The sequence below is a fragment of the Oncorhynchus masou genome, chromosome 23 (assembly GCF_036934945.1).
Source record: "Oncorhynchus masou masou isolate Uvic2021 chromosome 23, UVic_Omas_1.1, whole genome shotgun sequence".
Classification (NCBI taxonomy): domain Eukaryota; kingdom Metazoa; phylum Chordata; class Actinopteri; order Salmoniformes; family Salmonidae; genus Oncorhynchus; species Oncorhynchus masou.
Window position 1 is genome coordinate 38,389,715 of NC_088234.1, and position 144,179 is coordinate 38,533,893.

A 144,179-nucleotide genomic window follows, 5' to 3' on the forward strand; every position below is an offset into this window, starting at 1 on the left:
TCCGAAATGTATTCAGTTATAATTTGTTCTCATTTGTTTTAGTACAAACATTAATTACCACATTTTTGTTGATTCGGAAATATTCATTTATGTTTTAATCACTACCACAATATGGGAGTGATTCAAGTTTGAATTCAAGGTTTTCCCCTTTACATTGCTTATATGCAAATACAAATTAGAAGGAACAGACATTTTTAGGTACAGTTTTACAAAGATATTAGTATTTCTTTCACTTCATATACACTGCTCAAAAAAATAAAAGGGAACACTAAAATAACACATCCTAGATCTGAATGAATGAAATATTCTTATTAAATACTTTTTTCTTTACATAGTTGAATGTGCTGACAACAAAATCACACAAAAATTATCAATGGAAATCAAATTTATCAACCCATGGAGGTCTGGATTTGGAGTCACACTCAAAATTAAAGTGGAAAACCACACTACAGGCAGATCCAACTTTGATGTAATGTCCTGAAAATAAGTAAAAAATGAGGCTCAGTAGTGTGTGTGGCCTCCACGTGCCTGTATGACCTCCCTACAACGCCTGGGCATGCTCCTGACCTGGACTAAAGCATCCGCCAACTCCTGGACAGTCTGTGGTGCAATGTGGCGTTGGTGGATGGAGCGAGACATGAGGTCCCAGATGTGCTCAATTGGATTCAAGTCTGGGGAACGGGCGGGCCAGTCCATAGGATCAATGCCTTCCTCTTGCAGGAACTGCTGACACACTCCAGCCACATGAGGTCTAGCATTGACTTGCATTAGGAGGAACCCAGGGCCAACTGGCATATGGTCTCACAAGGGGTCTGAGGATCTCATCTCGGTACCTAATGGCAGTCAGGCTACCTCTGGCGAGCACATGGAGGGCTGTGTGGCCCCCCAATGAAATGCCACCCCGCACCATGACTGACCCACCTCCAAACCGGTCATGCTGGAGGATGTTGCAGGCAGCAGAACGTTCTCCACGGCGTCTCCAGACTCTGTCACGTCTGTCACATGTGCTCAGTGTGAACCTGCTTTCATCTGTGAAGAGCACAGGGCGCCAGTGGCGAATTTGCCAATCTTGGTGTTCTCTGGCAAATGCCAAACATCCTGCACGGTGTTGGGCTGTAAGCACAACCCCCACCTGTGGACGTCGGGCCCGCATACCACCCTCATGGAGTCTGTTTCTGACCGTTTGAGCAGACACATGCACATTTGTGGCCTGCTGGAGGTCATTTTGCAGGGCTCTGGCAGTGCTCCTCCTGCTAATCCTTGCACATAGGTGGAGGTAGCGTTCCTGCTGCTGGGTTGTTGCCCTCCTACGGCCTCCTCCACATCTCCTGATGTACTGGCCTGTCTCCTGGTAGCTCCTCCATGCTCTGGACACTACGCTGACAGACACAGCAAACCTTCTTGCCACAGCTTGCATTGATGTGCCATCCTGGATGAGCTGCACTACCTGAGCCACTTGTGTGGGTTGTAGACTCCATCGCATGCTACCACTAGAGTGAAAGCACCGCCAGCATTCAAAACTGACCAAAACATCAGCCAGGAAGCATAGGAACTGAGAAGTGGTCTGTGGTTATCACCTGTAGAACCACTCCTTTATTGGGGGTGTCTTGCTAATTGCCTATCATTTCCACCTGTTGTCTATTCCATTTGCACAACAGCATGTGAAATTTATTGTCAATCAGTGTTGCTTCCTAAGTGGACAGTTTGATTTCACAGAAGTGTGATTGACTTGGAGTTACATTGTGTTGTTTAAGTGTTCCCTTTATTTTTTGAGCAGTGTATAATAGTCAGCTATGCCTACAAAAACTAGAGTGTTCCCTTTACCCTCTTTATGTTGGGACAAGGCGAGGAAAATGTAACCCTGTACCACCCGTGTGTGCCGTTAACCACTTTCTGTACCCCTCTCTATATCGGTCTCCTGATCTGTACTTACATCTGCCCAGTCAAAACAACTCCAATCCCCATACTTTTTTTTTCTTTTTTACCCTAGTCCAAAAATCCTATGGGATTCCAATTAAAACATCTTATTAGTATCCAAAAGACAATCCTATCAGATTTCAGAACCAGTCCTATTCTAGATACAATTGTATAGGGTAGGTTCAATCCTATAGGATAGGATCAAATCCTATAGGAAAGGTTCCAAAATCTGATTATAATCTGATTATAATTATAATCCTATAGGATTTTTTGACTATGTCATATAGATAGATAGAGGACTCATCTTTGTCGCTGTGACTTTATAGAACCTGTGACAGAATGGGAAGCGCCATTGAGGCCATCTCCATTTTAAAGAAAGACTTCTTCTTCTTCATTTGCTGATTGCTCCCAACTCTTAGGAATCCCACCCAGTTGACAACTTTAAAATGGCGGAAGCCCTCAATGGCAATGTCCATGTTGAAACTGGTTAAATCCACGATGAGTCATCTATCTCTATGATAACAGGCACAATTCCTGCATGTGGGAAATTCTGCATCTGCAGGAACACCTCTTTATACTTCTTTTGGTCCATTTTTAAGCTAGGAGTCGGGGGCCACTTCAGTACAGTAGGTTGCAGTAATGCACCATAACGTTGGATGTTAACCGCCGATAAATCCGACAGAAGAAGAAGAGGCGGTGGCAACGACAGTAGCACAGATAGAACAAGGAGCAGTTAAGGTTAGTTATAAATATCTTTGATGGTAGCTAGGAGAGGGGCAAAGGTCCGATTTAGGGCCGAGTAAAACCTTGTGGACAGATTTATTCCTCTCTCAGACTGTCAATGGGGTCAGGAGAAGTGGGACGATAATTCCAATATGTCAGACCTATCGCGCAGTCATCAATAATTAAATGTGTCTAGTTGATTTCTGACTACTCTACTTTCCCCAAAACACTGAATATGGTGACTGTATGTGGATACTTCTATTCACTATATTCTATTATATTCTTCAAATACAATGTTAATTTGGCACCAGACCACACTACTGTTTAATACTAAATGCAGAAAAATTTCATAATAACAATATGGAGCGTAATAATACATTACTGTCATTTTCAGTGAAGTGCTTTTTCACCAGATCCGCTATAACAGGGGGGCCGTGTGAAATCTGCAACAGAATGTGATCTCTCAAGATAAGGATGGTTGAACAAAGGTGCTGGTCATCTACACTGGAGTTAACCCTGCAGCTTCCTCGAGCTGCCGCTGCTAAATATGACAACACTTTTTTATTTTCTGTCTTTCACACGTGTCTCCATTGTGTGATGAACCATTGAAAAGGGAATCCAAACGGTCATATTTTTTCAACTGTATATAATTGCAAACTAAAACTCTCCTGTCTTTTTTTACATACAGTGAAATGCTTTGTGTTTGTGGTAATATTTATTATCCCCACACCCCTGCTGTATAACCCTGATGGGCTAGCCAATACTTTCTCTCTAACACACACACACACACACACACACACACACACACACACACACACACACACACACACACACACACACACACACACACACACACACAGGTGGAGAGGGTCACTCACTCTCAGAGCAATACTAACTCTGCTTCAGTCACCCTGGAAACAACTCTACCCCTTTCTGTGGGAGAACAATGAGGTGTGTGTGTGTGTTTTATCTGTGTGGTAAAATACAGTATGGGCCTTACAGGTCTGCTAACCCTGCAGAAACCTGTAGCATAGTTATGTGAACACAAGTTTTGGTCAGGGTTTCCAATTCTGGTGCTGGAGATGTGTGTTAGACGTGCAGAGCTGGGGATAAAAAGCCTGCACGCCCTGTAGCTCTCTTATAATCTGTTACAGTGGCTAAATTAGAAATTGGCCTTGACAGAAATGTTGCCTTTCGAGGAAAGCTCAGTTTTAGAAAACCTTGACCTCTAAGACACACAGGAATCAGTATTTTACCAACGATAGTAAACAACAAGATCAATGGAAAGTACTCAATCATAGACAATACAGTAGCAAAAAAGTTACAAATTCTATGAATACAGTTAATTTGCGAAGTGACAAACATTGATGCAAGATGTGGCAGTATTGCATTCTTATTGCTGTTTACATTACATTCACTACGGTAGAAAGCTTTCAACATGTCTGTAGTTTTCATTACTAGAAAAAGCTATACATGCTATGGTTCAACTGTAGTTGTACATGAAGAAAGGTCTCAGTGCTCAAACAATCCGCTTGACTTCCTCTCACTGTAACAGTGTAATGGTCCTGTGAACACACACGCACACGCACATGCACACGCACACGCGCACGCGCACACACACGCGCGCACACACACACACTCAGACTCGGTCAGTAGTGTCAGTGATGCCCTCCAGCTGCTGTAGAATCATGGACTTCAGTGCGCTGTACCTATGGACACACACACACGGTATGGTGGTGAATGGTAGTGGCCTTATTACACTTTGACAAAAACTGATTTCATGTTTATATTCTCCTAAAGGCATCTACAAACAAAAGCTTATTGGTTGCGTACAGAGTTTAGCAGATGTTATAGCGGGTGCAGCGAAATGCATGTGTTACTAGTTCCTGTGTTACAGTTCAGTAATTTAAAAAAAAAAGTACACAAATAATAATCAAAAACTAGAATCAAGAAATAAAATGTCAAGACAAATCCAGTTGAAAACCCAAATAACACTGTACCAGTTATCCAAAATGCAATCTATGCGAATATATTACCAAAACTACCTACTAAGATTGATATGTACAGCAGTATAAATATTACAGTGAGCTATGTCAAGAATCCAGTATATAAATACATGGTGTGTATAAACAGTGTAACAAAAATGCAATTATATACAGTGGTAGAATATTAGAATGCGCTATGTGAAGAATACAGTATATTAATACGAATACGGTATATAATCCAGTATATAAATAAGAATCCAGTATATAAATATGGGACCCTGAGTGGCGCAGCGGTTAAAGGCACTGGTTCAATTCCAGGCTGTATCACAACAGGCCGTGATTGGGAGTCCCATAGGGCACAATTGGCCCAGCGTCACTCGGATTTGGCCGGTGTAGGCCGCTATTGTAAATAAGAATTTGTTCTTAACTGACTTGCTTAGTTAATAAATAAAGGTTCAATAAATGTTTATAATAATAAATATGCAGTGTGTATAAACAAACAAAAACGCAATTATGTACAGTAGTGAAATATATTTGAATAATGTCTCATACATGGGACAGCAGCATTGGCTGTGTGTGTTTGTGTATTGGCGTATGCGTGTGTGTCTTCGGAGACTGCATGTGTATAAGGTGTCTGTGTGTGTTTTGTGTAAGTGAGTCTATCTTTGTCTCATACTACTTACTACTCTCACTAACTACAGGATGGCTGTTCAGCAGTCTGATGGCCGGACTCTCTCCCTCTTTGTCTCTCTTTACCACACCTGTTGTCTGAACCTCTGAATGCTCGGCCATGAAAAGCCAGCTGACATTTACTCCTGAGGTGCTGACCTGTTGCACCCTCAACAACCACTCTGATTATTAGTTGACCATGTTCGTCATCTATGAATGTTTGAACATCTTTTTTTAAATGTTTTATTGTATTTCTTTATTTCACCTTTATTTAACCAGGTAGGCCAGTTGAGAACAAGTTCTCATTTACAACTGCGACCTGGCCAAGATAAAGCAAAGCAGTGCGACAAAAACACCAACACAGAGTTACACATGGGATAAACAAACGTACAGTCAATAACACAATAGAAAAATCTGTATACAGTGTGTGCAAATGAAGTAAGGAGGTAAGGCAATAAATAGTAATTATAATTTATGAATTTACACTGGAGTGATACGTATATGCGCAGACGAGGATGTGAAAGTAGAAATACTTGTGTGCAAAAGAGCAGAAAAACAAAAACAAATATGGGGATAAGGTAGTTGGTTGGATGGGCTATTTACAGATGGGCTGTGTACAGCTGCATCGATAGGTAAGCTTCTCTGACAGCTGATGCTTAAAGTTAGCGAGGGAGATATAAGTCAGCAACTTCAGTGATTTTTGCAATATGTTCCAGTCATTGGCAGCAGAGAACTGGAAGGAAAGGCAGCCAAGGAGGTGTTGGCTTTGGGGATGACCAGTGAAATATACCTGCTGTAGTGCGTGCTACGGGTGGGTGCTATGGTGACCAGTGAGCTGAGATAAGGCGGTGCTCTACCTAGCAAAGACTTATAGATGACCTGGAGCCAGTGGGTTTGGCGACGAATATGTAGCGAGGACCAGCCAACGAGAGCGTAGAGGTCACAGTGGTGGGTAGAATATGGGACTTTAGTAACAAAACAGACGGCACGGTGATAGACTGCATCCAATTTGATGAGTAGAGTGTTAGAGGCTATTTTGTAAATGACATCGCTGAAGTCAAGTACCAGTAGGATAGTCAGTTTTACGAGGGTAAGTTTGGCACCATGAGTGAAGGAGGCTGTGTTGCGAAATAGGAAGCCAATTCTAGATTTAACTTTTGGAGCATTGGAGATGCTTAATGTGAGTCTGGAAGGAGAGTTTACAGTCTAACCAGTCACCAAGGTATTTATAGTTGTCCACATATTCTAAGTCCGAACCGTCCAGAGTAGTCATACTAGTCAGGCGGGCAGGTGCGAGCAGCGATCGGTTGAAGAGCATGCATTTCCTTTTACTTGCATTTAAGAGCAGTTGGAGGCCAGGGAAGGAGTGTTGTATTATTCTTGTTTGGAGGTTTGTTAACACAGTGTGCAAAGAAGGGCCAGATGTATACAGAATGGTGTCGTCTGTGTAGAGGTGGATCATAGAATCACCAGCAGCAAGAGCGACATCATTGATATATACAGAGAAAAGAGTCGTCCCGAGAATTGAACCCTGTGGCACCCCCATAGAGACTGCCAGAGGTCCGGACAACAGGCCCTCCGATTTAACACACTGAACTATCTGTGAAGTAGTTAATGAACCAGGCGAGGCAGTCATTAGAGAAACCAAGGCTGTTGAGTCTGCCGATAAGAATACAGTGATTGACAGAGTCGAAAGCCTTGGCCAGGTCGATGAAGACGGCTCCACAGTCCTGTCTTTTATCGATGCCGGTTATGATATTGTTTAGGACCTTGAGCGTGGCTGAGCTGCACCCATGACCAGCTCGGAAACCAGATTGCATAGCGGAGAAGGTATGGTGGGATTCAAAATGGTTGGTGATCTGTTTGTTCACTTTACTTTTGAAGATGTTAGAAAGGCAGGGCAGGATGGATATAGGTCTGTAACAGTTTGGCTCTAGAATGTTTCCTCCTTTGAAGAGGGGGTGACCGCGGCCGCTTTCCAATCTTTAGGAATCTCAGACGATACAAAAGAGAGGTTAAACAGACTAGTAATAGGGGTTGCAACAATGGCAGCAGATCATTTTAGGAAGAGAGGGTCCATATTGTCTTGCCCAGCTGATTTGTAGGGATCCAGATTGTAGGGATCCAGCTCTTTCAGCTCTGTTGACCGGGGTTGGGGTAGCCAGGTGGCAAGCATGGCCAGCCGTAGAGAAATGCTAATTGAAATATTGTGGATTTATCAGTGGTGACAGTGTTTCCTAGTCTCAGTGCAGTGAGCAGCTGGACTTTTCAGTTTCCCTAAACGTTTTGGAATTAGTGCTGAAGGGGATGCACATTTCTGTTTAAAAAAGCTAGCCTTTGCTTTCCTGACTGTGTGTATTCGTTCCTGACTTTCTGCTAGTGCAGTTCGCCACAGGGTGTTTTTGTGCTGGTCAAGGGCAGTCAAGTCTGGAATGAAGGGCTATATCTGTTCTTAGTTCTACATTTTTTGAAAGGGGCATGCTTATTTAAATTGATGAGGAAAGCACTTTTAAAGAACAACCAGGCATCCTTCCAGGATACCCGAGCCAGGTCGATTAGAAAGGCCTGCCCGCAGAAGTGTCTTGAAGAACGATCAAGCCTTAATGGCTATGTACTCTTATAATCTCCACCGGCACAGTCAGAAGAGGACTGGCCACCCCTCAGAGCCTGGTTCCTCTCTATATTTCTTCCTATGTTCCAACCTTTCAAGGGAGTTTTTCCTAGCTTGCTCTTTGGGGTCTTAAGCTGGGTTTCTGTATAAGCACTTTGTGACATCTGCTGATTTAAAAAGGACTTTATAAATAAATTGTATTGATTGGCTTTATAAATACATTTGATTGACTGAAGCTACATATAGGATTACATAAGCATTTAAGTAATTTAGCAGATGCTCTTATCCAAAGCCACCTACATTAGTGAGTGGAGACATTTTTCATACTGGTCTCCCTCGGGAAACGAACCCACAACCCTGCATTGTAAGTGCCATTTCCTACCAACTGAACCACAGATATGGTGTGTGTGTGTGTGTGTTTTGTAGTTTATATCCTCCTTAAGGTGTCCTGTCAACACAGAGTAATGTTGTTCAGTAGGACATTACATTTTGTTGGTGGGTGAAAGTCATTCTATTCAGCACAATGTTTACAGAAATAACACACTAACAACACACTAAAAGACAAACCATAGACAGACCCTAGAAACAATATACAGCAGTACAATAATGACAAGATGAACATTCAACTCTTACAAGACATCTTCCTCTCACCAAACTAACTGTATCAATGGCACAGCACATTATCCAAGGAAAGTTCTGAATACTGCAGCTAGCCATTGTGTCACGTTCTGCAATGTTTACTTCCATTGAATGAAAGTTAAAACATAAATTGTGTTGTACAGTACTTTTTGCACAGCTCAGAATAGTTTTACGAGAGGAAATGTTGCTCGAGAACACTAAAAACACGTAAGACACGTAAAAACCACCCAAACCCTTAAGTAAATTTGTTTGTTGTGAAGAGTGACATACTTACTTTCTGGTCAGTTTAGAAATCTCTCTCTCCTCTTCCTCTTTCAGTTTCTCTACAAAGCTATCCAGGACTGGCATCTCAAAATTAATGTACTGAGCCACCTGGGGAGAAACAGAAGTATTGTCATATAACACCTGCAATATTTTCTCATAACATGAAGTAGGCCTATCATTTCTTTTTTTACACGTGAGTAGAAGAAGCCAAAACGAGAGTAGAATGGTTGGACTCTTGCACACTATGTACTTGCAAATAAACATTTATCGAATATGTTTATATGACGACAGATCTGTCAGATATAGAGTTCAAATGTATTACATTTTGAGTTTGCATCCCAAAATTACACTTTATATAAACTAATAAGCAGGACCCTGCCTTTCAAAGATAATTCATAAAAATCCAAATAACTTCACAGATTTTCATTGTAAAGGGTTGAAACACTGTTTCCCATGCTTGTTCAATGACCCATAAATTAATGAACATGCATCTGTGGAACGGTCGTTAAGACACTAACAGCTTACAGACAGTAGGCAATTAAGGTCACAGTTATGAAAACTTAGGACACTAAAGGGGCCTTTCTACTGACTCTGAAAAACACCAAAATAAATTGCAATGTCCGTACTGTGAGACGCCTAAGACAGCGCTACTGGGAGACGGGACGGACAGCTGATCGTCCTCGCAGTGGCACACCACATGTAACAACAGCTGCACAGGATCGGTACATCCGAACATCACACCTGAGGGACAGGTACAGGATGGTAACAACAACTGCCCGAGTTACACCGGGAATGCACAATCACTCCATCAGTGCTCAGACTGTCCGTAATAGGCAGAGAGAGGCTGGAAGAATCGTCGAAAGAATGAGCGTTACACCGAGACCTGTACTCTGGAGCGGGAACTATTTGAAGGTGGAGGGTCCGTCATGGTCTGGGGCAATGTGTCACAGCATCATCGGACTGAGCATGTTGTCATTGCAGGCAATCTCAAAGCTGTGCGTTACAGGGAAGACATCCTCCTCTCTCATGTGGTACCCTTCCTGCAGGCTCATCCTGAAATGACCCTCAAGCATGACAATGCCACTAGCCATACTGCTCGTTCTGTGTGTGATTTCCTGCAAGACAGTAATGTCAGTGTTCCGCCATGGCCAGCGAAGAGCCCGGATCTCAATCTCATTGAGCACATCTGGGACCTGTTGGATCGGAGGGTGAGGGCTAAGGCCATTCCCCCCATAGAAATGTCAGGGTTGCAGGTGCCTTGGTGGAAGAGTGGGGTAACATCTCACAGCAAGAAATGTGAGACGTTAAAAATCTTGTGCAGTCCATGAGGTGCTGATGCACTGTAGTACTTAATGCAGCTGGTGGCCACACCAGATACTGACTACTACTTTTGATTTTGACCCCCCCCCCCCTTTGTTCAGGGACACATTATTCCATTTCTGTTAGTCACATGTCTGTGGAACTTGTTTAGTTTTTGTCTCAGTTTTTGAATCTTGTTATGTTCATACAAATATTTACACATGTTACGTTTGCTGAAAATAAATGCAGTTGACAGTGAGAGGACGTTTCGTTTTTTGCTGAGTTTACATCACAGAAGACTGAAATATAACAAAACCGCTTGACATAGAAACACCCGAGTTTTTGAAATAAGGTTAATTAATTATCAAATTATGAAAAATATGAATAACATTCCACCTATGAGGCCACCAGGGCATTTGATTGCAGGAAAGAGCTACTACATGTTTATTTGCAAGTCCACACAGTGCACCAGAGTCCCATTAAGCTGAAGATAAATACAACGCACCCACATAACTATGATGACACAGCTGTATTGGAAAAACAACAATAAAAGTATTTCAATTTGAGCCTAACATTACGCTGAACAGAAGGATATATTCACTGTCAACAATAATGTAGCAGCTGCAATTATAGTCTGCAATTAAACAGCCACTGCCCCAATTGTTAATGCAGTCCTAACAGGGAAGTCTATCATCAGTATTCCATTAGATCAAATACCACTGATTATGTCACTGGGATATCGCTATGGGTCTGTATTTGGAGGGCCACCACAACATGGAGGTCCAACCTCTTAGAATACACATACAGTATGAAAAGAGAGAGAGAGAGAGAGAGAGAGAGTGCAGGCTCACGTCATGTGTGACCTCCTCCCCAAGATCCGTCTCCATAATAAAGATTTTGGAGATCTTCTCACAGGGTCCATGAAGCACACGGTACACCAGAGGATACGCACTGTCCTTCAATGGGGTTCTTTCTGCAACACACACACACACACACATACTATTCCATACATACCCAAGCACAAACACACACACACGGCACAAAGGAACGAGATGTGGTCACTTACCACCAGACTCATGGACCATGTAGAGAACAAACTCATCTGATTTATTCTCCACCTGGAGACACAGAGAGTCAGAAACATGACAATCACATCTGAGAAACTAGTGTGTGTGTATTGTGAGAGTGTGTGCTAAAATGTGTGTGATTAACTCACTCTGAACTTTTGTAGCAGCAGGTTGAGGACCTGTAGTGTTGTCATGGAGCTGTTGACTCGGACGTTAGTGACCGACCCGAACGCTGGAGTAAATACTGATGTCTGGCGAGAACACATGCACGTGCACACACACACACACACACACACACACACACACACACACACACACACGCATAGTAAATATATACAGTGAAATGGGCAGTGGGCCAAAAACGGATCTTTGAGGAACAATATAATTTACATTTCAGTAATTTAGCAGCCTCTATTATCCAGAGAGAAGTTTTTATTTTTTTATTTTTTTTTACCTTTATTTATCCAGGCAAGTCAGTTAAGAACACATTCTTATTTTCAATGATGGCCTGGGAACAATGGGTTAACTGCCTGTTCAGGGGCAGAACGACAGATTTGTACCTTGTCAGCTCAGGGGTTTGAACTCGCAACCTTCCGGTTACTTGTCCAACGCTCTAACCACTAGGCTACCCTGCCGCCGTATGTGCAGTTAGTGCATTCATCTAAAGGCAACTAGGTGAGACCTCCACGTATCACAGTCATAGTAATAAATAAAAAAATATGCATAAATAAAGCAGATATCAGTAAAGTCTGTGCTATAGTAAGAAAAGACAAGTGCGAGTGTTAGTGGGATTAATCAAGATACTTTTTGAAGAGGTAGGTTTTCAGATATTTTCTGAAAAAGGGCATATAAAACTTTGGAGTCACCAGTAAGCACAGCTATGCGTGTGTGTGTGTGTACATACTGTATGCATGTGAAATGTTTTGTTACCTTGTGGTTATAGAAGTGTCCATTGATGGAGAATCTGTGTGAGCGTAAGTGCTGCAGGTCGGAGTGTGCGTGTGTCTTTGACCTTCTGGTGACCCCCATGAAGGAGGCATCACTCCTGGTTCGCAGCAGCTGGGGGACCTCCTCATCGTCCTCCTCCAGACTACCTGAGGGAGAGAACAAAGAATTAGAACTTCCTCTTCCTTCTGCTCCTCCTCCTTACCCTCATCACCCCCCCCCCCTCCTCATACTCCAACTCAAAAGTAATGTTTATACAGTGTCTTTACAGGCCATAATACTTTTAGTGTATTTATAGATATGTACAGGACCTTCAGAAAGTATTCCGACCCCTTGACTATTTCCACATTTTGTTACGTTACAGCCTTATTCTAAAATTGATTAAATAAATGTTTTTCCACAACAATCTACACACAATACCCCTTAATGAAAAAGCAAAACAGGTTTTTAGAAATGTTTGCAACATTTTTTTTTAATAACAGAAATGCCGTATTTACATAAGTAATTCAGACCCTTTGCTATGAGACTCCAAATTGAGATCAGGTGCTGCCTATTTACCTATACAGTATAAAGTCCCACAGTTGACACAGCCCATGTCAGAGCAAAACCCAAGCCATGAGGTTGAAGGAATTGTCCGTAGAGCTCTGGGACAGATCTGGGCAAGGGTAACAAAACATTTCTGCAGGTCCCCAAGAACACAGTGGATGCCATCATTCTTAAATGGAAGAAGTTTGGAACCACCACGACTCTTCCTATACCTGGCCGCCCGTCCAAACTGAGCAATTTGGGGAGAAGGGCCTTGGTTATGGAAGTGACCAAGAACCCAATGGTCACTCTGACAAAGCTCTAGAGTTCCTCTGTGGAGATGGGAGAAACTTCCAGAAGGACAATCATCTCTGCAGCCCTCCACCAATCATGCCTTTATGGTAGAGTGGCCAGACGGAAGCCACTCCTCAGTAAAAGGCACATGCCAGCACGCTTGGAGTTTGCCAAAAGCCACCTATGGACTCTCAGACCATGAGAAACAACATTGTCTGGTCTGATGAAACCAAGATTAAACTCTTTTGCCTGAATGCCAAGTGTCACGTCTGAAAGAAACCTGGCACCATCCCTACGGTGAAGCATGGTGGTGGCGGCATCATGCTTTGGGGATGTTTTTCAGCGGTAGGGACTGGGAGACTTGTCAGGATCGAGGGAAAGATGAACGGAGCAAAGTACAGAGAGATCCTCGAGGAAAAGCTGCTCCAGATCTCTCAGGATCCCAGACTGAGTGAAGGTTCACCTTTCAACAGGACAACGACACTAAGCACACAACCAAAACAATGCAGGAGTGGCTTCAGGACAAGTCTCTGCATGTCCTTGAGTGGCCCAGTCAGAGCCCGGACTTGAACATGATGAAACATCTCTGGAGAGACCGGAAAATAGCGTGCAGTAACGCTCCCCATCCAACCTGACAAAGCTTGAGAGGATCTGCAGAGAAGAATGGGAGAAACTCCCCAAATCAGGTGTGCCAAGCTTACAGCCTCATACCCAAGAAGACTCAAGGCTGTAATCATTGCTACAGGTGCTTCAACAAAGTACTGAGTAAAGATCTGAATAGTTATGTAAATGTGATATATTCTATTCTAAAAAACAGTATTTGATTTGTCATTATAGGGTATTGTGTTTAGATTGATGTGGGAAAAAAACAATTTTAGAAAAAGGCTGGACAAAACCCTGGCATAACCCTGGACAAAACCCTGTCGTTCTCTGTAAACATCAAAGCAGTGACTCCCTCCTGCAGGTTAATGCCCAGAGTACGACCCTACCTCACATAGTAAGCGGTGTAGGTCCTAATCCAGGCACTTGTCATCTCCCGCCTGGACTGCTGCAGCTCACTGTTGGCTGGGCTCCTGCCCTGTGCCATCAAACCCATGCAACTTATCCAGAACGCTGCAGCCTGCCTGGTGTTCAACCTTCCCAAGTTCTCCCACGTCACCCTGCTCTTCCGCACACTCTACTTGCTTCTAGTCAAAGCTCGCATCCCCTACAAGACCATGGTACTTGCCTATGGTGCGGCAAGAGGAGCTGTCCCTCCCTACCATCAGGCTATGCTCAAAACCTACACCCCAACCCGATCACTCTGTTCTGCCACCTCTGGTCTTTTGGCCCTCCCACCCCAGCGGGGGGTCAACTCCCGCTCCGCTCTGCCCAGTCCAAGCTCTTTTCTGTCCGGGCACCCCAATGGTGGAACCAGCTTCCCCCTGAAGCTAGGACAGCAGAGTCCCTGCCCATCTTCTGAAAACAACTGAAACCCTACCTCTTCAAAGAGTATCTTAAATAATCCCACAGCAACCCCCCCACACCCCCTTCTCACACTGACCTCCCCACCCACCCCACAAAAAAAAGACTCACTGTTGACTTATTGTATTTGTTGTTGCTCTGACTGCTGATAACTACTTATTGAGGACAAACGTACTTATGACTGTGATATGTGGTTGTCTGACTTAGCTACATTACGTGAACAAAAGTATGTGGACACCTGCTAGTCGAACATCTCATTCCAAAATCATGGGCATTAATATGGAGTTGGTCCTTCTTTGCTGCTCTAACAGCCTCCACTCTTCTGGGAAGGCTTTCCACTAGATGTTGGAACATTGCTGCGGGGACTTGCTTCCATTCAGCCACAAGAGCATCAGCAAGGTCGGGAACTGATGTTGGGCAATTAGGCCTGGCTCGCAGACAGTGTTCCAATTCATCCCAAAGGTGTTCCATGGGGTTGAGGTCAGGGCTCTGTGCAGGCCAGTCAAGTTATTCAACACTGATCTCAACAAACCATTTCTGTATGGACCTCACTTTGTGCATGGGGGCATTGTCATGCTGAAACAGGAAAGGGCCTTCTCCAAACTGTTGCCACAAAGTTGGAAGCACAGAAGCGTCTAGAATGTAATTGTATGCTGTAGCATTAAGATTTCCCTTCACTGGAACTAAGGGGCCTAGCCCGAACCATGAAAAACAGCCCCAGACCATTATTCGTCCTCCACCAAACTTTACAGTTGGCACTATGCATTTGGGCAGGTAGCATTCTCCTGGCATCTGCCAAACACAGATTCGTTCGTCGGACTGCCAGATGGTGATGAGTGATTCATCACTCCAGAGAATGTGTTTCTACTGCTCCAGAGTCCAATTGCGGCGAGTTTTACACCACTCCAGCCGACTCTTGGCATTGCGCTTGGTGATCTTATGCTTGTGTGCAGCTGCTCAGCCATGGAAACCCCTTACATGAAGCTCCCGACGAACAGTTCTTGTGCTGACATAGCTTCCGGAGGCAGTTTGGAACTCGGTAGTAAGTGTTGAAAGCAAGGACAGATGATTTTTACGCAGTACGTGCTTCAGCACTCGGCAGTCCTGTTCTGCGAGCTTGTATGGCTATCACTTAGTGGCTGAGCCGTTGTTTCTCCTTCACAATAACAGCACTTACAGTTGAACGGGGCAGCTCTAGCAGTGAAGAAATGTGACGAACTGACTTGTTGGAAAGGTGGCATCTTATGACGGTGCCACGTTGAAAGTCACTGAGCTCTTCAGTAAGGCCATTCTACTGCCAATGTTTGTCTATGGAGATTGCATAGCTTGGTTTTCGATTTTATACACCTGTCAGCAACGGGTGTGGCTGAAATAGCGGAATCCACTAATTTGAAGCAGTGTCCACATACTTTTGTATAAAGTGTATCTTAAGATGAATGCACTAACTGTAAGTCGCTCTGAATAAGAGCGTCTGCTAAATTACTAAAATGTAAATGTCTGCTTGTGTGTACTTACTGGTCAAGGCAGGGTCAGTAGTTCTGTCGAGTATGTTGTTGTTAGATTCTGTCTGCTTTGGAAGAACCTGGGATCTCTCATTCCTACAAACACAAATTATTGACATAACTGATTGGCACTCACATAGGCTTAGTGCATGTGTGTGTGTGTGTGTACCTGTTGACTCCTCCATAGTGGAGTCTCTCGTTGTCGTCGTGCATCTGCAGTCTGATTGGTCGCCGCAGACCCCAGTAGATATTCAACAACCCCTCGACGACCAGTGCTTGCTCCTCCTACACACACACACACACACACACACACACACACACACACACACACACACACACACACACACACACACACACACACACACACACACACACACACACACACACACACACACACACACACACACACAGTCTGTATAAAACGTGCTGCCTCATGCTCTACTCATTCTCTCACTCAATCACACATGGTCGTGTGGCCGGTCACACACTTGCTCTTCGGACCAGCTACAGGTCTGTCAGTCTCAGAGAAAATTTGCCATAGAAAATTCCATAGATCCTACTATCCTTGTGGGTTTTCCAACATACGTAGATGTTGGAATATAGAATGGTAATGGTAATAGTAAGGAAAAAGACACACGTGAGTCCTCGCGACTCATTGATACTATCATTCCTCTAATTTAGTAATTGTCTTACAAACACAACACACAGATCTCTAACCCTCCTGTCTCTCCTCTCTCTCCTCTGTAATATGAAGCATAGATGGCTGCTTCTGCCCCTACCTCACCTCCCCACCATCACTGAGACCTTGGAGGTCCCGGCCCACCAAGCACAGTATTCTCTCAGTCTCCATCCCAGTGCATCATTATTTTAAGACATGAAGGTCAGTCAACATGGACATTTTCAAGAACTTTGAAAGTTTGTTCAATTGCAGTTTCAAAAACCATCAAGCGTTATGATGAAACTGGTTCTCATGAGGACCGTGGCATGACTTTCCCTCTTGAGTGAGGATCACAGCTGCCAGATCAGCACCCCTCCTGTTATGAACTTGAGTGAAGACCCAAAAGCGGTTTTAACAGAAAACAGAGTTCTTTAATGAAAAACAGGAATGGCATAAATCCTCTTCCAACGTTGTCAGCGGAACAAAAATAACGTTAGTATAGTGCAGGATGCACCTGCCAGGCAGACTCCGACAGGACAGGACAAGGTGGAAGCAAACGAGACGACAGCTTGCTTCTGGCATCAAAAAACACAAACAAGAATCAGACACTGAAAGTAGCAGGAACAGAGAGAGAAATAGAGACCTAATCAGAGGGGGAAGAGAGAACAGGTGGGGAAAGGGTGAATGAGCTAGTTAGGAGAGATGTAGAACAGCTGAAGAATGAGAGACAGAAGGTAACCTAAAAAGACCAGCAGAGAGAGACAGAGTGAAGAGAAAGGACAGGAACAGACATAACAAGACATGACACCTCCTCTATCCCACTAGAGTTTTATGACTTAACTGCCGGGTAGTTTAATACCTTGCAGGAACTCTCCCCCACTCTGCAGAAATGGAAGTTGAAAATCCCTTTGTTTACAACAGAGAGATTTTGTAGTACAGTAACATCCAAGATTGGATAATGAAACAATATTTCTGTAATCTAAACATTTGGAATGGTTTGTGGCTATTTAAAAAATAATCATGTCCAACATTTATTGTTTTGTGATATCATGAAAGACATTGTAATGTAAACATTGTAACTTTAAGAGCTTTAACAATATATATATCAGAGTTATATCTAAATGTTGTAAAACTTACATGATTAAATATGAAACTATTTGTGAGAAGATAAAATGTGATTTTAGTATAAACCTGGGCCAAGTCAAGTAAAAAAAACCTCGTGACAAAATTCACATCAGACCAAGTAGGATGACGGTAAGCCTGACGTCACGAATGGTTAGACAATAGAGACCATAAAAACGTGGCGTGGTGGCTGCACGTTGAAATGGTAGGAATTTAAAGCGGTGGCTACGCAGCTGAGAAATGGTTTACAGGTTTAAGTAGACAATAGACATGAACTTCACATTTCATGTTTGCATATTTAATGCATCAAGATCTATATATAATATATTTTAGGAATACTTGTCACGGCCATCGAAAGGGTTGGACCAAAGCGCGGCGTGGTGAGCGTACATTTTCCTTTTTATTTAAAATGTCGCCAACAAACAAAGAAACAACCATGTAGCTTACAGCGCTATAGTGCCACTAACAAAGTCAACTACCCACACTGAAAGGAGGGGAAAAAAGGGCTACCTAAGTATGATTCCCAATCAGAGACAACGATAGACAGCTGTCCCTGATTGAGAACCATACACGGCCAAAACATAGAAATAAAGAAACATAGAAAACAAAACATAGAATGCCCACCCAAATCACACCCTGACCAAACCAAAATAGAAACATAAAAAAGGCTCTCTCAGGTCAGGGCATGACAATACTAAAGATTCCAAACTGAGAGCAAGATAAATCTAAATGTGATACAAGTGCCTGATTTGGGCCGGATCACACCGGTACTGAGTACTGGCACCTTAAATTATCTACTGCTTGATTATCGGCAAATAAAAAATATTGGCACAGTACCGGCACCCAAAACGAGTGCCGGCACACATTTCCGTCCACTTCAACCACTGTCTGAAACAAATTTTACTTCTGAGATTCTGTTCTCTGTGCCGCTGATAAATAGTGCTGAGCGATTAGTGCTTTTTGAGGCCTGTTCGCTGTCAGTTTGATTGAATGAAATTTTGACCGTTATCAACTTCAGTAAAAAAAAACAACATTAAATACATTTTGCATTATGTGGGTTGAATGCTGTAGCAACACAGAATAACACAATAAAGTCCCATGATTGTAGTAACTGCACATTATATTCCTTATCACTTATTAACCATAATTTATTCACATTTCTTTACTTCAATAAAATATGTGAGTTTTATTATTTGTTTTATTTGATGACTATTATTTAATTCCAAGTCATCATCTCATCTCTATAGAACTGCTGCCTATGCTGTCTGACAAAATCACTATTTTGTAGTTCTTCAAAGTAAATAATGCATACTTTTATGAACGCTAAATACCAACTATCAATCACTTAGATTGTGTATTTTCAGGTAGAGATACCTCGGGAAGCAACTGCTGCTTTCTATATCACCTCACGATAGTGCATTCTTCTCTGTTCCATAGCAGTAATAAAAGACACACATACAGGTAAAGTAGATGCGCAATGGATTATGCTCATTGTAGTTAATTACCACGTTTTATGAGCTAAACTATGTCGAATATTAGCCTGTTAGAAACTACAACTCCCTATAACACACAGTTCAGGCTTGATCCGATTTATCTCTAGAGAAACTGTGCGATGTACGCATTGAACTCACAGAAGAAAAAATAACAAATTGGAAATCAAATGATTGAACTGAAGTTGGTAAAATAGTTGTTTAAAAACAGAAAAATTACAGACATTTCAGTTAAATGTCTAAGCACTATTGATAAGTCATCCTGACAGAGTAGCCAGTGAATCTGAGTAGCTCTCTCTCCCCCTCTGGTGGTGGTCTATGGAAACTGCAATAACGTAGGGGACGACAATCAGATAAGAGGCAATCTGTAATTTTGATTAAGATATTAATGAGCGAGCTCGGACCGACGTAGTCAATATAACTATTTGTTTAGCACTTTTGAAATGTCCAGCGACAGAATTCAAAATATGGACCATTCTTACAGTGTTCTCCCTGTACACCAAGTCAGGACCGTAGGATAAATAAAGGGGGCATTTAAGCAGACAATGAAAGCTCTTACAATATTTGATGATTACATTTCTCTAAAACAGGTCATAGGCTGCATGTGCACCACCAAGTCAGAACAGTAAGCGAAATTGAGGGGTAAACAGACCAAATTATTATGGTGAGGCACATGGGCTACTAACATCTTACTACACAACATACATTTAGTATTACTTTCTTAGCTACAGTATATGGCGGCAGGGTAGCCTAGTGGTTAGAGCGTTGGCCTAGTAGCCGGAAGGTTGCAAGTTCAAACCCCCGAGCTAACAAGGTACAAATCTGTCGTTCTACCCCTGAACAGGCAGTTAACCCACTGTTCCTAGGTTGTCATTGAAAATAAGAATTTGTTCTTAACTGACTTGCCTAGTTAAATAAAGGTAAAATAAAAAATACATATCTCCCTGGGATATTACATAATTTATGCAGCAGCATAGAATACATTTTTGGACTCATCTTGTTGTGCTGTGCTCACTTGAACAGGAAGGTGGCACGGCGGTCCTTCGTGGGGCAAATTTTGTCATCAAAGTCTGGAATTCTCTGGATTTATGGTGCTTTTAAAACAACTGAGAACTCTGAAAAAAACGTAATTGGTCATTGGTCTTCACGTCGTAGCTCTAAAAAGAGGCCAGATTTACAATTCCGAGTTGGATTATTGTTCAAAACGTATTTTCCCATTCGGAGCTTGTTTATTTCCGACTTTCCCGTTTACCTTGAACTCACTGAAGTCAAGTTTTCACGAGCGGGCACAAATCGTGCTTCATTAACAGCATGGCCAATGTTAAAATGTTTATAATTTTAAAATTGTAAAAGAGCCCCTTAATCCCAGATCTGGGACCACACAGCCATTCCACTGAATAGCAGGCTAGTGATTGTTTTGCAATGCTTGCAGTTAGCCACTGTCACTGATTCCTTCCAAACCACTCATTGTTGAATTTGCGATTTGTTGTGTAATGTTTAAGTCCAATTGCCGATGAGCACCTGTACATTTTATCTATAATTTCTCTTCATTATTTCTCTTCATATGACAAGGATTAAAAAGGATTTGCCAGTAGATTGTTGACTTGATTCATAATGATGACTGCTAGCTAAGATTATGAAAGTATGATGTTTACATGATCAGTCCAATCAAAGCTACTGTACATATAACGTGATTTGACATAATTTTATCTGTGGCCAATGACCTTGAGCCTTCTTGGAAGGGCACTTCTAGTGTAACTCTATGGCAGCACCCAAGGGGCAAGACTTTTCTAGCTCTAAACTTAGACTTGGCAGTGACATAGTGTCCCCGTGAGTGACAGAACACTGAGCCAATCACGGCGCAATGCTCCGTATTTTCTGCTGGCAAGCCCCACCACCACCACAGAAAACACTGAGCTCGGCTGAAACACCTGCATTTTGGAGCTGCCTTACTCAAGAAAACAAAAAAGAGACCATGTTTGTATGTGGCTTCATTAAATCAATGATATACATACATATATATGGCCCTTAGCCGTGGTATATTGGCCATATATCACAAACCCCCGAGGTGTCTTATTGCTATTATAAACTGGTTACCAATGTAATTAGAGCAGTAAATATAAATGTTTTGTCATACCCGTGGTATACGGTCTGATATTCCACAGTTGTCAGCCAATCAGCATTCAAGCTGGAATCACCCAGTTTATAATTCCCATTATAACCTGGGTCATTTGAGCCCTCAATTCTGATTGGCCGATAGCCGGGGTATATCACTGGTATGACAAAACATGTATTTTTACAGCTCTAATTATGTTGCTTACCAGTTATATGACGCGTTGCATCGTGCCTAAGAACAGCCCTTAGCCGTGGCATATTGGCCACATACCACACCCCCTCGGGCCTTATTGCTTAAGTGGCAACCAGCAGGGGTAGCTACAGTCATAAACTTCAGCTTGATGGATCTCTTCCATGGCTTGAACCTTCAGTGTGACAGTGGCTCCGACCAGAAACAACCCTTAATCCATAACCCTAGTCCTGTAGCCCTAGAAATGACCTCTACCCCTACTCCATTGCCAGCAAGCAAACCTTGGCATAGGATGTCATAATTACTGTAAAAGCTACCCATGACGATCAAATGAATTAATTATATTTAATTACCTTCATAGCTTTAAAATAAGCTCAACCAGCATAAAGCTACCAGAACATGTAGTTAGAATAATAGAGAAGCTATGTATGCTACTTTCGCAACACTGCTCACACACTAAGTGGGTCTGATAATGCACAAATGGAATGCAGACAGACAGACAGACAGGTCTACTGGCACTTTTACTACCATAAACAATATATGTAGAGCATTATAAGTACATCACTTGACAACTGTTCAGGTCATATGAGCTTAAACAATGCACCCATACTCAATAACACACATGCACATGACGCATGCACCCACGGACCCACCCAATCATGCACGCTAACACGCACGCGCACACACACACACACACACACACAACCGGTTTACCTGGCAAGGAATCCAACTACAGGTCTTTACAAAAATGATTTCAGTGTTTGAGACTGTGGCGAACCATGACTATTGGATGTACAGTGCCTTGAGAAAGTGTTCTTATACCCTTATTCCACTTTTTTGTTGTGTTACAGCCTGAATTCAAAGTTCTGGCTTCAGACCAAGAAGTCCTTGAGTGCCCCAGCCAAAGCCTAGACTCAAGTCCCATGGAAAACCTGTGGAAAGACTTTCTGTTCACTGCCACTCCCTGGGGTGGCAGGTAGCCTAGTGGTTAGAGCATTGGGCCAGCAACCGAAAGGTTGCTGGATTGAATCCCTGAGCTGACAAGGTAAAAATCTGTCATTCTGCCCCTGAACCAAGGCAATTCACCCACTATTCCCTGGTAGGCTGTCAATGTAAATAAGAATTTGTTCTTAACTGACTTGCCTAGTTAAATAAAAGGTTAAATAAAAATATCCAACTCAACAGAGCTTGAAGAAATTTGCATGGGAGAAAATCCCCAAATCCAGACATGCAAAGCAGATACAGGCATACATAAAATGACTCAAAGCTGTAATCACTGCCAAAGGTGCAAAGATTTTCATTTTTAATACATTTGCAAAACTGTCTAAAAACATGTTTTCACTTTGTTTTCACTTTATTATCAAGTATTGCGTGTAGATGGGTGAGAAAAAAAATCTGTTTCATCAATTTTGAATTCAGGCTGTAACACAACAAAATTTGGAATAAGTCAAGAGGTACTTTCTGGTATATCCAATTTGTTACAGCAAAATTCAAAAATCAAGAAAAATACAAACAGAGCATCACTTAATGCGCACAACATTATATTGTGTAGTTGGACCGTTCTAGTGCAGACTCTATTGCAGGAGAAGCAATGCTTTTTGATGACAACATCAAACAGGCTTGAGCCATGCTTCAGGCTGCAACTCACACAGAGACAGCACAGCTGCCCCCCGCCCCAGATATAATTTGTGCCCCCCCAGTTTTGCTTCTCCATAAACATTAGAAATAGTAGACAAATTACCCTGCCTGTTTTTGCCAATGTAGCGCTGCCAGTCCTGCCAGAAGGCGCAGAATGGGACAGAGGCTATGTCTCTGCCTATCCCAGTCTGCTGTCCCCACATGCTTCAAGATGGCCACTATTGTTCCTGTACACTTACACACTTAAGTCATTTAGCAGACGCTCTTATCCAGAGCGACTTACAAATTGGTGAATTCACCTTCTGACATCCAGTGGAACAGCCACTTTACAATAGTGCATCTAAATCATTTAAGGGGGGGTGAGAAGGATTACTTATCCTATCCTAGGTATTCCTTGAAGAGGTGGGGTTTCAGGTGTCTCCGGAAGGTGGTGATTGACTCCGCTGTCCTGGCGTCGTGAGGGAGTTTGTTCCACCATTGGGGGGCCAGAGCAGCGAACAGTTTTGACTGGGCTGAGCGGGAACTGTACTTCCTCAGTGGTAGGGAGGCGAGCAGGCCAGAGGTGGATGAACGCAGTGCCCTTGTTTGGGTGTAGGGCCTGATCAGAGCCTGGAGGTACTGCGGTGCCGTTCCCCTCACAGCTCCGTAGGCAAGCACCATGGTCTTGTAGCGGATGCGAGCTTCAACTGGAAGCCAGTGGAGAGAGCGGAGGAGCGGGGTGACGTGAGAGAACTTGGGAAGGTTGAACACCAGACGGGCTGCGGCGTTCTGGATGAGTTGTAGGGGTTTAATGGCACAGGCAGGGAGCCCAGCCAACAGCGAGTTGCAGTAATCCAGACGGGAGATGACAAGTGCCTGGATTAGGACCTGCGCCGCTTCCTGTGTGAGGCAGGGTCGTACTCTGCGGATGTTGTAGAGCATGAACCTACAGGAACGGGCCACCGCCTTGATGTTAGTTGAGAACGACAGGGTGTTGTCCAGGATCACGCCAAGGTTCTTAGCGCTCTGGGAGGAGGACACAATGGAGTTGTCAACCGTGATGGCGAGATCATGGAACGGGCAGTCCTTCCCCGGGAGGAAGAGCAGCTCCGTCTTGCCGAGGTTCAGCTTGAGGTGGTGATCCGTCATCCACACTGATATGTCTGCCAGACATGCAGAGATGCGATTCGCGGTAGAAACCCCCCCAAAAAGTGTTAAAACAATTCAAAATATATTTTATATTTGAGATTCTTCAAAGTAGCAACCCTTTTCCTTGATAATAGCTTTGAACTCCTGGCATTCTCTCAACCAGGTTCATGAGGTAGTTACCTGGAATGCATTTCAATTTACAGGTGAACCTTGTTAAGTTAATTTGTGGAATTTATTTCCTTCTTAATGTGTTTGAACCAATCAGTTCTGTTGTGAAAAGGTAGGGGTGGTTTTCAGAAGATAGCCCTATTTGGTAAAAGACCAAGTCCAAATTATGTCAAGAACAGCTCAAATAAGCAAAGAGAAACAAGTCCATCATTACTTTAAGACATGGAGGTCAGTCAATGCGGAACATTTTAAGAACTTTGAAGATTTCTTCAAGTGCAGTCGCAAAAACCATCAAGTGCTATGATGAAACTGGCTCTCATGAGGATCGCCACAGGAAAGGAAAACCCAGAGTTACCTCTGCTGCAGAGGATAAGTTCATTAGAGTTACCACCCTCAGAAATTGCAGCCCAAATAAATGCTTCACAGAGTTCAAGCAATAGACACATCTCAACATCAACTGTTCAGAGGAGACGGTGTGAATCAGCCCATCATGGTCAAATTGCTGCAAAGAAACCACTACTAAAGGACACAAAGAAGAAGAGACTTGCTTGGGCCAAGAAACACAAGCAATAGAAATTAGACCGGTGGAAATCTGTCCTTTGGTCTGATGAGCCCGTTTGGAACTGTAGATGAACAGATGATCTCTGCATGTGTGGTTCCCACAGTGAAGCATGTATGTGGTGGTGTGATGGTGCTTTGCTGGCAACACTGTCTGTGATTCATTTAGAATTCAAGACACACTTAACCAGCATGGCTACCACAGCAATACGCCATCCCATCTGGTTTGGACTTAGTCCCACTATCATTTGTTTTTCAACAGGACAATGACCCAACACACCTCCAGGCTGTGTAAGGGCTATTTGACACAATCCCCCCATGAAAGCAAAGGTAACTGAACTAAATTACTATCGCATGAAGCACTCCCTTCTGTCATCATGAAGGGCACTGAGAGACTAGTCAAGGATCATATCACCTCTGCCAGACCTGTCACCCTAGGCCCACTTCAATTTGCTTAACGCCCCAATAGATCCACAGATAATGCAAACACCATCGCTCTGCACACTGCCCTATCCAATCTGGAAAAGAGGAATACCCAGGTAAGAATGCTGTTCATTGACTACAGCTCAGTATTGAACACCATAGTACCCTCCAAGCTCATCACTAAGCTTGAGGTCCTGGGTCTGAACCCTGCCCTTTGCAACACTTCGCTGATCCTCAACACTTGGGCCCCACAAGGGTGTGTGCTCAGCCCCCTCCTGTACTCCCTGTTTACCCATTACTGCATGGCCATACACACCTCCAACTCAACCATCAAGTTTGCAGACGACACAACAGTAGTAGGCTTGATTACCAACAATGACAAGACAGACTACAGGGAGGAGGTAAGGGCTCTGGGACTGTGGTGCCAGGAAAATAACCTCAGGCTTGGCACCAAAAACCCTCAAAGTTTTACAGATGCACAATTGAAAGCATCCCGTCGGGTTGTATCACCACCTGGTACAGCAACTGCACCACCTGCAACAGCAGGGCTCTCCCGAAGGTAGTGCGCTCTGCCCAACGCATCACCTGCCCAACGGACACCTGCAGCACCTGATGTCACAGGAAGGCCATAAAAACATCAAGGACAACAACCACCCGAGCCACTGCCTGTTCATCCCGCTATCATCCAGAAGGCGAGGTCAGTACAGGTGCATCAAAGCTGAGACAGAGAGACTGAAAAACAGCTTCTATCTCAAGGCCATCAGACTGTTAAATAGCCATCACTCGCATATTAGAGGCTGCTGCCCTTAATACATAGACTTTAAATCACTGGCCACTTCAATAATTGGAACACTAGTCATTATAATAATGTTTACATATTTTGCATTACTCATCTCATATGTATATTGTCACGAACCGGCTCAAAGCCCGTAACAAAAGGGAGACAACGTGGAGATAAGGCGTAACAAAATATATATTTATTAACTAAAGCAACTAAGGAAAATATACAATGGTGTGTGTAATCAGTAATCAGTAGTGTAAGTGAGTGTTTTGCATGCATAAATGTGATAATGCAGGGTGTTGAAAAGATGCTAAAGCAAACAACTCAAAAACCACCAAGAAACACAACAAAATCCATAAAGGTGTCTGCATGGAGAGAGTCTCCTCCATGAATGGGGAAGTGGTGTATTTATCCTGGGAGACACCGGGCCCAGGTGTTTCCCATGTAGCTGACGACCTTCCCAACTCCGCCCACCGACATCCTAATAAGGAAACAACAAAGAGAGAATACGGCAGAGTGGGAGGGTCGTCACATTTCCCCCCATAAAACCGGGGACCAACAAGGGCCCCGGAACAACGACACAGCCCTCTGCGTCCCAACTTGACACAGTTTCTGCGTCCCAAATTGATGAGGGGTTACGTGTTCACTTACAATTTGCCCCAGCCAACCTCCTCCCTAGACCTCAGCAACCTTCGCACAGGAAGCAACATTTAAGAGGAAAGAAGAAAAAAACAGGAGGGAGCAGACAGCACAGAGAGAACATAACAATAAGAACAATGGTCAGTCACGTAAACATTTAGGAACAGGGCCCACGAGAGAGAGCATCAGCAATCACGTTTTCAGTCCCCCGGATGGGCCGCACATCGAGATGGAATGATTGTAAAAATAAACACCATCGCATTATCCTCTGGTTTGGACACATCATGGACCTCAAAAAAGTGAGGGGGATATGGTCGGTGTAGACCACAATAGGTACTACCCCCGACCCGACATACACTTCGAAGTGTTGTAGGGCCCAAATGAGTGCTAGCGCTTCCTTTTCAATAACCAAATAGTTCAACTGATAATCGTTAAACTTTTTAGAAAAGAAACTAACAGGCCTCTCAACCCCAGACACATCTGCTTGCAGCAAAACTGCACCTGCCTCCACATGACTAGCATCCACCTGCAAGGTAAATGACAAATCCATGCGAGGAGCAGCCAGCACCGGAGTTGAGGTAAGCAACCTCTTTGCATCTTCAAAAGCGTGTTGACAATGAGTAGACCAAACGTAAACAGCCTTAGCTTTCAGCATACCTGTCAAAGGAGCGACCACAGTAGAGAAATTATTACAATAACTACGGTAATAACCAATCATGCCCAAGAAACACATCAGTTCCTTTTTAGTAGTTGGTGGTGGAAAAGCATCAATAGCCACCACTTTAGCCCGAACAGGACGCACTTCACCCTGCCCAACCACTTTTCCAAGGTATGTAACGGTCGCCTGAGCAAACTCGCATTTAGCCAGATTGATTGTGAGGCGACCCGCAGCCAGACGTTTGAACAAGGCTTGAATACGGGACAGATGTTCTTCCCAAGTATCTGCATATATCACTACATCGTCCAAATAAACAGCGCACCCGGTCAAACCGGCGACAACCCTGTTCATAAGTCGCTGAAAAGTGTCAGGTGCATTACGCAGACCGAAACTCATAACCGAATACGAGTACAGACCAAAGGGTGTAATAAAGGCAGAGATTTCACGTGCCCTAGTCGTCAGTGGCACCTGCCAATAACAGGTCAAATTTGCTCACAAACTTAGCTGCACCGACTTGATCAACACAGTCCTCCATCCGAGGAAGAGGAAAAGAATCTGGCTTTGTGACACTGTTTACCTTATGGTAGTCCGTACAAAATCGGTTTGTTCCATCCGGTTTACTGACCAAGATACAGGGAGAAGCCCAACTGGAGAAAGAAGGCTCTGCTATCTTACTCTCCAGCATGTACTTGACCTCAGCATCCAGACAACGTAGTTTCTCTGAAGAAACTCTATAGAACCGCTGACGAATGGGGTCAGCATCTCCAATGTCAATATTTGTTTATTTTAATTTTACCTTTATTTTATCCGCCAGTCTCTGTATTGTCTATTGCAAGGTATAATAGATAGCGACTGGCTTACAGTTCCTACAGCTTCCACACGATGTCGCCAGTGTTGTGATTTCTATGCAGGTAAATCCTTGGTCATATGAGTAATAGGCACATCCTCTCGTCGGGTACACAGCAGGAAGAAATGGAAGGGGGAAAGTGGACTACGTTTTCCAAACTTGCTCCTATTGAATACAGATCGCTCCGTGATCAATTTGATCATTTATTAACGTTTACTAATACCTAAAGTTGGATTACAGAAGTAGTTTGAAGTGTTTTGTCAAAGTTTATAGGCAACTTTTTTAATTAAAAAAAATAACGTTGCGTTTAGAAACAGTGTTTTTCCAGTGTCTTCATAAATGGACATTTTGGGTATACAAGGACCGATTTAATCGAAAAAAAAGACCCAATTGTGATGTTTATGGGACATATAGGAGTGCCAACAAAGAAGCTCGTCAAAGGTAATGAATGTTTTATATTTTATTTCTGCGTTTTTGTGTAGCGCCGGCTACGCTAATTCTTTCGTTTACGTCCCCTTCAGGTATTTCGGGGTGTTGCATGCTATCAGATAATAGCTTCTCATGCTTTCGCCGAACAGCATTTTAAAAATCTGACTTGTTGGCTAGATTCACAACGAGTGTAGCTTCAATTGAGTACCCTGCATGTGTGTTTTAATGAACGTTTGAGTTTTAACGAGTGCTATTAGCATTTGGTGTAGCGCATTTATTGTTGGCAAGGTGGGACGCTAGCGTGTTGGGTTGCCCAGAGAGGTTAACTGGTACAACAACCTGACTAATTGCCTCCCCCAAAAAACAACTATCATGAGACACCCACTTTCTCATCAGGACATCCTCTTGGCGAAAATAGCCAAGGGCGACATCTCCCAACTGTTCTACAGGCACAATTTGGTCACGTAACTCTTCTAACGTGGGGTCATCGCGTTGCGCATGGATTAGATCTGAGCGAGTTACAGATAACGGGATAACAGGGAAAACAGCAACATACTTCTTTGTATTATTATCATCATTAGTCGGCACAGTGACCAGTTCGCCACGGCCCATAGAACGTGTCACTGCACACGCAGAGAACATCTCTGGGAAACTCTGTACACTCTCATCAGGAATCCAAACAAATGACGGCTTGGTGGAAACCACTAGAGATGGAAACACGACAGGCCATACACGCTCACCAGCCAAGTTATTCCCAAGGATAACGTCGATACCCTCAATAGGCAACAAAGGACGCACCCCCACAACAACTTCACCCTTCACCAATCCACAATCCAACATCAGTTTATGCAATGGAACTGACAGAGTGTTCAAACCTATTCCCCTAATTAGAACACTATTCCCCGAATCAGTCTCAAAAGAAAAGGGTAACACAGACTCCAACACAAATGATTCAGAGGCACCTGTGTCTCGCAGGATCTTCACTGGCACTAGGTTTTACTTCCAAACATAGACACAAAACCTTCCGTAATGAAAGGTAAATAGTTTGGATCAATATGGACTTTCACATTCTCCTGGGCCTGAGGAAATGAGTCATGAGTGAACTGATGTGGAACAGGTGCAGCTAACGCGGTAGCCTTAGATTTAGCGTAAGCACCCTTTGACCTGAGAAGTGGACATTTGTTTTTCCAATGACCTGAACCTTGACAGTAGTGACACTCCTGCCCAAAGTCAGCTTTACCATGGGAGTCAGGCTCAACCCTAGTTGAATAGAACTCTCCCCATGAACCAAAGTATCTCGGTGAGCGAAGCCCAAATCTATACGAACGCCCCCACTCTTTCCGAATACGGGGCTCTGCAAAGACACTTTTGTGAGTCAACACATACTCGTCCGCCAAAACCGCAGCTTCAGCGACATTCTTTACTTTCTGTTTGTTAATATACGTGGCAATACGATCAGGAATTGTGTCCTTAAATTGCTCTAACATAATCAGATCACACAGCCCTTGGAAAGTCACAACTGCAGAGGCGGAACACCAGCGATTAAACTGTAAAGATAATTGTCGCGCAAACTCAACATGAGTCTGCTTATCATCCCTTTTTAAAGTTCTAAATCGTTGGCGGTAAGCCTCAGGGACCAATTCATAAATCTGTAACACAGCTGTTTTAACTTTATCATAACCGGCCACTGTCGGCTACACTAAGGGCTGAATATGCTTCCTGCGCTTTACCGGTCAGCACACACTGTAACATTAAAGTGCGGTCAGAATCAGGCCAACTCCTAGCGTCAGCAACATGCTCAAACAACGAAAATAATGTCTCAGGGCCCTTTTCATTAAACTGAAGCAATAACCGTAGGTTCCCAACAATATCAAATGTCTCTGGGGCACGACCAAAAGAGGAACTACCCCTAGGTAAATCTGGGTCACCTTCCCAGAACAAACTCTCCCCTGAGATCTTTCCTTCCCTAACCAACTCTATACGTTCTTGTTGCAACTTGATTTTAGCACGCTCCATATCTTGTTTAAATGCCAATTCCTTTGCAAACTGTACACGATCATGCTCTAGCTTCTCACGATCATGCTCTAGCTTCTCACGATCATGATGCCGATCATGCTCCCTTTTCTCATGTTCATGCTACCGATCATGCACTAGCTGTAACAGAAGCAGTTCTTTCTGCTGTTCAAAAAGAAGGCTACTAGGACTAACCGATGGAATGGCCATTGTAACGTTATGGGGAGATGACAAGTCCTCAGCAGAGGCTGGCCCAGTGGTAACTTCAAGAATACCACTCTCCATCAAATTGGCCTTCAATATCAACCTAATACAATTCTTTAAACGTTTATCACTAATTTCAACCTTGTAGTGTTCAGCGATCTTCAACATCTGTTCTTTAGTACCTAAATCTAACAATTCCTCTGATGGAAAGCGAATTAACTCATCTACATAAGACGCCATAGTCACCCCAAAAAATTCTCACTCTTCCCCTCTGCTGGGCACACCAGACCACAACCCGAGAATTGACAATCACCCCGAGCACCACAGAAGAGAGATGAGATACGGAGCTTCCCCAAAACCTACAATAACTCAACCCTAGTCTTTGTGCGGAATTGGGGTGGGAATTTATGCACTGTAGCCCGCTGGCAAGGAAATAGAACTCCACAGCATGCTGGCAAATTCCACCAAGCCACGGATGTGCCCCCGAGACAACTGCTCAGTCCACAGACACCACACAAAAATAACAAACATTAACCATGCCCAACATATTCCAAAAAATGAAACAGGTCGCTAAGCCTATCAGGGGAAAAATGCTATAGCTCCGGGTAGCAAGTTCCACTAAACTACCCAAATCTCCCACCGAGGTACACAGCCGATTACTCACCTCAGACTGACGTCCCAACAGAGAGCAGAACAAACGTTTCCAGGCTAGGCAGGGCCTGGAAACTAACCATTATACTCTCTCCAACGCATCACACAACCCAAACAACAAAGGCAACCAATACTGGGCCTATCAAACTCAAACAAAATATGCAAACCAAACACGTACCTCCCCGGTCTCCCAACCAATAGTTCAAAGATCCCGGATGAGCCCCCACTTGTCACGAACCGGCTCAAAGCCCGTAACAAAAGGGAGACAACATGGAGATAAGGCGTAACAAAATATATATTTATTAACTAAAGCAACTAAGGAAAATATACAATGGTGTGTGTAATCAGTAATCAGTAGTGTGAGTGTTTTGCATGCATAAATGTGATAATGCAGGGTGTTGAAAAGATGCTAAAGCAAACAACTCAAAAACCACCAAGAAACACAACAAAATCCATAAATGTGTCTGCATGGAGAGAGTCACGTTCTGACCTTTATTTCCTTTGTTTTGTCATTATTTAGTATGGTCAGGGCATGAGTTGGGGTGGGCAGTCTATGTTTGTTTTTCTATGATTTGGGTATTTCTATGTTTCGGCCTAGTATGTTTCTCAATCAGAGGCAGGTGTCATTAGTTGTCTCTGATTGAGAATCATACTTAGGTAGCCTGGGTTTCACTGTGTGTTTGTGGGTGATTGTTCCTGTCTCTGTGTTTGCACAAGATAGGGCTGTTTTTGGTTTTCCACATTTATTGTTTTGTAGTGTTCGTTTATCTTTTTTTTAATTAAACATGAATCAATATAACCACGCTGCGTTTTGGTCCGCCTCTCCTTCACCTCAAGAAAACCGTTACAAGTGGTGTATTTATCCTGGGAGACACCGGGCCCAGGTGTTTCCCATGTAGCTGACGACCCTCCCAACTCCGCCCACTGACATCCTAATAAGGAAACAACAAAGAGAGAATACGGCATACAGAGTGGGAGGGTCGTCACAATATACTGTATTCCATTCTACTGTATATTAGTCTATGCCGCTCTGACATTGCTCGTCCATATATTTATATATTCTTAATTCCATTCCTTTACTTAGATTTGTGTGTATTGGGTATATGTTGTGAAATTGTTAGATATTACTTGTTAGATATTACTGTACTGTCGGAGCAAAAACATCTGCTAAACACGTGCATGTGACCAATAAAATGTGATTTCATTTGATATGCTGGGTGTGCCCTCATAACCTGAGGGTACACCCAGAGGGGTGAGGGAGGGGAGATGTAATATATAGTAGGTACAATTCCCAAAGGCATTCTGACTGGGCACCTAGCCATTCAATGTCATAAGGTACCGCCTTCATTACCTTGCTTTGGAAGCTCATTGGATCCCAGGGTGGGTTTTTTTTCTTACAGAGGGGTACGAGTTGTTCACTTTTGCAGACAGCTAGGCTTACAGCTAATAATAAGCCAGCTTATAGCTACTAGCTTCGTTATGTTTTATTGCTCGTTGCCTAAGCTTTGAACAGCATTGATAGACCTGTCCGAAAATGGCTGGGCACTGCCAAGGGCAGACAAGCTCACCAACCAACCTGCAGGCCTGACCACTGAGGTTGAGGAGCCTAGCATCAAATGTTATACCCACCCATCCCCCACGCCACCTGCTGACCAACAAGAAGCAACTTGGTTACCCCGGTCACTAGCACCTGACGACCTGTTGGATCTAACCAAAACTGAGCTAGTGGAAGCAGAGTGTATTGTGGCTGGCACGTTCTTGCAAAGTGAAATCTCAACCACAGCCAGCAACAACACATGGACCCCATTCAGTGTTCCTCAAAGATACGGCGGGCCTTTGTCAGCAATGCTGACTGTGCTGTTGGCACTGAAACAACATTTTGGGGGCATCGACAGCAACGTGCAAAAAAATTGTTCTCCACCCCGAAGAAAGTATTCGATAAACACAGACTCTGAACACAGAGCATGTTACAATGTTTGTTACAATCAATGAAAAGCCCAGCTTGTCCAGCTGACATTTGAGAGGGACCGGACAAGTATATTTTGGCAGGAAGGAGAATGAAATCAAAAACTTCTCATGAGTATCAACACAGCATCGAGGAGGCTGCAACTCTTCTAAATGGTAAGCTACAACCTTTAATCGCCCTGGCCGCAATGCCAGAATTATTTTTACATTGGTTTTCCCTCGTGTAAGCCTACTGGTGGTTGGGCAAAAGTTTTAATGTAAGGTACAGTTTAGGGCTATGCTTATGCATCATTTCCATTTATCTTTGATTCTTAATGTCATTACTTGCTTTTGCGGGTCTATTTGCTATTGATAGATATACAGCTTTGCGTTATTTGATGGGTATATTGACAATGACCAATGTACCTTAAATGGTTGTGCTATAAGTTGAGCCCTGGATGTCCCCTACAGTGGTGCTGAAATTGGTAGCGCATCAAACGTTATCCATCAAACAGCGCTGACTAGCGGTAGCCTTCGGTCCATGGTCCTGAATCGATGGTTGCATTGTGTTCCGTTTTAATGAGCACATCTTGGGCTACCAGTCTTTGTGAGGATTCTCTTCAACATCGTGTGCTTTCTTGTGTGAAAGATTACAGCTGTTGTGTATGGCTGCATTTCAGATAGGCCTAATTTTAAAAAACAAATTTTTTTATGTTACAGTAGTAGGACCAAGACCGTGTGTAGCTTACTAAAGGAAGTAAGCAAGCGTTCACTCAGTTATCATTCAGTTGCATTACACAGTTGTGTGATAGGCTACCGTAAAAGTGATGTCAATACTATGAAAATGGCGCAGAGCCTACTTTTTTGCCCCCTCCCTGCTCTCTTGCTATAGCGTGTGTGTGTGTGTATGAAACTCTTCCACACAGAAAGTATTGCGCACCTGGAGAAGTTGCGGCTTGGTTACGAACATTGTGTAGTGTCACCAATTCAAAAGTAATGTAGCCTATAGTTGTAATTAAGTTTAACCAATGAGGCCTTCAAGAATCTTAAAGAATAAGAATGTTAAAGAATAAGTAGTCCTTTGACTCGAAAATAATAAGTCAGTAGACCCCAATCGTAACAATACAAAAATGTAAACCATTTAGCAATTCCAACACGAAATGAAGAAGCCAGCTGTTACTTCCCATTACAAACATCTTTTAGCACTGTTAGCACACAAAATAGCCAGTGATTATGTTAAAATACAACAATGTTTCACACACACATTATATCAAAGAGATTAATAGCAACAGAATCTGTGCCACTCAAAAGATGATGATAATTTGAAACGAAATCCTTCCTCCGGTCCTTCTTTATGAAATGGGCAATGGCAAGGTCGTGTAGTTTGTCCTTTGATTTTATATCTGAGAGTAGTACTCTCGGTTGAGATCAAAGCCAAGGCTGACAGTCGGGCCTGTCTGGTGGTGTTCCTGGAGTAAGTCTTGATCCATTTCAGGGCGGAGAATATCTTTTCAACTGAGGCAGTGGACACAAGAATGGTCAAGACCAGACAGATAAGCAGATACAGTTGGTACATACTCTTATTCAGCCGCTTCTAAATTCTGGAGAAAGTGGAGAAGACAGGCCGGGCTCCTACTTTCGAAGTCAGAGTTGGAGTACATCACTGTGTGAGTTTAGTTTTGAGCCACGGTAGATCAAAGTTGGGCTCTATTTTCTCAAGACTTGAGAAAGCAGTATTTTATCATTGTGAGAAAGAGCTTCTCTGTGCTGCTGCTCGTTAAGCCGAAGGTCTACTCGTGTCCTCAAAATGTTTTTGAACTCACCGTAGCTTGCAGTTGGGAAGTTGAGTCTTGGCGGCAAAGAACTGACTCCATAAAACTGGCTAGGTCTTTGAAACCAGTACTGGCCCAGGTTGATATCTTGTCGGTGCTGAAGAGTAGACAATAATCCCAACAGTGCAGCTTGTTGGTCTGCTCACACCCAGTCATCCACGGTGTTGGCCTCCCCCTCTGCATAACATTTCATTTCTCGTTCAAAGCTAATCTTAAAAAGGGCGATGCTAACAAATTAGCCACCATTTCCTCCTCGATAACACCTGCTAAAGCCACCTCCATTGTCACACTCAATACAACAAAAGCATGGGAAAACTAGGCTATTGCTCTCAGTCAGTAGTCACTTTACTTTTTTTCAAAATGGTCCCACCCATTCCAAGTCAAAATGTGATTGGTTCATTCCACGGTCACTCCAAAATACACTTGAATAGGCAGGCCCGTTACGTTGTCGGGCAAAAGCGGGGAGGGAGGAGCACCATTCTCAAATCCAACAGTAACCTGTGCCACTCTGTCATTTTGTCAACAAGGCAGCATGGTGCATCATCCAGAAACATACAACATACATCTATTTTCCACAAAATAAATGTTAGAATTTTCAAACTAATTTTCATTGGGAAGGCAGATAAATCTCAAAAGCAATCACTTTTGCATGTGAAAACACAGAATCTTACTCATTATCCCCACATGCTCCACTAGTGGCAACGAAAATATTTAGTGGCAAACAGTTAGAAAGAGTTTTCTTTCTTTTCTGGCAGACAGTTCTCTCAAGATTCTATTTCAATCTGTGGGAAACCTGTGACAACAATAATCTGTGTTCCAAGATCAGTAACCAATCAGGGGGATTAGAAATGTCTGTTGGAAAAAGGAAACCAAGCTATCTAGCTAGCTAGCTTCAGTGCAGTGCGATTGGAAGGTACTCAGACTCCTTGACTTTTTCTACATTTTGTTACGTTGCAGTCTTATACTAAAATTGATTGGCATTCAAGCCAAAGAGTTTCATCAGACCAGAGAATCTTGTTTCTCATGGTCTGAGAATCCTTACGTGGCTTTTGGCAAACTCCAAGTGGGCTGTCATGTGCTTTTTACTGAGGAGTGGCTTCCGTCTGGCCACTCTACCATATAGGCCTGATTGGCGGAGTGCTGCAGAGATGGTTGTCCTCCTGGAAGGTTCTCCCATCTCCACAGAGGAACTCTGGAGCTCTGTCAGAATGACCATTGGGTTCTTGGTCACCTCCAAAACCAAGGCCCTTCTCGCCCGATTGCTCAGTTTGGCCAGGCGGCCAGCTCTCGGAAGAGTCTTGGTGGTTCCAAACTTCTTCCATTTAAGAATGATGGTGGCCACGGTGTTCTTGGGGACCTTCAATGCTGCAGAAATGTTTTGCTACCCTTCCCCAGATCTGTGCCTCGACACAATCCTGTCTCTGAGCTCTGCGGACAATTCCTTCGACCTTATGGCTTGGTCTTTGCTCTGACATGCACTGTCAACCTTGGGACCTTATATAGACAGGTATGTGCCTTTCTAAATAATGTCCAATCATTTGAATTTGTCACGGGTGGACTCCAATCAAGTTGTAGAAACATCTCAAGGATGATCAATGGAATCAGGATGCACCTGAATTCAATTTAGAGTTTCATAGCAAAGGGTCTGAATACTTATGTAAATAAATGTGCAAACATTTCTAAAAACCTGTTCTCGCTTTGTCATTATGGGGTATTGTGTGTAGATTGATGAGGAAATTGTTTTATTTGATACATTTTAGAATAATGTTGTAGCTTACCCTACCAGTGGTGTTGGAATATGCTGTATTGTGAGGAGGATGCATCAACACCCTGGAAATAAAGCTAGCTTATTTTTATCTTGTGTTGTTCTTCTCTCTTTCTAGAAGCGATCAGTTACAAGACAAAAATACAGATTGAGGCCTTCAATCGAACTGAGGACAGAGAAATATGTGTACACCAGATCAAGGCTTTTACATGCATGGTTTTGAGATGTAAGTTACACTTCAAAAAATATTGGGTTGTTTTCTGTAAAAACAGCCAGGTTGGGTTGTTGGTGCTGGGCTATTTAGGTTGGATTATGGACATTTGACCCAGCCAGTGGGTTAATTCTCCCGCTAGCAGCGCGTGGAGTCCAGCAGAATGTGAGCAAGTATTGAGATGTGGCATTGTTGTAACCGGTAACTTGCAAGTCTTTTAGTGTGACTGAGTGGAAAACGGCTAATGTTATTTTGACAGACTAAGGGTGTTTTGGCTGACTGGAAACAGTGAAAACGGTAAATAACAAATGTTACGAATGATTAATTTCGTGGTCATTCAGGTTGTCCTATCGTAATTATGTAGTTAGCTTAGGCATTAGCTTGTGTTATGTCAATCTTTCCTCAGTTAGCACTAGGACTAATGTAGCCCACATTTCCCAGTTTCCATGATTGTGTATGCTGTCACTACTTCTGTGAATGTGTGAACGTTTCATCACAAAATAAACTGGTCACATTATTTATCCTTTATTTAACTAAGTCAGTTAAGAACAAATTCTTATTTTCAATGACGACCTAGGAACAGTGGATTAACTGCCTAGTTCAGGGGAAGAACAACAGATTTGTACCTTGACAGCTCAGGGATTTGAACTTGCAACCTTCTGGTAACTAGTCCAATGCTCTAACCACTAGGCTACCCTGCCACCCCAACATAACTTTCTAAGGACTGTTTGAGCAAAATGTTTCTGTGAAAAAACAGTGTGGCTAGATCAAATGCTGACTGTTGCGTCAATCAAAACTGGACATTCTAAATAACTGTTCTAATCACACGGGTTTGAGCGTACTCTGCATGGATCACTGTAGAATGATCACACCCGTTTGTTGGTATGTGTGAAAAGGTTAATGGAAGCTTCTCTAATGTCAAACATGTAAAGTTTGGTGTACAGCAGGGGAGGTCTCTAGGCCCTCTACCCTTTTCTATTTTTCCCAATGACCTGCCACTGGTATTAAACAAAGCATGTGTGTCCATGTATGCTGAGGATTCAACAATATACGCATCAGACACCACAGCTAATGAAGTCACTGAAACTCTTGAAACTCCCCATCCCGGATCCGGGATCGTGACTAAAGCCTCAGGCTCATTAGCATAACGCAACGTTAACGATTTCTGAAAATCGCAAATAAAATGAAAATAATGCGCCTGCTCTCAAGCTTAGACTTTTCTTAACAACACTGTCATCTCAGATTTTCAAAATATGCTTTTGAACCATAGCAATTGACTAATTTTGTAAGAGTATGCTAAGCTAGCTTAGCATTTTGAGTAGCATTTAGCACGCAACATTTTCACAAAAACCAGATAACCAAATAAATAAAATCATTTACCTTTGAAGAGCTTCGGATGTTTTCAATGAGGAGACTCTCAGTTACATACCAAATGCGCAGTTTTTCCTGAAAGCGTCTGTGTGTAGGAGAAATCGCTCCGTTTTGTACATCACATTTGGCTACCGAAACGAACCGAAAATTCAGTCACCTACAACGTCAAACTTTTTCCGAATTAACTCCATAATATCGACCGAAACATGGCAAACGTTGTTTGGAATCAATCCTCAAGGTGTTTTTTCACATATCTCTTCATTGATATATCGTTCGTGGAAGCCTGCATTCTTCTCTGAATTCTGTGGAAAAATACTTGCAGCTGACTTTTGCGCACCAATTTCGGCGCAGGACACCGGGCGGACACCTGGTAAATGTGGTCTCTTATGGTCAATCTTCCAATGATATGCCTACAAATACGTCACAATGCTGCAGACACCTTGGGGAAACGACAGAAAGGGCAGACTTACTCCTCTCGCATTCACAGCCATATAAGGAGACAATGGAAAACAGAGCCTCAAAAATCCTGCTCATTTCCTGGATGCCGTCTCATCTTGGTTTTGCATGAAGCTCACGTTCTAGGGCACGCACAGAAAATATCTTTGCAGTTCTGGAAACGTCAGAGTGTTTTCTTTCCAAAGCTACCAATTATATGCATAGTCGAGCATCTTTTGTGACAAAATATTGCGCTTAAAACGGGCACGTCTTTTTATCCAAAAATGAGATAACCTCTTGAAACTCTAGGGGCGCTAACAAAGAGTTGCAGTTTGTTTTGGATTAAGCGGCCAGTAATAAATGGGTCCTGAATAGGGCTGTTGGGGTGACCATATTATCGTCACACCGGCGGGAATTAGGCTTCTCCAAGCTCTGATGCTGCTGGTCATTAGTAGCCTACCAAACTTGCTAACTGCCTGGTACCCAGCACTCTATTGTCCATCTAATCACTCTGACATCAATGCAAATCTATTCAAAAATCTAATGAAACACTTCATGAGAGCCCATGAGCTCATGTTGTGCATCATTTCTATAGGCTATGCAATTGCAGGAGAAAACAGTGATGGTCGCTAATAAAAAGAGGAGGATCCCATCAGCTTTCTATAGGCTAGGCCTACTATATTTATTTCTCAACTTTCCTAGTATTAAGCACATTGGTTATATTTACAACAGAAGTATAGCCTACTTGGCTGGCATGAAGAAAAAAAACACAGGGAAAATGTCCTCCATTCGCTATTTAAATGCAAAGATGACGTGTATTTTTCCCCGCTGTCCCTGTTTCGATACAGGTGCATGATAATAGTCCATTCTAAATCAAAACAAATGTCACACATATATTATTTAGTATATGTAAAGATAAGATTAAATCAAGAATAGTCGGATGGGTGACAATATTAGCTTATCACTTGTGAATTATATGTTATCATGATTATCATGAATGATGCCCAGCATAAGAATCAATGCGACTTGTTCGAATCATAGTCCCACACATCATGTAGCCTAGCCCATAGGCCTATATGTTTTAATAAGATTCGTATCACTAAAGTGGCCAAATAACTTCTTCAAATTAATCACATTAATCCGCTTTACAAGGGGTGTAGAGCCTAACTGGCATATATAAGCAGCGCGTGAGTTTCAAGTTTGTACTATGAGGGATAGTAAATTGACATAGGCTAGTGCTTTTGCTGTTTGTTAGGCCTACTCATATTATAATGCTGGGTTAATAATAATAATAATAGTTGGATAACAGATCAGCTCTCGGAACTCATTAAGAATCTTCAATATAACCATTCATTCAGAAGGATAAATAAATATAAACACAGAATATCTAAGGGGCTTTTATATAACTATAATGCAGGGTTAATAATACTACTAATAATAATCGTTGGATAACAGATCTGCTCTCGGAACTCAATATAATAATTATTTCAGAAGGTTAAACCCATAGGTTTTTAGGTCTGTAGTAGGTTATAATAAACAGAAAATTGCGTTTCAATTCATAAACCATGTGCCATGAAATCGGGACATCGAAAATCTCTTCCCAACTATTTTTCAATCCAGCAGAGCTGTCAATTTTTTGGTCCTCAAATGAAATTTTCTTTAACCAATTTCTTTAACCAATTTCTTAACCAATTTCTTTAACCATTTTCTTTAACCAATTTCTTTAACCACAATTTTCTTTAACCAATTTTGTTCTTTAATGGGCCGACAGACAAGTTCCTTACTTTTCCGCCCTTCCACTTGATAAAGGTTCCAATTGAGGAAGATTATTTTATCAATTACTATATTTGAGTTTAACCACAGTATTTGAGGTATTATTTGTTTAGAATTTTCTGGTGGATTAAACTGAAATTGCAACCAACTTTCTATGGCTTGTTTAAAAAAAATAACGATATTTTGGAGATGATTTCATTTTCAAATAACCGAAAGTGAGCGGTTGTAATCTGAATAAAGGGTTAAAGGCCATTCTTGAACATGCGGTGAGACATTCTTACTAATTTGTAAATAAAGCCAGTTTGTTATCTAGAATTATTTATTTTCTGTGTTTAGAGGCAGAGAAACCAAAAGCCCACCATGGCTATTTTTAGAAAATGATCAGTCCATATGTCATGTGTAAATCCCCCGTTGTATTTACCCAAGTTCTCTCTTAACTCCAGGACCACTGACATTTTTTGTTTGTTGTTGCCTGATGCAGGACTCTAGTGCCAGAGAAGACTCTCAGACTGAAAACACCTCCATTAATTTATGAAAAGATAGTCAATTTGTGCCACAGTTTAGACTACCCATAGATCAGTTTTCTCACTCCCCCTTATGATTGTGTGGTGCAATGACAGAATGCCACCATCTACCACTAGCGGTCACGGCATAAGCTCGTAACTTTTAAAGGAAGAACCCTTGTACCTAGTCAGTTGCAAAACTGAATGCATTCAACCAAAATGTGTCTTTCGCATTTAACCCAGCCCCTCTGAATCAGAGACACTCATGGCTCATCCATCCATTGATCTATTAATTCACAGGAACTTCCTCCCGTCACTTCTCACACTACATACATGATAAATAAACGTCACTTTAGCACATAGCTTCACTGCATCAGTTGGCTACACCACAAAAACACAAACATTTACAGTATAACTGCTTTGCTAAGCACCTCATCAAGATGTCATTTGTAAAAAAAATGCCTTTGTTCATGTGTACTGCAAAGTTGTGGTGAATAGGTTTCTAACTATTGCATTGTAAATCAGTAGAACTGTCAGTGAGTGTTTGTATGTGTGTGTGGAGAAGCAATAGATAAACTGGTTCCAGTTCAGTTGGATGTCTTCATACATTAATCTGACCCCTTTAAGACGCTGTTATACCTGAAACGCCAAACTGATGCACACACACACACACACACACCACACACACCACACACACCACACACACCACACACACCACACACACCACACACACCTCTACTGATTTACAATGCAATAGTTAGAAACCTATTCAGCACCACACATGAACAAAGTATTTTATTTTTTTGCCTTTAGTCAGTCCTTATCAGCATGGGAGTGTAGATGAGACATGCTGATTACCTACCGCAAGGTGTGTAAACTACTCCAGATAAAAGTGAAAGAGTACCCACGACTACAGGTGACTGATGGACAGAGTAATTTAATGTACCAGGCCAGTTTACAAAGGGCTCCTACCTCTCTGTGTCTGAGTTGGAAGCTCTTCCCCTCATGGTAACAGTTGTAGGTCCTTAGCAGAGACAAGATGTCTGACCTGAATATCAACACAACACCAGAGAGACAGACAGGGTTAATGTAGGTATTGATGCATTCCACTCGTGGTACATTAACATTGGATAAGTAAGAAGCTCTGTATACGTTAGTTCATTTAAAAAAACATTACACATAACTACATACATGTTGTCCTACGTAATCTGAGGTCATATGCAGGACAGACACACAGCTGGACTCACTTTGGGATAAACTTCTCCTCATCCAGCTTCACATAGTCAGCCATTCTGAGATACACTCATACAGCTAGGAGAGAGAGAGAGAGATTTATGTTAACAAAACAACGCAATAATTTGTGTTGGGACGTAACCAGAGCTTTCTGTTCTATGGAGATGCTGTAGGGGGAAAAGTATACATGCTGTACAATATACACACTGTAATAACATTAATGTAGTTACTAACATTTTCAGAAACATAGACTCAATTTCAGAGCACATACAGTAGTAACGTGTTGAATATGAATTACACTAATACTTTCATCTGTACAATCTACAGACTAAAAGTGTATTACAGGAGACCGGAGGCAACACTCCTTCCACTTTTCGTGCTACATTTCAAGATGGCCATGGTATGGACCTTAGGAACTTATTTTTCTATTTTCCCAGGGAAGTACCTAGCTCTCAATGGGGAACAAAATAGGGAATAGTTGCATGTAAATACCTGTCTGGACTAAAGCATGTATGGTGTGGGGGTGTGTGTTTGTGTGTGTGTGCGTGAGCGAGCACGAGAGCATGAGAAAGAGAGCCGAGCTAGCACTTTTGGTTCCTTGGCAGTTGTTGAACTTCGGTAAAACGGAACGTTTTTTAAACGTTCTCAGAATGTACATTTTTAGATTGCAGGGAGTTTCTGAGAACGTTTTACTATGGTTCCCTGAATGTTTTCCTGGGAGGTATTATTAACATTCTGAACATATGGAAATGAATTTGCTTAGGCATTAGTCATGCAAACACATTTCCTTTTAATTGTGTGTCATGTCATTTGTGTAAGTGGCAGGGAAGTCAGGTGCAGGAAAATCAAACTTGGTATAATGGAGTAGTTTAATAACGTAAAAACAAAACTCCAAAACCAAAGTACATAATAAAAATAGACGTGGGTACAAGAACCCGTCGCACAACAATCATTAAAACGCGAGCATAACAATAAACATTCTCTGACAAGGACATGAGGGGAAACAGAGGGTTAAATACACAACATATAATGAATGGGATTGGAACCAGGTGTGTAGGAGGACAAGACAAACCCAACGGAAAATGAAACATGGATCAATGATGGCTAGAAGACCGGTGACGTCGACCGCCGAGCACCACCCGAACAAGGAGAGGCTTCGACTTCGGCAGAAGTCATGACAGTACCCCCCCCGACTCTAGCCACGCGTTGACACTGGCCTTTGGGACGACCCGGAAGACAAGGCGCAGGGTGATCCGAATGGAGACGGTGGAACTCTCGCAGCAGGGAAGGATCTAACACGTCTAACACGTCCTCCACCGGAACCCTGCATCTCTCCTCCGGACCGTACTGAAAGGCACCTCGTCCGACGTCTCGAATTCAGGATGGATCGAATGGAGTACGCCGGGACCCCCTCGATGTCCAGAGGGGGCGGAGGAACCTCCCGTACCTCAGCCTCCTGGAGCGGGCCAGCCACCACCGGCCTGAGGAGAGACACATGGAACGAAGGCTTAATACGGGAAACGGGGGGAAGCTGTAACCAATAACATACCTCGTTCACTCTCCTCAGGACTTTAAATGGCCCCACAAACCGTGGACCCAGCTTCTGGAAGGGCAGGCGGAGGGGCAGGTTTAGGGTTGAGAGCCAGACCCTATCCCCCGGTGCGAACACTGGGGCCTCACTACGGTGACGGTCTGCACCAACTTTCTGGCGCAGTACGACGCGCTGAAGGTGGACGTGGGCAGTGTCCCAAGTTTCCTCTGCACGCCGGAACCAGTCGTCCACCGCAGGAGCCTCTGTCTGACTCTGATGCCAAGGAGCCAGAACCGGCTGATACTCCGATACACACTGAAATGGAGAAAGGTTAGTGGAGGAGTGGCGTAGTGAGTTCTGGGCCATCTCTGCCCAGGGCCCACTCCCGCGGCTGGTCCTGGCAATAAGACCTCAGAAACCTACCCACATCCGGGTTAACTCTCTCTACCTGCCAGTTACTCTCGGGGTGAAAACCTGCGTTAAGGCTGACCGAGGCCCCCCAGACGTTCCATGAATGCCTTCCAAACTCTTGAAGTGAATTGTAGCTTGCCGTCACCCCAATCAGACACTATATCCTCAGGCACCCCGTAGTGCCGGAAGACGTGTGTAGACAGGGCCTCCGCAGTTTGCAGGGCTGTAGGGAGACCGGGCAAAGGGAGGAAATGACAGGACTTAGAAAAACAATCCACAATGACCAGGATCGTGGTGTTACCCTGTGAAGGTGGAAGATCGGTTATAAAATCCACCGACAGGTGCGACCACGACCGTTGTGGAACGGGTAAGGGTTGTAACTTACCTCTGGGCAGGTATCTAGGAGCCTTGCACTGGGCTCACACTGAGCAGGAGGAAACATAAACCCTCACATCCTTAGCTAAAGTGGGCCACCAGTACCTCCCATTAAGACAGCGCACCCAGGATGACCAGAGGAGGGTGACGTGTGGGCCCAATAGATCAGCTGATCGCGGATAGCAGACGAAACGTACAAACACCCAGCTGGACACTGAGGGGGAATGGGCTCTGTACGTGACACCCGCTCAATGTCCGCGTCCAGCTCCCACACTACCGGCGCCACCAAACAAGAGGCTGGGAGTATGGGAGTGGTATCCATGGACCGCTCCTCTATGTCATACAGCCGAGACAGTGAGTCTGCCTTAACGTTCTGGGAGCCTGCTCTGTAAGAGAGGGTAAACACAAAACGGGTGAAAAACATGGCCCATCTTGCCTGGCGAGGATTCATTCTCCTTGCCGCCCGGATGTACTCCAGATTGCGGTGGTCAGTCCAGATGAGAAAGGGGTGTTTAGCCCCCTCAAGCCAATGTCTCCACACCTTCAAAGCCTTAATGACAGCCAACAGCTCCCGGTCCCCCACATCATAGTTTCGCTCAGCCGGGCTGAGCTTCTTAGAGAAGAAGGCAAAGGGGTGGAGTTTCGGTGGCGTAGCCGAGCGCTGAGAGAGCACAGCTCCTATCCCAGCCTTGGAAGCGTCCACCTCCACTATGAACGCCAAAGAGGGATCCGGATGGGCCAACACAGGAGCCGAGGTAAACAGAGCCTTCAGGTGCCTTAAAGCCCCGTCCGCCTCAGCTGACCACTGCAAGCGCACCGAGTCCCCCATCAGCAGTGAGGTAATGGGAGCAGCTACCTGACCAAAACCCCGGATAAACCAGTTGGCAAACCTTAAGAATCGCTGCACCTCCTTCACCGTGGTGGGAGTTGGCCAATTACGCACGGCTGTAATGTGGTCACTCTCCATCTCTACTCCTGACGTGGAAATGCGATGCCCTAGGAAGGAGACGGACTGTTGGAAGAATAGGCATTTCTCAGCCTCGACGTGCAAGTCATGCTCCAACAGGCGACCAAGCACTTTGCTTGGGGACACATGCTCGGTGCGTGTAGTGGAGTATGTCAGAATGTCATCAATATACACCACTACACCCTGCCCGTGCAGGTCCCTGAAAATCTTGTCTACAATGGATTGGAAGACTGATGGAGCATTCATCAACCCATACGGCCTGACTAGGTACTCATAATGCCCTGAGGTAGTACTAAATGCCGTCTTCCACTCGTCTCCCTCTCAGATACGCACCAGGTTGTACGCACTCCTGAGATCCAGTTTAGTGAAGAAGCGGGCCCCGTGCATTGACTCAATTGCCGTGGCAATAAGAGGTAGCGGGGTAACTGTACCTCACTGTGATTTGATTTAGACCTCGATAATCAATGCACGGGCGCAGACCTCCATCCCTCTTCTTCACAAAAAGACTAAGGCATTTGTGAAAATTCTAAAGCAATATAGAGTGGGATAGCGACCGTGCGTTTGGACAATTAATAGACACTACAGTAAATAAAACTGAATAAAAACATCTGTCTTGTCCGAGACCGGAGTCTACACAGACCGGTGCACTATAGCCAATCAGAACTACAGTAGGCCTTTAGTCACGACTTCCGCCGAAGTTGGCGCCTCTCCTTGTTCGGGCAGTGTTCTGTGCTTGTCGTTACCGGCTTGCTAGCTGCCACCGATCCATGTTTCTGTTTTCCATTTGTTATGTCTTGAGTGTACACACCTGGTTCCAATTTAGTTATTATTATTTCCCTATTTAACCCTCTGGTTCCCATTATGTGTTGTGCGTGATTGTTCCTGTTATGTGTTAGTCTTGTGTGTTAGGGTTTGTATTTCCCTACGTGGATACTTTGTACTGTTTATTTTTTTTCGAGTAAAGTACGTTATTTTCACTCAGTTCTGTTTCCTGTGCTTGACTCCGTCCTCACCTGTACACCACTGACACTGACAGAATCACACACCTCATTATGGAGTCAGCAGGTACACCCAGTCCTGTAGGAACAAGTCCAGCAGCACACGATGATGCTTCAACATCTTGTCAAAGCTATGGATCGCGTGCTGCTCAACATGGAACGATGGGAAAGAGGGGGTTTTCCTATAACCTTATCAACTTTTCTCCAACTAACACCACAACCCACACCGCTGTTCACCCCTCCGTCATCTGGACCCCATGGGATTCGGCTCTCGCTCCTGAGTGCATATGATGGGACAGCTGCCGGGTGCCAGGGTTTCCTTTGCCAGTTGGAACTCTACCTGGCGACCGTTCACCCGGCTCCCTCGTGATACAAGAGCGTGTCCGCCCTCATCTCCTGTCTGTCTGGGAAGGCGCTTGAGTGGGCCAACGCTGAATGGGGAAGTATCGATGCAGCGTCGTTCGGCTGGGAATGAGGATTTCACGCTTGTTCCATATCAGACAGGGGATGGGGAGCGCACAGGAATTCTCACTGGACTTCAAGACCCTGGCTGCCAGCGCAGGAAGGAATGAGAGGGCCCTGATCGACCATTACAATGTAGTCTGCGTGAGGATGTTCGTCGGGAGCTGGCCTGCATGGATATCACCCTTACCCTCGACCAGCTGGTGGATTTATCCATCTGGCTGGATAACCTGTTGGCCACCCGTGGATGTCCGGATCGGGGTCCGTCCATTCCATCCCATCCCACAACACCTCCGTAGATACACCTATGGAGCTCGGAGGTGCTGCTCTAAGGGTGACTGGAGGGGGGGGGCTGTCTCCTGCACTATCTGTGGCCGCAGAGGACACACTGCTGGTGGGTGCTGGAGAGGTTTCCCAGGAAGTCGAGACGGCAGGCAGGGCACTCACCCAACCCACCCAGAGCCTCCTTTTGCACACATTTATATCTATAGAATTTCCTGAGTTTTCCCTGCATTCCCAGCATAAGGCGCTAGTAGATTCAGCTGCAGCTGGGAACTTTATTAACCATTCATTTGCACTTATTTTAGTGATCCCTATTGTTCCTGTTGATGTGCCTTTCCCTGTACATGCCTTAGGATAGTCGTCATTTAGGGTTGGGTCTGATTAGGGAGGTCATGGCTCCACTATGTATGATAACGCAGGGGGGTCATGAGGAAGGGATTAGTCTATTCCTGATCAATTCTCCTGCGTTTCCTGTCGTGTTGAGGTTTCCCTGGTTGGCCCACCATGACCCCACTATTTTGTGGCAACAGAGGGCTCTCAAGGGATGGTCACATCAGAGTTCAGGGAGGTGTATAGGTGTTTCCATATGTGCAACTATGTGCAACTACGGTGGAAAGTCCAAACCAGGTCTCCACCATGCACATCCCCCCTGAATATGCCGATTTGGCTCTCACGACTCACAACTACCACCCCATCGACGGGGGGATTGTGCGATAAATCTCCAGGTAGACGCAGCACTTCCCAGGAGTCACGTGTATCGTGTGTCAGAGGAGGAGATGGCTGCTATGGAAACATATGTCACTGAATCTCTGGAACAGGGATACATTTGGCATTCCACTTCACCTGCCTCCTCGAGTCTCTTTTTTGTGAAGAAGAAGGATGGTGGTTTACGCCTGTGCATTGACTATAGGGGTTTAAATCAGATCACAGTGAAGTATAGTTAAAGTGAAGTAAATGTTTACTTGCACAGTGGAGTCTTTGTTTAGACATATAGTTAGCTTAACCTCTTGAAACTCCCCATCCCGGATCCGGGATTGTGACTAAGCCTCAGGCTCATTAGCATAACGCAACGTTAACGATTTCTGAAAATCGCAAATAAAATTAAAATAATGCGTTTGCTCTCAAGCTTAGCCTTTTCTTAACAACACTGTCATCTCAGATTTTCAAAATATGCTTTTGAACCATAGAAATTGACTAATTTGTGTAAGAGTATGCTAAGCTAGCATAGCATTTTGTGTAGCATGTAGCACGCAACATTTTCACAAAAGCCAGATAACCAAATAAATAAAATCATTTACCTTTGAAGAGCTTCTGATGTTTTCAATGAGGAGACTCCCAGCCACATACCAGATGCGCAGTGTTTCCTGAAAGCGTCTGTGTGTAGGAGAAATCGTTCCGTTTTCTACATTGCGCCTGGCTACCGAAACGAACCGAAAATGCAGTCACCTACAACGTGAAACTTTTTCCGGATTAACTACATAATATCGACCGAAACATGGCAAACGTTGTTTGGAATCAATCCTCAAGGTGTTTTTTCACATATCTCTTCATTGACATGCAGTTCGTGGAAGCTTGCTTCTCTCTCTGTGCCCCATGGAAAAATACTGGCAGGTGACTTTTGCGCACCAATTTCGGCGCAGGACACCGGGCGGACACGTGGTAAATGTGGTCTCTTATGGTCAATCTTCCAATGATCTGCCTACAAATACGTCACAATGCTGCAGACACCTTGGGGAAACGACAGAAAGGGCAGACTCATTCCCCTTGCGTTCACAGCCATATAAGGAGATCATGAAAGACAGAGCCTCAAAAATCCTTGTCATTTCCTGGATGCCAAGTCATCTTGGTTTTGCCTGAAGCTCACGTTAAAGGGCACGCACAGAGAAGATATTTGTATTTCTGGACACGTCAGAGTGTTTTCTTTCGAACAGTAGCAATTATATGCATAGTCGAGCATCTTTTTGTGACAAAATATCTTGTTTAAAACGGGAACGTTTTTCTTCCAAAAATGAAATAGCGCCACCATAGGTGTAAGAGGTTAACTTGAAGTGAAAATGACTTTCTGACAATATTAGAAATGTGTAATATCTGTAAATGTAGCTAGCTAGACTATCTTACATGAATGGACGCTTCTACTTCTGTCACGGATGCTATGGTTGCCCTTAGTTTGAAGATGTAATCCAGAGCCTTCTGTGTGTTCTCTTTTTGACTCCCTCTGCACATTTCCAATCAAAACGCCAGATTTTTCTCCATCTCCTTAATTATCATACTCTAATTCCATTTCACATTCCACTGAATTCCAAACTCCGTCCTCCAGAAAGTGGAGAGCAACAGTTTTGCAATTGAACTATGTGATATCTTTCAAAAAAGCTGCATTAGAAAGGATGACCTACACATACTGACCAGCTCATGTTATAGATAGAAGAGTGCTACATGGCAGACCAATCCAAAGTCATCTCTAGGCTTGTCCAGCCCATCCATTATCTCAGAAAATCATGGCTAGCGGGAAGGTTGCTGACTTTTTCCGTGGCTATACCAACTAGGCTCTTAAATTAACAATTGTATTTGTACTTACAGATGGTATACACGTTTGTTATGAAGGCACATGAACATTCACATGTTTCAGAAGACATTTCTGCAAATTGAGAAATCGAGAAATCATGTTACTAAACTGAATAAAAATAAGAAACTACACTATGAAACAAAGATAAATGACAAAGAATGACAGGCAAACTCAGCTCCACCATTCATTGAATAAGATGGCTCATTCATCAAAAAACTCACTGATATTGCCAACTACATTAATGATTTTTTTCATTTGCTAGATTGGCAAATTTAGGTATGACATGCCAGCAACAAACACTGAAACTACACATCCAAGTATATCTGACCATGCTTATTGTGAAGGACATTCAGTAAAGCCAGGATGTCTATGTATGCGGATGACTCAACACTATACACATCAGCTACTACTGCAACTAAAATGATTGCAACACTTAACAAAGAGCTGCAGTCTGTTTCAGAATGGATGGCAAGGAATAAGTTAGTCCTAAATATTTCAAAAACTAAAAGCATTGTATTTGGGACAAATCATTCACTAATGATTTGTCCCCAAAAAATAGTCCCAAAACTAAATATTGTAATGAATAATGTGGAGATTAAACAGGTTGAGGTGACTAAACTGCTTGGAGTAACCCTGGATTGTAAACTGTCATGGTCAAAACATATACAACATTAGCTAAGATGGGGAGAAGTCTGCTCTGCCTTCTTAACAGCGCTATCAACAAGGCAGGTCCGAAAGGCCATAGTTTTGTCGCACCCAGACTACTGTTCAGTCGTGTGGTCAGGTGCCACAAAGAGGGACTTAGGGAAATTGTAATTGGCTCAGAACAGGGCAACACGGCTGGCCCTTGGATGTACACAGAGAGCTAACATTAATAATATGCATGGCAAGCTCTCCTGGATAAAAGTTAAGAAGAGATTAACTTCACCACTACTTGTATTTGTGAGAGGTATTGACATGTTGAATGCACCGAGCTGTCTCTTTTAACTACTGGCACACAGCTCGGATACCCATGCATACCCCACAAGACATGCCACCAGAGGTCTCTTCACAGTCCCCAAGTCCAGAACAGACTCTGGGAGGTGCACAGTACTACATAGAGCCATGACTACATGAAACTCTATTCCACATCAAGTAACTCATGCAAGCAGTGAAATTTGATAAAAGAAACCGATAAAAAAAACAACACTTTATGGAACAGTGGGGACTGTGAAGAGACACAAACACAGGCACAGACACATGCATCGTTGAGAAGCTAAGTTATTGAAATGACATGGAGCTGTAGGCCTAACAGTCCTGCTTGCTGTAGCTTTTTCAACATAAGTTACTTATTAGCATAAAGGCTTACTTCAATATACAATATATCAATCAATCATTCATTTGTGCATGTCATCACACAGCATACAAGTCATCCATGTCTTTAAATACAGTCAAGCATTTTAGTTATAAAACTAAATAACAAAGGGAGCCTTGAATAATTAAACAATGAATAAACCTAAATATGTCGGCTAAAGTGATTGAATTCACAAATGCATTTGACTGTTTTTAATATTGGCTGTACTTGAGACTTTAAAACCTTTTTATTTTATTTTTTATAACACTATATCGGATTGATTATAATTTGTTTGTAAATAAATGACTGTATTTGTTGTGCTGTTTACACTGTTAGAAAATGTAGCTTCATTCAAATGATTAATGCAGAGCAAGGGGACCTACTACTTCAAGGTCTCAGAGCAAGTGACGTCACCGATTGAAACGCTATTTAGCGCGCACCACCGCTAACGAAGCTATCCGTTTCACATCCGTTACATTTAGCATGCAGTCTCTCCTCTCGCTACAGCCAATTCTGTTTGAATTATTATGTGGATTATAATAGATTTATATAATTGTAGGGGTTGATGCATTTTTCGTCACAGCAAATCTGGTCTGTGATATTGAGTTACAAATGTAAAACTTTAGAGTAGTTAAGCATCAAATACATTGCAAGTTCGCCCTTTTTTTGCCATTAGGCTACACTTTACAATATGACTGAACTCTGATTGACTGCAGCATCTATCCGTAGGGGGGATTTTTCACACCGAGCCGAGCTATTAGACTATCATCTTGTAAATTAATGGAGGTTTGAATGTTTCAGTCAGTCTCTCTCCTATTGCACTAGAGTCCTGCATCAGGCAAAATAAATCAGCTGGTGGGTCGTCCCGGAGTTGAGAAAGAACTTGGGTAAATACAAACACCCATCCTCAACCCAAATGAGATGGTTTGGGATGAGTTGGACCACAGAGTGGTGGAAAAGCAGCCAACAAGTGCTCAACATTTGTGGGAATTCCTTCAAGTCTGTTGGAAAAGCATTCCAGGTGAAGCTGGTTGAGAGAATGCCAAGAGTGTGCAACGCTGTCATCAAGGCAAAGGGTGGCTATTTTGAAGAATCTAAAATCTAAAATATATTTGGATTTGTTTAACGCTTTTTTGCTTCCTACATGATTCCATAAAATGTACAAAAAATATTTATATATATTTTCCTTCAATATAACCTACCACCCCTCCCCTCATTGGAGTTACCCATTGGACAACAACACTTAGGATTCATCTTTCAGCTTATACATACTCATATTTACTTTCGCTGAAAGGTAGAAAGGGAATTTCCAGTAAGCGTGTGAATGCTTGGAAACCCCAGATACGGGCTTTAGGGGGCGGAGTGTGTGGATACATAACAAAGGCTCAGGCAGCTCTACTGTTCACTTCAGTTCTCAGTTGAAATATGAACTCTGTCCTGTCTGTCTACCTGCTGGCGAGTCTGTCACTTTACTGCCTACTGCTTACAGGTAATAAATAACCTTACACAAACGGACAGGCACACACAGATTGGGTTAAAGTTTGTATAAGCAACATTGTGATTGTGAGTCAGTCTGTCGGTCTGTACTCTGTGGGCTGAATAGTAACTAGAGATCTGTGCACTCAAACTCTAATCTGTTTTTCTGGAATATTATTTTCCCACATGGTGTAATGAGAGTTAAACTGTGTGTAACATGATGACATGAGGAATTTCACCTGAATCACCATTTGCTGTTTCCGTGCCCGTCTCTACAGTGGGTAAAGGTGAGGGGCAGTTTGTTCCAGGGAGGTGTGAGTGTTATGACACAAAGATAACTGTCAGCGGACCACTGTCTGACCTCAAAGTCACACTCAAAGGCCTCACCTGCAACACTGACCAAATCATGTAAGTATCAGACCACACATGCACACACAACGGACCACACCCAGACATACAGACATGTGCACGCACACAGACAAGCTATAGTATAGTAAAAGGTTTTTTAACCTCAAAGCTATTTAAAGTAACTGCCCACTAGGCACACACTGGTTGAATCAACATTGTTTCCACAGCATTTCAATAAAATTACCTTGAACCAACGTGGAATAGATGTTGAATTGATGTCTGTGCCTTGTGGGTATGAGTGTATGTGTGTGATAAAGCATGTGTTTCCTCCTCGTGTTGTGTCATGACATTGTGTGTGTAATGATTATCTGTGTCCCTGTGTTTGTGTGTGTGTTAACTGTGTCTCTCTCTCTCTGTGTTGTAGAGTGGTAATGAAGAGGACCAGTGAGCCTGTGTGTGTGAATCCAATGGGACAACTGGGAAAACAGCTACTGCGCTGCTGGAAGAAGTAAGAGACATTTTCATCCAGGACTTGATTTACTTCACTTTACTTCCCAGTTAGCACATTTGGTTCCTTGGAAGTTGTGGGAACGTAAGCTTTTGGTTTCCCATTGTTTCTGGGAACAAAAGCCATACAGTACGTTTCCTGACCGGTAAAACTGAAACGTTCTGAGAACGGAACAGAACATGTTACCTGTTCTGGTAACTTACATTACAAGGTTGCAGGAAGGTTCTGAGAACGTTTTACTATGTTTCCCTGGTTGTTTTCCTGAGAGGTTTTATTAACATTCTGAGAACAGAAATTATAGATTGTTTGAAGGATTTTGAATAACTTCCTTAACATTTTTATTGAATGTTTCAATAAGACTTTTACTAACACTTGACAGAGTTTTGTTGACGCTAGGAACGGAATGGATATGTTTTTAAATAACATTCTTTAACATTCTTAAAATAACATTTTTCGGACCCTACTAATGCTTTCTTGTGTTTTTTTTACGGAAGGTTTTCTTAATGTTCTGAGAACATGACTTTAAATAGAACAGTGGGGAAACCCTGCAGAAAACTTCATGCTGAACTACTGAAATTCCCACAGAAGCACGTTGTCTCTTAACATTCTCTGAACTATTTGAGAACATTCCCTATGTCAAACCAGTTGGAGAACGATCCTAGAACATTACCCAAAATTGTAAATGTAACCATGTTTGAACTTTTTGTTCTGTTATGAAATACCAAGAAAATAATGTGCTGAGAATGTTACAAAGCCAAGCAAGTATTCTGCACCATTCCCAGAAAGGTGTGGGAAGTTTGTATGGAAAATAACCACAGGCAACGACGTGCTCAGTCTCACCAAGACCTAAGAAACATATGGTTTTCAGAACGTTATGGGCTAGCTGGGTTCACTTCAGCATTTGTTACTATTCTTTTCAGTACTTTACTGTAAGTGGGTAGTTATATGGCATACTTCCGAAAGACAATCTAGAATGTCTAACCAATTTGGCAACACAATGTATCAAAGGTTGTTGAACGCAAGGCTGGTTTGCGATTTTAGTTGACTCTAGACGAAAATATGCATGTATACAATATGCTGCAGAGTAAATACTGACATGTGGGTTTGATAAAATTGAGTCGTTAGTTTCAGTTTGACTGTGATTCAGATCATAAAATCCTGTCAACATGTTGTGATACAAAGAGCCGTTCAGCTAGTTTCTCTCTCTCTATCATATATCTGTCTTCATTTACCCTCTCTTTTTCTCTCTCTACCTTCCTCTACCTCCAACAGCTGTACTAAACATATCCACGTATATTCTCTCTCTCTCTCTTCTCTCTCTCTCCCAGAACCAGCGGATTGGATAAGAAGAGGTGTCTGAGAAGGAGGAGAGGGCAGGGGAAACGAGGACAGAAACAGAGGAAACTCATGGGACAATCTAAAGAGAGCAAAAGAAGGGCAACACCAATCCCTGCCTTAGGGTGACCACAGAGCCAGTACCTGTCCATTCTCCTGACCAGTACTGTAGTGTTCTAGCTAATTTACACTGTAACCCTAGACCAGACCAATACACTAGAGGCACTACCGACACCAGAGGCACCGGTACCAGAGGTACTACCAATTATAGAGACCAGATGACAACTACAGACACCAGAAAAACTACAGACACCAGAGGCACTACAGACACCGAACCAGAATCTGGGTTTACAGGAGATGTTGAATATGGCGATTGTCCTTTAAGCCTAGGAAGTAGCCATTCAACTTGCCATTCACCAGCTTTTCAAGCTTAATAATGACAAAATACGTACTTACCAAAAAAATGGAGTTTCGCTGAGCAACTATCACCATTACTGCCGTTATGGACTAACTAGACGATAGGCTATAAAGGCCTGGGGAAAGATATACTGTACATCAAACATATCCTATAAGGTCTACATAATTGACTTGCATGAAATATTATTGCATTCTGTGTAGCGCGGGTGAAACATTGTTATGATGTTCATACAATGTTGTCAATCAATTACCTTTCCTGTTGCTGGATCAGCCGACCTGTGCGTGGCAGTAATGAGGGATTTTATTGAAGGTGCGGAGAGGTGGATTTAGTGCATGCACGCTTGGTCAAAAACAATACTTAGATTCAGACAACACATTTTTGGGGGTTGCATGTAACTTTCTATTTAGACTTTTTTTGGAAGTACATACCGACCGTGAGCCCCGATTCTTGTTCATTCAGACACCAGAGAAACTATGGACAACAGAGGTTCTACAGACACCACATACAAATGTGTTGTGCTGAATGGATATCATTAATGTATCATTATGTTCGGTTACAGACATTGTCGTTTCTAACTGTTTATCGTAAACACTGTTGGTATCTATGTTGCTATTTGTAATACTTTTATACTTTTTCAAGGTGTTTTGTAATAAATATTAAACCTGATGCAGTGACTGACTGTTGTTCAATATATTCTTGTTTTCTACAGCCATTACAACATTCTGTTATTATCAGTCCCTCTCGCTTTCTCTCACTCTCCAAAAACTCCCTCTCTTTCTCCAACCCCCCCCCCTCTTTCTTCAACACCCCTCTCTTTCTCTCACTGTGTCACACGCTGATCTGTTTCACCTGTCTAGAGCTTGTCTCCACCCCCCACCAGGTGTCTCCCATTTTCCACTGTGTATTTACACCTGCATTTTCTGTTTGTCTGTTGCCAGTTCGTCTTCTATTGTCAGGTCGTCCCAGCGCGTTTCCTGGTTTTCCCTGCACTCTATTTGTTTTGTTTTGTACTTTTCCGGTTCAAAACGTTCTACTTGCCCTGAGCCTGCCTGCCATTCTGTACCTGCCTGATTCTGAACTGGTTTATGAACTGCTGCCTGCCCTGACCCTGTCTGCTGTCCAGTACCTGTCGGACTCTGGTCTGGTTACAAACCTCTGCCTGTCCTCGACCTGCCCTTTGCCTGCTCCTCGTGTTATAATAAATTATCTGAGAACTGAACCATCCGCCTCCTGTGTCGGCATCTGGGTCATATCCCGAGTCTGGATACAATGAAGAATTATGTAATAGACTATCTGTTTCCATGAAGGAACCAACTTCTTTTGTTAATCAACTAGAATCTCATATCAGCTACAGCAGGAAAGTAAATATTACACATCAAATATCATTACTAATGCTAAATATTTTACAACACACATATCCAAAACCAAACATCTTTTATAAATGATTCTGGTTTTATTGTTCTGAATAAGTGACTGTCACGCGTATGTGTGATTAGACCTGAAGACTTTTGTTATCTCCCCAAGCTAATGCCCAAACTTGACTTTTTGTGAGGTGCTGAAGACCTTGGTTCAAACCCAGTTGGTCACAACCACCCCATGGCACATGACAGCAGGTGTTTTAGTGTTTCTATCTGTCTCTGAAAGAGTTAACATAGAATCAAGGTAGATCAGATAAAGTTGCACTGGCTGAGCTATGGAAAAACACAGGAGACATTTTTTATTGAGCCTTTATTTCGACAGGGAGTCATGCTGAGACCTAGCTCTCTTCCACAGGTGAACCTTGTAAACACACCAATACACATCAAATGTACACTACACACATCACATCAATACACGAAAAGAAAAACACAATTATAGAAACCAACATTTTTCAGGAAAAAGGTCCTCAAATCAGCCTTTTGAATTGCCCTAGAGGCACCAATTCCTCCAACTTTAGAGAGCCTGGAGACCATTACACAAGCAAGGTGCAAAACAAACTAAAAGCAGGTTTACTTAACTCAGTGGAGATTGAATTAGCCATCCCTGCGACCTGGTCTGGTGTCTAATACATCTATAAGGTAGCCCTTTACACTCATACCCGTACGTACACAAGTTGAAAATGACTGATTTAGACCTAAGTGCCTAAATATGGAATGCGGTGGCTGTACAGTGTCATGCTATACATGAGGTCAGAGGTCAGGGTCTCTGCATCACCGCTCTGTATGAGTATTAACTGAGAGGCGTTCTGAATTTGAGCACTGCGTGTGACATGAAGTTGCCCCCATCCCTCCTGCTAAATGGGCAACTATTGCCAAACAAACTGGTTGTCTGAGTGAGGGAAATGCTGTCAATTATGAGGACTCAATGTATTTTGAAAAATGAGATATTGAGGATTATAGTAAATACTGCTTTGATGTCATACAAGCAGGCTAAACACTTGTGAGTCCAAATGTGCACTTCACATTTTCATGTCATAAAACTCATGTGTTAATGTTTATCATCACTATGTTTGATGTACAGTTACAAGATGACATGGCGTTATACCCTGGGGTGTCCTGAACAGAATGAGCCTGTTTGTTGTATTGTGAATAAAATTTGCTGTGGACCACGCCTCTGAATGCACTCATGACCCCCTTCTACGCACACCAAAATTACGATCTGCTTCTCTGAATTGCCTTGTGAAGGCCTAACAGTGTAGGACCGTATTTGATCATTTAACTAGTCATGTTGGCCACAGAACAAGCTTTGAAATGATACCCATCTGACTCAGATTGCGATTTGGATTGTGCAAACAACAATAGTAATTGTGATAGCAGTGATCCAAACAAAACAACTACAACTGAACTTGCTGTAGTTCCTCAACGGCAAAGTTCGGAGAGCTCAAAAAAAGTACCTTATAGTTAAAGACTCTTCTTTGAGTCATAAAAGTACATTGAAATTACTTAGGAACTGTGCATGCTTTGGAGAGGTATGTAGCCAATTGAAGACACCAGGTAGACCTTTCACTTAAACCCGTTTTTTTGTTGGCTTATCAGTGCATTCAGAAAGTATTCAGACCCCTTCCCCTTTTCCCAATTTTGTTTCGTTACAGCCTCATTCAAAAATCAATGAAATATGTTTTTGTCATCAATCTACAAAGCGAAAACAGGTTGTTAGCCATTTTTGGAAATGTATACAAAATAAAAACTGAAAGACCTTATTTACAAAAGTATTCAGACCCTTCGCTATGAGACTCGAAATTGAGCTCAGGTGCATCCTGTTTCCATTGATCATCCTTGAGATGTTTCTACAACTTGATTGGAGTCCACCTGTGATAAGTTCAATTGACTGGACATGATTTGGAAAGGCACGCACGTCTATCTATATAAGGTCCCACAGTTGACAGTGCATGTCAGAGCAAAAACCAAGCCATGAGGTTGAAGGAATTGTTCGTAGAGCTCCGACAGGATTGTGTTGAGGCACAGATCTGGGGAAGGGTGCAAAAACATTTCTGCAGCATTGACGGTCCCCAATAACACAGTGGTTTCCATCATTCTTAAATGGAAGAAGTTTGGAACCACCAAGACGCTTCCTAGACCTGGCCGCCCGGCCAAACTGAGCAATCGGAGGAGAAGGGCCTTGGTCAGGGAGGTGACCAAGAACCCGATGGTCACTCGGACAGAGCTCAAGCCTTCCTCTGTGGGAGAACCTTCCAGAAGGACAACCATCTCTGCAGCACTCCACCAATCAGGACTTTATGGTAGAGTGGCCGAGAGACGGAAGCCACTCCTCAGTAAAAGGAACATGACAGCCCGCTTTGAGTTTGCCAAAAGGCACCTAAAGACTGTCAGACCAAGATAAACAAGATTCTCTGGTCTGATGAAACCAAGATTGAACTCTTTGGCCTGAATGCCAAGCTTCCCATCTGGAGGAAACCTGGCACCATGCCTATGGTGAAGCATGGTGGTGGCAGCATTCTGCTGTGGGGATGTTTTTCAGCAGTAGGGACTGGGAGATGCGAAGGATCTTTAGGGATCATTCAATATTCCCTTTATTTAGTTGTTCAGTGAAATCATCCCATGTGAAGAGTCAACTCATTTAATTCAAGTTCAATTCGTAACTAATAATTTGCAATTATGTCTACTTATGATAAGGTAAAAGGTTTATGTGTCTGTCTCCATACAATATGGTAAATTTATCCAACTCAAAAAAACTCTACAAATCTATATTTAAATGGTAACAATATTAATTTGCATATATTTCTGTTAATTCCCATATACTCCCTTTAATTGCCACAGAAAGGTCTCTGAATATTCCCCAAAATGTGCAACCCTACATCAAACACATATCTTACAAGTAATTATATTTTTGTTTGGTTAGCCATATAACTTTCCCTGACATCACATTGTAATTTTCAATTGACCTGATATCGTCGGATGGCTAGCATTCAATGTCTGCGGATGCGTTGTCTTCTACCCAAGATATAAAATGCTATCATAATTGACCGTAGTGCATATAAAGCACACACAACACCACAACACCATGATGACTGAAAACATAACCGTATGACGAACGAGTGATGAATTTCTGGGCAAGGGCGGTCCATTTAAAATTAACACATTATTCTCTCGCCCCTTGCCCTGCAAGTCTCAGCTCATCATACGTCATCAGAAGTGTCCACTTAATTTCAGGACTGAGGGGAGAGGGTGTGTCTTTTGCGTGTTTGGAATGCAGAGAGAGTGAGCTAGCCATATTTAGTATTATTTTCACTTTCAGTTACTAAGCTAGCAAATACAGCTGACTCAAACACCCAGCTCAAACAGAGAGAGATGCTATCTTAGCTAGCTGGCTATGGCTATCCATCACTGGAACTCTTCCATGTCAAGGTAAGCTTTTGATTTTATAAAATGTTTTGCCACGGAGGCCCCTCAGGAGTGCATGCTTAGTCCCCTTCTGTACTCTCTGTTCACCCATGACCGATTGGCCAAACACGACTCCAACACCATCATTAAGTTAGCTGATGACACAACAGTGGTAGCCCTGATTAACGACAACGATGAGACAGTCTATAAGGAGGAAGTCAGAGACCTGGCAGTGTGGTGCCAGGACAACAACCTCTCCCTCAATGTGAGCAAGACAAAGGAGCTGATTGTGGACAACAGGAAAATTGCGGACTGAACAGACCCCCATTAACATCGACAGGAGCGGGTTGAGAGAGTTTCAAGTTCCTTGGTGTCCACATTACCAACAAACTATTATAGTCCAAACACACCAAGGCAGTCGTGAAGAGGGCACGACAACACATTTGCCCCCTCAGGAGACTGAAAAGATTTGGCAGGGGTCCCCAGATCCTCAAGAAGTTCTACAACTGCACTATCGAGAGCATCCTGGCCGGTTGCATCACCGCCTGGTATGGCAACTGCTTGGCATCTGACCATAGGGCACTACAGAGGGTAGTGTGAACTGCCCAGTACATCACTGGGGCCAAGCTTCCTGCCATCCAGGACCTACAGTCCTGACATTTAATCCTAGTAAGAAATTCTCTGTCTTAGATCAGTTAGGATCACCACTTCATTTTAAGAATGTGAAATGAGGATGACCAGTCCGGGGCCCGCAATGAGTTTGCCCAGTCCGGGGCCCGCCGCGAGGGTCCCGGACTGGAAAAATTCTGGAAATTTACCAGAAAGTTTCCGACCCTTTGCAACCCCATTGCGACGTCATATGCACTGGTAGTTCAATTTCTAACTTATTTAAATTTGTTTTTACTTACACTTGTATATTGACTTTTCCATATTGAATTGATGTTGGTGTATTTCAGGCCCCGCAGTGAATAGAATTGTATACTCACACACTCGATCAGAAACGAGGGCTGAGGGGCTTACTTTGCCAACTTCACTTGCTTGGCTAATTGTTTGGACCGACGGTAAAGATGGCCATCAGGGATTCCCCCAAGGCATAACACAAGTGTAAGTGGAGGAGTGTGTGTCTTTTACGTGTTTGAAACGCAGCCTCTCTTTCTTTCGGGCTTCTTCCCTCATTTTTGAAGGAATTTATTTATTTAAAACTGTTCAACTACTGTCTTTCTCTCTCTTTGCGTCAACTATTCACTATATTTTATGTACTGCAGTGCTAGCTAGCTGTAGCTTACACTTTCAGTACTAGATTCATTTTCTGGTGCTTTGATTGGGTGGATAACATGTCAGTTCCCGCTGCAGGAGCTCTGATAGGTTGGAGGGCGTTGTCATAATTACTGTGTAAGTCTATGGAAGGGGGTGAGCCTCCAAGGTTTTGCATTGAAGTCAATGTACCCAGAGGAGGATGGAAACTAGCTGTCCTCTGGCTATGCCATGGTGCTACCCTACAAAGTGCTGTTGAGGCTACTGTAGACCATCATTGCAAAAGTGTCTTATCAATTATTTGGTTACGTGAATATATTTAGTATAGTTTTATCTAAAATTTGATGGTTAATGGTTCAGTATTTACATTTCTCTGAAATTCACTGAGGAGGATGGTCCCCCCTGAGGAGCCTCCACTGGTACATATGCATAAATCATCAGATACATGTTTTTATTATTTGGAGAGTGTGTGTGTGTGTTATAGATCTATTGCAGTTCATAGGAGCCCTGTGATTTACTAGAAACCATGTGACTGGGAGCTGACTGGATATGGGCATGCAGGAAACAAGGGGTGAGGGACACACACAGTGCCTTTGTCCCTCTCACTGCTTGTTTCCGGCATGCCCATATCCAGTCAGCTCCCAGTCACATGGTTTCTAATAAACCACAGGGCTCCTGTGAAACCTACTTTACCAGGCCATCTGGGGTCTCACACACACACACACACACACACACACACACACACACACACACACACACACACACACACACACACACACACGACTAGGCTGCAACATGGAATAAAGCATCATTAGATACTAAAGGAAAACTAAAAGAATACGGTCTCTCAATAATTACTAATCAACATCCTGTCCCGGCCCACTGTGTGAGGTATTACGTAATCTACCCTGACCTGGAGTGACACTAACCTATGACACCAGTAAAGCCTCTGTGTGTCCTGGAGTCGGCTAAACTGATTTATTTTAAACACTTGTTTCCTGTAGAACGTGTTTTGTGACAGAGGGCAGAGAAGATGGGACAAAGAAGGAGGACAAAACAGAGAAAAGAGGGAAGAGAGATAAGTGGAGAGCTGAGAGAGAGGGGGAGAGAGAAAGAGGAAGAGAGAGTTAGGCAGGACAGAGAGCAGAGTGCACAGAGGGACAAGAGGCTGACCAATTCGTAAGGTCAAATCTATGTTTGTCTTTCTGAGAGTGACAGCCTGGGTAATAGACAGAGCTATATAGAGTTAATGAGTTATATTGTTGCACATTAACACCATTGCTGACATAGACAACATCATTTTCTTCTCAGCCTGTTTTCTGACAGGTGAACACAAACGAATGCCTGAAGCACACGCACACACACAGTGTGTAGAGCAGGGATGGGCAACATTGATGGGAGTGGGGGCCACAAAAAAGTGTCACGTGCAACTAGAGGAAAAAAACAAAAAAAACAACAACCTCTAGACCACCTTAACTCCACACACAGAGACGTGCACAAAGCTCTTTCTCGCCCTCTATTTGGCAAATCTGACCATAATTATGTCCTCCTGATTCCTGTTTACAAGCAAAAACTAAAACAAGAAGTATCAGTGACTCGCTCAATACGGAAGTGGTCAGATGATGCGGATGCTACGCTACGGGACTGTTTTGCTAGCACAGACTGGAATATGTTCCGGTATTCATCCAATGGCAGAGGAGAATACCACCTCAGTTACCAGCTTCATCAATGCATTCATGCATTCACCCGCAGTGAGAGGACATACATACAGTGGAAGACGGAAGTATACATACACCTTAGCGAAGTACATTTAAACTCAGTTTTTCACAATTCCTGACATTTAATCCTAGTAAAAATTCCCTGTTTTAGGTCAGTTAGGATCACCACTTTATTTTAAGAATGTGAAATGTCAGAATAATAGTAGAGAATTACTTATTTCAGCTTTTATTTTCTTTCATCACATGCCCAGTGGGACAGAAGTTTACATACACTCAATTAGTATTTGGTAGCATTGCCTTTAAATTGTTTAACTTTGGTCAAATGTTTTGGGTAGCCTTCCACAAGCTTCCCACAATAAGTTGGGTGAATTTTGGCCCATTCCTCCTGACAGAGCTGGTGTAACTGAGTCAGGTTTGTAGGCCTCCTTGCTCGCACACGCTTTTTCTGTTCTGCCCACACATTTTCTATTGGATTGAGGTCAGGGCTTTGTGATGGCCACTCCAATACCTGACTTCGTTGTCCTTAAGCCATTTTACCACAACTTTGGAAGTATGCATGGGCCCATTGTCCATTTGGAAGACCCATATGCGACCAAGCTTTAACTGACTGATGTCTTAAAATGTTGCTTCAATATATCCACATCAGTTTCCTGTCTCATGATGCCATCTATTTTGTGAAGTGCAAAAGTCCCTCCTGCAGCCCCACAACATGATGCTGCCACCCCCGTGCTTCATGGTTGGGATGGTGTTCTTCGGCTTGCAAGCATCCTCCTTTTTCCTCCAAACATAATGATGGTCATTATAGCCAAACAGTTCTAGTTTTGTTTCATCAGACCAGAAGACATTTCTCCAAAAAGTACGGTATTTTCCCCCATGTGCAGTTGCAAACCGTAGTCTGGCTTTTTTTAATGGCGGTTTTGGAGCAGTGGCTTCTTCCTTTCTGAGCGGCCTTTCAGGTTATGTCGATATAGGGACTCATTTTATTGTGGATATTGATACTTTTGTACCCGTTTCCTCCAGCATCTTCACAAGGTTCTTTGCTGTGGTTCCGGGATTGATGTGCACTTTTCGCACCAAAGTATGTTCATCTCTAGGAGACAGAAAACGTCTCCTTCCTGAGCGGTATGATGGCTGCGTGGTCCCATGGTGTTAATACTTGCATACTATTGTTTGTACAGATGAACGTGGTACCTTTAGGCATTTGGAAATTGCTCCCAAGGATGAACCAGACTTGTGGAGGTCTACAATTTTTTTCTGAGGTCTTGGCTGATTTCTTTTGATTTCCCCATGATGTCAAGCAAAGAGGCACTGAGTTTCAAGGTTGGCCTTGAAATACATCCACAGGTACACCTCCAATTGACTCAAATTATGTCAATTGTTCTATCAGAAGCTTTTAAAGCCATGACGTAAATTTCCAGAAAATTATAAGCTGTTTAAAGGCACAGTCAACTTAGTGTATGTAAACTCCTATCCCACTTGAATTGTGATACAGTGAATTATAAGAGAAATCATGGGTCTGTAAACAATTGTTGGAAATAATATTTGTTTCATGCACCAAGGTAGATGTCCTAACCGAATTGCCCAAACTACAGTTTGTTAACAAGAGATTTGTGAAGTGGTTGAAAAACAAGTTTTAATGACTCAAACCTAAGTGTATGTAAACTTCCACCTCCAACTGTACATATCCCAACCAGTAGACATGTGCGGTATTACAGGCAACATCAACAACCAATCTAAAGGCTAGAGCTGCCACTTTCAAAGAGCGGACACTAATTCGGACACATAAGAAATCCCGCTATGTCCTCAAATGCCACCTGCACAGTGACATAACAGGCTAAATACCTTTTATGCTCACTTTGAGGCAAGCAAAACTGAAGCATGCATGAGAGCACCAGTTGTTCCGGACGACTGTGCGATCACGCTCTCCATAGCCGATGTGAGCAAGACCTTTAAACGGGTCAACATTCACAAGGTTGCTGGGCCAGACGGATATCCAGGATGTGTACTCAGAGCATGCACGGACCAACTGGCAAGTGTCTTCACTGACATTTTCAACCTCTCCCTGACCGATTCTGTAATACCTATATGTATCAAGCAGACCACCATAGTCCCTGTGCCCAAGAAAGTGAAGATATCCTGCTTAAATTACTACCGCCCCATAGCACTCACGTCGGTAGACATGAAGTGCTTTGAAAGGCTGGTCATGGCTCACATCAAAACCATCATCCCGCAAACCCTAGACCCATCCAATGCGCATACTGCCCCAACAGATGCACAGATGACACAATCTCACTCACACTCAACACTGCCCTTTCCCACCCAGACAAAAGGAACACCTATGTTAGAATGCTGTTCATTCACTACAGCTCAGTGTTCAACACGATAGTGCCCACAAAGCTCATCACTAAGGACCCTAGGAAAAAAAACCTCCCTCTGCAACAGGATCCTGGACTTCCTGCTATGGTGACCAGCGAGCTGAGATAAGGGGGGACTTTACCTAGCAGGGTCTTGTAGATGCCATGGAGCCAGTGGGTTTGGCGACGAGTATGAAGTGAGGGCCAGCCAACGAGAGCGTCCAGGTCGCAATGGTGGGTAGTATATGGGGCTTTGGTGACAAAACAGATTGCACTGTGATAGACTGCATCCAATTTGTTGAGTAGGGTATTGGAGGCTATTTTGTAAATGACATCGCCAAAGTCGAGGATTGGTAGGATGGTCAGTTTTACAAGGGTATGTTTGGCAGCATGAGTGAAGGATGCTTTGTTGCGAAATAGGAAGCCAATTCTAGATTTAACTTTGGATTGGAGATATTTGATATGGGTCTGGAAGGAGAGTTTACAGTCTAACCAGACACCTAAGTATTTGTAGTTGTCCACGTATTCTAAATCAGAGCCGTCCAGAGTAGTGATGTTGGACAGGCGGGTAGGTGCGGGTAGCAATCGGTTGAAGAGCATGCATTTAGTTTTACTTGTATTTAAGAGCAATTGGAGGCCACGGAAGGAGAGTTGTATGGCATTGAAGCTTGCCTGGAGGGTTGTTAACAGTGTCCAAAGAAGGGCCAGAAGTATACAGAATGGTGTCGTCTGCGTAGAGGTGGATAAGAGACTCACCAGCAGCAAGAGCGACCTCATTGATGTATACAGAGAAGAGAGTCGGTCCAAGAATTGAACCCTGTGGCACCCCCATAGAGACTGCCAGAGGTCCGGACAGCAGACCCTCCGATTTGACACACTGAACTCTATCAGAGAAGTAGTTGGTGAACCAGGCGAGGCAATCATTTGAGAAACCAAGGCTGTCGAGTCTGCCGATGAGGATGTGGTGATTGACAGAGTCGAAAGCCTTGGCCAGATCAATGAACACGGCTGCACAGTAATGTTTCTTATTGATGGCGGTTAAGATATCATTTAGGACCTTGAGCATGGCTGAGGTGCACCCATGACCAGCTCTGAAACCAGATTGCATAGCAGGGGAGGTATGGTGAGATTCGAAATGGTCGGTAATCTGTTTGTTGACTTGGCTTTCGAAGACCTTAGAAAGGCATGGTAGGATAGATATAGGTCTGTAGCAGTTTGGGTCAAGAGTGTCCCCCCCTTGAAGAGGGGGATGACCGCAGCTGCTTTCCAATCTTTGGGAATCTCAGACGACACGAAAGAGAGGTTGAAAAGGCTAGTATTAGGGGTGGCAACAATTTCGGCAGATAATTTTAGAAAGAAAGGGTCCAGATTGTCTAGCCTGGCTGATTTGTAGAGGTCCAGAGATTTTGCAGCTCTTTCATAACATCAGCTGAACGGATTTGGGAGAAGGAGAAATGGGGAAGGCTTGGGCGAGTTGCTGTGTGGGGTGCAGTGCTGTTGACCGGGGTAGGAGTAGCCAGGTGGAAAGCATGGCCAGCCGTAGAAAAATGCTTATTGAAATTCTCAATTATGATGGATTCATCAGTGGTGACAGTGTTTCCTATCTTCAGTGCAGTGGGCAGCTGGGAGGAGGTGTTCTTATTCTCCATGCACTTGGCTTTTCTAACTGCCTGTGTATAATGGTTTCTAGCTTCCCTGAACAGCTGCATATCACGGGGGCTGTTCAATGCTAATGCAGAACGCCATAGGATGTTTTTGTGTTGGTTAAGGGCAGTCAGGTCTGGGGAGAAGCAAGGGCTATATCTGTTCCTGGTTCTAAATTTCTTGAATGGGGCATGTTTATTTAAGATGGTTAGGAAGGCATTTTTACAAAATATCCAGGCATCCTCTACTGACGGGATGAGATCAATATCCTTCCAGGATACCCCGGCCAGGTCGATTAGAAAGGCCTGCTCACTGAAGTGTTTCAGGGAGCGTTTTACAGTGATGAGTGGAGGTCATTTGACTGCTGACCCATTACGGATGCAGGCAATGAGGCAGTAATCGCTGAGATCTTGGTTGAAGACAGCAGAGGTGTATTTAGAGGGCAAGTTGGTTAGGATGATATCTATGGAGGGTGCCCGTGTTTAAGGCTTTGGGGAGGTACCTGGTAGGTTCATTGATAATTTGTGTGAGATTGAGGGCATCAAGTTTAGATTGTAGGATGGCTGGGGTGTTAAGCATGTTCCAGTTTAGATCACCTAGCAGCACAAGCTCTGAAGATAGATGGGGGGCAATCAGTTCACATATGGTGTCCAGAGCTCAACTGGGGGCAGAGGGTGGTCTATAGCAGACTGCAACGGTGAGAGACTTGTTTTTAGAGAGGTGGATTTTTAAAAGTAGAAGTTCAAATTGTTTGGGTACAGACCTGGATAGTAGGACAGAACTCTGCAGGCTATCTTTGCAGTAGATTGCAACACCGCCCCCTTTGGCAGTTCTATATTGTCTGAAAATGTTGTAGTTTGAAATTAAAATTTCAGAATTTTTGGTAGTCTTCCTAAGCCAGGATTCAGACACAGCTAGAACATCCGGGTTGGCAGAGTGTGCTAAAGCAGTGAATAGAACAAACTTAGGGAGGGGGCTTCTAATGTTAACATGCATGAAACCAAGGGATGACCGCAGCTGCTTTCCAATCTTTGGGAATCTCAGACGGCACGAAAGAGAGGTTGAAAAGGCTAGTATTAGGGGTGGCAACAATTTCGGCAGCAAAACTGAGCAATCGGGCGAGAAGGGCCTTGGTCAGGGAGGTGACCAAGAACTCGAGGGTCACTCTGACAGAGCTCCAGAGTTTCTCTGTTGAAATGGGAGAACCTTCCAGAAGGACAACCATCTCTGCAGCACTCCAAAAATCAGGCCTTTATGGTAGAGTGGCCAGACAGAAGCCACTCCTCAGTAAAAGGCAAATGACAGCCCGCTTGGAGTTTGCCAAAAGGCACCTTTAAAACTCTCAAACCATGAGAAACACGATTCTCTGGTCTAATGAAACCAAGATTGAACTCTTTGGCCTGAATACCAAGCGTCACGTCTGGAAGAAACCTTGCACCATGCCTATGGTGAAGCATGTTGGTGGTAGCATCATGCTGTGGGGATGTTTTTCAGCGGCAGGGACTGGGAGACTAGTCAGGATTGATTGAAAGATAAACAGAGGAAAGTACAGAGAGATCCTTGATGAAAAACCGCTCCAGAGTACTCAGGACCTCAGACTGGGGCGAAGGTTGACCTTCCAACAGGACAACGACCCTAAGCACACAGCCAAGACAACGCAGGAATGGCTTTGTGACAAGTCTCTGAATGTCCTTGAGTGGCCCAGCCAGAGCTCGGACCTGAACACGATCAAACATATCTGGAGAGACCTGAAAATCGTGCAGCAATGCTCCCCATTCAACCTGACAGAGCTTGAGATGATCTGCAGAAAAATAAAATGAGAGAAACTCCAAATACAGGTGTGCCAAGCTTGTAGCATCATACCCAAGAATACTGTAATCACTGCCAAAGGTGCTTCAACAAAGTACTGAGTAAAGGGTCTGAGTACTTATAGTGTCTTGCGAAAGTATTCACCCCCTTGGTATTTTTATTATTTTGTTGCCTTACATCCTGGAATTAAAATATATTTTGGGGGGTTTGTATAATTTGATTTACACAACATGCCTACCACTTTGAAGATGCAAAATAGTTTATATTGTGAAACAAAAAAGAAATAAGACAAAAAACTGAAAACTTGAGTGTGCATAACAAAGTCAATACTTTGTAGAGCCACCTTTTTTTCAGCAATTACAGCTGCAAGTCTCTTGGGGTATGTCTCTATAAGCTTGGAACATCTAGCCACTGGGATTTCTGCCCATTCTTCAAGGCAAAACTGCTCCAGCTCCTTCAAGTTGGATGGGTTCCGCTGGTGTAAAGCAATTTTTAAGTCATACCACAGATTCTCAATTGGATTGAGGTCTGGGCTTTGACTAGGCCATTCTAAGACATTTAAATGTTTCCCCTTAATCCACTCGTGTTGCTTTAGCAGTAAGCTTAGGTTCATTGTCCTGCTACAAGGTGAACTTCTGTTCCAGTCTCAAATCTCTGGAAGAGATGTCCCTCAAGAATTTCCCTGCATTTAGTGCCATCCATCATTCCTTCAATTCTGACCAGTTTCCCAGTCCCTGCCGATGAAAAACTTTGGTGGTGTTTTCGGGGTGATTAGAGGTGTTGGGTTTGCACAAGACATAGTGTTTTCCTTGATGGACAAACATTTTTTTAGTCTCATCTGACCAGAGTACCTTCTTCCATATGTTTGGGGAGTCTCCCACATGGCTTTTGGCGAACACCAAACGTGTTTGCTTATTTTTTTCTTTAAGCAATGTCTTTTTTTCTGGCCACTCTTACATAAAGCCCAGCTCTGTGGAGTGTACGGCTTAAAGTGCTCCTATGGACAGATACTCCATTCTCCGCCGCGGAGCTCCTTCAGGGTTATCTTTGGTCTCTTTGTTGCCTCTCTGATGAATTCCCTCCTTGCCTGCTCCATGAGTTTTGGTGGGTGGCCCACTCTTGGCAGGTTTGTTGTGGTTCCATATTCTTTCCATTTTTTAAATAATGGATTTAAAAATGGTTCTCTGTGGCATGCTCAAAGTTTAGGATATTTAAAAAAAAAACTGTTCAAAGTTTGATGTTTTTTTATAACCCAACCTTGAGCTGTACTTTTCCACAACTTTGTCCTTGACCTGTTTGGAGAGCTCCTTGGTCTTCATGGTGCTGCTCACTTGGTGGTGCCCCTTGCTTAGTGGTGTTGCAGACTCTGGGGCCTTTCAGAACAGGTGTATATATACTGAGATCATGTGACAGATCATGTGACACTTAGATTGTACACAGGTGGACTTTATTGAACTCTAAATTGGTTTTTATTTGGATTTCATGTAATGGACATGAACAAAAATATACTTTTTTTCTATATAAACAACAACTGAAAAGTGGTGCATGCATATGTATTCACCCCCTTTGCTACAAAGCCCCTAAATAAGATCTGGTGCAACCAAATACCTTCAGAAGTCACATAATTAGTTAGATTGCACACAGGTGGACTTTATTTAAGTGTCACGTGATCTCAGTATATTCAGAACTTTCTGCCTCCTGCACCTGACTCCGCACCCACTACGCCTAATATTGTTACAGAAGCCCGCATCACGGATGGAGTCAGCAGGAGCAGCGGCCACCCTCCTTCCATCGATGGAGGAACGCGTTCTCCATCACACCACCATCCTCCATCGGATAGGGTCAGCGATGGACAAGATGATGGAGAGAATGGACCGATGGGAGAGGAGTGGTCTCCCCACTTCACCTCCGGCTCATCCAACGAGTCAACCTACTCCACCCCCAGTGTCCGGCTCCAGGGCATTTCGTTTGCGCTTCCGAGGGAGTACGATGGAACAGCGGCTGGGTGCCAGGGGTTTCTCCTCCAACTTGAGTTTGTACCTGGCTACCGTGAGGCCGACTCCCTCGGGGGAGGAGAGTGTGAGCATCCTCGTCTCCTGCCTGATGGGCCGAGCTCTGGAGTGGGCCAATGCTGTCTGGAATGGCCCAGACTCGGCGAGGGAGCATTATCCAGAGCTTACCCGCCGTTTCCGGGCTGTATTCGACCACGGAGTCTTAGGGGGAAGTACTGATGGCCCACCTTGGCCAGGGACGTTAGGATCTATGTCTCTTCCTGTTCGGTGTGCATCGGTCAGCTTGACCTCTGGTTATCACCCCGAGAGTAATGGACAGGTGGAGAGAGTGAACCAGGAGGTGGGTAGGTTTCTGCGGTCGTATTGCCAGGACCGGCCAGGGGAGTGGTCAAGGTACGTACCATGGGCGGAGTTAGCCCAGAACTCACTCCGCCACTCCTCCACGGACATGTCACCATTCCAATGCGTGTTGTGCTACCAGCCAGTCCTGGCGGGTGGAATCAGAGTCAGACCGAAGCTCCTGCGGTGGAGGAGTGGGTGCAGCGCTCCAAGGAGACCTGGAGGGCCGTCCAGGAATCCCTCAAGCAAGCAGGTGGATGGCAGAAGAGGTGCACTGACCGCCACCGCAGTGAGGCCCCCGTGTTTGTACCGGGGGACAGGGTTTGGCTCTCGACCCGAAACCTACCCCTCCGCTTGCCCTGTCGGAAGCTGGGGCCGCAGTGTGTGGGGCCCTTCAAAGTCCTGAGGAGGATAAACAAGGTGTGTTATAGATTACAACTCCCTTCCCATTATCGTATTAACCCCTCGGTTCATGTGACTCTCCTCAGGCCGGTGGTAGCTGGTCACCTGCAAGAAGGTGAGGTGCCGGAGGTCCCTCCGCCCCCTCTGGACATCGAGGGGTCCCCGGCGTACACAGTACATGCTATTCTGGACTCGAGACGCCGGGTGAGGGCCTGCAGTATCTCGTGGACTGGGAGGGGTACGGTCCGGAGGAAAGGTGCTGGGTACCGGTGGGGGACATCTTGGATCCGTCAATGTTGAGGGATCTTCATCGCCTCCATCCGGATTGCCCTGCGCCTCACGTTCCGGGTCGTCCTCGAGGCCGGTGTCGGCGCGCTGCGGGAGCCGCGTATCAGGGAGGGGGGGGGGGGGGGGGGGGTACTGTCACGACCCCTACCGAAGGTGGCTCCCCTTCCTGTTCGGGTGGTGCTCGGCGGTCGTCGTCACCTTTTTCCCTTCTCTGTTGGTATGGTCTGATTTGTTTCACCGGTTTCTTGTTTAGACTTTTAGTTTGAGCATACAGTGGGGCAAAAATGTATTTAGTCAGCCACCAATTGTGCAAGTTCTCCCACTTAAAAAGATGAGAGAGGCCTGTAATTTCCATCATAGGTACACTAACTATGACAGACAAAATGAGAAAAGAAAATCCAGAATATCACATTGTAGGATTATTATTTGAAAATTATGGTGTAAAATAAGTATTTGGTCACCTACAGACAAGCAAGATTTCTGGCTCTCACAGTCCTCCACTCGTTACCTGTATTAATGGCACCTGTTTGAACTTGTTATCAGTATAAAAGACACCTGTCCACAACCTCAGTCACACTCCAAACTCCACTATGGCCAAGACCAAAGGACTGTCAAAGGACACCAGAAACAAAATTGTAGACCTGCACCAGGCTGGGAAGACTGAAACTGCAATAGGTAAGCAGCTTGGTTTGAAGAAATCAACTTTGGGAGCAATTATTAGGAAATGGAAGACATACAGGACCACTGATAATCTCCCTCGATCTGGGGCTCCACGCAAGATCTCACCCCGTGGGGTCAAAATGATCACAAGAACGGTGAGCAAAAATCCCAGAACCACATGGGGGACCTAGTGAATGACCTGCAGAGAGCTGGGACCAAAGTAACAAAGCCTACCATCAGTAACACACTACGCCGCCAGGGGCTCAAATCCTGCAGTGCCAGACGTGTCCCCCTGCTTAAGCCAGTACATGTATAAGCCCGTCTGAAGTTTGCTAGAGAGCATTTGGATGATCCAGAAGAAGATTGGGCGAATGTCATATGGTCAGATAAAGCCAAAATATAACTTTTTGGTAAAAACTCAACTCGTCGTGTTTGGAGGACAAAGAATGCTGAGTTGCATCCAAAGAACACCATACCTACTGTGAAGCATGGGGGTGGAAACATCATGCTTTGGGGGCTGTTTTCCTGCAAAGGGACCAGGACGACTGATCCGTGTAAAGGAAAGAATGAATGGGGCCATGTATCGTGAGATTTTCATCAGCAAGGGCATTGAAGATGAAATGTGGCTGGGTCTTTCAGCATGACAATGATCCCAAACACATCGCCCGGGCAACAAAGGAGTGGCTTCGTAAGAAGCATTTCAAGGTCCTGTAGTGTCCTAGCCAGTCTCCAGATCTCAACCCCATAGAAAATTGTTGGAGGGAGTTGAAAGACTGTGTTGCCCAGCAACAGCCCCAAAACATCACTGCTCTAGAGGAGATCTGCATGGAGGAATGGGCCAAAATACCAGCAACAGTGTGTGAAAACCTTGACAACAAGGTTGATGAAATCCGAGCAAGGGTAGCATTCCAGAGGGACATCAGAGACTGCAACGTTCTTTGCTTCACGGAAACATGGCTCACTGGAGAGACGCTCTCGGAGTCGGTGCAGCCAGCGGGTTTCTCCACGCATCGCGCCGACAGAAACAAACATCTTTCTGGTAAGAAGAGGGGCGGGGGCGTATGCCTTATGGCTAACGAGACGTGGTGTGGTCACAGGTACATATAGGAACTCAAATCCTTCTGTTCACCCGATTTAGAATTCCTCACAATCAAATGTCGGCCGCATTATCTACCAAGGAAATTCTCTTCGATTAGAATCACAGCCGTATATATTCCCCCCCAAGCAGACACATCGATGGCTTTGAACAAACTTTATTTGACTCTTTGCAAACTGGAATCCACACATCCTGAGGCTGCATTCATTGTAGCTGGGGATTTTAACAAGGCTAATCTGAAAACAAGACTCCCTAAATTGTATCAGCATATCGATTGCGCAACCAGGGCAACCAAAACCTTGGATCATTGTTATTCTAACTTCCACGACGCATATAAGGCCCTGCCCCGCCCTCCTTTCGGAAAAGCTGACCAGGACTCCATTTTGCTGATCCCTGCCTACAGACAGAAACTAAAACAAGAAGCTCCCACGCTGAGGTCTGTCCAACTCTGATTCCAAGCTGATTCCACACTTCAAGACTGCTTCCATCACGTGGACTGGGATATGTTTCGTATTGCGTCAGACAACAACATTGACGAATACGCTGATTCGGTGTGCGAGTTCATTAGAACGTGCGTTGAAGATGTCGTTCCCATAGCAACGATTAAAACATTCCCAAACCAGAAACCGTGGATTGATGGCAGCATTCGCGTGAAACCTGAGAGCGCGAACCACTGCTTTTAATCAGGGCAAGGTGTCTGGTAACATGACCGAATACAAACAGTGCAGCTATTCCCTCCGCAGGGCTATCAAACAAGCTAAGCGTCAGTATAGAGACAAAGTAGAATCTCAATTCAACGGCTCAGACACAAGAGGTATGTGGCAGGGTCTACAGTCAATCACGGACTACAAAAAGAAAACCAGCCCAGTCACGGACCAGGATGTCTTGCTCCCAGGCAGACTAAATAACTTTTTTTGCCCGCTTTGAGGACAATACAGTGCCACTGACACGGCCTGCAACGAAAACATGCGGACTCTCCTTCACTGCAGCCGAGGTGAGTAAAACATTTAAATGTGTTAACCCTCGCAAGGCTGCAGGCCCAGACGGCATCCTCAGCCGCGCCATCAGAGCATGCGCAGACCAGCTGGCTGGTGTGTTTACGGACATATTCAATCAATCCCTATACCAGTTTGCTGTTCCCACATGCTTCAAGAGGGCCAACATTGTTCCTGTTCCCAAAAAAGCTAAGGTAACTGAGCTAAACGACTACCGCCCCGTAGCACTCACTTCCGTCATCATGAAGTGCTTTGAGAGACTAGTCAAGGACCATATCAGCTCCACACCACCTGACACCCTAGACCCACTCCAATTTGCTTACCGCCCAAATAGGTCCACAGACGATGCAATCTCAACGACACTGCACACTGGCCTAACCCATCTGGACAAGAGGAATACCTATGTGAGAATGCTGTTCATCGACTACAGCTCAGCATTTAACACCATAGTACCCTCCAAGTTCGTCATCAAGCTCGAGACCCTGGGTCTCGACCCCGCCCTGTGCAACTGGGTACTGAACTTCCTGACGGGCCGCCCCCAGGTGGTGAGGGTAGGTAACAACATCTCCACCCCGCTGATCCTCAACACTGGGGCCCCACAAGGGTGCGTTCTGAGCCCTCTCCTGTACTCCCTGTTCACCCACGACTGCGTGGCCACGCACGCCTCCAACTCAATCATCAAGTTTGCGGAAGACACAACAGTGGTAGGCTTGATTAGCAACAACGACGAGACGGCCTACAGGGAGGAGGTGAGGGCCCTCGGAGTGTGGTGTCAGGAAAATGACCTCACACTCAACGTCAACAAAACTAAGGAGATGATTGTGGACTTCAGGAAACAGCAGAGGGAACACCCCCCTATCCGCATCGATGGAACAGTAGTGGAGAGGGTAGTAAGTTTTAAGTTCCTCGGCATACACATCACAGACAAACTGAATTGGTCCACTCACACAGACAGCATCGTGAAGAAGGCGCAGCAGCGCCTCTTCAACCTCAGGAGGCTGAAGAAATTTGGCTTGTCACCAAAAGCACTCACAAACTTCTACAGATGCACAATCGAGAGCATCCTGGCGGGCTGTAACACCGCCTGGTACGGCAACTGCTCCGCCCACAACCGTAAGGCTCTCCAGAGGGTAGTGAGGTCTGCACAACGCATCACCGGGGGAAAACTACCTGCCCTCCAGGACACCTACACCACCCGATGTTACAGGAAGGCCATAAAGATCATCAAGGACAACAACCACCCGAGCCACTGCCTGTTCACCCCGCTATCATCCAGAAGGCGAGGTCAGTACAGGTGCATCAAAGCTGGGACCGAGAGACTGAAAAACAGCTTCTATCTCAAGGCCATCAGACTGTTAAACAGCAACCACTAACATTGAGTGGCTGCTGCCAACACACTGACTCAACTCCAGCCACTTCAATAATGGGAATTGATGGGAAATGATGTAAAATATCACTAGCCACTTTAAACAATGCAACCTAATATAATGTTTACATACCCTACATTATTCATCTCATATGTATACGTATATACTGTACTCTATCATCTACTGCATCTTTATGTAATACATGTATCACTAGCCACTTTAACTATGCCACATTGTTTACATACTCATCTCATATGTATATACTGTACTCGATACCATCTACTGTATCTTGCCTATGCTGCTCTGTACCATCACTCATTCATATATCTTTATGTACATATTCTTTATCCCCTTACACTTGTGTATAAGACAGTAGTTTTGGAATTGTTAGTTAGATTACTTGTTGGTTATTACTGCATTGTCGGAACTAGAAGCACAAGCATTTCGCTACACTCGCATTAACATCTGCTAACCATGTGTATGTGACAAATAAAATTTGATTTGATCTTGTGAAGACTTACAGAAAACATTTGACCTCTGTCATTGCAAACAAAGGGTATATAACAAAGTATTGAGATAAACTTTTGTTATTGACCAAATACTTATTTTCCACCATAATTTGCTAATAAATTCATTAAAAATCCTACAATGTGATTCTCTGGATTTTATTTTCTTATTTTGACTGTTATAGTTGAAGTGTCCCTAAATTACAGGCCTCTCATCTTTTTAAGTAGGAGAACTTGCACAATTGGTGGCTGACTAAATACTTTTTTGCCCCACTGTATAAAGCAACCACAAGCTACCGGTGGCTGAAAACACATTCGTCGCGGGATGAACAAGTGATGAATTTCCGGGCAATTTAAAAAAATTCCTTCCTCCCTCCACCCTTGTCCTGCAAGTGTATACTCGTCAGATGTCATGATACGTCATCAGAAGTGTCCACTTAATTTCAGGGCTGAGGGGAGAGAATGTGTCTTAATTGTTTGGAATGCAGCCACTGTGTTTTTTCTACAGCACCATTTTGTCCGAATACATTTGCTATTTAACATTTAGTGTGACAAAACTATCTGTAGAGTTGAAAATGCGATGGAACACATTGAGCTTGAGATTTTATTCAATACATGAAAACTTCACGAAAAAGTACATTTTGTGTTCACTACATCATCACACACTGATTTCTACCCGCAACAAGTCAGTTTGGTGGAAATGTTTTTTAGCTGATGTTTTTATATTCACGTGATTATCTGTTGCCAATTGAACTGACTGACATAACAAGAGAAACATTTTTTTTTTGAAATTGCACCTTAGTATTCTACTATTCTCACTCTCAACATTAAGTTGAGACTCCGAATGAGTTCCACAAAAGTTTGCCCATCCCTGGTGTAGAGTACTTAAACAATTAGTCCATATTTTTCATTGTGAGAATCAATTATACGCACAACACTGGTTAGTGGGAGGACACTGGCACCTAGTGGTTAAATCACAAACTGCATTGGCACTAATGATCAGTCTAACCATCTGTAAAGTCACCTGTCATCAGCTCATATCATTAGACTCGACCTCAGCAGGACGAACTACACTAACCTATTATCTAACTCATATAGAAAAGAGGTCATGTTGGAGACTGCACTACAATGTCCTATTTAAAAATGTTTCTATTTACAATTTACGTAATCAAATTACTCATCCCATTTATATCAATAATCATCCTTGATTCAATGTATTGTCACAGCCCTGTAGGTGCTGGTTGGTAAGAGGATCTCTCGCTCTCTCATTGAGGTTTAGTTAGCTCCACAGGTTGATGGGAGTGAAAGATTTTACAGGACACTACAGGTGGGGTTAATCCATTAACCCTGGTCTGGGACCTTTAACTCTGTGACCACAGAATCAGCAGTGTGTGTGTGTGTGTGTGTGTGTGTGTGTGTGTGTGAGAGATAGGGGCCCAGTTCTCCTCTGGATTCACTGACAGATGACTGGATAACTGAATCATCCAGCATGGTCATACATATTCATAAACTCAAATAGATGTATAAATATTCCACAACGTTAAAGCATCTAAGTCTGTCACCATTTACATGAATTATTAAACCCCAGCACATGGACCTTCAGAGACAGACCGGGCATATGCTCCTCACAACTTTATAAAAAAATCAATATGATTGTAGGGGAAGACAGGGAAACAAACCTGGGGAGCTGGCGTGAAAGCCAAACACCCTATGCACCAATAGGGTTACCCACTTGATGAGAATTGTAACGTGGCTCAGATAGCAAGGATCACTACAATGAACAGGAAGGCACATTCCTGTGCCCTCACACATCCAGCCATGCGTTCTGAAGGCCTCACAGCCACCATCTCACTTCTGACACCAGTGTAGGGGAAGGTGGGGCAGGGAAGCAAACCCAGGTCACTGCTATGAAAGGCACCCTAAACGCATTGCCCCAATAGGGTTAACCCACTTGCTGGGAATTGTAAAGTGACTCATATAGCAAGGATTGCTAGTATATGTTCTGTGGTTATCCATCCTGTGTTAACTTTGAGGTGATGCCAAAGGCAAATGTCCACCAGTGCTTGAACAATATAACTCAGTCTATTCTATTGATGCCCCCTCCTATTATTTTCTGCTGATGTTTCCTATTCTCTTCTATTGATGTCTCTTATTTTATATTATATTTTACTCTATAGCTGTTTCCTCTTCTATTTTAGTTTAGTCTGTTGTAGGCTATAGATGTCTGCCGTGTGGAGCCATACAGGCTCAGGTCTTTGAGGACAGTATCCCCGTGGACAAAGGCTCCTCAGACAGCAGAGCACTAACTAATTGATTGGATCAGGCAGAGCGAGACCCTGTCCATCTAATTGCTGCTCCTCTTCCCAGCTGGGACCAGCTGGTAACTGTCTATTGTTTGTGTAAAAGGAATTTCTCCAAAAACACAAGTAGACGAAGAGGCACAGAAAATCTGCTGAAAATGCGATTATGCTTCTAAATCAAAAAGTAAATACAGTATTTTTTTTTTATATCTCAGTCTGGAGTGTCGAGCTCAACCGCTTTAATATGCTTTTTTGTTTTGTTTTACTGTTCAGTGCCTCAAAGAGTTTTCCATAATAGCCAATGGCAACTATGATATATGTTTTAAATTATCCAGTCATTTATGAATGACATACTTTATTAACTACCTCTGTCTTATAGCATCATGAATCCGTGCGCTTTTTCCTAAACTCTGTTCTTCACTCAGTTGCCGACCGTGTATAACATTTGACAGATCAAGCAACAAAAAAACAAAACAACGAGGAGATTGTCGACAGTAGGCTGGCTATATGAACCACAAAAGAACGACGACTGACATAGTAAGGAACTGATGAGCATACATTTAACACAGCGGCTGTCATTAGCATGCTTTGGAATTATCTAATATAATATATTCCAACAATAACTCCAGATATCTTACCATCACAGAGTGCAAAAGGAGGGTAGCGGTTTTTTAATTATTCCAAAACCAGGCGGTCTCAGTCTGGTATTCGCTGTATCTCCCTTAACTCGTATCTCCCTTAAAACCCCCTTGACCCTGCGCTATTCTGGTGTTGGATTGAAACCGGGTTGAGAGATTGACAGAAATATTATCCAGTAACGGGGCTGATTGATAAGACAAAACCAATAAGATTCATATGTGGGCGAATTTACGTTGTCTGAGGATCCAGCGCTGCGTACCTCTTCTATGAATATACAGTTGAAGTCGGAGGTTTACATACACCTCAGCCAAATACATTTAAATTAAGTTTTTCACAATTCCTGACATTTAATCCTTTACAAAAAATCCCTGTTTTAGGTCAGATAGGATCTCCACTTTATTTGAAGAACGTGAAATGTCAGAATAATAGTAGTGAGAATGACTTATTTCAGCTTTTATTTCTTTCATCACATTCCCAGTGGGACAGAAGTTTACATGCACTCAATTAGTATTTGGTAGCATTGCCTTTAAATTGTTTAACTTGGGTCAAACGTTTCAGGTAGCCTTCCACAAGCTTCCCACAATAGGTTGGTTGAATTTTGTCCCATTCCTCCTGACAGAGCTGGTGTAACAAAGTCAGGTTTGCAGGCCTCCTTGCTCGCACTTTTTCAATTCTGCCCACACATTTTCTATAGGATTGAGTTCAGGGCTTTGTGATGGCCACTCCAATACCTTGACTTCGCTGTCCTTAAGCCATTTTGTCACAACTTTGGATGTATGCTTGAGGTCATTGTCTATTTGGAAGACCCATTTGCCACCAAGCTTTAACTTCCTGACTGACGTCTTGAGATGTTGCTTCAATATAACCACATAATTTTCCTCCCTTATGAAGCCATCTATTTTGTGAAGTGCACCAGTCCCTCCTGCAGCAAAGCACCCCCACAACATGATGCTGCCACCCCCGTGCTTCATGGTTGGGATGGTGTTCTTCGGCTTGCAAGCCTCCCCCTTTTTCCTCCAAACACAACGCTGGTCATTATAGCCAAATAGTTATATTTTTGTTTCATCAGACCAGAGGACATTTCACCAAAAAAGTACGATCTTTGTCCCCATGTGCAGTTTGTCCCCATGTGTAGTGGTAAGATAATTTCCTTCTGCACTGATGTGAGAGACAGCTAGACAGTTGAAAGCAGGCTTCCAGAGGGCCACTTTATCCCTTCTTACCTGTCCTGTATTTTCAGATCAGGACAGATGAAGGACAATAAAGGTGGAAAGGAAGCCACAGTTGACTGTTGAGAAGCAGCCCTCACATCCTGTCTTTGAGACTGGATTTGGCATCTAGGAAACTATCACAGGGCAGGAGCTGGTATAAGAGAATACGAGGAAGTGTGTGTGTGTGTCTGTGTGTGTCTGTGTGTGTGTGTGTGTGTGTGTGTGTGTGTGTGTGTGTGTGCGCGCGTAGGTGCATTTGTGTCTATATGTGTACCAGAGGGTAGGTCAGTTATTCCAGCAACCAAGACACTTCTACCAGGGGAAACTGTTTGTTTTAGAGGATGTGATTATAACAAAACACATTCCAAATAAGGAACGTGTTTTTGAATGTTTTTAAAGGATGAGGAAGTTTGAGGAAGCAGACTGGAAATATTGAGGCTGCGTGTTAACACCTCTTTCCTGCCTAACTGTTCTCATTCTTTCTCTAAATATCTCCTGAGGTTACTCAGGCAAAAAGCAAGTTCAGTTTTTTGAAACAGTAACAAAATGTATTGTATCACAGTGCCTTTCTACTTTCTAAATATTTGTAACTGATTTAACTGTACTGTATATAAGAACAGGAATACAGTATGTGTATATAAATAGTGTATAATAATGATTTTTGTTGTCTCTTGGTGTCTGGACAGTATATGACTCTCTTATCTTGTGTTTTGTGTAATGTAATATTAGCTCATGCTGTTCTTGTATCTAGCTGTTCTGCACTGCTGAATGTACAACAGCTAATGTGGATCCTAGCTCTCTTCTCCTCTCACCCCAGCTCCCCAGGACACAGAGCTGAATTTGGGACAGTTCAGTCACTACCCCCTTTCAAGGGGACAATACAGAGCAAGGTTACGAACCATTCAGCTTCCTCAGGACAAAGAGTCCCCGTAACCCACCCTTAATAGCCCCTGGACAATAGCCAGAGAGACCCTGTAGAGGAGTTGTAGTGTATACTGAATTCAGAACTCTGATGAGTGGAGCAGCCTGCTTGCTAGTGTATGAAAGGGAGGATGACAGGAGAAGACAACCATGAGGGGATACCACAAGTCTGGGCTCTGTGTGTGTGTGTGTGTGTGTGTGTGTGTGAGAGAGAGAGAGTCTACCTAGAGTTCCAGCGCTCTAGGTGTTGTCTGATGAATGAGTATCTGCTTCTATTGATTCTCTCCAGAGTCTGGGTTCTGTCTGATAAAGGTGTGTGTGTGTGTGTGTGTGTGCGTGTGTGAGACAGAGAGAGAGAGAGTCTACCTAGAGTTCCAGCTCTCTAGGTGTTGTCTGATGAATGAGTGTCTGCTTCTCTTCTATTGATTCTCTCCAGAGTCTGGGTTCTGTCTGATAAAGGGTGTGTTTGTGAGTGCATGCTTTTGTGTGTGTATGCCTATTGATTAATAGCTAGAGCAGAAGAGATATGTCTGAAAGCATGGATTGCTACTGCCATAATTCCTTTTGAGGTGAGTTCTACAGGGTATATTAACAAGATTTATCTACCGACTGTTTGATAGCTAATTGAGAAGACACCTTTGTTGTTGACACCTGTGTTCCTCCCAGAGGAATTGTGGCTACCAGACCTGGGTTCAAATTTTATTTGAAATCTTTCAAATACTTTGATAATTTGCTTTTACCTGTGTGTAGTGCCAGATGGGATGGATTATACATTTTGGGACTGTTTTCAGTGGCACAACTGGCTAAGGTGTTTCAAGAGGGCGGTCACCTGTGTTTGCAAGACAGAAGACACTAGATTGAGGCTGAGTACCAGCTTGTGATAGAGGAAGCTTAATGAAGAGCCGGGCTGGAGCAGAGCCTGTACACCCTGTAGCTACACCTACCTGTGTCTGATGTTGTTTCTACTGAGAACTCTCCCAGGAGATAGAAGAGCCAATTGTTTGTCAGGATCCCACTGGGCAAAAACTGGTTGAATCAAAGTTGTTTACACATCATTTCAACCCCCCCCCCCCAAAAGATCTGTGATGTGTTGGAAAACTGATTGTCATCAACGTAACAGCAATTAATTTTTTTTTACCCAACTTTTAACCTACTGTAAATCTGACGACATGTTGACTTATTTGTGGATTTCACGTTGAATTCACGTTAGTTGACAACTCTACTAAGTAAATCCAAACTAGACGTTGAACTGACTTCTGTTCCCAGTGGGTTGCTAGGACAATCCAGGAGTAACCTCTTCCTGTGCTCCATCAGCATGGTCACCCCACCTAGGTGGTCCGATACGACACACACGCACGCACGCACACCCAAACAGGGAGTGTAATAAATAACCATACACACAATCCTTCACACACACACACACACACACACACACACACACACACACACACACACACACACACACACACACACACACACACACACACACACACACACACACACACACACACACACACACACACACACACACTCACTCACTCACTCACTCACTCACTCACTCACTCACTCACTCACTCACTCACTCACTCACTCACTCACTCACTCACTCACTCTCACATAGGGGACCAGGGTCAGAAGTTCAGGGACACAGAAAGGGTTCTTGCTGTATATGAATAATGCATGGGGGATGTAAGTGACCCTCTGCCAGAACAGACAAGCGCACACACACACTGCCCTGACCCTTAATGCTTCAACCACCCCACCCCCACACTTCTCCAGATATGTACAGTAAATCATCCATAGCATAAGACAAAGAGGATTTGGTCAAATGACATTGTAGAACAACACCATAAAGCCTCACAATCCGTCGGTACAAAGGGGTTTTATTACTATAGAAATCATTCTACATGTGCAAAACATTATACACATGTTCTGTGTGCAGCTAAAACAGATTCCATTCAACACATACATTCACCTTAGTGGACTGTCTCGCTTAAAATCAGACCCTTACTTTAAATGATCCCCATCGCCATCCTCATTATGATCACCATTAAAATCATCATGGATCATACAAAGCCAGTGTTTTCTGGTCTTTATATTACCATTTGCTATCAGAAATGTGTTCAATCTAAGAAAGAAGTGGGCAAGCAAACACGTTAGTCTGTTTTCAATGAGTTAACTCTCCTATAGTATATAGACCATTGATTATATGCATTATTTGGCATTGGGTCATTGACTGATGAGCATCAGCATCCAAACGTTAGTCACCACCACCACAATTCACCTTTAACCTCAAGGCCCGTGGTTCAAACCTCACCTCAACTGTCCCCCTGCATTACTATAGTAGTGTATGTGCGGTGTCTGAGGAGGTCCCTGGTTCAAGCCCTGCTCCAGCTGACCCCCAACTGTATTGCTTCTGTAGTGTCACACACTCACTCGTCCACTCCTCCGCACCGACAAGGTTCTCCACTTCTGGCAGTCTTTGGCCATCTTCTCCACTGTGCCCCAGCTCTGCTGATGTTAATGGAGCACAGTCTCTCTTCTCCACCATATTGTCCTGGGCCTTCAATGAATAACAGTAGTGTAATGTTCAGTTCGTGATCATAGGAGTGGTGTCCGAGGTGGTCTCTGGTTCAAAGTCATGGTACTCCTCCATTTCTGTCTCCTCTGTAGCCCTTTTCTGGAAATGCACATGTCTATTCTTCTCTTTCCTCACTCGCTCTAGCTCTGACACTGGCTGCTCCATCTCTACCTCCAGCATGGCCCGGCTGCTCTCTGCTCTCTCCCCCACTCCCAAGCCACTCTCCCTGGGTACGAAGGCCAGCCCTGCCCCTCTCCTGCCCATCGCCATGTGGAGGAAAGAGAAGGTATGTTCTGTCCCTACTCTCTCAGACACACACACAGACGTTATCCCTACATTGTCCTCCAGGTCTTTAGGGGACACTGTTTCGGTATTTTTGCTGAGGATGAAGTTGAAGAAGGCTGTGACCAGGAGCATGATGCCTGGAATCATAGGGGAGAACTTTACAAACTGAAGAAATACAATACATCAGATGTTGTTTTGAATTTAAACTGAATCTAAAAGACATGTTGGGTGAGTATCAATGTTTGTGATTTACATCAACCTTATTAAATGTAATAATAGTGTGTAGTAGTACCTGGTAACAATAGTGATGGTTAGGTAAGGATAATGCCATGGTTAGGTAATGTTGTTACCTGGTAGAGTGGTGTTACCTGGTATAACAGCATGCCACACTAACACAGGGTGAAGGAAACACACCACTGACATCATGGAGTAGTAGAGGAACTTCTGAAAGCCTCCAAGACGAGCCATCTTTCCCCACAACACAAACACACGCCACCCTGGGGGGAAACTAGAGAGAGGGGGGGGTGAGGAGCGGAGATGGGTGAGGGGGTGGGGGAAAGCAGGGGACAGTATTATGTTAGAGTTTTTTTTGTTCACTTTCACACATTTGCTATGATGACAAAGGACAAATTGCATCTTATTCCCTATACAACACTCTCGCCCTTTGGCTCCCATAGTAGTGCACCATACAGAGAATAAGGTACAATTTTGGATGCACACTTAGACAAAGCCTTAGTTAGAGATTGTGGGTAGTGTACTCACGGCAGACACATCTGCAGGAGGGCATCTAGGAAGTAGGCTACCTCAAACACCATCATACCTGCCCCAGACACCCTAAGAGTTTCAACACACAAACAGATCAAAGAACAGACCAAGAACAAAACAGATGCTAGTAATCAGACAACTACGGACCAGAATAAGGGACAATGTCATACAGAGTACAACCCATGACATTTCCTATCAGAAGACTCTGTCTCCACTGTTGATAAATGTAATAAACAGTCTTGCATTTCTCTACTCCTCAGGGAGATGTTTTCCTGTGCTGTGCAGTGCGTGTTGCTTCATGGGAGTTTAACCATGGGTCACAGACATAATGCAAAGTAGGACATTGACCCAGGTCACTTGCCTCTCCTCCTGCTTGCCCCGCTCTTCCTGTACAGCCTCCCCCACCCTAGACCACCCCTCCCTAGCCACCCTCCTCTTTTTCCATTATGAGTACAGATTGACCTGAAACACACATTCTTTCTTTTATTAAAGTAGTGTGTGTATGCGTGTGTGTGTATGTGTGTGTGTGTGTGTGTGTGTGTGTGTGGGGGGGGGGGTCTAGAGGGACTCCTGTGTGACTTATGGGGAACTGTATGTACCAACAGTAACCTATCCAAGTGAAGCAGGAAGTTTTTATACAGCCTATCAGTTTAGCAGTGATTGTTTCTATCCAATGAGAGTACTCACAGCAGGTAGATGGCCAGACTGTGGAACTTCCCCTGTCGTAACGTCTCCACACCTACAACACAAAGCACTGGAGACAGCAGAAGGGCAGGTTACACATGAACACACACACACACACACACACACACACACACACACACACACACACACACACACACACACACACACACACACACACACACACACACACACACACGCACACGCACACGCACACACTTCACATTTAGCATTTAAACAAAATAGTGATGATGATTTAGATGAAATTGATAGTAAATTAACTACTGAATTAAGTACTTTATTCCAAATTAACTCTCGGCCTAATTGTCCAACAGGTTATTCGTACATGTAGTGGCCACTAGATGTCAGAATTACCACATGGCTGTCTTTCCTAAGTACACTATATCTACAAAAGTATGTGGACACCCCTTCAAATTAGTGGATCTGGCTAGTTCAGCCACACCTGTTACTGACAGGTATATAAATTCGAGCTCACAGCCATGGAATCATTGGCAAACATTGGCAGTAGAATGGCCTTGCTGAAGAGTTTCAACGTGGCACCGTCATAGGATGCCACCTTTCCAATAAGTCAAATTTCTGCCCTGCTAGAGCACTTCATTGTAAGTGCTGTTGTTGTGAAGTGGAAATGTCTAGTAGCAACAACAGCTCAGCCATGCAGTGATTGGCCACACGTTTGAAGTGCGTAGCACTTAAAAATCGATTGCAACACTCACTACCGAGTTCCATTGCCTCTGGAAGCAACGTCAGCACAAGAACTGTTTGTCTGGAGCTTCATGAAATGGGTTTCCGTGGTCGAGCAGCCGCACACAAGCCTAAGATCACCATGTGCAATGCCAAGCGTCGGCTAGATTGGTGAAAGCTTGCCCCTATTGGACTCTGGAGCAGTGGAAATGCGTTCTCTGGAGTGATGAATCACGCTTCAACATCTGACAGTCCAACCAACAAATCTGGGTTTGGCATATGCCAGGAGAACGCGCCATGCCCGAATGCATATGCCAAATGTTAAGTTTGGAGGAATAATGGTCTGGGTCTGTTTTTCATGGTTTGGGCTTGGCCCCTTAGTTCCAGTGAAGGGAAATGTTAATGCTACAGCATACAATGACATTCTAGATGGCTCTGTGCTTCCAAATTTGTGGCAACAGTTTGGGAAGGCCCTTCACTGTTTCAGCATGACAATGCCCCCGCGCCCAAAGAGAGGTCCATGAGGCCTCCCAAGTGGTGCAGTGATCTAAGGCCACTAGAGATCCTGGTTGGAGTCCAGGCTCTGTCGCAGTTGACTGGGAGACCCATGGGGCGGCACACCATTGCCTCAGTCTCCCCCTCATCTTTCCAACACTGTACTATCTCTTCAGTAAGGCTTTCACAAAATACAAAATGAGTGGTACAGCCCAACTCCTTGAAAAATGTATTCAAATAAATAAATATCTGCAGTGAAGTAGGTACCTGTCACGCCCTGGTCTATATTTATTATGTTTATCTTCATTTATTGGGTCAGGCCAGGGTGTGACATGGGTTTATTTGTGGTGTGTTTCGTCTTGGGGTTGTGTGGGGTGTATAGCATAGTCTATGGCTGCCTGAGGCGGTTCTCAATCAGAGTCAGGTGATTATCGTTGTCTCTGATTGGGAACCATATTTAGGTAGCCATATTCTTTGAGTGTTTTTGTGGGTGATTGTTCCTGTCTCTGTGTCTTCGCCAGATAGGACTGTTTATGTTTTCACGGTTCCGTTTGTTGTTTTTGTATTGTTCGTGTTTTTTCGTTCTTCAATAAATAATATGTCTCAAAAGTACCACGCTGCATTTTGGTCCGCTCCTCCTTCAACAGAAGAAAGCCGTTACAGTACCACTGCAGTATGTCTACATTACATTCAAGAAAGTGAAGCGAGAGTGAGTCAACTGTTTGTGGGTTGCTTGTTAAGGATAGACTAAATTTCTTTAAATGGTTTAAATTTTAAATAGGGATTGTGTGTGTGACTTTAAAAGGGTTTAAATTTGTGTGTGTGTGCATACGTGTGTGTGTGTGTGTGTGTGTGTGTGTGTGTGTGTGTGAGTAAGGTGACAGGGTTGAAACGGTGGTCACTACTGACATGTGGAAGTCATTGGTCAAATCTGTTTACCAGAAATGCGGTGCTGGAATCTGTACCAAGGGGATATATGTCTAGATCAGGGGAACGAGGCTAAATGGTTAGTAGGACTTAATGGAGTGTTTGGAGAATTAACGCTGCCTGTAGACTAGACCTAGTGGAAAATGACATGCTTCTCAAAGGGACAGTGTAGATCTAAAAAAGTAAGTGTGTGTGTGTGTGTCAGCATATGGTCAAATTAGCCAATAAGACAGTAAGAGATGAGTTCTGTGTGATGTGAGACTAGACACATACCACCCAGCTCAGACATATAGATGTCCCATGTATATTACACTGTAAATACCAGACCTTTAAATGGATATAGCAGGAGGTAGAGAGTGTACTGTAGCTGAAACAAAGCAGTATGTGATTCATGCTATGATATAGTATGAAAGTAGACTGAGGGAGCTCTGTGTCTCCGTAGCCCTCTAGGAGCACTAAAACACAGTTATATATGATACAATACAGTACGTATTAGTCTAGACTATTTAGCCTGCTGTTCTCACTAGAGAACAAGAGGAGATAAGCCTTAAGGTTCATGATTAATCCTATACACTCACTCACTCACTCACAACCTCTGTGATAGATGACAAAATTCGTCTCACAGCTCCATTTTAAAGTCCAGGCCTACAGTCTGTCTCCTACCTGATGTTGTGTGAATGAGAAAGAGAGAATTTGTGTGTCCAGTCAATTACAGTCCTGCGGTCTCCTACCTGCTGATGTAGAAATACCCAGAATCCTGCAGGCAACCTCTACCACGACCCACCAGGCTGTCACCACGCTGCCCATCGTGCAAACACTTCTCTCCTCTTTTACAACTCTTCTTTCTTCCATCTCTAATCCACCTCTCTCCAGTTCAAACGTCAGTCTGTGGGTTCAATTGGAGCCTATATTAATGTGACATTTTGCAGTACAATCTCACAGGTGAGCTTTAGTAGCTACAGATGCACTATGCAATTTCAGCTCCAGGGGTTACAGTGGTAACAGAGGCAGCATCCACACAGCTCCATAGGGCTCAGTCTTTCTGAGCCGCTCAGTGAGTGGCTGGGTACTAATCGGTCTAAAGCAACGTTGAAACACACACACACACACACACACTTAGTCGGTTTATACAGCATTCCACACACACAAGGTGAGTGTGGCCGGTCGGATCATGGTTGTGTGTGTTTCGGGTGTTTGTGTGGGAGCGCTACAGGTTGGTGAAGGGTGTTTGTGCCAGAGTGTTCTTTCTGATGGCTGGTTAAAGATTACCTGGTTTGTGAATGACATTAAAAAATAATGCTGTGGCTGGATTGCCCTTCCCCGAGGTGGTCATAAACACACACACACACACACACACACACACACACACACACACACACACACACACACACACACACGCACACGCACATGCACGTACGTAAACGCCACACATGCAGGCAAAGCCACTCACACACTGAGGTCAACGACCTTCAGAAGATAAGCATCCCTGCTCCCTTCACCAGCAGCATACCACTCTGCAGCCCACTGATGGCTTGCCTTGGGAGCTCGGCAGGGTTGGTCCTGATCAGTCCCTGGATGGGAGACCAAATGCTACTGGATGTGGTGTTGGTGGGCCAGCAGGGGGTACTCTTCCCCCTGGTCTAAAGCGATGCCCCAGGGCAGTGAAGTGCACATACGTAGCTGATGTTACTGGAATTCTTTTCCTGCACTTTGCATCCGCACAGCTCTCCCAGTAAATGTGTTTTTGTAAAATATTTCGTGTAAATTGTTAAAAGCAGTCCTTATGCATAGAGTTGTATGGTTTGTTCAACTTTGAAATTAATGGTTTTTGTATGGCATACATTTTAGGGAAAGGGAAAGGGGGATACCTTCTGCATTTAACCCAACCCCTCTGAAGCAGAAAGGTATGGGGGGCTGCCATAATCGACATCCAAGTCTTCGGCGTCCGGGGAACAGTGGGTCTTGCTTGGTGACAGAACTTTAAGTGGAATTGCCCCTTGTCTCTTTTTCTATCCATGGGAATACTTGGGAACAGATTTTCTAAATAACATTTTAGCTGAATTCCTGGTTATTTTAGTCTTTTTTTTAAGCAAAACAAAATCAATAGTGGCACGGTTTTGGCCCACGGGCTGCCTGCTGCCAACTCCTGCCCTAGATGTTTAGAACATACCGTAGATGTTTGTAAAATGGCCTAGCTGTTTAAGCCCTGAGGAACTTTAAGAGTGCAGAAATGCTGTGAAGTGTGGAAAACATGCTGCCACCGCCAACAAAGACCCCTTGATCAGCGGTGACACACACACAGGCACACACACACACACACACACACACACACACACACACATACTGTAAGCTGGAACACACACTGAGTACCGGACCTGTGTTAGTCCTATTGGCAGAAACACAGACAGAGCTGGACCTCAGATTGACTCCTGTTGTGGGTTCAAGTATGTAAATCTCATTACACACACACACACGCACACGCACGCGCACACGCACACGCACACACACGCACACACTCGCAAGCAAGCAAATGCATGCATACACAAACTCACTCACAAAGGCACCTTTGTTTCCCACTCCAAGTCCACTTGTTTCCAGCTTAACAGCCAGGTTATTTGTGTGTGTTTATCCTACTGTGATGCAAGCTTCTAGCAATAATCAACTGTTTCAATCCAAATCAAACACAACACTCTGTGAATCTGGGAATCTACGGAGGCTAACTGCTGCTGGAGAGACCAAGTTTGTCCAGAAATAATTAATAGTTAATCAGAAAGAACACAAAATGTGTAGAATAATATGTAGGACTATTAAAAGGGAGCCGTTTAAGTGGAGCATGAAGACCTGGGGTTAAATAGCAGAATTTATGAGAGTGTTTTTCTCTGTTTAAGAGTTTTATATGTGTTTTGTCTCATGGGTTTCATAACCACGTCTTTATAACAATTCAATAATGATTAGACTCTGCGGCACAACACCAATACATCGCAAAAGTATTCTATGTGACCTAGGACCCAGATGACCATGGTCTGCAGCTGCAACTAGAAGATACTGAACTGAACCACAGCAAATGTTGTAGTAACGGCCACAATCATATGTCCTAGAAACAATGCCGTTGTCCTATAGTTCTATCAAGTAGAGTTAGGTCATTGAAGCGCACGTTATGCTGCAAAACATGAACAATTTTCAGCTTTATATTTTTTCTAGTTGCTGCAACTACCCAACTACCCAATAGGCTGGGGAGGCAAAGGTGGAGTCATGCGTCCTTTGAAACATGACCTGCCAGACCTCGCTTCTTAACACCCGCCCGCTTAACCCGGAAGCCAGCGCACCAATGTGTCTGAGGAAACACTGTTCACCTGACAACTAAGGTCAGCCTGCAGGCACCCGGCCCAAGGAGTCACTAGAGCGCAATGAGCCAAGTAAAGCCCTTCTGGCCAAACTCTCCCTTAACCCGGACGACGCTGGGCCAATTGTGCTCCGCCTTATGGGACTCCCGATCACGGCCAGTTGTCATAAAGCCCGGGATCAAACCCGGGTCTGTAGTGAGACTTCTAGCACTGCGATGCCTTAGATCACTGCGCCACTCGGGAGGCCCAGCTTTGTATGTTTTATCATAACCTTAGACCACAACCACCCACACTAGCCTGTAAGGAGGTCTGGTCTGGGACGTGATGCTCTAAAACCTCTAGTCTCTCGTCTGCCTCGCCACCCTCCTCAGATGAGAGTGATATAGGGCATACGTGTTTACATCCACATGTACAGGAAATCACAGAAAAGACCACCCACTTATAATGCCCACATTTGAATGAAATGGCCTTACCACATTAACAAACAATGAACACCACAACAACAAACAGTAAACATCACATTGCAGATACCGCATAACAAGAATATCAATGTGTGCCTTCTACCCCTAAGTAGCAGTATACCAACAAGACTGGCTGGTGTAATCACTGCACATTTGTTCGGTCTGTCAGTCTCCGATCTCTCCTACACAACAAACTAGGCATAAATAATAAAACACACACATGAAGACACTGTTTTGTGAAACTACACCGTGATAGCCTGACCAAAATGGGAGGTGTTGTGTGTGTGTGTGCGTGCATGCTTGTGTGTGTGTGCGTGCATGCTTGTGTATGTGTGTGCGTGTATGCCTGAGTTTGTGTGCGTATGTAATAAAACATGTCAGACACTAACCCAGTTGCAGTCCGTTGTTGGGGTGATTAGTGGTCGTTACTCTAAGAACAGAATATTGCATTACAGTGTACAGGTGGTGGAACAGACAGACTGTCAACTGTTACCGTCACATCCTCTAATCATCCCTCTGCAATAACAAACAGGGTACTTTTCACTCCACACACTCTCAGGGAATTGGGCAGAGAACACAGTCTTATAATGGGAACACAAGACAGGTGTAGATAGAGTATGGTGTGGGTGAAAATAACTTAAGCAAGCTGACAGATATCCAGTATACGTGTGAATATAGTGTCACAGTGTAATTTCAGTTCAATGTTTTTATTTGGTGAATTGAGCTGTAGACAGAGGATCTAACACATCGACAGGCCCCCCTCACACAATCATGCATGCATGCGACACACACACACACACACACACACACACACACACACACACACACACACACACACACACACACACACACACACACACACACTCTTCCCATATTAGCCAGCGCTGAGACATGAGTCCTGGGCCTGTAGTCTACCCACGTGGGCATCTGTTACTCATGAAGAGTTACCCACATGGGCATCTGTTACTCATGAAGAGTTACCCACATGGGCATCTGTTACTCATCTTCCTACAGGGAATACAGCTCTAATGGCGATTACAGTGGCAGTTTTATCTGGTGGTTAAACAATTTTCAGACATGCTCAGTAATTACCCTTGTACAGAAACAGCCAGAGACAAACATAGCAGTGTACTTTTCTAAAGGCTTCACTGATTGTAAATAGTGGGATTTGTTTCTGAAAAAAGACAAAAGTCACAATGATTAATTACATATGAAATATAGCACAAGCTGGTTAAGCTGATTGTATCATATTCCAATGTGTCATTAGCTACACCCGATTGTCATACTGATAGCAGAGGTACAGTGTAGTGGAGTATTCACTACTCTAGAGTGCCGCCGTGTGGTGGTAGTACTTCACTACACTAAAGTGTTGTAACACTACAGTAAAGCAGTGTGTAACAGAGACTGATGCAAACGGATGTAAAAGCAGTGGCGTGTATTCATGGATGCCAAAGGAAGCCAGGATTCTCCAAAAGAATGAACAGCAAAAAATGTTTATGTATCTTTCGTCTCTCTGTGTTTCAATTCGCAAGAGGCGAACAAAACAGTGCCCCTCTGTCTCTGTATGTATAGCCCAATCTATCTGATGCTGTCTGGTCAAAAAGAGTACGACATTGTTGCCACCTGTAGCATTGAATGCAAGGAATGTCAGAGAGTGTTTGGCCTCCCTTAAAAAAAAGTATCAAACAATAGTCAATCCGCATTGAGATAAACTGAGTGAGCCAAACATGAATGTTCCTGGCAGACCAAAAAAAAAAGGGGGAAGCCACCAAACACATCACATTAGAAATCAAACGTCATTGACAGAAAACTTTAATTGTTGCATCTCATGTGTCGTTGTCCTCCGGTGGTTAGCTAACTAGCTAGATAAAATTGTCCCTTTCCTAAATTAGCTATGGATAGCAAAATTAACTGAAGCTGGAGACTCATATCTCCCTCACTAACTTTAAGCACCAGCTGTCAGAGCAGCTCACAGATCAATGCACCTGTACATAGCCCAGCTGTAAATACCCCATCCAACTACCTCATCCCCATACTGTAATTTATTTGATTTATTTTTGCTCCTTTGCACCTCAGTATCTCTACTTGCGCACTCATCTTCTGCATATCTATCATTTCAGTGTTTAGTAGCTATATTGTAATTATTTTGCCACTATGGCCTATTTATTGCCTTACCCCCCTTATCCTACCTCATTTGCACACACTGTATATCGACTTTTTCTATTGTATTATTGACTGTATGTTTGTTTATTCATGTGTAACTCTGTGTTGTTGTTTGTGTCGCACTGCTTTGCTTTATCTTGGCCAGGTCGCAGTTGTAAATGAGAACTTGTTCTCAACTAGCCTACCTGGTTAAATAAAGGTGAAATGAAAAATAAAAAAAATAAATAGAGATAGGAATTTGGACTTGTGGTTTTACTTAATTCTGGCCAATGATGGTCAATGATTTTAACGTTGATTCCGATCCAACCATAAACTCATACATTGTGTCTCTTGCCTGAGATATTGAATGTTCAGTATGTAGCTGGATGTAGTAAGCTAACTAATGTTAACTGCTGGCTCATCGTTGCCCATGAAAGGAAGTTAGGCTAGCGAGCAAGCATTTTAGCCAGGTAGCATAGGACAACAAAAACAAAAGCGTGCATGACAGTCATAGACCGTTTAGGCAACATACAAGAGGAGGATGGCATTGGTGTTTCTCTACAAGTTGGGTGAGTCAACATGTTTCTTCTACTTGCATGCTAACGCACGCACGCAAACACACACACACACACACACACACACACACACACAAATAAAGTCGCATGGACGGCCAAATCAGATTAAGATTATGTTGATTGGACTAAATACATTTTTTTTGGTATATTTTAGTTGTCACTGTATTAGATTAAGCATAGGTGATTAGATGCTGTTGAAATGGTCCTGGAATAGTGAGGTAGTACCTGTTTTCTTTGCAACTCGCTGTAATTCTCCATGGTTCTAAATCAATAGTTGTTCAGTAGTCAGAAACATTCACTTTCTTGACCATGCTGTCGGTCATTTAACTGTTTGTTACATGCAATATGTTTTGTGGACAGATGTTGCTCCCCGATTTTTATGATGAAACAAAGGTGTGGTTGAATTTATTCTGCCACTGTGTCTTATTGTCTCAGCCTTAGGCCTAGATATCATGGCCACAAGGCATATGAACTAACATGTTATAGAGCAAACAACGCAATCATAACAACACCTAGGTTGTAATATGGCATTCCTTTTCTTGGCTTCCACAGCCATTTTACCCATGCATGCTCTTTGTCTCCTTTTCCTGTCTTTGTATGTCTGTCTCTGTCTCAGACCCAGTCTGCTTTCTTTACCACAGTCTCTGATGCTAAACATGATCAGGACACTGACCAGACTGTAACATCTGTTAGATAGCAGAATTCTTCCTGTCTGAGTTTCCTAATTTCTTTAACATGACGAGACCGGCGGCGTCACCAGATGGGGAGAGCCGGGGAGGCCGGAGAAGGTGCGAGGAGGGGCGAGGAGGTGCGAGGAGGTGCGGGGAGGGGCGGGGAGGGGCGAGGAGGGCCGAGGAGAAGAGGACATTATACATGTCTGTGTAGAGTGACAGTGGCCAGAGTAGGAGAGAAGGAGAGAGGAAGAGAGGGTAACACTTTATTTGGATAGTCCATCTGTAGATGCCCTAACAAACTATCAGTAAAATGTCGACAGCATGTTGGTTGACTTTCAACAACAAAGTGTTTGTCGTCCATCTGCAGATGTTCTACCAATTTTCTGTAGACCATCAGCAGCATTTCAACAGCATATCTTAAGCCTTTCAGGAGTGTCTCAACAGTATATCTCATCATTTTAAACAAAGTAATCTATAGTCCATGTATACAAGCCATCTGTAGACTATCAGCAGCATCTCAACTGCATATCAGTTACAATTGAACAGAATATTTGTTATCATTCTAGTAACTATCTGTAGATATGCTTCGGGACTATCCAAATAAAGTTTGGAAAAAAAACATGTTAAGCTTAGCTGATGGACTACAGACTGTCTACTTCACATTCAAATGCGTGTCAACTGAGGAGTGTTTAGTGCATTCATTAACACTGTAACAAACCACAGTAGGGACTTTGGGACTGAATAAAGTGAACGTTTAATTAGGTAAATATGCAATAATCATTCAACAGATCCAAATGTGCGGCAGTTGTTAGGATAACTGAAATGACCTTTTGACACTGGAGCACCTGGATAAATAAATCAAGTGGGAAACAAACAAACGAACAATGACTCTGATTCAAATCAAATCAAATCCAATTGTATTTGTCACGTACACATGTTTAGCAGATGTTATTGCAAGTGTAGCTAAATGCTTGCTCCAACAGTGCAGTGATATCTAATAATTCACAACAATACACACAATACACACAACATAAAAGTAAAATAATGGAATAAGGGAATATATAAATATTAGGATGAAAAATATCAGAGTGGCATAGACTAAAATACAGTAGAATAGAATACAGTATATACACTACCGTTCAAAAGTTTGGGGTCACTTAGAAATGTCCTTGTTTTTGAAAGAAAAGCAAAAGTTTTTTCCATTAAAATAACATCAAATTGATCAGAAATACAGTGTAGAAATTGTTAGTGTTGTAAATTACTTGTCACGACTTCCGCCGAAGTTGGTCCCTCTCCTTGTTCGGGCGGCTTTCGGTGGTCGAAGTCACCGAACTTCGAGCCATCGCTGATCCTCTTTTCATTTTCCATTGGTTTTGTCTGGTCTTCCATCACACCTGGTTACAATCCCATCAATTACATGTTGTGTATTTAACCCTCTGTTCCCCCTCATGTCCTTGTCGGTGATTGTTTGTTGTAAGTGCTTGTGCTCGTCTGTCCTGGTGTGCGTTGGGTTATGGACCCATTTATTTTATTAGTCTGTTTTCCAGGGTTTTTGTTTGTTAATGAACTGCACAGTTGGAAACACAGTTATTTCTCTCCTGCGTCTGACTTCCCTGCCGCCAGTTCGCACCCCTATTGTAGCTGGATACAGCTGATTTTTAATGGAATATCTACATAGGCATATAGAGGCCCATTACCAGCAAGCATCACTCCTATGTTCCAATGGCACGTTTTGTTAGCTAATCAAAGTTGATCATTTTAAAAGGCTAATTGAAAACCATTTTGCAATTATGTTAATACAGCTGAAAACTGTTGTCCTGATTAAAGAAGCAATAAAATTGGCCTTCTTTAGACTAGTTGAGTATCTGGAGTATCAGCATTTGTGGGTTCGATTACAGGATTTTTTCAAAAACAAGGACATTTCTAAGTGACCCCAAACTTTTGAACGGTAGTGTACATATGAGATGAGTAATGAAAACATATGTAAACATTATTAAAGTGACTAGTGTTCCATTATTAAAAAGTGGCCTGTGATTTCAAGTCTATGTATATGGGCCAGCAGCTTCTAAGGTGCAGGGTTACGTGCCTGGATAGATTGTAAACTCTCCTTCCAGACTCACATTAAGCATCTCCAATCCAAAATTAAATCTAGAATTGGCTTTCTGTTTTGCAACAAAGCATCCTTCAATCATGCTGCCAAACATACCCTTGTAAAACTGACTATCCTACCAATCCTCGACTTTGGCGATGTCATTTACAAAATAGCCTCCAACACTCTACTCAACAAATTGGATGCAGTCTATCACAGTGCCATCCGTTTTGTCACCAAAGCCCCATATACTACACAACCACTGCGACCTGTATGCTCTCGTTGGCTGGCCCTTGCTTCATACTCGTCGCCAAACCTACTGGCTCCAGGTCATTTACAAGTCTTTGATACGTAAAACACTGCCTTATCTCAGTTCGCTGGTCACCATAGCAGCACCCACCTGCAGCACACGCTCCAGCAGGTACATTTCACTGGTCACTCCCAAAGCCAATTCCTACTTTGGCCGCCTCTCCTTCCAGTTCTCTGCTGCCAATGACTGGAACAAACTGCAAAAATCGCTGAAGCTGGAGACTCTTATCTCCCTCACTAACTTTAAGCACCAGCTGTCAGAGCAGCTCACAGATCATTGCAGCTGTTCATAGTCCATCTGTAAATAGCCCATCCAACTACCTCATTCCAATACTGTATTTATTTAGCTCCTTTGCACCCCAGTATCTCTACTTGCGCATTCATCTTCTGCACATCTATCACTCCAGTGTTTAATTGCTATATCGGAATTACCTCACCACTATGGCCTATTTTATTGCCTTACATCCCTTATCTTACCTCATTTGCACACACTGTATATATACTTATTTTCTTCTACTGTATTATTGACTGTATGTTTGTTTATTCCAAGTGTAACTCTGTGTTGTTGTATGTGTCGTACTGCTTTGCTTTATCTTGGCCAGGTCGCAGTTGTAAATGAGAACTTGTTCTCAACTGACCTACCTAGTTATATAAAGGTGAAATAAAAAAATCAAATAAATCCACAGATGACACAATCTCAATTGCACTTCACACTACCTTCTCCCTCCCGGACAGGAGAGGAAATAACTATGTGTCAATGCTGTTCATGGACCTCAGCTCAGCGTTCCCTCCATGCTCATCAACAAGCTGGCGACCCTGGGACTGAACACCACCCTTTGCAAATGGATCCTGGACTTCCTGACGGGCTGGCCCCAGGTGGTGAGGGTAGGCAACAACACCTCTGCCACGCTGTGTTTAGTCCCCTCCTGTACTCACTGTTTATCCACGACTACGTGGCCATGCATGACTCCAACACCATCATCAAGTTTACTGACCACACGACCATGGTAGGTCTGATCACTGATGGCGATGAGACAGTCTACATGGAGGTCAGAGACTTAGCAGTGTGGTGCTAAGTAGTGGTCCTCTACCTCAATGCCAGTAACACCAAGGAACTGAACGTGGACTACAGGATAAAGAGGGGAGAGGACTTAACATGATCCACAAACACCCACACAGTCGTGAAAAGGGCACAACAGTGCCTGAGGAGGCAAAAAAACGTGGTATGGGCCCTCAGATTCTCAAAAAGTTCTACAGCTGCACCATTGAGAGCCTCTTGACTGGCTGCATCATCGCTTGGTATGGCAAATGCACTGCCATCGACTGCAAAGCACTACAGAGGGTGGTGCGGACAGCCCAGTACATCACTGGGGTCAAGGTCCCTGCCATCCAGGACCTCTATATCAGGCGACGTCAGAGTCAGGCCTGAAAAATTGGAAAAGACTCCAGCCACCCTAGCCATAGACTGTTCACTCTGCTACCATCTGGCAAACAGTACCAAGGCATGGGCTCTTGCACCAACAGGCACCAAAAGGCTCCGAGACAGCTTCTACCCCCAAGCCAAATAAACTGTCTGCTAAATAGTTTATTAAATGGTTACCCAGACTATCTGCACTGACCCTAGCTTGCACTGACTCTATGCACACTCACAAGATTATATATACTGGCCCTCGCTTCATATTCGTCGCCAAACCCACTGGCTCCATGTAATCTACAAGACCCTGCTAGGTAAAGTCCCCCCTTATCTCAGCTCGCTGGTCACCATAGCATCACCCACCTGTAGCACACGCTCCAGCAGGTATATCTGTCACGCCTTGGTCTTAGTATTTTGTGTTTTAGTTAATTAGTTGGTCAGGCCAGGGTGTGACATGGGTTTATTGTTTGTTGTATTTAGTGGGGTTTTTTAGTTATTGGGATTGTAGCTGATTAGGGGTGTGTGTTTCATAGGTTTGGCTGCCTGAGGCGGTTCTCAGTCAGAGTCAGGTGATTCTCGTTGTCTCTGATTGGGAACCGTATTTAGGTAGCCTGGGTTTCGCTTTGTATTTCGTGGGTGATTGTTCCTGTCTCTGTGGGCTGTACAGTCGGGCTGTAATAGGTTTCACGTTCTGTTTTGTTGTTTTGTATTTATTCGTTATTTAATGTATAGTTTCGTTATTTGTTTTCACTATTAAAACATGAGTAACAAACACGCTGCATTTCGGTCCGACTCTCTTTCGACAAACAAAGAACGTCGTTACAATATCTCTCTGGTCACCCCCAAAACCAATTCTTTCTTTGGCCGCCTCTCCTTCCAGTTCTCTGTTGCCAATGACTGGAACGAACTACAAAAATCTCTGAAACTGTAAACACTTCTCTCACTAGCTTTAAGCACCAACTGTCAGAGCAGCTCACAGATTACTGCACCTGTACATAGCCCACCTATAATTTAGCCCAAACAACTACCTCTTTCCCTACTGTATTTATTTTATTTATTTATTTATTTTGCTCCTTTGCACCCCATTATTTGTATTTCTACTTTGCACATTCTTCCACTGCAAATCTACCATTCCAGTGTTTTACTTGCTATATTGTAGTAAATTCACGAGGCCCTAATCTATGGATTTCCCATGACTGGGAATACTGATATGCATCTGTTGGGCACAGATACCCTAAAAGAAAAGGCAGTTCGTGGATCAGAAAACCAGTCAGTATCTGGTGTGACCACCATTTGCCTCATGCAGCGCGGCATCTCTTTCACAAAGAGTTGATCCGGGCTGTTGATAGTGGATTGTGGAATGTTGTCCCACTCCTCTTCAATGGCTGTGCGAAGTTGCTGGATATTGGAGGGTACTGGAACATGCTGTCGTACACGTTGATCCAGAGCATCCAAACGTGCTCAATGCGCGACATGTCTGGTGAGTATGCAGGCCATGGACAAACTGGGACATTTTCAGATTCCAGAAGTTGTGTAGAGGTCCTTGTAACATGGTACCGGGCATTATCATGCTGAAACATGAGGTGATGGCGGTGGATTAATGGCACGAATATGGGCCCCGTCACAATATCACTGCACATTCAAATTGCCATCGTTAAAATGCAATTGTTTTCATTGTCCGTAGCTTATGCCTGCACATACCATAACCCCAAACACGCTGTCTGCCATCAGCCCGGTACAGTTGAAACTGCGATTCATCATGAAGAGCACACTTCTCCAGCATGCTAGTGGCCATTGAAGGTGGTTACGACGCCAAACTGCAGTAAGGTAAATAGTCTGGTCAGGATGATGAGCATGCAGATGAGCTTCCCTGAGACGGTTTCTGACAGTCTCTGCAGAAATGCGTCGGTTGTGCAAAACTAACAAGTTTCATCAGAAGTCCGGGTGGCTGGTCTCAGACGATCCCGCAGGTGAAGAAACCGGATGTGAAGGTCCTGGGCTGGCGTGGTTACACGTGATCTGCGGATGTGAGGCCGGATGGACGCACTGACAAATTCTCTAAAACAACATTGGTGGCGGCTTATATGGTAGAGAAATGATGTGCACCTGTGTAATAATCATGCTGTTTAATCAGCTTCTTGATATGCCACATCTGTCAGTCAGGTGGATAGATTATCTTGGCAAAGGATAAATACTCACTAACAGGGATGTAAACAAATTTGTGCACAACATTTTAGGGAAATAAGCTTTTTGTGCATAAGGAACATTTCTGGGATCTTTTATTTCAGCTCATGAAACATGGGACCAACACTTTACGTGGTGTGTTTGTATTTTTGTTAAGTATATACCTCAAATACCTCACACCCCTGCACATTGATCTGGTATTGGTACTACCTGTATATAGCTCCATTCATGTGTATTTTATTCATGGTAAAGTCTACACTTGTTGTATTAAGCGCGTATGACAATTAGTTTGATTTGATTTATATAATTTGTTTGTCTCCTGAAAACACATGACACCTGGTCCTTTGTAGCTCAGTTGGTAGAGCTATGCCAGGGTAGTGGGTTCAATTCCTGAAACCACCCATATGTAGAAGGTATGCATGCATGACTGTAAGTTGCGTTGCATAAAAACATCTGCTAAATGCCATATATTATTATGAGACTAAGGATTTGTATCCATTAGTGATGTCGAGCAGTTAAAATAATTAATTAAACACAATTTTCTGTAAATGCTTTCTGATGTTGTTTGAATTTGCTTTTTACATTGAAGCGTTTTACATTTAAAAAGCAGTGCATTGAGTTCCAGGCATACTATACTTTGATTGTAAGGAAGGAAACACAAAATAATCTGTATCAGAAACAAAATGCTCCAAATGTCTAGTCTGTTTTACCATTCCCTTACGGGATACAATTATTTGGGGCGGCAGGGTAGCCTAGTGGAGCATTGGACTAGTAACTGGAAGGTTGCAAGTTCAAACCCCCGAGGCGACAAGGTCCAAATCTGTTGTTCTGCCCCAGAACAGGCAGTTAACCCACTGTTCCTAGGCCGTCATTGAAAACAAGAAATTGTGCTTAACTGACTTGCCTAGTAAAATAAAATTCCCTTATGGAGTTATCAAGAGATAATTTGTTTTGATTTATTCTAATTTGTTTATTTTTAAATTAACAGTCAGTGTTGTTGTTGTTTTTCTGGACGCGTGGATCACGATTAAACTGTGTGTTGTTATTCTTTATGACATTTGTCTTAGAAGTCTGAATTTACTTATTTACAAATGCCCTAAACTAAACTGTTGTTCTGGTCTGTCCTCTCTCAAGGTAATGGCAGAAATGGTATCTAGATGCATGGGAGATCATTGCATGGGAGATCATTTGGCCGATGAACAGTGTGAACCTCAACACCTCCCCTCTAATCGGCTGAAAATGGCTTAAATTGCGATCAGTATGGTCCTTCACCACTTCTTCCGTGAGACCTGAGTCCGAGCCAGCAACCTGTACACAGCAGTCGATATAGATATCAACGGCCTTTTCTCTATTGCTCTTTCTCTCAGGAGCGACATGGGATGCATGTGGACTGAGCATGGAGAGAGATCCAGTCCAAACTTCTCTCATGCTGCTGGTGTACTGGTAGGAAAATGGACAAAGACATAATGGACTGTAAAGGACAGTGGCGGCTCAGGTGAGAGACATTATCAAGGGCCACCCACTTTGAACATGTCCCATTAAAAGGGCAAACTAAAACACTATCTGAAGAAGAACATGAAGAAATGCCAGGAAGAATGAGTGCTGTGAAGGGGGTTGGTCAACCGTGCCAGTAATTGATTTAGGCCTGTCCAAAATTGTTTATTTGGGGTATCAGGTTGATTGTGGAGGTCTGCACAAGGCAGAATTTTGTAATTTAGAATAAGAATGCAGTGAAATACCAATCTGTCATTAACATAAGTGATGAGAAAAGCAAGGGTCTTAAATTAAAGTGATAGAACCAACGTGAAGCACTAAGGACTCTAAGGATTTGGATTGGATAATTTATCAATAATTATAATTATGATTTGGAAAGGCAAGGCTTCTAGAGACTTCTAGAGAGCTGTGCCCTAAAAACTCCTTGCTGTCCCCAGTCCACCTGGCCGTGCTGCTGCTCCAGTTTCAACTGTTCTGCCTGCGGCTATGGAACCCTGACCTGTTCACCGGGACGTGCTACCTGTCCCAGAACTGCTGTTTTCAACTCTCTAGAGACAGCAGGAGCGGTAGAGATACTCTCAATGATCGGCTATGAAGAGCCAACTGACATTTACTCCTGAGGTGCTGACTTGCTGCACCATCGACAACTACTGTGATTATTATTATTTGAGCATGCTGGTCATTTATGAACATTTGAACATCTTGGCCATGTTCTGTTATAATCTCCACCCGGCACAGCCAGAAGAGGACTGGCCACCCCTCATAGCCTGGTTCCTCTCTAGGTTTCTTCCTAAGTTTTGGCCTTTCTAGGGAGTTTTTCCGAGCCACCGTGCTTCTACACCTGCATTGCTTGCTGTTTGGGGTTTTAGGCTGGCTTTCTGTACAGCACTTTGATATATCAGCTGATGTAAGAAGTGCTATATAAATAAATTTGATTTGATTCCATGTTCCATGTTTTTGTGCCTCCGTTTGGACGCAGTCTACTGTGCACAAAAGTGTAGGATAAACTACTGTGCAACACCCAACACTATTCCTATGAATTATTCTGGATATAATGACACTAAAATACATACATTTGAAGTCAGAAATGTACATACACTTAGGTTCGAGTCATTAGAACTTGTTTTTCAACCACTCCACAAATTTCTTGTCATCAAACTATAGTTTTGGCAAGTCGGTTAGGACATCCACTTTGTGCATTACAATACATTTTTCAACAATTGTTTACAGACAGATGATTTCACTCATATTTCACTGTATCACAATTCCAGTGGGTCAGAAGTTTACATCCACTAAGTTGACTGTGCCTTTAAACAGCTTGGAAAATTCCAGAAAATGATGTCATGGCTTTTGAAGCTTCTGACATCATTTGAGTCAATTGGAGGTGTACCTGTGGATGTATTTCAAGGCCTACCTTCAAACTCAGTGCCTTTATGCTTGACGTCATGGGAAAATCAAAAGAAATCAGCCAGTCTGGTTCATCCTTGGGAGTAATTTCCAAAAGCCTGAAGGTACCACGTTCATCTGTACAAACAATAGTATGCAAGTATAAACACCATGGGACCACGCAGCCCTCATACCGCTCAGGAAGGAGATGTGTTCTGTCTCCTAGAAATGAATGTACTTTGGTGCGAAAAGTGCAAATCAATCTCAGAACAACAGCAAAGGACCTTGTGAAAATGTTGGAGGAAACAGGTACAAAAGTATCTATATCCACAGTAAAATGAGTCCTATATCAATATAACCTGAAAGGCCGCTCAGCAAGGAAGAAGCCACTGCTCCAAAACTGCCATAAAAAATCCAGACCACGGTTTGTAAATGCACATGGGTACAAAGATTGTACTTTTTGAAGAAATGTCCTCTGGTCTGATGAAACAAAAATATAACTGTTTGGCCATAATGACCATCATTATGTTTGGAGGAAAAAGGGGGAGGCTTGCAAGCCAAAGAATGCCATCCCAACCGTGAAGTACGGGGGTGGCAGCATCATGTTGTGGGAAGTGCTTTGCTGCAGGAGGGACTGGAGCACTTCACAAAATAGATGTCATCATGAGGTAGGAAAACTATGTGGATATATTGAAGCAACATCTCAAGACATCAGTCAGGAAGTTAAAGCTTGGTCGCAAATGGGTCTTCCAAATGGACAATGACCCCATGCATACTTCCAAAGATGTGGCAAAATGGCTTAAGGACAACAAGGTCAAGGTATTGGAGTGGCCATCACAAAGCCCTGACCTCAATCCCATCGAAAATCTGTGGGCAGAACTGAAAACGTTGTGCGAGGAAGGAGGCCTTCAAACCTGACTCGGTTACACCAGCTCTGTTAGGAGGAATGGGCCAAAATTCACGCAACTTATTGTGGGAAGCTTGTGGAAGGCTATCCGAAACTGTGATGAAATGAATGTGATGAAAGAAATAAAAGCTGAAATAAATCATTCTCTCTACTATTATTTGGATATTTCACATTCTTAAAACAAAGTGGTGATCCTAGCTGACCTAAGACAGGGAATTTTAGCTAGGATTAAATGTCAGCAATTGTGAAAAACTGAGTATAAATGTATTTGGCTAATGTTTATTTAAACTTCCAACTTCCGACTATTCACAATATGATCTGGTAATGAAATAACATGGCAAATACATTTTATTTTCTTCATGTTACACCTGCTAATTTTAATTAAACAATACAAGGAGATTGAAGTATTCTACTTGAACTTCAATTTGGCCTACCTTGAGAATCAGACATTTCCTCAATTTGGTGCTAGAAAAATCCTTGTAATTATTGTAGACAATGTACAATTACAATTAATGCTTAAAAATTTGCCTGAAAGTCCTTGAATTTGACTTTTCATACAGACATTGACTTGACAATGTCTGTATGAATCTGCTTAAAGGCCTATGTTGTTGGAGTTTTGACCAATTTGCATATATTCACCTTTATTCCTCTAAGTAAACATTTGGAACTATATGAAAATCCTATTTATTTTTGTTTCAAATTATTTTGCCACCCCCCCCCCCAATGTCACACATTGGCCCCATTATTTATAGAAATACCCCAAGGATCCTATAAATGTGCTTTAGGGCTAGGGTCTGTCTGTCATATCTCGTGTAATTGTCCCGTCTTACCTGGTGTCTTGTGTGACAAACTGGTGACTTCTGGAAAATAAACTTTTACAATAGAAAATGGCCTATGTGGCATCGGTAGTCGTCATATACATGATTTATAGTCCCAAAATGGACTAACAATTTTGCAGGATCTACATTCCTCTCTATAGTTTTCACTATATTCATTATCCTCTTCTTGTTGTGGTTGTGGTTGACATTGTGCACTCAATGTCCCCTCTTCCTCTCTGTTTGTTGTGCCATTCAGGGACTCCAGAATTCTCTCTGATGTCAAAGGTTATTATTGGCTGTCTTATTGGCTGTTGCTGAGGCTGTTCCTATAGTGACAAAGTCGACCCCAGAGAAGACATCTGACAGACATACAGATGCTGAGGATTAGACTGTAGCTTTAGCATCTACAGCTGTAACTACTGTAGCTACAGCAAGTACTACTCCAGTTGTTCCCACATCTACTGGCCAGAGAGGGATCTGCTGACTTCGATGAGGATGAATTCTGTCCCTCACACCACACCGTAGCCATAATGTCTTATTCACTACAGTGTCTTCAGTACATCACCCCAGGTATAGGTCCTGCTCCTGGACTAGGGACATGCCTCCTTCTCTCTGTAATGTTGTAATAGTGGAACATTCACAGCCTGGGTTACTCAACATGTTTACTTCACATTTCAACATCTGGAAATATCTAAACCCTCTCCCACGCAGTCTAAGACCCATCAAATGTGTGTATATCCCTAGCATTTCTGTATCCTCTGCAGGATTGTACTGTGATTTGTGAGGCAATAGAAGAGTGACTCCGCAGATGTACTAACACTCCCCCTTGTGTTTTCTCTCTTTTTCTCATTCGTTTCTTTCTCTCTCTCTCTTCTCTCTCTCTCTCTCTCTCTCTCTCTCAGGGGTAGGGGACAGTAAAGGAGGTAAGTTCTGACTCCAGGGAAGATTATATGTTTCATATGTTCATCTCATCATGTAGTTATACTGGCCGTAAAGATATCTCTGGCAAAACTCTTCCACCCCCCTCTCTGCTATTGGTATATCCCATCCTTTACCAAGTATGAGCACCTTCGGAACCCAGACCGAACCGATTATTGGCAAAGTGGTGACCTCTTTTCAGAGAAATGATGTCAGAAATTAAATGTAGACTCAGGGATGTGACATCGACGCTGAAAGTAAACAGCATAGTGGGTCGATTTCCCCTACAACTAAGACAGTTGAAGCTACCTACCACGCTCTCACAGCGTGAAGTGAATCCGTGCACATGTGCAGATACTGCATGCAACTGTGTGAGAGCTACGTCTTGAATCTCGCTCATCTCAATATCTGCAGTGCTGCTCGTGACAACGTCATTTAGCTGAGTCTAACTTTAATATTAAATACATATTATATATTTTTATTATGCTCTGTTTTGTCCCTGTGGGGCTATCAAACCCCACAGGGACAAACGGACTGACGGACATTTCCCAGGTGTCTCTCTGATGGTGATGTGTATGAGTATAGAGTGTTGGGACAGGCCCATCTACCTGTGTCACAGCTGTCAGGAGAGAAACCCCACCCATATCTTCATGCCTCACCTCACCTCCGCACTCCACTCCCAACGCCCCACGGTCAGAGTGTGTGCGTTTTTGTATAACTTTTTATTCCACCCTTTATATGGTATGACTGCTTCTAAATGACATCTATATAATGCTTATGAAGCTGTATGAACGCTTCATAAAGTCTATAAATTGTCGTTAGTCGAAAGTGGGAGCCGTATTTCGCTGTGTATCAGATGTACCAGAGTCCAAGCGTCTGTCATTTGGCTGGGGGCCAGAGGTGGGCCTGGAGGTCCTGAAAACTCTGGCCTGGGAGGAGGAGAGAGTGAGAGGAGAGAAAGACAAGATACTGAAGTTAAGGAAGGTTGGAGTCTCCCTGCGGTCTTCCTGCGTGACCACTCAAGCCATTAACTATCTAATGACTGTCCGTCTCATGATGTTGTGATGTTTTGTATTTCTAAATACATTTTCTTGTGTACTTTGAAGCTCTTTGAGATTCTTTGAAAAATACCAAAAATATAAATGCAACATGCAATAATGTCTAAGATATGATTGATTTATAGGAAATTAGTCCATTTAAATAAATTCACTAGACCCTAATATATGGATTTCACATGACCGGGAATACAGATATGCATCTGTTGGTCAAAGATACCTTTAAAAAAGGTAGGGGTGTGGATTAGAAAACCAGTTAGTATCTGGTGTTACCACCATTTTCTGTATGCAGCGTGACACATATCCTTCTCATAGAGTTGATCAGGCTGTTGATTGTGGCCTGTAGAATGTTGCCCCACTCCTCTTCAATGGCTGTGCTAAGTTGCCAGATAGTGGCAAAAACTGGAACACACTGTCGTACACGTCGATCCTTGCGACATGGGGCCGTACTGCCAAATTATCTAAAACAACGTTGGAGGCGGCTTATGGTAGAGAAATGAACATTAAATTCTCTGGCAACAGCTCTGGCGGATCGGTAGTAATGATGTGTAATGATCATGCCGTTTACTCATTTTCTTGATATGCCACACCTGTCAGGTGGTTGAATTGCCTTGGAAAAAGAGAAATGCTCACAAACAGGGATGTAAACCAATTTGTGCACAATATTTGAGAGAATGATGCAGGAAAGTGGTCAGAGGAAATGTGGTTGTGAGGGCATTCACAGAAATATAATATCACAGAACATATTACAATTGTGAATTTATTCAAAAACAAATTAGTTTACAATTGATCCTATTGGTTAATGCTTTGCATGAGCAGTTCATTTAGGAAACTCCTATGTTGCAGAGAGGATGAAATCCATCTTTGCCCCTTGCATGCATGCTTCTAATCTCAAAATCCCAGCACTTGGGAGAAAACCTAGAGAAGATAATGGATTCTCTTTGATATTTTGAAAGGGGAAAAAAACATTTTAGATGAGGGTCCTTTTTCAGACAGACAACACATTTTCCCCAAGAAATCACAAGTTTGGTCCAGCGGACCAACTCTTCCCGTTCTTCCCAGAACGTTGCGATTTTAAACCAAAGTTCGCAGGCCAAACCTTTGCAGTGGTTTCAGAGAAGGTAAATCATAAAAACTTGACACTTGCGAAATGCATTCATAAAAAAATATACGAATATGTGTACTTTTTGACCGGCAGGGATGTTTACGTTAGACTAGGGGAACAAGCGAATAAGGTGGTGACATCACCAGATAAGGTGGAGATGCTTATCCCTTTCTGACTCCTATCTGTCCCAATTGACGCAGGTACTTGCACAGACGTGTATGCTGGAACATTGGTACATTGTGGGAGGAAAACTCATTGGTCTAGAGCAGGGGTGCATTCACTCTTCAACGAGGTCTGGAGGGCCGCACTAAAAAAAGGTATTGTATTTCCTTGTCGCCAAAATGTGCAAGAAATGGTCCTCTATCCATAGCTTTTGGATTTTTTCTATGCTTCCTGCTTTCGTTTCGATGACTGGTTAGCAAGCTGGGTAGAGTGATGAGACGATAAATGCAGGTTCATTATCATTTCTACACAGATTAGATTTGGTTTTAGTCATTTCAATGTTGATTGAGATCATTTTAAATAACAATTTTTTTTTTTATCTAACAACCTGCAGACCGGATTGAATGGGCTGTATGTTTGACATCCATGGTTTAGAGAGGCTAGCAGGCTGCCCCAACTCTGATGAGCTTTCTCTGGCTAGACATCATGTCTGCCAGTCTAACTCAATTCCTGGCTGGATAAGATGGCGTTCTCATTCGACACCAAACATATTCACGTTCTACAACTATAAAACACACCGGAAGAGCAGTTTCATGAAAATGGAAAGTTCCTTATATTCCAGGGAAACGCAATTGTACAGACACAAAGGGAGGAGGAGATAGAGTGAAACTGTTGTTACAGAGAGAGGCATACTACTATATATCCATGCCTTACACATTGAAAGCATTAGAGGCCTGAATGAATAACTTCTGTGGCTTCCTGTGAGCAACATCTGAGCAGTACAACAAAAAATTGTGAAACCTCCACGCTATATAGTCAAAGCGAATCTGTCCCAGTTATTAAAACACCTCCAACACAGAAAGGCACAGCAGCGCCAACAGAATAACAGGGATCTGCTGTTTTTTTGTCCTGGCGGTCTGAACTCTCCAACATCTAGGTTCACATACACACACATTCACACACACATGCATGCACACACACATCCATGTGCATATATGAATACACACACACACACACACACACACACACACACACACACACACACACACACACACACACACACACACACACACACACACACACACACACACACACACACACACACACACACACACACACACACACACACACACACACACACACAAACTTCTTGAACATCCCAACAGCTTAAACATCAGACAGACATTACCCAGAAAACAGTGTTATTCCACCAAGATTCTCTTCCCTCCTCTCTCCCTAACACTCATCTTCCTACTCTCACCTAATGACCTTTTAGTCGGGGAGTCCTATGGAGAAGAGCTGTGTGTCTCTGTACAAGCCTACAGTGCCTTCAAACAGTATTCATACCCCGTTGACTTATTCCACATTTTGTTGTACCTGCCTGCCTGACTATTTTGCCTGCCTTGACCACGAGCCTGTCTGCCACTCTGTACCTCCTGACTCTGATCTGGTTTGGACCTTTTTGCCTGTCCACGACCATTCTCTTGTCTACTCCTTTTGGATTAATAAACATTGTGAGACTCCAACCATCTGCCTCCTGTGTCTGCGTCTGGGTCTCGCCTTGTGGCATGATACTGTAGAAGTAGAAATATGTATAAGGAGAAACTAAACCTGTATAACAAGTTGTATAACAAGTTGTCAATCATTGTCCTGTTTAACATTCACGTTCAATTTCATTCTATGATGACTACATAAAACAGTGTAAAGGTTGTAAAAATTGTGTGTGTTGCTTTATTGAGCTTTTCTATTCATATTACCATTTTTTCCAACTGCTTACACACAAAATATATTCATGTCACACGATTTTTGAAACCTCTCACTCAAAGTGAAAAACTACACACCAAATATCCAAAACCATAAGCTATTTCTCAGCCTTTGACTCTAAAAATCTAACTGGAAGTGACTTGCTTTCTTTTTCCAAACACAACCAATCAAAATGCTACACTTATTCACCAGGACACATACATTTTGAAGGAGATGTGAGGCATTTTGCATTTTGTGTGTGCAGTTTTGGGAATTGTGTGTAGAGTTTTGAATAAAGGGGACAGTTTTGAAAAAGTGTGTAAGCAGTTAGAAAAACAGTAAACAATTCCCAAATGTGAGAGAGAGGGAAAGAGAAATAGAGAGAGAGAGAGAGAGAGAGAGAGAGAGAGTGTGTGAGAGAATGGTTAGCGTGCTGCTACTGTGTGTGAGCGTGTCTCCTTTCTGCCCTTCTGTAACCCATCTGAGGATGTTCGTCAAATGGAGCGATCTGCCACCTGGACACAGGGTCCCTTCCTGTCACTCTCGACTCTGATCTCTAATCCCTGACCCCTGAACCAGCCATGACCACACAGAAGCCTCAAATCAGCAGGTTCATGGCTGTGCTCTCACTGCCAACCACTTCTCTCCTCCCACTCCCTCTTGAAGCCTAATGTAGAACACTTACCCTTTGACTGCCATGTTCACAGGTCCACGTTGCTATGACAGCCATTGTTTAGGGAGAGGGCCATAAATTTCACAGGTCTACGTGATCTAATATTAGAGAGGGGGAAGAGGAGAAAGGGAGTGGGAGAGGAGGGGTTGGAATGGAATGAAAGAGAGGGGGTAGATAGCAGTGAGAGTGTGGAGAGACTAGAAAGGGTGAAGGAAGGGGAGAGGGAGAGGAGGGTTAGAGGAAGAGGGCAAGAAAGATAAACAGGTCGGAAGGCAGTAACACAGTGTAGTGTGGGTTCTAATATCGGGTTGTGTGGGTGAGATGTGAGAAGCAGAGCTCTCATCATGAGGTAATAGTTGCAGATAGAGGAAAGGGTTTCTGTGAGGTGACAGATCCCCGAAGCCACATACCATGTTTAAACAAATGAAAACTCACCATGATAATCAGTCATATCACATGCACACATGCGCATGCACACACATGGCAATAATTCATACTAGCGTTGTATCCAACAACACAGTGAAAACCAGCATTCACCACACAGTACATAGAGGGCAGGTAAATACGATGGACTATGATGTTCGGCCAGCTATAACAATGGCATTGTGTACAAAGCATTCAATCTATTTTCAGAATCCACATTTTTTTTGTGAATGCTGCTATGACTGACTCGGTTTGGACCTGAGTCTCTACGACACTGTGTCAAGTCCGCTGAGCTGAAGCCGTATGGGCATTAGCAGTGTGCCTCCATTACACCATGGTGCAGGAAGATGTGAGTTACTCCCATGAAATGCAATTTGAGTTTGAGAAATGATCTGTGATGTAAATCCTTGTATTTCTTTGCTAAATTAATTTGAATAATACAGATCGATTCCTCCATTTGGTTCTATTTTATACGACAGTTTTCAACAACAACAAAAAATACATAGTGAGCTTATTTCCTCTTCAGTTGTAACATACGTTGAATTATGATTTCCTGCACATTTCTCCTCAACACTGTGAATTCATCACAGTCACTATCTTCCCCACAGGAACTCAAGCTCTCAGGGCCAAGAATAATAACCAGAGAACAGGTATACGGCGCTAAAGACATACACTTCTACAACACTGAATCACTAGCTACACTGTAGCCCACCTCTCAAGCCACCTATAGGACCCAGGAGAGAGATGGCATAACAAGCATCATCTATCATTACTACGTTAAGAGTCAAATGAATGTACAGAGAGAACGCTGCGTGTTATCATACAAAGACTTGCATTTTGATCTATATACATAATGGACTCTGATACAGTCCCATTTGATATCTTGACAAAATGAGATAACATTTGTATCTCCTATAAAAGCTTTGATTTGTACCTCTGGCACACCACACACACCGACACACAGATCAGTGTGAGGTGAGTAACGGCTGACACTGCAGCTTGTCCAGATTTCGTGGTCTCTCTCTGTGATGAGGGCATCGCTTGTGACACGTCATTGGGTCTTCTGACCTCTACTCTCTGACCCTGTGACTCCTGGGGTTCTGTTAGTATAAACCCTCAATCCCAGGAAGATGTGATGTCAGACCCGCTTCACTACCCCCACCCCCCCACTGTCCAGGCTTTCTCTTAATTGTTTTTAACTCACTCATTCTTTAGCACTTAGCTGGTGGAAACACACTAGGCACATGCATAGATATATACACACACACACCAGATAATGTTTATGATAATGAATGGATTTGAGAACTGATTGCAATCAGTGGTCCTATACGGTTTCATGTGTGCGTCCCCTGTGTGTGTCCATTCAGTGCTCTAAGCATGATACAGTGTGTGAATATATATGCAGTATGTGTGTGTGTGTGTGTGTGTGTGTGTGTGTGTGTGTGTGTGTGTGTGTGTGTGTGTGTGTGTGTGTGTGTGTGTGTGTGTGTGTGTGTGTGTGTGTGTGTGTGTGTGTGTGTGTGTGTGTGTGTGTGTGTGTGTGTGTGTGCTATTAGAATGGCGAAGTTACGGGATGAGCTATGGCTCCGAACATCGCAGGTTCAATCCCAGTGCTACCCACTGGGCACAAACTGGTTCAATCAACGTTGTTTCAGTGTCATTCATCAACGCACTGTGATGTGGAATTTACGTGGAAAATACATTGGATTCGCTAAAAATCATCAACGATTCAACAAAAAATGGACAATGGGCTACATATAGGCCTAGGGTTTCAACCTTTGGTGATTTCAGACGGAATCTACAAGTTAATAATAAATACAGTGCATTCGGGAAAGTATTCAGACCCCTTGACTTTTTTTTCCACATTTTGTTACGTTACAGCCGTATTCTAAAATTGTCAATCTACACACAATACCCCATAATGAAAAAGCAAAAACAGGTTTTTAGAAATGTTTGCAAATTAAAAAATATATATTCATATCACATTTACATAAATATTCAGACCTTTTACTCAATACTTTGTTGAAGCACCTTTGGCAGTGATTACAGCCTTGAGTCTTCTTGGGAATGACGCTACATGCTTGGCACACCTGTATTTGGATAGATCGATCTCTGCAGAGACCTGAAAATAGCTGTGTAGCGACACTCCCCATCCAACCTGACAGAGCTTGAAAGGATCTGCAGAGATCCTGTTAATTTGATATGTTTTTTTTTTATTTTTTATACACATCTTTACAAACCATCATGGGGTATTGTGTGTAGATTGATGAGGGGAAAAAACTTTTGAATCCATTGTAGAATAAGGCTGTAACTTAACAAAATGTGGAAAAAGTCAAGGGGTCTGAATACTTTCCAAACATTATGCTTTGCAGTCGCTGTACTCTTAATATACAGGATAACTATTGCCTTATGGTGAGGATAGCTGAGTCGCAAGCTTGGCTTCAGACGCAAGCATTAGGCAAGGGCAATTTAAGCATAGGAAAGGATGAAACAGAATCTGTGCCACCAGTAAATACAGATAGTAATGTTAATCCCCCAGCATAGTCCCAACAGCCAGACAATTTTCTCATGACTTCTGGAAGGAAATGCTGTTGGCATGCTCAACCGGTGTCGCTTATTCAGCCGATATACATTTTCAACAGGTTTTCCCCACTAAGCAAAAAAGTCGGAGTCAGAGCCTGACTATTCTCAAGTCTCTCCTCCATCCATTACAGGGTCTGATCCGCCGAAGCCTCCCACCTCCGACAAATTAAAAACCCTAGTAATTGGCGACTCCATTACGTGCAATATTAGACTTAAAAAGAGTCATCCACAGCCTCCCAAGTGGCACAGCAGTCTAAGGCACTGCATCGCAGTGCTTGAAGCGTCACTACAGACCCGGGTTAGATCCCAGGCTGAGTCACAACCGGCCGTGACCGGGAGTCCCATAAGGTGGCGCACAATTGGCCCAGTGTCGTCCGGGTTAGGGGAGGGTTTGGCCGGGGGGGTTTTACTTGGCTCATCGCGCTCTAGTGCCTCCTTCTGGCAGGCCTGGCACCTGCAGGCTGTCTTCGGTCGTCAGTTGAATGGGGTTTCCTCTGACACATTGGTGCGGGAAAGTGTTATCACCTTCTCGGGTGCAGTCTCATTACTATGATGGGGTCTAAAACCAGACTGGAGCGATTTGTATACATTATTTGTCTTCAGGTAGACAGCTTTTTCAAAAACTGTTGAGCAGAATGGGAGATTCGATATAGTCCGATAGCTATTTATATTTTCTGGGTCAAGGTTTGGCTTTTTCTGGAGAGGCTTTATTTGGTACAAATTTATTATGTTCAACATAGGAGGGCCAAGCACAGGAAGTAGCTCTTTCAGTAGTTTAGTTAGAAGAGGGTCCCGCAGGTAACTGGAAGGTTTAGATGCCATTACTATTTTCATGAATATGTTGAGAGATACAGGATTAATAGACTTCAGTGTCTCCATTGATTCTAGATCCTGGCAGTTTTGTGAAAACTGAGTTTTGGAGAAATATGCAGATTGAAAGAGGAGTTCGTAATTTGCTTCGTAATGATCATGATCTTTTCGTCAAAGAAGTTATTGAATTCATCACTGCTGAAGTGAAAGCCATCCTCACTTGGGGAATGCTGCTTTTTAGTTAGCTTAGCGACAGTATCAAAAATAAATGTTGGATTGTTTTATTCTCCTCAATCAGGTTGGAAAAGTAGGCTGATCTTGCAGCAGTGAGGGCTCTTTGATATTGCAGTTTGGTGGAGTGCCATTTCCCTTCCAATCTTCTGAAAGTGAGGGTATTGCACTAGGTTTAGATCCTTGATCAGGTGTTTTGTAACGTATACGCAGGGAGTCAGGAAGCAGATGCAGAAGATGACTTTAATAATGAAGCAATACAAAAGAACAAACATGAGATGCGTACTAAACGTGAGCGAAAACAATATCGCCTGATGACTGAGGCTTACTGAGGGCTACATGAAGGGAGAGTAATCAGGGTGGTGATGAAGTCCAGGTGTTCTTAACAATGGGGAGAAGGTGTGTGCAAAGATGTGCCAGGTGTGCGCAATGTTGGTTGTCAGGACCGGTGGTTAGTAACCTGGCGACGTCAAGAGGGAGGGTAAAGGAGTAGGTGTGACAGTCGTCCACTGCAGGGGCCTCGATCTGGCTTGGAGTCCACGAAGCCAGGGCCGGCTGATATCACAGGATGGACTGGAAGGGAGTCAGCCTGGTGGAGGGGTGGCAAAGTGAGTTCTGGCCCAGGGAAGGAACCACTCCCCCGTACAGCGCTCAGAGCCCAAACAAGCCATACAGATATCCGCCATGTTGTGTAGTCAACAGAAGCCAGAAATAGTATTATAAATATTCACTTACCTTTGATGATCTTTATCAGAATGCACTCCCAGGAATCCCAGTTCCACAATACAAAATGTTTTTGTTCGATAACGTCCATAATTTACCTCCTTTTGTTCGCGCGTTTAGTACAGTAATCCAAATGCGCAGGCACTAGGTCCAGACAAAGTCAAATAATTCCATTACAGTTCGTAGAAACATGTCGAACGATGTATAGAATCAACCTATAGGATGTTTTTAACATAAATCTTCAATAATGTTTCAACCGGAGAATTAATTTGTCTTCAGAAATGCGATGGAACGCAGGTCTCTCTCACGGGCGCGCGCATGGTCAGCTCATGCCAGACACCTGACTCAAAGAGCTCTCCTTCCCTCATTCTTCACAGTAGAAGCATCAAACCAGGTTCTAAAGACTGTTGAAGCCTTAGGAAGTGCAATATGACCCCAAAGACACTGTATATTCGATAGGCAAACCTACAAACCTCAGATTTTCCACTTCCGGGTTTGATTTTTTTCTCAGGTTTTTGCCTTCCATATGAGTTCTGTTATACTCACAGACATCATTCAAACAATTTTAGAAACTTCAGAGTGTTCTCTATCAAAATCTACTAATAATATGCATATCTTAGCTTCTGGGAGTGAGTAGCTACTCAATACTGCCCCCCAGCCATAAGAAGATGAAGGACCTTTTAATGGTATCAGACCAAGGCTCTGCACCTGTCTTCGTGCTCCTTTTGACACCATCGATCACCACATTATTTTGGATAACCTCTTGCCTGTTGGAACTCGGCATTCCTCTGGAGCATGTTCACTCTTTTGATGAACACATCAAGAATATTTCAAGGGCATCTTTTTTCCATCTTCGTGAAATTGCAAAAATCAGAAATGTTTTTTCAAAAATGATGTAGAAAAGCTAATCCATGCTTTTGTCACTTCTAGATTAGACTACTGCAATGCTCTACTCTCCGGCAACCCGGATAAAGAACTTAATCATGTTCAGATAGTGTTAAATACAGCTACTAGAATCCTAACAAGAACCAGAACATGTGATCATATTACTACAGAGCTAGACCTTATGCACTGGCTTCCGGTTAAGGCTAGGGCTGACTTCAAGTTTTTACTACCATCCGCTCTGATTTGGTCCTGCCATACCTACCTACATCTACGCTGCATTCACAAGATGCAGGCCTCCTTAATGTCCCTAGAATTGCTAAGCAAACCGCTAAAAGCAGGGCATTCTCCTATAGAGCTCCATTTTTATGGAATAGTCTGCCTATCCATGTGAGAGACGCAGACTCTGTCTTGACCTTTAAGTCTTTACTGGAGACTCTTCGCTTCAGTAGGTGATTGAGTGTAGTCTAGCCTATGGGAGCGAAGGTGAACAGCAAGGCACTGGAGTGATGAACCCCGCTTGCTGTCTTTGACTGCCTGGCTCCTCTCTCTCCACTGGGATTCTCTGACCCTATTACGGGGGCTGAGTCACTGGCTTACTAGTAATCTCCCATGCTGTCCCTAGGAGGGATGTGTCATGTCTTGCCAGGCTTTTTTTCCCGCTATACTCGACTTGAGTGGGTTGAGTCACAGACATTATCTTTCTAATTGAGTGCATATGAACTTCTGACCCACTGGGAATATGATGAAAGAAATAAAAGCTGAAATAAATCATTCTCTCTGCTATTATTCTGACATTTCACATTTCGCAGTCCTAAAATAAAGTGGTGATCCTATCTGACCTAAAACAGGGACTTTTTACTAGGATTAAACGTCAGGAATTGTGAAAAACTGAGTTTAATGTATTTGGCTAAGGTGTGTGTGTGTGTAACGGATGTGAAACGGCTATCTTAGTTAGTGGTGGTGTGCGCTAAATAGCGTTTCAATTGGTGAAGTCACTTGCTCTGAGACCTTGAAGTAGTGTTTCCCCTTTCGTGGAGCGATGGGTAACGATGCTTCGTGGGTGACTGTTGTTGATGTGTGCAGAGGGTCCCTGGTTTGCACCCGGGTATGGGTGAGGGGAAGGTCTAAAGTTATACTGTTACATGTGTAAAACATCCAACTTCAACTGTATATGCTAATCAATAGTAATACATTTCTGTTCAAGTAATGCTGTGGTTCTGTTCCACTCTAGCTTCCTGCAGCTGGTTTAGATGTATATTCAAGGACATGCGGTGGCTTGGGATAGAGATAAACTTGAGGAACAAAATAGATTTGTATTGTTACAAAATCCTCTTCGGTCACTGAGTAACTTGGTGACTCGGCATATAAGACAAAGAGCCTCTGAGAGTGACCACAGTTCTTCTCTCCATTCTGTTCTTTTCATAATCTTTCAAGGGCACAGCTGAGGTGAACAGAGGCTGGTTAACAATTCTATCAGCAGAAAGGAGTAACGTTATCCCTTGTTTGTACGCCATGACCTCACAACCCATAGGCACAATAAGAAAACAAGGTTGTTTATGATGCTCTGATATACCGGGGAGGGGTGGAACCAGCCATAAGCATATTTAGGTCTGCTATATTCCTGTCGTAAAGATTGATTGTTTGAAGAAATGACAAAATCTCTCTCACTTAATTAGAATTTCCATGACACCATGTACTCTTATAATCTCCACCAAGGTACAGCCAGAAGAGGACTGGCCATCCCTCAGCGCCACGTTCCTCTCTAGTTTTCTTCCTAGGTTCCTGCCTGTCTAGGGAGTTTGTCCTAGCCATCGTGCTTCTACATCTGCATTGCTCGCAATTTGGATTTTTAGGCTGGGTTTCTTTAAAAGCACTATGTGACACCTTTATAAATATATTTGATTGATTTGAAAATGCATTTAACTGAACTATGCAAGCAGATAATACATCTCTTTCAATTGTTGGTATTTGCTTGCGACAACCAAACACAATTCCATATCACTTTTGCAATACAGTAAATAGTCTATTCATTTGTCGACAAGTTAACAAATGATATGTTGCATTCACATCTCCATCTCAACCAAAAATACCCTTACGAAAACAGATTGCAGTTTAGAGTGCAGTATGCTACAAATACTTAGTCTAAACTACTGTTTTTATTACTGCAGCAATTTTGCAGTATATCTGCAGTTCCCATTTTAACTTTATTGTGCTTTAAAATGGTCGAAAATGCAGCGATAACCCATTTAGGTGACAACTAAAACAAAAATCAGACATTGATTTTCCATTGGAATTTTGTTGTGCTTTTAGATGGTTGAATGCATAGTGATAACACATTGGAATTCAACAAACCTTTGGCCGTCTTTTTGATTAGGTGAAAATAGGTTGTAATCTCATTGATCAACATATCAACCAAAAATCACCCAATTCTCCACATGATGTGGTGTGCCCAGTGGGTAGGCACTCATTTTTAAATGTTTGTTTTCTCTGTTTCAACCCTAACCCAAACCTTTACCCTGACCTTAACCAGTTGGAATTAAAGCCAAGCACCACAGAGTTTTTGGTATTATGGCCCATTATTATTGGTATTTTCAAAAAGTAAAAAAGAAAAGTACAAACATTTATGAACATTTATATCTTCGTTAGTTTATCATACCACCATGAATTGTAAGCACTACACTACATGACCAAAAGTATGTGGACACCTGCTCGTCGAACATCTCATTCCAAAATCATGGGTATTGATATGGAGTTGGTCCCCCCTTTGCTGAAATAACAGCCTCCACTCTTCTGGGAAGGCTTTCCACTAGATGTTGGAACATTGCTTGTGGGGACTTGTTTCCATTCAGCCACAAGAGCATTAGTTGGAGACTGATGTTGGGCGATTAGACCTGGTTCGCAGTTGGTGTTCAAATTCATCCCAAAGGTGTTTGATGGGGTTGAGGTCAGGGCTCTGTGCAGGCCAGTCAAGTTATTCCACAACAATATTGATAAACCATTTCTGTATGGACCTCGCTTTATGCACAGTGACATTGTCATGCTAAAATAAGAAAGGGCCTTCCCCAAGTTGGAAGCACAGAATCTTCTAGAATGTCATTATACTCTGTAGAGTTAACATTTCCCTACACTGGAACTAAGTAGCCTAGCCCGAACCATGAAAAACAGCCCCAAACCTTTATTCCACTTCCACCAAACTGTACAGTTGGTACAATGTGTTTGGGCAGGTAGCATTCTCCTGGCATTTGCCAAACCCAGATTCATCCGTCGGACTGCCAGATGGTGAAGCGTGATTCTTCACTTCAGAGAATGCATTTCCACTGCTCCAGAGTCCAATGGCCGGTGAGCTTTACACCACTCCAGCCGATGCTTGGCATTGCACATGGTGATCTTAGGCTTGTGTGCGACTGCTCGGGTCATGGAAACCCATTTCATGAAGCTCCCGACTACCAGTTCTTGTGCTGATGTTGCTTCCAGAGGCTGTTTGGAATGCAGTAGTGAGTGTTGCAACCGAGGACAGATGATTTGTACCCGATACACACTTCAGCACTCTGCGGTCCTTAGCTGTTGTTGCTCCTAGACAATTCCACTTCCCAATTACAGAACATACAGTTCCCCAGGGCAGCTCCAGCAGGGCAGATATTTGATTAACTGACTTATTGGAAAGGTGGCATCCTATGACAGTGCCATGTTGAAAGCCACTGAGCTCTTCAGTCAGGTCATTCTACTGTCTACGGAGATTGCATGGCTGTGTGCTCGATTTTATACACCTGTCAGACACGGGTGTGGCTGAAATAGCCGAATCCCCTAATTTGAAGGGGTATCCACATACCTTTGTATAGTGTACATCCATAATTTCAAAGCTCACCATATTGAATCACACTTATTAAAATCCCATTTCCTAGAGAGTGTTACAAATTGGACTACATGTAGTAACTTACTTTAAAGAGATGGTCAACAAATGTTTAATTTTAACATTATAATAACATTGGTAGCAACATGTAAAATCGATGTGGAAGTCTGTTGCAGCTCAACTACAAAATCCACACAAAATAATAGCAAAGACAATATCAGCATGTAATGTAGCTACTTACAGTGCCTTGCGAAAGTATTCGGCCCCCTTGAACTTTGCGACCTTTTGCCACATTTCAGGCTTCAAACATAAAGATATAAGACTGTATTTTTTTGTGAAGAATCAACAACAAGTGGGACACAATCATGAAGTGGAACGACATTTATTGGATATTTCAAACTTTTTTAACAAATCAAAAACTGAAAAATCGAGTCGTATTTCTATTAATTTCCAGTATAGTGAGAGTGACTTTATCACGGTGCTACGTAATACCGGGCGGATTTCTGCCTGTTTGAATACCAATAACTCAGATACACATGAAAAACTGAAACGACACAGGGAATCGATAGAACATCACTCAGGGATGCACAAAAACAATATAACATTCAAAATGGGTGAACCTCCATGGGTGAACTGCCATTTCCCTTAAATCAGACTTACCACACACCAACAAATTTTTCTCAGCCTCGTAAGCATCTGTATTCACCAAATGTTGTGTGTTTATCCTTAGACATATTCTCCAGACTTATATATAGGGAATTATTGATATATTGTCAAATGTTTATTTTAGATGGCAGCCTTTTTTGAAAACAAGGTCAAAAATGCATTTTCCATACCTTTCTTAAGGGCAGAGAAAGCTTGTTGGACACTAAAAAAGCTTTGTTGTAGAGCGTTTAACACAAAATCTGGGGAGGGGCCAGCTGAGTATACAACTGTATCATCTGCATATAAATGGATGGGAGAGCTTCCTACAGCCTGAGCTATGTTGTTGATGTAAATTGAGAAGAGTGTGGGGTCTAGGATCGAGCCTTGGGGTACACCCTGTCACCAAGGGTACACCCTGGGTGACAGTGGCTGAGACAGCAGATGTTATGACTTTATACACTGCACTCTTTGAGACAGGTAGTTAGCAAACCAGTCCACTTCCCCTCAGAGACACCAATTATCCTTAGCCGGCCCACAAAATGGAATGGTCTTTAAGGTTGCAGTGACATATCCATAACCTGAGCAGAAACCAGTTTGCATACCAGAGAGAATACTACAGACATCAAGAAAGCCAGTCAGTTGATTATTGACAAGTTTTTCCAACACATTTAATAAACAGGGCAAAATAGAAATAGGCATACAACAGTTAGTTATTGTGGGGAGTATGATGTTTGTGTCTCTAACTTTCTCACTTATCATTATTCACAATTCATTCATGATTATCCATAATCATGGTAGCGTCCACATTAATGTAGAAGTGTTCAGAAACATCTATTCTTACTTACAATAAAAGTGACTCCAGTATAAGAAGTCATTATTCACCCTTCAGTTCCTATTGGACAAAACAGAATCCAAAACACAACCAAAGCAAACTGCAAATGCATCCAATAAGTTTGTAGAGTCACAAGCTTGATGTAGTTATTGCGTGCAAGGAATATGGGACCAAATACTAAACTTTAACACACTAGAAGTTAATTTGTCCAAATACTTATGACTTCTTCAAATGGGGGGACCAGATACGTAAAGTGCTTTCACTTCTAAACAGTAAAACAGATCTGTATGAACATTCGAAACTGTCACCTAATATCAAACATTTGATCTCAAATCAAAATAAAGAGACAAATGAAAAATGTTAGCTTATGATGTTGACTGTATAAACTCAAGATATGATTTCCTCACCTATCTTCATTTGACACTCTACTGAATCAAGTCTATTCGGACTTTGTTACACCTGGCATGCTGTTGTTCAATAACTTTGCTATCAGTGACATACACTGAGTGTCCAAAACATTAAGAACACCTTCCTAATATTGAACCCCCCCCCTTTGGGGCGTGAAAAACCCAGCAGCAATGCAGTTCTTGACACAAACTGGTGCGTCTGGCAACTACTGCCATACCCTGTTCAATGGCACTTCAATATTATGTCTTGCCCATTCAGTCTCTGAATGGCACACATGCAACATCCATGTCACAACTGACTCGAGGTTTAGAAATCATTATTTAGCCTGTCTCCTCCCCTTCACCTACACTGATTGAAGAAGATTTAACAAGTGACATCAATAATAAAAAGTAAAGTATTTGGTTCCATATTCATAGCACGCAACGACTACATCAAGCTTGTGACTACACATTTGTTGGATATACAGAATTTGCTGTTTGTTTTGGTTGTGTTTCAGATTATTTTGTGCCCAATACAAATGAATGGTAAATAAAAGTATTGTCATTTTAGAGTCACTTTTATTGTAAATAAGAATAGAATATGTTTCTGAACTCTCCCGAATGGCGCAGCGGTCTAAGACACTGCATCTCAATGCAAGAGGCTTCACTACAGTCCCTGGTTTGAATCCAGGCTCTATCACATCCGGCCGTGATTGGGAGTTCCATAGGGCGGCACGCAATTGGCACAGAGTCGTCTGGGTTAGGCCGGGGTAGGCCGCCATTGTAAACAAGGATTTGTTCTTAACTGACTTGCCTAATTATATAAAGCTTACATTTAAATATTCATGTGGATGCTCCCCTGACTATGAATAAGCCTGAATGAACCATGAATAAAGATGAGTGAGAAAGTTACAGAGGCATAAATATCATATCCCCCCCAAAAACGCTAACCTCCTCTGTTATTATAGTGGTGAGAGATTAGCATTTCTTGGGGGTATGATATTTGTGTAGCTATGATATTTGTGCATCGGTAACTTTCTCACTCATCATTATTCACGATTAATTTAAGATTATACATAATCATGGTAGAAGCCACATTAATGTAGAAATATTTAGAAACATATTCTATTCTTATTTCCAATAAAAGTGACTCCAAAATGACACAATACATTATTTATCGTTTACGGAAATCACATTCTGAAAACGCTGTCGGCGTTTAAAAGTCGATCTCAGTGCACAGGTTGTTTTTTTGTTTGTTTCAATCCCGACCCAATGTTCTTCCATGCATCAGAGGACTTTAACCCCAACCCTCCTATCAGGTACACCCATCAACCACCCAGTCTCCGTCTATGGACCCAACAACCATGTAATGTTGATAGTTAACTTACATGTGTGGCCCTTAAGAGTGTGTGTGCGCGCTTGTGTGCTTGTATGTGTGTGTGTGTGTGTGTGTGTGTGTGTGTGTGTGTGTGTGTGTGTGTGTGTGTGTGTGTGTGTGCGCATAGGAAACCAGCCTACTCCACCAGGATCAGCTCATTAAGAGCCAGACAGATTCAATTAAGGGAATAAATAATTACCTCTGGTCCAACAACACACATCTCGGGTGAAATAACAACACATAGTTACCATCCCAGACGGTCAACCACTCACCACATGAAACATGAATACAAAACTGTACTTTAAACTAGCAAATAAATCAAGCTCGTACTAGTATTTCATTTATTGTCTCTGAAATGGAGATCATGTTCCAGCAACTACAGAGATCTGAGGCCAGTAGGGAGATCCTGCTCCAGGCTGGTTCATGCTGATCAGGATTTTATGTCTCTGATCATGAGGAAACACTTCTCTTCAGAAAACAAACTTCTCGCTGCATGCTTGTTAGGCGCATTAAACTTGTTAAGTGTTGAGAATCTCGTCCGCAAATTGAACTTAAGTAGAATAAGTTAATAAGTTTCAAATGAACCTTGTTGAGTTGTTCGAATACATGTTCCACCATGCCCTGCCCAGCTGGATAAATAGAACTGGAGGGACTCACAGGGAGTATAGCTTTCATTTCATACACGGGCATGAGGCTGCCATTGCCTATGGTTCAACCTTCCCTAACTGTGTGTGTGTATGTGTGTTTGTGCGCTTGTGTGCGTACATGCATGCATGCGTTACCAGGATATACTGCTCTGTGAGCCTTAGCTGTGGGTATGGAAACAAAAGGACAGACGGTTATTCTTTTGACTGAGATCAGGGAGAAAAAGAACATTGCCTTTTAATCTCAGTTGAGTTAATGAGATTCTCTATAGTGTAACGTCCACACACATACGCACACACACACACACATGAACATCAGATGATCCTGTATCAGCATATCGATTGCGCAACCAGGGCTGGTAAAACCTTGGATCATTGCTATTCTAACTTCCACGACGCATATAAGGCCCTCCCCCGCCCTCCTTTCGGAAAAGCTGACCACGACTCCATTTTGTTGCTCCCTGCCTACAGACAGAAACTAAAACAAGAAGCTCCCGCGCTGAGGTCTGTTCAACGCTGGTCCGACCAATCTGATTCCACGCTCCAAGACTGCTTCCATCACATGGACTGGGATATGTTCCGCATGGCAGCAAACAACAACATTGACGAATACGCTGATTCGGTGTGCGAGTTCATTAGAACGTGCATTGAAGATGTCGTTCCCATAGCAACGATTAAAACATTCCCAAACCAGAAACCGTGGATTGATGAAAGCATTCGCGTGAAACTGAAAGTGCGAACCACTGCTTTTAATCAGGGCAAGGTGACCGGAAACATGACCGAATACAAACAGTGTAACTATTCCCTCCGCAAGGCAATCAAACAAGCTAAGCGTCAGTATAGAGACAAAGTAGAATCGCAATTCAAGGGCTCAGACACAAGAGGTATGTGACAGGGTCTACAGTCAATCACGGATTACAAAAAGAAAACCAGTCCCGTCATGGACCAGTATGTCTTGCTCCTAGGCAGACTAAATAACTTTTTTGCCCGCTTTGAAGACAATACAGTGCCACTGACACGGCCCGCTACCAAAACATGCGGATTCTCCTTCACTGCAGCCGACGTGAGTAAAACATTTAAACGTGTTAACCCTCGCAAGGCTGCAGGCCCAGATGGCATCCCCAGCCGCGCCCTCAGAGCATGCGCAGACAAGCTGGCTGGTGTGTTTACGGACATATTCAATCAATACTTATCCCAGTCTGCTGTTCCCACATGCTTCAAGAGGGCCACCATTGTTCCTGTTCCCAAGAAAGCTAAGGTAACTGAGCTAAACGACTACCGCCCCGTAGCACTCAAGGACCATATCACCTCCACCCTACCTGACACCCTACCTGACACCCTAGACCCACTCCAATTTGCTTACCGCCCAAATAGGTCCACAGACGATGCAATCACAATATGCAATCACACTGCACACTGCCCTAACCCATCTGGACAAGAGGAATACCTATGTGAGAATGCTGTTCATCGACTACAGCTCAGCATTTAACACCATAGTACCCTCCAAACTCGTCATCAAGCTCGAGACCCTGGGTCTCGACCCCGCCCTGTGCAACTGGGTACTGGCACAATCGAGAGCATCCTGTCGGGCTCTATCACCGCCTGGTACGGCAACTGCTCCGCCCACAACCGTAAGGCTCTCCAGAGGGTAGTGAGGTCTGCACAACGCATCACCGGGGGAAAACTACCTGCCCTCCAGGACACCTACACCAACCACAGGAAGGCCATAAAGATCATCAAGGACAACACCCACCCAAGCCACTGCCTGTTCACCCCGCTATCATCCAGAAGGCAAGGTCAGTACAGGTGCATCAAAGCTGGGACCGAGAGACTGAAAAACAGCTTCTATCTCAAGGCCATCATACTGTTAAACAGCCACCACTAACATTGAGTGGCTGCTGCCAACACACTGACTCAACTCCATCCACTTTAATAATGGGAATTGATGGAAATGGATGTAAAATATATCACTAGCCACTTTAAACAATGCTACTTAATATAATGTTTACATACCCTACATTATTCATCTCATATGTATATGTATATACTCTATCATCTACTGCATCTTGCCTATGCCGTTCTGTACCATCACTCATTCATATATCTTTATGTACATATTCTTTATCCCTTTACACTTGTGTGTATAAGGTAGTAGTTTTGAAATTGTTAGGTTAGATTACTCGTTGGTAATTACTGCATTGTCGGAACTAGAAGCACAAGCATTTCGCTACACTCGCATTATCATCTGCTAACCATGTGTATGTGACAAATACATTTGATTTGATTTGATTTGGTCTGATGGCCTGGTAAAGGCATCTATAGCTCTGTAAAATAAAAATGAGGTAGTGAATTACATTGTGGAAGAACAGAAAAAGGAACCTTACTTAACATACAAACACAGCACCCCCAAAAGACGCATGCCCCCTCCCATCCGTGCCACACGCACACACTCTGCTAGCCAACTGGGCCCATAATCCTTTGCAGACCTTGTGCGGACATGACAGGAGTGTGAAGTTGTTTCTGAAGCGTAGAAGAAAGGACACACACACACAAACAGTGTATGTGTGTCCTTTCCTTTCACCATAAGAACAAAGGTGTTAGAACAAAATAACTGATGGAATCAAATAAGACATGGAAATAGTCTGGGATTAGAAAGTTAGAAACACATTATTTTATCATCCTTCTTGGGTGTCTTTTATAAACTGTCTTTTAGCCAACTGGGCCCATAATCTTTTGTAGAAAATGTGATTTTTGTAAACATCTGGGAAAATAGCAAAAGTTGTAAAGCAAAAGTGATAGTTTGTGTTTCTTCAAAATAATAATATCAAGATCGAGTACTGGTTCTGTGTCTGGCAGCATGTGCCAGTGAGAGGTTTACTGACACCCTGCCAATGAAGTGGGCTCTGGGCTGGTGTGTGTGTGTGTGTGTGTGTGTGTGTGTGTGTGTGTGTGTGTGTGTGTGTGTGTGTGTGTGTGTGTGTGTGTGTGTGTGTGTGTGTGTGTGTGTGTGTGTGTGTGTGTGTGTGTGTGTGTGAGAGAGAGTTGGATGGAGGGGGGTAATGTTTGTGTAGCCCGCAGTGGATTTTGGAGTGGAAGGGTTAAACTGTAAAAAGTACTTTAACCTTTTAGTTGTTTCAGCTCATTTTCCATAGTCAATTCTACTGAAAAATATAAAATTATTTGAGATAACATAATTGTTCATGTTTTAATGGAGTCAACTAGTCAGAAAATGTGGAGAAGTTGACTCAATGAGTAATGTTGCCAAGTGAATTAAACAACAACTGTTACATGTTGACTCAACTATAATGAAATCACTGAACGTTACACCAGTGACTGCTAGAAACTACTTGTATGTTGCCTGTTGCTTGTTTCTTGAGTTGGCTCCGATTCGGTGGCCATCTAAGCATGAATTTCAGCTTTGGGTGAGTCTATATTAAGAACAGTTTCCATTAGTATATGATTTTAATAGCACTAGCGAGCTAGCTAACTGTGTCTTTTGAATTTCATGGCTAGCTAAGTAGCTAACTACCTCAGCTCAGTCAGCGACATTTAGCTAGCTACACACACACATTGTTCAGCCACGTGTGAAAGAATTGTGTATTTAGCTAGTTTATATCAAATGATGTAACCTAGCCGGAGCTCAACATTAACGATGGCCCGCAGGCACAGGGCTAGTAAAAACATGGGTCGGGACTGGACTGTAATCTCGCAGCCAGTAGCATTTGAATGCATTTTGGAGTTTGATTTCCGTGCTCGTTCTGTCATTAAAAAGCTAGTGCTGCTGTATCCCAGATGCAATCAGCACAGCATTGCGTAAGGCACATTTGAGTTTCTGCCGCCCAAAGAGTGGTGGATGTGTGTCTTGACAAATCATATTGACGCAAATGGAATTACGCAGTTTGTGCATTCATTAACAGAGACCGAATCTCTTTTTCTCTGGATGGGCTTTCCTCCGATATTTACACTAGTTAGAAAATGTGAAAACGCTTTTAAAAATGTTGATAAAAACAAATGAATTAACCCAGCATATTTATTTTATGTATGTATTTAAAAAATGTGATTATTTGAAAAGTGCATACTGATGTTTGAGTATGAGTACTCATGTCCATCCTTAATAACTAGCTGGCTGCATGTTGTACAATTATTATTTTTTCTGACAGGACCTTGCATCAAGAGGACTTTGCATCAACAGGACCTTGCATCAAGAGGCACAGAATAACCAATTACACAACATTTCCTGGAATTGTAATTTTTGCTTATTTTCTTCAGCAAAGTAACACTGCAATACTTTCTGTAATTTGAACAGGTAAACACTATATAATGCACAGTAAATTACCGTAAATGTGTTTTACAGTATTAATGCTGTAGGTAGCACTACACTGTGGGTAAAATGCGAAAAATACTGTTTAACTGAAAGGCCATTGCTCTGGTGGTTAATGTTCTTGATGATCTTTTTGGCTTTCCTGTGACATCGGTTGCTGCAGGTGTCCTGGAGGGCAGGTAGTTTGCCCCCAGTGCTATGTTGGGCAGACCGCACCACCCTCGGGAGAGCCTTGCAGTTGCAGGTGGTGCAGTTACCATACCAGACAGGATGCTCTCAACTATGCATCTATAAAAATTTGTTAGGGTTTTAGGGGCCAAGTCAAATTTCTTCAGCCTCCTGAGGTTGAAGAGGCGCTGTTGCACCTTCTTCACCACACTCACTGTGTGGGTGGACCATTTCAGATTGTCAGTGATGTGTAGGCCGAGGAACTGGAAGCTTTCCACCTTCTCCACTGCGGTCCGTGGGTTCTGATAGGGGCATGCTCCCTCTGCTGTTTCCTGAGGTCCATGATCAGCTCCTTTGTTTTGTTGACGTTGAGTGAGCGGTTATTTTCCTGGCAACACTCTCCCAGGGCCCTCACCTCCTCCCTGTAGGCTGTCTCATCATTGTTGGTAATCAGGCCTACTATTGTTGTGTCATCTGCAAACTTGATGATTGAGTTGGAGGAGTGCATGGCAACGCAGTCATGGGTAAACAGGGAGTACAGGAGGGGGCTGAGCACGCACCCTTGTGGGGCCTCTGTGTTGAGCATCAGCGAAGTGGAGGTGTTGTTTCCTATCTTCAGCACCTGGGAGTGGCCCATCAGGAAGTCCAGGACCCAGTTGCACGGGAAGGGGTTCAGACCCAGAGCCCCGAGCTTAATGATGAGCTTGGAGGGTACTATGGTGTTGAATGCTGATCTATAATCAATAAACAGCATTCTTACATAGGTATTCCTATTGTCCAGATGGGATAGGGCAGTGTGCAGAGTGATGGTGATGGCATCATCTGTGGATCTATTGGGTCGGTAGGCAAATTGAAGAGGGTCTAGGGTGTCATATAAGGTAGAGGTGATATGATCCTTAACTAGCCTCTCAAAGCACTTCATGGAGGACAGAAGTGAGTGCTACGGTACGATAGTCATTTAGTTCAGTTACCTTTGCTTTTTTGGGTACAGCAACAATGGTGCACATCTTGAAGCAGGTGGGGACAGCAGACTGGGATAGGAAGAGATTGAATATGTCCGTAAACACTCTAGTCAGATGGTCTGCGCATGCTCTGAGGACGCGGCTAGGAATGCCGTCTGGGCATGCAGCTTTGCAAGGGTTAACACACTTAAACGTATTACTCACTTCGGCCACTGAGAAGGAGAACCCACAGTCCTTGGTAGCGGGCCGTGTTGGTGGCACTGTGTTACCCTCAAATAGGGCGAAGAAGGTGTTTAGCTCGTCTGGAAGCAAGAAGGCGGTGTCCGCGACATGGCTGGTTTTCCCTTTGTAGTCATTGATTGCCTGTAGACCCTGAAACATACGGCTCGTGTCCGAGCTGTTGAATTGCAACTCCACTTTGTCTCTGTACTGATGTTTTGCCTGTTTTATTGCTTTGCGGATGGAATAACTACACTGTTTGTATTTGGCCATATACCCAGTCACCTTGCCATGGTTGAATGCGATGGTTCGCGATTTCAGTTTTGAGAAAATGTTTCTGATTTAGGTAAGTTTTAATAGTCACAGTGGGTACAACATCTCCTATACACTACCCAGAACATATCCCAGTCTGCGTGATCAAAACAATCTTGAAGCATGGATTCCGATTGGTCAGACCAGACTTGAATAGACCTTAGCACAGGTAATTCTTGTTTATTTGTCTTCCTATTTCTTCCTATAGGTAGTAAAATGGAGTCATGATCAGATTTGCTGAAGGGAGGGCAAGGGAGGGCCTTGTAGGCATTTTGAAAAGTTGAGTAGCAGATATCATCGTGATACAACATACTCAATGGGGAGAGCATGAACATATGAATGGCAAACACACCGGGACAGTGTCCCTAGTTGTCACAACCCTGTGTGATTTACAGTGGTGACCCATGTTTCAGGGCAGGTGCCCACCTGTTTTGAGCCCCACCTGTTTAGCAATTTTTTATTTATATATATTTATTTTTCTGCCTATTTTGCATGTTAATTTGGCATTAATACGTGTCACATATCAGTGTTATATATCACGTATTAGAGTCACATTAGAAGTGCCCATCCAAGAAGGCTCAAGGTCATTGTCCACAGATAAAATTATGTCAAATCACGTTATATCTACCGTAGCTTTGATTGGACTGATCATATCAACCTCATACTTTCAAAATCTTAACTATCAAGGTAAACAAGCAGTCATCATCATGAATCACATTGACAATAGTTGACTAAGGGGTTGTAAGTAAGCATTTCACTGTAAGGTCTACCTGTTGTATTTGGCGCACGTGACACATTTGATTTTAATCTACTGGCAAATCCTTTTCAATCCTTATGAAAAGAAATTATAAATAAAACATACCGGTGCTCATCGGCCATTGGACATAAACATTACACAACAATTCGGAAATCGCAAATTCAACAACAACAAGTGGTTTGGAGGGAAAAGGTTGAATACACTGTCTATGGTGTCAATCCAGCATGACTTCTGCTGCGTTCAAAACAACTGGAAACTCGGAACTGGGAAATCACAGGCTTCAAGACAACTGGGAACTGAAAAAACGAGCCCCGACTGGGAAAATAAGTTTTGAACGGTCATCCAACTCAGAATTCCAAGTCAGGAACTTGGGCCTCTTTCTAGAGCTCTGGCCTGAAGATCACTGACATTATGATTCAACATAGTTTTTTTCAGAATTCCCAGTTGTCTTGAAAGCACTCTAAATCCTGAGAAAGCCAGACTTTGATGACAAAATTTGCCCACAAGGACCACCTCGCTACCTCCCTGTTCATGTAAGCACATCAACAGTCTTGAATGATGCTACATAATTTATGTAATATGCCAGAGAGATATGTACACTGTAGCTTAGAAGGTAATACTAAGTGTACGTTGTGTAGTAAACTGTTAGTAGCCCATGTGCCTCACCCTAATAATTTGGTCCCTTTCTCTCTCTGTCTGACTTGGTGGTGCACATGTAGCCCATGGCATGTTTTAGAGAAATGTCATCATTGAAAATTGTAAGAGCTTTTCTGCTTATATGCCCCCTTTATTTATCCTACTGTTCTGACTTGTTGTAGAGAGAGAATACTGTAAGAACTGTCCATGTTCCGAATTTTATCGCTGTACATTTAAAAAGTGCTGAACAAATAGTTTTATTGACTACGTCCTAATCTAAATTACAGATTGCCTCTTATCTGCTCGTCGTCCCCTTATGTCATAGTTTGTACATCTCAATTTGTCAGTAGAAACCACATTTGTTTAAGCAAGTCAGCCATATCAGCTATGTTTTTTAAAAGGCAATAAATGAGGCTGAATTAACTGTTTTGCTGCCAGACAAGGCTCTGCTGACAGCCAGGTGTGGCAGTAGTAAGGATTCACTCCATGCGCCATGGTGCTGAAAAGAAAGCTCTGCTGTTGGGACAGCTTTATGTAGGCCCTAACAGTTTTTGGGCACCGTTTGTCACTGTTATAGTGCAATTAATGTATTATTTAGTGTTGTGTTGTGTTGTGGCTTTGCTGGCATGCATCTTAAAACATATATATTTTTTGCCCCACCGAGACTTACATTCTAAAATCGCCACTGGTGATTCGGTTCACTCGGCCTCTCCCCACTAACCATATGTTTAATTGAAAAAACATTGTTCCATAATGTTACAGTATTAGCTAAAACTGTTCACTTTACCAGTAGTATGCAAACATTTGGTTGCACAGAAATAAAGGAAAATGGTTTGAGTCTGGTCAAATAATGTGTGGTTTTGTGTAGGCTATGGCAATGTTTTGTTAGTTTAGCTAGGGTTTTAAGTAGGTGCTTCTAACTGTCTTGTTTTTATTTGTTTAATGCTTCAATTGATTTCCTAAACGATATTAGATATATGGCTGTACAGATTTCTTTGTTTCCATCTTAACACTGTAATTTTACTTTGTCGCAAATACCCTTAGCACAGTGCTGTTTGGCACAACAGTGTGAAAACACTTTTCTTTTCAAATGATGTTATCCAACTCAGCCCCAGCAACTGTTGTGTAAAGAATAACCAAGCAAGCACAGTATCTCACACTCTCACACTCACTTACATTATTACGCACACACACACCAGACCTGGACTCAAATAGTATTAGAAATTATTACACACACAGTGGTGTAAAGTACATAAGTAAAAATACTTGAAAGTACTACTTAAGTCGTTTTTGGGGTATCTGTACTATTTATATTTTTGACTAATTTTATTTCACTACATTCCTAAATACAATTATGTACTTTTTACTCCATACATTTTCCCTGACACCCAAAAGTAGTCGTTACGTTTTGAATGCTTAGCAGGACACAAAAATGGTCCACTTCATGCACTTATCAATAGAACATCCCTGGTCATCCCTACTGCCTCTGATTTGGCGGAATCACTAAACACACATGCTTCGTTTGTAAATTATGTTTGAGTGTGCCCCTGGCTATCCGTTAAATGAATAAAAACAATAATTTACTTTTACTTTTGATACTTAAGTATATTTAAAACCAAATCATTTTAGACTTTTACTGGGTGACTTTTACTTGAGTAATTTTCTATTAATGTACTTTTACTCAAGTATGACAATTTGGTACTTTTTCCAGAACTGCACACACACACACAGTGCACAGTCTCCAAAGTGAGTTTTTATGTCTGTTAAATGTTGTATTTTTGTATTTAAATTATATTGGTTTTGAAGTATTTGTTGTTCTGTCCATTCAAGGATATTTGAAAGACTGTTCAGACACTGTTCAGAACTGTATAGGAAATTGACACAACTTAACATTTTAAGGCAGCAAGGTTACAGTAGTTTAGTTTTTTCTGAGTATTAAATATTTAAATACATTTTAAGTAGCTTTGTTAACACAACTAACAAAATCAGCTGAAGCACATTGAGTTGACTAAAATTATCAAGTTCACTCAACAAGTTATTAAATCCAAATTAGTCAGTTCTACTTACTTTACTAGGTTTAAGTAACTTTAGATTAAGTTAACGCAACACAAAATCCTTATTGGACTTGACTTCAAATTTTAAGGCACCAAGGTTATAAACCTTTTTAAGTTGACTCAACAAATATTTTTTTTACAGTGTATAGTGTGTGTATGTGTGTGTGTGTGTTTGTGTTCGTGACAAAAGGTCCACTTATTTATGGCCGCTTTCCTGTGCCTGATGTGGCTTCTTCAAGGAGTATGTGTGCCTCCTGTGCAGCAGCCCTCTACATCATGGTGAGATTATATTGGAGGGAATCTAGAAATGTTTAAAGTAAATGAGGTTATCACCAGCCAGGATATGACAAACATTATCCTCTGAGTCTCTGAGAGGAACAGAGATGGGTGGCTGAGGGTAGGGTCAACACTCTACCCACCCAGAGCAGAGGGTTGGGGGTTGGGCGTGCGTGTGTGTGTGTGTTGAACAAGTAACAGAGCGTGTCACTAATCAAAGTCAGCTCTGGAAACACACTTTCAGCTGGACACGCATAGCTCTACTCGAGCTCAATCTCACTTTCCCTTTCTAGCTCTACTCTAGCTCAATCTCACTTTCCCTTTCTTCTGTGACTCGCCTTCTCCTCTCTTCACTCTCCTATCCACTCTCCTCTTTCCTACCCTCTCCTTCATCACACACAGCCAGTGATCCAAGCAGAATAGACATATCGGGTAAACACAAACGACGGATGGGCAAGCCATAGGAGGCCATAGGAGGGTGTATGAATCACATGGCTCATTTAGAGCAACTGCAGCATAGTCGGAGCACCCAACGGAGCCATCTCTGCGTCAATTCAGTCTGCTCGCTGTGGTCGCTCATAACACACGCTGAGGCTTTCTGATCAACATGTGAGGCTTTTCCCTCTTTTATAAAATACCCTCAGTTTGAGCTGGGCATGTATGTACCCCTGCGGGACTTTCCTTCTACCATGAAATATCCTCAAGTTCCCACTATAATAAATGACCCTCTGTTGTTTCTCTCTGTTACTGCTCTGTGAAAAATCCCCTTCAGTCATCCAACAGAGAAACGGCAGTACTTCAAATCAGTCTCACTAAGCGAATCAGACAGTAACTACATCTGTTACTAGTTCATATGAAATAAGACTAGATACGTTGTCTTGGCCTCTTGTAGCCCTTTACACTGTATACACGGGTTGAAAATGGCAGATCTGGACTGATAAGAGCCTAAATTGGAACACAGTGGCTGTACAGTAACATGCCATACATGATGTCAGAGCTCAGGGTCTCTGCTTCACAGCTCTGTGTGGGTTTTGACTGATAGTGGTTTTGAACTTGAGAACCGTTTCTTCCATCCCGCCCGCTAATTGGGCAACTTCTGAACCAATTAGGAGGACTCAATGTATTTTGAAAGACGAGACGTTGAGGATTATAATAAATAGCGTTTTAATGGCATACAAGCAAGCCAAATACCTATGAGTCCAAATGTGCACTTCACATTTCCATGTCATAAAACTCATGGAATATAATGTCAACGTTTATCGTCACTATGTTTGATGTACAGTTACAACATGACATGGTGTTATGCCCTGGGTTGTTCTGAACAGAATGAGCCTGTTTGTTGTATTGTGAAAAGAAAAAGAATAGCCCTTGACCACGCATCGTTGGACTGCGCAAAACAACAGTAACTGTGTAAAGGCGGGATGCAAGGCTGTGTTCCAAACAAAACAACTACAAGTGTTCTAGTTCCTCAATGGCAGAGCTAGGAGAAATCAAAAAACGACCTTACTGTTGAAGACTGTTTTTTGAGCCATAAAAGTGAATTTAAATGACTTAGGAGATGTGCACACTTTTGAGAGGTGTGGCCACTTTGAAACACCAGTTAGACCTCTCACTCAAACTCTTGTCATTTTTTGGTCTTATGTTGCACCTACCCCAAATATTCCAAGAATATTTGTTTCATGTTACTGAATGTACCTAGAGTATCTTCAGATTTTGTTAACAAATGCTACAAAAAATACAGGAAATGAAAAATACACATAAAATCAACAGTGTAATGTTTGGATTTAGTCTTGTCAGGTGAAATGTCGTTTCCTCACCTTTGGTCTAATAATCTCTAAACTGTTCCATTTAAACTGCTACCATGGTTATACATGTGCTTTCCATATATCTTCTGTAAGAAACATTTAAATTTAGCCCTAATCATTTAAGCCAATTCCAATGAGTGTAAGGGGACAAGGTATTCTCTCTTTGACGAATTGCACACTCTAAAAAGAAACACACACTCTAAAAAGTTCATGGAGTATCCGTTAGGGGTTCATTTGTTATGAACTTGAGTGAAGACCCAAAAGCGGTTTTAACAGAAAACAGAGTTCTTTAATGAAAATACAGGAATGGCATAAATCCTCTTCCAACGTTGTCAGCGGAACAAAAAGAACGTTAGTATAGTGCAGGATGCTCCTGCCAAGCAGACTCCGACAGGACAGGACAAGGTGGAAGCAAACGAGACGACAGCTTGCTTCTGGCATCAAAAAACACAAACAAGAATCAGACACTGAAAGTAGCAGGAACAGAGAGAAATAGAGACCTAATCAGAGGGGGAAGAGAGAACAGGTGGGGAAGAGTGAAAGAGCTAGTTAGGGCAGATGTAGAACAGCTGAGGAATGAGAGACAGAGAAGGTAACCTAAAAAGACCAGCAGAGAGAGAGTGAAGAGAAAGGACAGGAACAGACATAACAAGACATGACAGTACCCCCCACTCACCGAGCGCCTCCTGGCGCACTCGAGGAGGAAACCTGGCGGCAACGGAGGAAATCATCGATCAGCGAACGGTCCAGCACGTCCCGAGAGGGAACCCAACTCCTCTCCTCAGGACCGTACCCCTCCCAATCCACTAGGTACTGATGACCACAGCCCCGAGGGCGCATGTCCAAAATCTTACGAACCCTGTAGATGGGTGCGCCCTCGACAAGGATGGGGGGAGGGACGAGCGGGGGCGCGAAGAACGGGCTTAACACAGGAGACATGGAAGACCGGGTGAACGCGACGAAGATAGCGCGGGAGAAGAAGTCGCACTGCGACAGGATTAATGACCTGGGAAATACGGAACGGACCAATGAACCGCGGGGCCAACTTGCGAGAAGCTGTCTTAAGGGGAAGGTTCTGAGTGGAGAGCCATACTCTCTGACCGCAACAATATCTAGGACTCTTGGTCCTACGCTTATTAGCGGCCCTCACAGTCTGCGCCCTATTACGGCAAAGTGCCGACCTGACCCCCTTCCAGGTGCGCGCAACGCTGGACAAAAGCCTGAGCGGAGGGGACGCAGGACTCGGCGAGCTGAGATGAGAACAGCGGAGGCTGGTACCCGAGGCTACACTGAAAAGGGGATAGACCGGTAGCAGACGAGGGAAGCGAGTTGTGGGCGTACTCTGCCCAGGGGAGCTGTTCTGACCAAGACGCAGGGTTACGAAAAGAAAGACTGCGTAAAAATGCGACCAACAGTCTGATTGGCCCGTTCGGCTTGACCGTTAGACTGGGGATGAAAGCCGGACGAGAGACTGACGGAAGCCCCAATCAAACGGCAAAACTCCCTCCAAAATTGAGACGTGAACTGCGGGCCTCTGTCGGAAACGACGTCAGACGGAAGGCCATGAATTCGGAAAACATTCTCGATAATGATCTGAGCCGTCTCCTTAGCAGAAGGGAGCTTATCGAGAGGAATGAAATGAGCCGCCTTAGAGAATCTATCGACAACCGTAAGAATAACTGTCTTCCCCGCTGATGAAGGCAGTCCGGTGATAAAATCTAAAGCGATGTGAGACCACGGTCGAGAGGGAATGGGAAGCGGTCTGAGACGGCCGGCAGGAGGAGAGTTCCCAGATTTAGTCTGCGCACAGACCGAACAAGCGGCGACAAATCGACGCGCGTCACGTTCCCGAGTGGGCCACCAGAAACGCTGGCGAATGGAAGCGAGCGTACCCGAACGCCGGGGTGGCCGGCTAACTTGGCAGAGTGGGCCCACTGAAGAACGGCCGGACGAGTAGGAACGGGAACGAACAGAAGGTTCCTAGGACAAGCTCGCGGCGACGGAGTGTGAGCGAGTGCTTGCTTTACCTGCCTCTCAATTCCCCAGACAGTCAACCCGACAACACGCCCCTCAGGGAGAATCCCATCGGGGTCGGTGGAGACCTCAGAAGAACTGAAGAGACGAGATAAAGCATCAGGTTTGGTGTTTTTGAGCCCGGACGATAAGAAATAACAAACTCGAAACGAGCGAAAAACAGAGCCCAACGAGCCTGACGCGCATTAAGTCGTTTGGCTGAACGGATGTACTCAAGGTTCCTATGGTCAGTCCAAACGACAAAAGGAACGGTCGCCCCCTCCAACCACTGTCGCCATTCGCCTAGGGCTAAGCGGATGGCGAGCAGTTCGCGATTACCAACATCATAGTTACGTTCTGACGGCGATAAGCGATGAGAGAAAACGCGCAAGGATGGACCTTGCCGTCAGAGAGAGAGCGCTGAGAAAGAATGGCTCCCACGCCCACCTCTGACGCGTCAACCTCAACAACAAACTGTCTAGAGATGTCAGGTGTAACAAGAATAGGTGCGGATGTAAAACGATTCTTAAGAAGATCAAAAGCTCCCTGGGCGGAAACGGACCACTTAAAGCACGTCTTAACAGAAGTAAGGGCTGTGAGAGGAGCTGCCACCTGACCGAAATTACGGATGAAACGACAGTAGAAATTAGCGAAGCCCAGAAAGCGCTGCAGCTCGACGCGTGACTTAGGAACGGGCCAATCAATGACAGCCTGGACCTTAGCGGGATCCATCTTAATGCCCTCAGCGGAAATAACGGAACCGAGAAAGGGACAGAGGCGGCATGAAAAGTGCACTTCTCAGCCTTCACATAAAGACAGTTCTCCAAAAGGCGCTGGAGGACGCGTCGCACGTGCTGAACATGAATCGAGAGAGACGGTGAAAAAATCAGGATATCGTCCATGTAAACGAAAACAAAAATGTTCAGCATGTCTCTCAGGACGTCGTTAACTAGTGCCTGAAAGACAGCTGGAGCGTTAACGAGGCCGAAAGGAAGAACCCGGTATTCAAAGTGCCCTAACGGAGTGTTAAACGCCGTCTTCCACTCGTCCCCCTCCCTGATGCGCACGAGATGGTAGGCGTTACGAAGGTCCAATTTGGTGAAAAACCTGGCTCCCTGCAGGATCTCGAAGGCTGAAGACATAAGAGGAAGCGGATAACGATTCTTAACTGTTATGTCATTCAGCCCTCGATAATCCACGCATGGGCGCAGGGACCCGTCCTTCTTCTGAACAAAAAAAAACCCCGCTCCGGCGGGGGAGGAGGAGGAGACTATGGTACCGGCGTCGAGCGAAACCGACAAATAATCCTCGAGAGCCTTACGTTCGGGAGCCGACAGAGAGTATAATCTACCCCGGGGGGGGAGTAGTTCCCGGAAGGAGATCAATACTACAGTCATACGACCGGTGTGGAGGGAGAGAAGTGGCCTTGGAACGACTGAACACCGTGCGCAGATCGTGATACTCCTCCGGCACCCCTGTCAAATCGCCAGGCTCCTCCTGTGAAGAAGAGACAGAGGAAACAGGAGGGATAGCAGACATTAAACAGGTTACATGACAAGAAACATTCCAGGATAGGATAGTATTACTAGACCAATTAATAGAAGGGTTATGGCGCACTAGCCAGGGATGACCCAAAACAACAGGTGTAAAAGGTGAATGAAAAATTAAAAAAGAAATGGTTTCGCTATGATTACCAGAGACAGTGAGGGTTAAAGGCAGCGTCTCACGCTGAATCTTGGGGAGAGAACTACCATCTAAAGCGAACAAGGCCCTGGGCTCCCCTAACTGTCTGAGAGGAATGTCATGCTCCCGAGCCCAGGTCTCGTCCATAAAACAGCCCTCCGCCCCAGAGTCTATCAAGGCACTGCAGGAAGCAGATGAACCGGGCCAGCGGAGATGGACCGGAAAGGTAGTGCGTGATCCAGAAGGAGAGGCCTGAGTAGTTGCGCTCACCAGTAGCCCTCCTCTTACTGATGAGCTCTGGCTTTTACTGGACATGAGGTGACAAAATGACCAGCGGAGCCGCAGTAGAGACAGAGGCGATTGGTGATTCTCCGTTCCCTCTCCTTGGCCGAGATGCGAATACCCCCAGCTGCATAGGCTCAGCATCCGAGCCGGCGGAGGAGGGTGGCAGTGATGTGGAGAGGGGAGCAACGGAGAACGTGAGCTCCTTTCCACGAGCTCGACGACGAAGATCAAACCGTCGCTCTATGCGAATAGCGAGAGCTATTAAGGAGTCCAGACTGGAAGGAACCTCCCGGGAGAGGATCTCATCCTTAACCTCGACGTGGAGACCCTCCAGAAAACGAGCGAGCAAAGCCGGCTCGTTCCAGTCACTAGAGGCAGCGAGAGTGCGAAACTCAATAGAATAATCCGTTATGGATCTATTCCCCTGACATAGGGAAGACAGGGCCCTGGAAGCCTCCTCGCCAAAAACAGAACGGTCAAAAACCCGTATCATCTCCTCCTTAAAGTCCTGATACTGGTTAATACACTCAGCCCTCGCCTCCCAGACTGCCGTGCCCCACTCACGCGCCCGTCCGGTAAGGAGAGAAATGAGCGTAGGCGATGCGGGCTGCGCTCCTGGAGTAAGTGTTGGGCTGGAGAGAGAACACCACATCACACTGAGTGAGGAATGAGCGGCACTCAGTGGGCTCCCCAGAGTAACACGGCGGGTTGTTGATCCTGGGCTCCGGAGACTCGGAAACCCTGGAAGTGGGCGGTGGATCGAGGTGGAGTTGGTGAACCTGTCTTGTGAGGTCGGAGACTTGGACGGCCAGAGTCTCAACGGCATGTTGAGCAGCAGACAATTCCTCCTCGTGTCTGCCTAGCATCGCTCCCTGGATCTCGACGGCGGAGTGAAAAGGGTCCGGAGCCGCTGGGTCCATTCTTGGTCTGATTCTTCTGTTATGAACTTGAGTGAAGACCCAAAAGCGGTTTTAACAGAAAACAGAGTTCTTTAATGAAAATACAGGAATGGCATAAATCCTCTTCCAACGTTGTCAGCGGAACAAAAAGAACGTTAGTATAGTGCAGGATGCTCCTGCCAAGCAGACTCCGACAGGACAGGACAAGGTGGAAGCAAACGAGACGACAGCTTGCTTCTGGCATCAAAAAACACAAACAAGAATCAGACACTGAAAGTAGCAGGAACAGAGAGAGAAATAGAGACCTAATCAGAGGGGGAAGAGAGAACAGGTGGGGAAGAGTGAAAGAGCTAGTTAGGGCAGATGTAGAACAGCTGAGGAATGAGAGACAGAGAAGGTAACCTAAAAAGACCAGCAGAGAGAGAGAGTGAAGAGAAAGGACAGGAACAGACATAACAAGACATGACATCATTTTTGGTGGTTGTTGTTGAGCCACCCCCCCCACCCCACCCCTCTCCTGTTATTGTTATTATTATGATATTAATAATAATAATTACGTATAAAAATAACAATAACACAATATTTTTATGTTTATCTCAGTGTTTATTATGGTTTTAGCGGCAAAGCAGAATAAAAACATTTAAATATGAGGTAAACTCCCAGCAGAGCCCCATGTCCAGTGGGTATTTCCTATGGCGTGTTGATGTTAATGTGTTGATGTGCTCCGTATCCATAGCCAGAATGATTTTGCAGTGCATGTTGATTGAACAGGTTTCTTGTTTTATTCGTCAGAGGTATGCATAATGTTAGTATCTGGAATTTGTCTTTCAGCATCAGTAGAACACGCCTGACTCTCCTTCAGCAGTCATACAAGGAGAATGGTCTAATGTATCCCATCAAAAAGAGAGCTGGCCCAAGCAAGCACAGTTTACACCTGAAGCATGAGGATTTGCAGCAAGTGGTGAACTTCATCAACAACCACGCAGAGGATAATGCAATAGTATACCAGGACGCCACCCAGGACACAAACACTTTGGTGGAAAGCTGCTGCCATCCCATGTGACAAAAGCAGCAGTGTGGCGAATCGTTGACAATACTTGATATGTAAAGAATAAACACATTTTGATGATTTAATTGACCTCCAACATGATTGGCATTACTTTTATTGATCTCACATTATTTCTGTATTTTCCAGAGGTACGTGTAGTCAGGCGGTCTTCCTTCAGGAATCTGTGGAGAAAATTGCTGCCCCACATCTCAAGCACTACGCCCAGGACAGACCTGTGCTGGCAGATGAAAAACTCGGATTAGCTAACACAACGTGACATTGGAACAAAGGACTGATGGTTGCTGATAAGGTGTCTCTGCCTACGTAGATATTCCATAAAAAATCTGCCGTTTCCAGCTACAATAGTAATTTACAACATTAACAATGTCTACGCTGTATTTCTGATCAATTTCATGTTACTTTATTGGACAAAAAAGTGTATTTTCTTTCAAAAAGAAGGACATTTCTATGTGACCCCAAACTTTTGAACGGTAGTATATATATATATACGGGAGGCAGGCAAATATATCAATGAGTGGTGTAAAGACAGATTGACAGGGGTGAGACAAAAAATTGTAATTTAACTTAATGTTATTTTGTTATTTGCAGGTGCACTATCCGTTTGACCCTATGCAGCCAGGTCCCATCTACTTTTTAATCTTGCGGCTCGGTGTCCAGCTAGCATTTCACTATGACAACATCCGGTGAAATTGCAGAGTGCGAAATTCAAAATACAAAAATCGTAATATAAAACATTCATGAAAATACAAGTATCTAACATAATTTAAAAGCTTAACTTCTTGTTAATCCAACTGCGTTGTCAGATTTCAAAAAGGCTTTACGGCGAAGGCATACCATATGATTAACTGAGGACAGCGCCCCACATCAAAATACTTTTGCAAACCAGCACAGGGGTCACAAAATCACAAATAGTGATAAAATAAATCCCTTACCTTTGAAGATCTTCCTCTGTTTGCAATCCCAATGGTCCCAGCTACACAACGAATGGTCATTTTGTTTGTTAAAGTCCTTCTTTATATCCAAAAAAGTCAGCTTAATTTGCGCCATTGATTTCAGTAATCCACTCGTTCAATATGCATACAAATGAATCCAAAAAGTTACCGGTAAAGTTCATCCAAACAAGTCAAACGATGTTTCTAATTAATCCACAGGTACTTTAATATCTAAATAAATGAGAATATTTAAGACGGAGAATTGAATGTTCAATAGGGAAGATAAATAACGAAGAGCACGCAACAAGACTACTTTTGTAATGAGGGACACCTTGGATAAACTACTTGTTCGTTTTTCAAGAAACAAGCCTGAAACCCTGTCTAAAGACTGGTGACATCTAGTGAAAGCCATAGGAACTGCAAACTGGGTCCTATTTAATTGTATATCCCATAGGCTAGCATTGAAATGGCCTGTGACCTCAAA

General features: G+C 43.5%; 4 protein-coding genes across 7 annotated transcripts; 2 read left to right on the forward strand and 2 right to left on the reverse strand.

Moving 5' to 3' along the window:
• Nucleotides 1–2,940: 2,940 nt before the first annotated feature.
• On the reverse strand, nucleotides 2,941–80,017 carry rassf4a (Ras association domain family member 4a). The gene is made up of 11 exons (XM_064932017.1): nucleotides 79,893–80,017; nucleotides 42,698–42,761; nucleotides 42,423–42,498; nucleotides 16,074–16,189; nucleotides 15,918–16,000; nucleotides 12,105–12,268; nucleotides 11,324–11,425; nucleotides 11,174–11,225; nucleotides 10,959–11,080; nucleotides 8,819–8,916; nucleotides 2,941–4,349 (listed from the first exon to the last, which is right to left on the reverse strand). Exons 2-11 carry the CDS (start codon nucleotides 42,739–42,741, stop codon nucleotides 4,280–4,282), a joined length of 927 nt encoding a protein of 308 aa, XP_064788089.1. The 5' UTR covers nucleotides 42,742–42,761; nucleotides 79,893–80,017; the 3' UTR covers nucleotides 2,941–4,279.
• LOC135510792 (C-X-C motif chemokine 9-like) lies at nucleotides 52,985–56,356 on the forward strand. The gene is made up of 4 exons (XM_064932009.1): nucleotides 52,985–53,094; nucleotides 53,360–53,489; nucleotides 53,854–53,937; nucleotides 55,266–56,356. The coding sequence occupies exons 1-4, from the start codon at nucleotides 53,031–53,033 to the stop codon at nucleotides 55,399–55,401; spliced, it is 414 nt and encodes a 137-aa protein (XP_064788081.1). The 5' UTR covers nucleotides 52,985–53,030; the 3' UTR covers nucleotides 55,402–56,356.
• On the forward strand, nucleotides 60,367–104,092 carry LOC135510796 (uncharacterized). Of its 2 annotated transcripts, XR_010451161.1 has the most exons (3): nucleotides 60,367–60,534; nucleotides 84,751–84,892; nucleotides 102,788–104,092. XR_010451161.1 is itself a non-coding variant. In XM_064932016.1 (2 exons), the coding sequence occupies exon 2, from the start codon at nucleotides 71,045–71,047 to the stop codon at nucleotides 72,044–72,046; it is 1,002 nt and encodes a 333-aa protein (XP_064788088.1). In that variant the 5' UTR covers nucleotides 60,367–60,534; nucleotides 71,030–71,044; the 3' UTR covers nucleotides 72,047–72,417. The 2 variants fall into 2 exon arrangements, 1 of the variants encoding a protein (XP_064788088.1); XM_064932016.1 differs by lacking the exons at nucleotides 84,751–84,892; nucleotides 102,788–104,092 and adding an exon at nucleotides 71,030–72,417.
• tmem72 (transmembrane protein 72) lies at nucleotides 83,898–89,531 on the reverse strand. Of its 3 annotated transcripts, none has more exons than XM_064932019.1 (5): nucleotides 89,193–89,531; nucleotides 86,344–86,395; nucleotides 85,654–85,725; nucleotides 85,242–85,399; nucleotides 83,898–85,028 (listed from the first exon to the last, which is right to left on the reverse strand). In XM_064932019.1, the coding sequence occupies exons 1-5, from the start codon at nucleotides 89,311–89,313 to the stop codon at nucleotides 84,616–84,618; spliced, it is 816 nt and encodes a 271-aa protein (XP_064788091.1). In that variant the 5' UTR covers nucleotides 89,314–89,531; the 3' UTR covers nucleotides 83,898–84,615. The 3 variants fall into 3 exon arrangements, with proteins under 3 accessions (XP_064788091.1, XP_064788092.1, XP_064788090.1); XM_064932020.1 differs by having other exon boundaries at nucleotides 85,260–85,399; nucleotides 86,344–86,410; XM_064932018.1 differs by having other exon boundaries at nucleotides 86,344–86,410.
• Nucleotides 104,093–144,179: the final 40,087 nt, after the last annotated feature.

Bases quoted from the DNA above. Each gene is read 5' to 3' on its own strand.
- rassf4a (XM_064932017.1), bottom strand. From the start codon at position 42,741: ATGGCTGACTATGTGAAGCTGGATGAGGAGAAGTTTATCCCAAA. The intron at 12,269-15,917 runs GTAAGTACACAC...TCTCTCCCTCAG, and splicing joins TACTGACCCTGCCTTGACCA to GTAGTCTGGAGGAGGACGAT. The intron at 11,081-11,173 runs GTAAGTGACCAC...TGTGTGTTGCAG, and splicing joins CATGGTCCATGAGTCTGGTG to AAAGAACCCCATTGAAGGAC.
- LOC135510792 (XM_064932009.1), top strand. From the start codon at position 53,031: ATGAACTCTGTCCTGTCTGTCTACCTGCTGGCGAGTCTGTCACTTTAC. The intron at 53,095-53,359 runs GTAATAAATAAC...CCGTCTCTACAG, and splicing joins TTACTGCCTACTGCTTACAG to TGGGTAAAGGTGAGGGGCAG. The intron at 53,490-53,853 runs GTAAGTATCAGA...TCTGTGTTGTAG, and splicing joins TGCAACACTGACCAAATCAT to AGTGGTAATGAAGAGGACCA.
- LOC135510796 (XM_064932016.1), top strand. From the start codon at position 71,045: ATGGAGTCAGCAGGAGCAGCGGCCACCCTCCTTCCATCGATGGAGGAA.
- tmem72 (XM_064932018.1), bottom strand. From the start codon at position 89,313: ATGGAAGAAAGAAGAGTTGTAAAAGAGGAGAGAAGTGTTTGCACGATG. The intron at 85,400-85,653 runs GTGAGTACACTA...CCCTCTCTCTAG, and splicing joins CTCCTGCAGATGTGTCTGCC to TTTCCCCCCAGGGTGGCGTG. The intron at 85,029-85,241 runs GTAACAACATTA...CTATGATTCCAG, and splicing joins AGGTAACACCACTCTACCAG to GCATCATGCTCCTGGTCACA.